General features: G+C 42.5%; 3 protein-coding genes and 1 long non-coding RNA gene across 6 annotated transcripts in view; 2 read left to right on the top strand and 2 right to left on the bottom strand.

Moving 5' to 3' along the window:
• The first annotated feature begins 27,508 nt into the window (after window positions 1-27,508).
• LOC116694614 (uncharacterized) lies at window positions 27,509-45,798 on the top strand. The gene is made up of 4 exons (XR_004333224.1): window positions 27,509-27,585; window positions 28,174-28,184; window positions 42,162-42,167; window positions 45,788-45,798. It is a non-coding gene; the product is annotated as an uncharacterized LOC116694614 (long non-coding RNA).
• mrpl23 (mitochondrial ribosomal protein L23) lies at window positions 40,247-83,538 on the bottom strand. Its single transcript, XM_032524389.1, has 5 exons — window positions 83,406-83,538; window positions 81,124-81,246; window positions 71,829-71,911; window positions 66,568-66,641; window positions 40,247-40,612 (listed from the first exon to the last, which is right to left on the bottom strand). Exons 1-5 carry the CDS (start codon window positions 83,423-83,425, stop codon window positions 40,448-40,450), a joined length of 465 nt encoding a protein of 154 aa, XP_032380280.1. The 5' UTR covers window positions 83,426-83,538; the 3' UTR covers window positions 40,247-40,447.
• Window positions 83,539-91,772: 8,234 nt separating this feature from the next.
• On the top strand, window positions 91,773-128,756 carry si:ch211-236l14.4 (SITS-binding protein). The gene is made up of 10 exons (XM_032524328.1): window positions 91,773-92,822; window positions 94,726-94,897; window positions 109,326-109,533; window positions 110,275-110,425; window positions 115,110-115,307; window positions 116,664-116,932; window positions 117,039-117,175; window positions 117,713-117,834; window positions 126,503-126,682; window positions 126,827-128,756. Exons 1-10 carry the CDS (start codon window positions 92,352-92,354, stop codon window positions 126,998-127,000), a joined length of 2,082 nt encoding a protein of 693 aa, XP_032380219.1. The 5' UTR covers window positions 91,773-92,351; the 3' UTR covers window positions 127,001-128,756.
• A 6,441-nt stretch (window positions 128,757-135,197) lies between these two features.
• Window positions 135,198-144,179, bottom strand: part of cpt1ab (carnitine palmitoyltransferase 1Ab (liver)) — a 24,259-nt gene continuing 15,277 nt past the window's right edge. For all 3 annotated transcript variants that reach the window (XM_032524322.1, XM_032524321.1, XM_032524323.1), the window contains 10 exons: window positions 143,807-144,002; window positions 142,976-143,164; window positions 142,765-142,870; window positions 142,327-142,443; window positions 140,968-141,132; window positions 139,694-139,825; window positions 139,409-139,561; window positions 137,668-137,781; window positions 137,158-137,250; window positions 135,198-137,058 (listed from right to left, as the gene is read on the bottom strand). In XM_032524322.1, coding sequence (XP_032380213.1) covers window positions 136,975-137,058; window positions 137,158-137,250; window positions 137,668-137,781; window positions 139,409-139,561; window positions 139,694-139,825; window positions 140,968-141,132; window positions 142,327-142,443; window positions 142,765-142,870; window positions 142,976-143,164; window positions 143,807-144,002 — 1,349 coding nt within the window. In that variant the 3' untranslated portion in view covers window positions 135,198-136,974. The remainder of the gene's footprint in view (window positions 137,059-137,157; window positions 137,251-137,667; window positions 137,782-139,408; window positions 139,562-139,693; window positions 139,826-140,967; window positions 141,133-142,326; window positions 142,444-142,764; window positions 142,871-142,975; window positions 143,165-143,806; window positions 144,003-144,179) is intronic.

Here is a 144,179-nt window from a genome sequence, read left to right as displayed (position 1 = left end):
GTTCTAAAAACCCTTTTGCGTACTTTTACTAAACTAATTGCCCTGATCATTCATTTCCTCTGGGCTTCCAGCAGTGTTATGCTTTATGCCGCCTTGGGAGTCGGATGAACTGTTGGATTTATGTTTGGCCTTCTAGCAATGAATATTATGGTCAGTAAACAGGCAGTGAGCGTGGTAGCTTCATGCAGTTGGAAATTTCTAGCATTTCAGGTAATAGGTGGATACTGTCTACACAAATATTGGATCGAATGCAACTGTCCACTGAGTCAGAAACAACGCGCAAACATATCTAAGGAATTAGAGGAAAAACCTGGTTGAGAGTGATTGTTATTTTAGACTGTGTAAACACAATATATTAGCCCATCTCTAAAAAGCTGTACATCTCTTAAAGATGTATGGAGAGGCTCTGGGAACAACAGCCAGTCAATTCAATTCAATTTTATTTGTAGTAGTGAATCATAACAAGAGTTATCTCATTACACTTCACAGATAGAGTAGGTCTAGCCCACATTCTATAATTTACAATGACCCAACAATTCCAATAATTCCCCGAAGAGCAAGCATTTAGTGCAACAGTGGCAAGACCAGTTGACAGACCCTGGCTCTTGGTAGGTGGTGTCTGACGGAACTAGTTGGGGGGGTGTGGGGGGTTGATGAACAGTGGCAATAATAGTCACAATAAAGATAATGTGAATATGACTAGAAATAGTAGTTGTAGTTCATGGTGTAGCAAGACACAGCAGGACGTAGCAGGGCACTGCAGAGCATAGCAGGGTGTAGCAGGTTGTAGCAGGGTATAGCAGATTGTAGCAGGGTGTAGCAGGTTGTAGCAGGGTGTAGCAGGTTGTAGCAGGGTATAGCAGATTGTAGCAGGGTGTAGCAAAGTAGCAGGGTATAGCAGATTGTAGCAAGGTGTAGCAAAGTAGCAGGGTATAGCAGATTGTAGCAGGGTGTAGCAGATTGTAGCAGGGTGTAGCAGGGTGTAGCAGGGTGTACCAGGTTGTAGCAGGGTATAGCAGATTGTAGCAGGGTGAAGCAGATTGTAGCAGGGTGTAGCAGGGTGTAGCAGGGTGTACCAGATTGTGGCAGGGTGTAGCAAAGTAGCAGGGTATAGCAGATTGTAGCAGGGTGTAGCAGGGTGTAGCAGGTTGTAGCAGGGTATAGCAGATTGTAGCAGGGTGTAGCAAAGTAGCAGGGTATAGCAGATTGTAGCAGGGTGTAGCAAAGTAGCAGGGTATAGCAGATTGTAGCAGGGTGTAGCAGATTGTAGCAGGGTGTAGCAGGGTGTAGCAGGTTGTAGCAGGGTATAGCAGATTGTAGCAGGGTGTAGCAAAGTAGCAGGGTATAGCAGATTGTAGCAGGGTGTAGCAGATTGTAGCAGGGTGTAGCGGGTGTAGCAGGTTGTAGCAGGGTGTAGCAGATTGTAGCAGGGTGAAGCAGGTTGTAGCAGGGTATAGCAGATTGTAGCAGGGTGTAGCAGATTGTTGCACGGTGTAGCAGGGTGTAGCAGGTCGTATCAGGGTGTAGCAAATTAGCAAGGTGTAGCAGATTGTAGCAGGGTGTAGCAGATTGTAGCAGCTTGTAGTAGGTTGTAGCAAGGTGTGGAAGGGTTTAGCAGATTGTAGCAGATTATAGCAGGGTGTAGCAGGCTGTAGTAGGGTGTAGCAGGTTGTAGCAGGGTGTAGCAGATTGTAGCAGGGTGTAGCAGGTTGTAGCACGGTGTAGCAGGTTGTAACAGGGTGTAGCAGGGTGTAGCAGATTGTAGCAGGGTGTTGCAGATTGTAGCAGGGTGTAGCAGGATGTAGCAGATTGTAGCAGATTGTAGCAGGGTGTAGCAGTGTGTAGCAGGGTGTAGCAGGGCGAGGAGCAGGACCACGGCGACAGCTGCACCCATGATTTAGGTGCCACCCTAATCCAAGGAAAACAGCTGGGTGACAGAAAACATAAGGGCTCCGGGGAATAAACTCCCCAGAATGGAATCAAATATGACATACAAGTTACATACAAACAAGTTATTTGTATTTACATCACAAGTACATGATGTTATAATTAAACCAAATTTCATCATCTGAACCTTAGATGCTAAATTGCATTTAATTCAATAGAAATCAAAATCAAAAGATCTTATCTAACATCAAATGTCAAAGATGAAATGTAAAATTGCATTAAGAAAATCAAAGAAAAAAATCCATAGTAGTCTTGTTCAGGATAAAAACACATGCAAATATGAAGGACGAATCACACATTTTGCTGAATCGTGTGTATTTGTGTGTGTGTACAGATAGAAAGTACACACAACAGCAAATCCCTGAGCTTTAAATAATGATTCATGTTAAAAATTGAAACTCTTATGGAAGCAAGTAAGCGCTGTGTCCTCTCAGCTGGAAGGTTCTGGGTTTCGAGCCCTGTAACAAAATACAGTAGATCTGATCCTGTCCTACCACAAAAGGGAAGCCACTTATCACACATTCTGTGAAATAAACATTTTTTTAATTTACTGACAAGGCAAAATATTTATGGTGAGCTCGGAACAAACATCTTATGGTTTGAAATTGCTGTATGGTTTTGGCAGCAGCCAGAAAGCTTTATGACACCCGGGTTGAAGTCAAATGTCAGCAGGCATATTTCACTTGATGCAAAAACAACCTCCATTGGCCTCTGCCTAATTATTTAGGGAACCCATCATGAGTATGTTTGTGTTTCTGACAGCTTCCTCTATTTTGCAACAGGACGATTTGGGATTAAGTGTGTCAGACCGGGATTTAAGAGCATATTTACAGTAATATATTTCATCATAAAATAGCATACATATGATTTTTGACCACTAGAGAGCAGACATACTTTAAAATGTTGTCACGGCTAACTCATTAGCACACATCAGCACACAATCGTGTCGTGGTTCTAGCCTGAGTCCAATGTCCGTTCACCTTTAAGCTGGGGGACAGTAGCTCAGTCTGGAGGAAGTGGGGTCAGGGACTGGAGGGTCGCTGGTTTAAGTCCCCATACGGATTTTGGATTGGTAGCTGGAAATTGGAATTTGGGTGCTGCCAGGTGCTCTTGAGCATGGCACTGACCCCCCCTCCCCCAACTGCTTAGGGTGCTGGTTCAGCACTGACTTCCACCTTAATCTCTCCACTTGTGCATGAGACCTGTGTGTAGTTCTGGCCCGGCCGGGCTGGAGCTCTCTTTACCTCGTCTCTCTTGGTTTTGTTGTAATAGTTTTAGACAGCTGGGGACTTATTTTGATACACTGAGCTCCTCTCTCCTCTATCTTTCCATCTTTTCATTTATGTGCATCCATGTCCCAGAAATGCTTGTTACTAACCTATTTCTGGGGAGTCATTCCCCGGAGTCCTTATGTTCTTTTTTCCCCAGCATGTTCCCTTGGATCAGAGAGGCTCCGAAATCAGGGTAGCAGCTATTGCCATGGTTCCGCTACACGTTCTGTGATGCCATGTTCAACTGCTACACTGTGGTGCCCTGCTACGTCCTGCTACGTCCTGCTACGTCCTGCTACGTCCTGCTGTGCCTTGTAATGCTGCACAGCGTCCTGCTATGCCATGAACTACCACAAAGAACTGCTACAAACTACTAATTTTTTCTATTTTTGTTATTGCCACTCTTCATTCTAACCCCAACCGGCCCGTCAGACACCGCCTACCAAGAGCCTGGGTCTGACCGAGGTTTCTGCCTAAAAGGAAGTTTTTCCTCGCCACTGTCGCACTGTTGCTTGCTCTGGAGGAAACTAGAACTGTTGGGTCCTTGTAAATTCCGGAGTGTGGTCTATCTGTAAAGTGTCTTGAGATAATTCTTGTTATGAATTGATACTATAAATAAAATTGAATTGAATTGAATTGAATAGTGATTACTAACAAAACAGAGTGTAAATTGTAATTTTCCCCACTGGAGATCAATAAGTATAAATTATTATTATTATTAGTTTGGTTTCAACCCCCACCTGGATCTGAAGCTAGCAGGTAATGTACATTTGACTAAGTTTGTTTAATAGAAAGTTCCGCTCATAACTTTATATACTGGTTTGATGAGAGCTGTAAGACTCAATCGTACAGCGTAGGTGAGGGCTGGAGAACCAAAATAATGAGCTAAAGACAATGAGATATAGCTATAAAAAGTGAATTGTTAGTGTGTTCTACCCTATAAGCTGTGAACTTCTTATTTTTCGTTTGCATAAAAACTTATGGGAGTACAGAGTGAAGGCTACCACTAGAAAATAATGTAGGCCTACCAGATTTATTTTAAGAATAATGTGCAATAATACACTAAAACTAACTAAATGTTTCCATGATCATCTTGAAATTTGCTTGATATTTAAGCTTTCTGTATGTTTTCTTTGTAAGACAGATCCTTCCAATTTTGTCTTTTACACAAAACATAACGCACATCTTCCGGAAATACTCTTTATCAGATGGAGCCTGTCTGTGTATTTGACATCGTTGTATTTCGCTGGCCTGTCTGCTCCAGGCTTCCTCTCTTTTGAGTCGGGGGGGGGGATGGGATGAGACACAGACATGCCGCCTCATAAAGGACCTGATCACAGAGATGAAGGAATGAGAGACAATCAAAGATAAGAAAATAAAAGAGATGAAAAGATGAAAGGAAGTAATCGCTGCGTCACCAGCTGAATCGCACATTAGATCAGACCACATTCTTAGAAACGCCCAGCATTATGGGAAGCCAGCGTGCTGTGTGTCTTTCCCATCCAAATTTTCTCTCTGCATTTGGCGCCTCTCACTTTGTGCATTCCTGCACTCTTGGTGACCATCGCATTTCCATGAGCTCTACACAAGCCAAGTCAACGAATTAGAGGCACACTTGCGGCTTTTGGAGCATTCTGTAACGTAGATGACAGTAGAGAGGCATATGCGATGCTGTGACTGCCTGTCAGTCCCCCCCCACAGACACTGCAGGCTGAAGATCTCTGTCCCATTCAACGTGAGCAACAAGCCTAATTGTTTTTAAGTCAGCATCTGTGGTTACAATCTATCTGGAATTTGAACTTACGGCGTGACAAGGTCACGAGATAAGATGTAGTGCGCTTGTAAATAATAAATACCATTGGTCTCAAGATGAGGGATGAGGTGACTGGTGACTGTGCGGCCATGGAGGGGGGGGGGAGTGTAGTTCATCTTTAAATCACAGCAAACTCTGTTCTGGAGTAAACGCTCGGAGCCTCGTAGCGGAAACGTGGGTCTGCTCCTGTCAAGACACGTCAGATTCACAGAAATCCTCACGGAGCGAAGGGATGGGAAAAGGAGAGCGAGGTTAACAAGGAAGCAGGGAGCGGGAAAAAAAATGAAGGAATGAAATGGCTAAAGAAGTGTTAGGGGAGAGGGATTGGTTTCATAAACCCTTTACCCCCCTACCTCATCACCCTGTGCGACCCTCCAAAGTCAGGTCCGTCCATCTGGCGTGTGGACTATATAGGCCAGAAGGAAGGAAATGGCAAGGGGAAGGAGGATGAGAGCAAGATACCTTCCCTGCTCAGCAATTATTCTTTGTTAACCAGTTTTTAGCACTGCTCAGCCTCTCTGGTGGTTTTCATTAAGAAAGGAATCACCTTGGTTTTGCCAGGACCCCTAATCAAAACCAGACGCGTTGGACGTTTTAATTGAAGCAAGATGGACCTCCACGTTGTACACAACTGGCTTAATGTGACAACTTATCCCATCACTACAACAGTGTTTCCCAACGGACCAGGGAGAAAAACATCCCCTCGGTGAGGGAAATCTAGGGGGTTTGTTAATTTCCCTCTGATTTCAGAGGGCTGTTATTGTTGAAACAGCTCCAGACTGCTATTTACTACCACATCAGCCTTTCCTTCTGCGTTCCATTATTTGCATTGTGTTTGGGTATCGTCTCTTCCTTTCTAACGTTAGGAACATTAGTACAGTATTGTGGCGGCATGTGTCTGGTTCTGGCTGTTTTTGAAGCCTGAGCAGAGTGGAGCTTGGCAGTGGGAGAGCCAGGAACACATTGTGTGACTGTGTGTCCAGTGCTAGCCAGCTCTCTGGGCAGGGGAGCTTGCTTTTAGCTGAAAGAAAACAAGAGTCTGAATGAAAACGACAAGCTCAGAGCTGAGGATGTTTTTTTAGCTACAGCCAAAGCACCAGTTCCAGTTCTTGCTGTAACCCTGCCATAAAGATAGTGTTTCATTCAGCTTTAAGTCTTTATATAACCAAGGCCAGTACTGACTTTTACTCTTATCTCTCATATGTTGACAGTTCAGTGGAACCAAAAAATTACACAGGGACAGATAATCTACCTGCTTCCTTCTCTCTCCGTACCCCATTTCCTTAATCCCCTGAGAGTGTTTGGATTACTTTGAAAAACAATATTAATAATTTGGAAATGTGGCTCCTCCGGCCCCTGCTGTGTGCTTTTCTTTCTTTGCTCATTTCCTTCTCAAAGCTCCCTTGATGTGGGGCTTGTTGTACTGTTTTCAGAGGAGGGTGAGACCTCTGTGAGTTATTACCCACCATACACCCTCTCTAACCTCTGAGACTAAGGTTAATGGTAAACTTTCCATATGAAACCATAGAGTCACATGTTCTTCATATACTGGGTTAAAGCATGCATTGTATAAGAGATGTTATGTTGGGGGGGAAAGCTGAATGAAGGCGGTTTGTGCGCAAGGAGCTACAAATTGTTTCCCACCTAGGCAGATTTACGCAAAGGCGCATAGATTTACAAGCCAATGAACTGTCTAGCATTCAGAAACCAAAGTCACCAAAGCCATGACCACAGGCATGAGCGGTATCCTCTGCGGGATTTTGATAAGGCGGAGGCAGTGAGAGAGACTGCATGTGAGCAGTAAACCCTCCTTATCGATGCATATTCAAGGTAATTACTGATCATAAATCAAAGAGGCAAATTCCGGGTTTTCATATTTGCCGTCAATGACCAACATTCAATTTGTCCTCCGATGTGTCACCCTGAGATCTCTTCCACTCTTCCTGCTACATATCTATATATACATCATTTTTATGCTCTCCTCCTCTCCCCCTCTGTCCGGTCTCTTCTCACCAGTGCAACTGTGTGCGAGCAGTGATTGAGGGGGGGGGGGGCAGGAGAGATGGGCAGGGAACTGGTGGATTATTAGAAAGACAGAGAGAGAACTAAGGGCTTCAATATGTCCCAAAGCATTTCAAGTGGCTGAGTCGGTGAAGCCAATTTAGTCCGCCGCAAGGAAAGAGTGTTTGTGTTTTCTGCGTTCACGGATTGTCATTTTAACCACCCACTCTCACTAGCATCCCCAGACCCTCTTCACTCTAAGCCTAACTATGCCATACCGTTCCCCGCCTCAATTATTTTACCCCGAGCAGGTCAGCTGCTGTGTATGACATGAAACCAGAGCGTTATTTTCAAGAAAAAGGGTTTGTGTCTTACCCGCAGAATTTCACTGGAAGCCTCACATGTGGGGAAATGTTTAATATGACCTTCATGTTTTTATGATGATTAGTATAGCATGCGAGCAGATGATCCTTCAAGGCTAAAGGTACTGAAGTAGTCAAAGGCAGCTGAAATATTGCAAACTCTTACTCAGTGACTAATTGAAAACATGCAAATACTCGACGCACTTGTACCACACACACAGTCTTGTAGCTTCCAGTCCACCAGATGACAACAGGCACTCTTCTCCGTGTGTGTGTGTGTGTGTGTGTGTGTGTGTGTGTGTGTGTGTGCGTGTGTGCGCGTGTGTGAGAGTGTGTGTGAGCGTGTGGCGTTAAAACATCCTTCTAACAGGGATGCTAGGGGAGTGTCATTGCCATCCAATAGCATCTCTATTAGAACACATACATATATTTGTATATGTATACAGTACATACACATATGTGGGACCTTTCGCCGTCAATACAAGAGAGGAGCTGCACCCAAATTGATAATTGCATAATAGATATGAGCAGTTGTCGATGTGCTTCCAGATTCATCTACAGTCTTGGGAGATTTTGATCAAAACAGGGAGTGGCGGAGAAGAGATGTTGGCCCGGCCTCCCTGTAAAGCGGATAGGCCCAAAACAAATAAATCCTAATACAATCATAATTGTGGTTAGACGCAGCATGAAGAGACTTTTGATCTACCCCTGAAATAAAACACTACCGTACATCTGCCTCAGCGAATGATCAAACCCGTTGATGTTGACTAAATGCCAAAAATATCATGCTGACCAAAAAAAAACACCTTTGTCCGTTTTGGGATCTCAGGTTTTCCATATGTGGAAGAAGCAGACAGGTCGGTCTGTAGATGAACAACCTATCGTGACATGATGCAGTGAATGTAGTGAACAGGTCTAGATTATGGGGAATAGCCTAGATTCCTTTTGCTAGAGAGACCCTTGCTAACTCCGAGCTGTTAAAACAAACAGGGAGGTCCCTGAGCACAGCGCTTTGGACAAAGGTTAAAGCAATATCCCCCGGCACTATTCATTTCAGAGAATCCATCCCACTCACTGACTTTGATCCTCTCTCTTACTCTCTGCCCCTCTTTCTCTCTTTCTTTTTTTTCCCCTGAGCTGGTGAGGAGGTGGTTGTGTGTGTCTATGTGATGAGAAGCAGAGTTCACCGTGAATCCTTGGAAACATCATCTCGCCGACAGCAACAGCCAATAGGACCGCGGGATTGTTGGCCCGGGGTTAAAACACAAGATGACCCCGAAAAAATGCAAAATAGGGAATGTACATGCAGGTTGTGTGTGAGTGTGTGTGGTTGGGGGTGAGGTGTGTCTGTAAAGTTCACCCTTGAAGGGCCCCGGGGAAAACCCATCCTGGTTTTTACCTCCACCGACTGTTTACTTGACCTGAGATTTAGGATAACCAAATAAAAACCAGGGAATTTCAAAACCAGCCAGGACGCACAAAGGGGGCCGAGGGGGGGAAAGCATGGTTCAAGATGGCAAGTGGAACCCCCACGTCCATTCCCTTAGAGAAGTAGCCAGCTACCCCCTCCTTTCAAGGTTGTTTTTTTTCTCAAACACTGAGGAAGTACTTGAGCGTTTCATAAGTCTTCCCAACACACAATTCTTAACATTTCGTGAGAGGCTATGGGTGCGGGCCAAAAAGTAAATTTCATTGAAGTTCAGCGTTCATGGGAGCGGACCATGTTCTAAAAATTTCAAGAGGGGCTTTTTTTGTAAATCGCAAATTTTTAAAGTGGTACTATTTCAGTATCCACCCCCGGGGCGAATTATTATTTAACATTGGATCTTTGGTTATTTGTACAATGTCGTTTATGTTTTGACAAGAGGAGTATAGCAACGGAGCCATTTACATAATTTCTGGATGTTGTAAGCACTTACATAATGCCCCCATTCATTTAGATTGAACTGCAGCTCCCTTCAAGGCCCCTGGACCTGCAGACTACAGGACACACAAACTCATTAGCTCTGTGGATTCATAAAGTTTCTTACATATTTACATGGTAAACCATAGACTGTGAGAATAATGGACCTAGCAGCAGTGATGTTGAAAAGTGGATTTTGAAACCTTAAATTTGAAAATGTGGCCGTCATCATCTTGGTTTTTGGAAACTGGACGTGAGGATTCTCAAAGAAAACGTTGTAGCTAGGCCAAGCTTGTGTTGTTTATGGTTTCAATGGCGCTGTGCTATGCTAAATGTTATAGAAGGAAAGTCCAATGTCGAAGGAAAGCGCTATTTTTCTGCATGTACGATGGAATGGAAAATCAAAACACTTAACCTTTGGTTATACCTGCTAACGGCAGCTAGCCAACTTGGTTGGCAAGGTGCTACCGAACGCTAACCGAGACATGTTTAGGTGACAAAAATGTTCCAAGGTTTAAGAAATCAACACCGCAAAACAAATTCACACTATTTTAATGTACACAGTGAGACTGGGTAAGCCCCGCCCACTCTGCCGGTGATTTGATTTTGCCCTGCAGCTCGGTTAGGAAACCTGTCCGTTTAACTCTCCTGCTTTTGTGGGAACCAATCACAAACTGGCTTATCTACCTGGCGCGCTATTGGTGGGTTTAACACAATGACGTGACGATGAACATTCAACACATCTCTTAATGTAATACATCCATGCACAGAACGCCACCAAAGCGCAGCAACCTGGCGTTGTCGCTGTCGGTGCTACGTCACCCGGATCGTTGGTCTGATTGGTTGAAGGACTACCCAATTGCAGACAAAGTCATGTGACCTATACCCATTGGTCACGCCTCCAGTGCAGAGAAAATCTAGAACAGACCCCCCAGAACCAACGCTCAATCTCAAATCTATAGAGCTTGGCATATTCTGGTGATAGCCAGACTAGTACACAGTGCCATGGACATGCATTGCCAAGTCTCTATTATGATTGGCGTATAGCCCTTTTAAAGTATGCCCTGCTTCATCATCTATTTTATAATACATGGGGCCATAATTTACAAAATGTTGACAATGATTGAGACCATCAACTTATTATGAAAATGTTTACTGAGGTAATAAATCAAGTGAGATGTCAGGTCATTTCCCCATAGACTTCTTTGCAAGCCGACTTCTTTTTGCAACCAGTGGAGTCGCCCCCTGCTGGAAATTAGACAGAATGCAGGTTTAACCCTTGTGTTGTCCTCGGGTCAAATTGACCCCTTTTCCTATTTCAAATGTTCTTTATAATTACCCAAAATAACATGATTGATTCCACACAAATCTCTACTTTCATTAATTTGGGGGTGTCTTATTCAATTTTATAGCATTTGGAGAGAAAAAATTGAAGTGGTTTCTACGTAGTATTGAGTAAAAGTTGACATATTCCAGCCGGTGACCATCAACATCCATTTCTTTAATTTTAGTCGAAATAATTCCTACTTTCTGCTTTTCTAACTCAAACATTAGGTATAATTTCCTAAAAATGAGGTTCATTGACCATAGATTCCAACAATAATAAAACTAAAGTTAGTGTTACGTTAGTGGTAAACGTAAAAAAAGCGTCGAAAGTGTTGAAAACAGGGACGAAAATGTAAGAAAAAGTTAAAAACATTGATCACATTGATCAACGCGTCAACAAATGTGTTGACTTTCAATTTTCGCGGGAAGACAACACGATGGTTAAGGTACTACCGCGTTGGCTTCACTTTTCAGACCTGGAAGCTTTGTCCATTATTTTACAGTTTATAGCAAACACTTAGATTTACATTGATGTATTTTCATTTTAAGAAAATGGATGGAGAGGAAAAAGAATGGAAACCGAATAAAGAAAAGATTAAGTACATGAGTTAGAGAAGTAAATCCAATTCATTTAGGAGTGGAAAGGAGCACAGATCCTAGATGGTCCTATAGGTGCAGACATACACAGAGCACGTCATGGATCAAATTACTTACTGCAGACTTATGTTACTGAACTTAGTCGAGGGAGCGTACGCCAACACGTAATTTTGTTGTGGTGACTACTGCAGCAAGGGGAAATATCTGAGAGGGTAAAGTTTAGACCGTGCTCTCACATGGGATGATGTCACCATTTTCAACCGAGCAGTCTTCGCTTTACATCCAAAAGCCATATTGAGTAAAAGTCCTCTCAGGTATGAATATATTTAGAGTAAGCCAAGGGTTTTGCTAAATGCTTTAGCACCTCAACACACTAGGTGGATGCGTTGCACATTATCAGGTCATGTTGTGCATTTAATCTACAATCACAGTAATTGGGGTGTAGGACGTAGTCCACATGCTCTGGTAAACTTTAGTTTAATCTAGATTTCGACTTTTCTATTGGTACATGTGGTTGATTGTTTGCACGCCGCAGAGAGCCATTGATTGAGGTTTTCATGAGTGGCATTCGGTGTGGAGACCACGCCCACTGTGTCCTAGGATGGAGACCAATGGTGGGAACTGTGGCTTTGCTCTGGAAATTCCACTGAAACATACAAATTTGTCTAGCCACTAAAAAGAGACTATGAGCGAATTCTCTATTTACTTGAAGTCATCATGAACAAATGTTTTCCTTCACTTTGTGATAGACAGCGATGATCCAGGCATTGCTACTCTTCATCACAAAATGTAATTATCAAAGAAGCAAAGGACTGGTAATCTCAATATTCACAATAAAAAATCTCTACCGACACTGGAAACATCTTGGCAGAAAGCCCCTTATCTTGACCAATTACAGATGTTGTGGTGTCCACATGGCATCTTTGTTGCTCTTTATTATATTTCTGAGGAGGTGTACTACATCAGCTCCAGCAACACTTCACACATAGCCTCTGCAACGCCCTGACACAGAAGAATAAATCCGGCTTTTACACTCATCCGGTGTTTTCCTCCCAGCAGCAGACCCAGGCTGTGGTAAGATGCTTGAAATAGATTAAGGAAAGAAAAGAAACAAAAAGAAGAAGAGGCGTAAGAAGAGGAGGAGACGGCGAAACACAGTTACATGGAGCCCGAGGTGGCTGCCTCACTCTGATAGCAACCCGCCATCAGGAACAAAGCACCATCAAAAATTATCAGCCAACCGTAGCAGGTGGCTAAATTTGGACATGCGTGTGTTGGACACAGTGAGAACCATCTTCACAGAGACATCAGGTAGAAGAGACGAGCATCATGAATATTAATCCTCATAATCCTGTTGAGTACCTCACAAAAAACACTAAGGAAATCATGTGAAAATTGAGCTATAAGTCAATGCTTGGGTGTTTTTAATGTGGCGATGGAAATATGAGTAGGGTGGAAGAGCCACTGAACTGTTTTAGAGCTTTAAGTGTGTTGAGCTCTGTTCCTTGACTGTAGCAGTGACCTTACAGCTGAATCCTGCGTAAAATCTATCTGACATCACTGACCGAGGCTTTTCCATCTCCCAATCTGAGCACTGTTTTATTTGGAGAGTGCGATGGTCTCGCACTCCGTTTTACAGCCGCACACTCACTTCTTTTTTTTTTATACCGTAATGTGCAATCACACAAACACATGCACAATCAAACGCGCACTCACACACACAGTGTGTTTTCAGACAGGGCGAGTGAGTGAGTGATATTCCTGGTGCGGTTGAAGGGTGGAGTGGGAAACCGTGGACCAAACCTGGTTTAAAGTTAGAATCATGTTGCCATATGAAAGTGATCTCATTTCTAAATTGAGGGAAACCCTGATGGATACTTTGGAACACAATACAGTGGCAGGGCACCCCAACGTCTCTGTCATGCATGATAATAATCTTATAACACTGAGTGATATGATTTTACAAAGACTTGGCAAAGAGGGGATGCCACATGATGTCAGCTTATGACTCCATGGCTCATTTTTTGGTGCTGCTAATCACATGACATTGATGGAAGCAAGGTTTTCATGGCAGGGATCCTGTGAGAACACGTATGTCGGACATAGATGCCTCTTGGCTGTTTTCACTCAAACTATACGATGAAGGAAGAAACATCTTTGTAATGGCTGTCACGGAATAAACCAAGAGTAATCAAGCAGATTACTTGGCTCTGTGTTGCCTTGGCCTTGCCAGCAGTGCGGCTTTTGTGCTGGTAAATATTTGCTGTCAGTTGAGTAGCATGGCATCGGCACATCACAGGGACATTTTTGTGTTTCCCAAACATTAGACCGGTGACGTCAGGAGGCCTTAATGATGTTAAACAAGTCCACCCAGGCCAGCATCACCCCATAAACAACCCTGATATACCCTTAGTCCCCGTCCAACTACTTTGGAGTACAATAGAACCCAACACCCACTTAACCCGGGCCGTCCTCCATGTTGTTTCAGGGTAACAACAACAGACACTGGCTCTGCGCAATCGGTTGTATCCTCATTTTGACATCCACCAGGTTACAGGTGAGGGTCTTACTGAAGGACGTGGCTTAGTTGCGTTGATGTGGGGGAAACCCTGTTTGATCATTACAATAGAAAAAAATGACTGACTGGAAAACCAATAACATCACCACTCACCGAAAGTGAGAAAAAGGGAGTGGAGAGTGGACACACTTTCTAACAAGAGCAGACCCGAAGAGGAGAAGGACGGAAAAGTGACAGTAAAAAACTCATAATTTGAGACTGATTAGCAACCGTTTCCAATTAGAACAGCAGAGGACAGGAAAACCAGAGGGAGGGAGGGAGGGAGGGACGGGGTCGGTAGGGTTCATTTTTATCCGGCAAGCCTCAAACACACACACACACACACAAAAACAAGAACTTGCATGGAGCAGAGTTTTCCAGCAGGAGCCCAATTTGTGTTTGGGCTTACTTACACTATTATATTGGTCCAGTATGATCTCAGCTCAGACTGGGGCTAAATGTCTGTGTCTGGCTGTTTGTAGGTGGGATTTGGGCTTTCTGCGTGTGTGTGAGTAAATGTGCTTGCATTTATTTACATGTGTGCATGCATGTATGCACACATGCATGCATGCATGCCCAGGTTTGCATGTACGGCGGCGAACATGCATATATGGGAGAGTGTGTGTGTGTGTGTGTGTGTGTGTGTGCGTGGGGTTGCCAGTGTGTCTGACAGGAGGACAGAGGTCATGCTAAGGTTGGGATGAAGTCAGAATGTAATTATGCTTCAATGAACCAAAGGGGAAGTAATAAAGACCAGCTGCATGTTGTGTGACTTTTAAAGTTCCACTTAAAGCAAGCTGCACATTCCCTCTGCTCTCCCGCGCTGTGCAAAGAAGAGGAATACGCGGTATGTTAATGCTCCTACCTCGAAAAAGGGATCCAAGGAGAGTTAAGAAAAATACACACATGCACGCAGACACACACATTATTAAAAAAGGGCAGCATCAGCAGCAAAGAAAAACATAATAAAAATGGGCAAAATATTTCCTCTCATATTCTAATGGGGTGGGGATGCCAAGGTGACCTGGCGTGCAGCCACGGAAGGAGATGGTCACCGGGTGCATTTATTGGAGGAAAAGGGGGGGTTGGAAGGGAGGGCGACACACCAGGTGGTTTCACTCGGGTGATCCTGTCTCGACTGCCTGCATCAAGAAAAAGAAGGGAAGGAAAAGAAAAAACAACTGGCCCGTCAAAAACAAGAGGGGAAAAAAGGGGAGCACTTTATCTTCTCCTGAATGAGCTTCCTTCTTTTCTCTTTCCCTCCCGGGATTTTCCCCTCTTTTTTCTCTTCCTCTCTGTTTTACTTATATCCTAAATCTTTCTCATTCTTTTTACATCTCTCTCTCTCATCATCACCTCCCTATCTGTCTCACTCAGACATGTTTTCCACAGCTTGCCATCAATAGATACTGTATCCACCAACAGTAGCCTGCCAGTGCCTAGTGAGAGGTGGAGAGCTGAGAGAGGGCCTCCGGGGGAGCCTGCTGGGTACGGGGGGATACGGGTGAGTTGAAGGGGAGGTCATAAGCCCTCCTGCCTGATAACCACAGCGGCTCTATCTGGAGACGCATGGAAGGAGAAGCTGACTGGCCCATGTCCAGCACGACAAGAGAGACAGAGACAAATCGGCCAGGAGTTGTTCAATTTAAATTTTACAAATAAATTAAAAAAAAAATTAAAATTAAATTAAAAAATTAAAATTGAAATTGAAATTGAAATTGAAATTGAAATTAAAATTAAAATTAAAATTAAAATTAAAATTAAAATTAAAAATTAAAAATTAAAAATTAAAATTAAAAATTAAAAATTAAATAAATGTAATAAAAATAAGAATAGTAAATAGATTAAATAGAATAAACATAGAAAGAGAAAAACATCCAAGTGAAAAAATACTTTTGGCATTGCCCATGTTCCAATGTTAGTGAAAGTGAGCCATGTGTATCCACCACGTGATCAGATCTGCTTCATAATTAAATGGGCTCCTCCTTGGCTCATGCTACACCACTCCACCAAGTTTCATCAAAATCGGCCCAGAGGTTGTTCCGTAACCTCGCTGACAGACAAACAGAAAGACACCAATTCAACAATCCTGCATATAACTTGCCTTTGCATTAAATAAAACAATCTTCCTACTATAGATGTGAAGTGTTGATAAAATCACATTAAAAGCATGATGTTTGAAGTTGGATTTTCTTTATATAAACGTGCATTTCTCTTGTTTTTAAATGAAAGTCAGTAAACAGGAACAAACTTCATAAGGAGAGAAACAGTGGCTTCTACCAAGCTCATACACGTGCTTACATTGTTATGTAAGATCCTCCGGTAATGCATGGCTTACACGAGTTATTGGGAACTCATATGAAGGAGAGAGAGAGAGAGAGAGAGAGAGAGAGAGAGAGAGAGAGAGAGAGAGAGAGAGAGGTACAGCTTGGCTCCTACAGCTCAGCTTGTTGGGAAAAAGAAATTCCTAAAGTCCATGAGCTTCCCAGAAAACAAGCAGGACTTTATCAGGGAAAGTAGAAGTCACTGGGTCCTGTGGCAACTGGAGGGCTGCTGTCAGAAGGGAGCTACGCTAAAAGATACGCAGCAGTCACTAGTCATCCCCGAAACATGTGGATCCTGCAAAAACAACCCCCACCACCCCACCGTGAACGCCTGCCACTGTCCAGTCACACTGCCCAATCGTCAGGGAGCGAGAGATGTGTTTTTTCCTGAGGGTGTCCCCCATGGGTAGGATGTATGCGTGAGTAAGGGTGTGTGTTTGAGTGTGTGCGAAAGCTAAAGACAGGGGCTGTTCATTGTTTTGGTGTCAAGGTCTACACCACAAGACTGCAACTGGTATTGATTTAGAGTCAGTGAGCGGGGCTGTTTCTCGGACGAGGATCTGTGCCAGTATTGTCCAACTTAGCAATGAAATGGAAAAGTCTAAACATTTACATTATGGTTTTGACTTTTTTTATTTTTTTGCCTTTTTTTGCCTTTTGTTCTAGATCCTGGAAAGCCATGAATGACTGGAAATGAGGGGGATGGCATGCAACAAAGGTCCTATGTGGTACTCTTAGCCAAAAGACCTACCAGGAGGATAACTCAATAAACATTTTCATTTTTGTCTTTAAGCTGATGCTCGAATAAAGTGGGAATCACACAGTGGTTATGACAGAATGATATATATATGTCAGCCTCTTCACTGAAATATTACAAGCAACAAAAAAGGGCATTAACCCGCCTGTTGTCCTCGGGTCAAATTTGGCCCATTTTCAAATGACAAAAGAACATTGAAAAAAGTGACAAATGTTGAAAAAAAACTCAAAATCAACAAAAACATTTTTTTTTACGTTGAAAAAGCGACCCAAAAATAATCGGGGAAAAATGACAAAAAACACACTAAAAACATTGGAAAAAGCAACAATTTTTTTTTTTTATTGACTAAAACATAATTAAAAAAAACTTCAAAAAAGTTACCAAAAAAAACACAAAATCCTGAATCCTATCCTGAATCCTGAAATTATGTTTTTGGTCAATTTAAAAAAAAAAAATTGTTGCTTTTTAGTGTTTTTGATGTTTTTTTGGTCACTTTTTCAGATTTTCTTTTGTTCACTTTTTCAGCGTTTAAAAACAAATGTTTTTGTTGATTTTTTTTCTGCGTTTTTGTAGTTCTTTTCAACATTTGTCACTTTTTTCAATGTTCTTTTGTCATTATTCTGAAATAGAAAGTTTTTGTAAACGGGTCAAATTTCATCAGTGTCACATCATAAAACTGTCTTATTTTTCATGTGTAACTTTGGTAATTACAGACAATGATGTCAATATGAGTTTCAAAGACCATGGATGAATTTAGTTGTCTAATTTGGAGGACTGTCATAGGAGTTGGAAAAAAAAAAACCTTGGAAAATATTGTTAAAATCTTTTCATTGCACTACATGTTTTAATAAAGACGGTTAGAAGATCCTGTAAGGATTCTTGAAATACCTTCAGTACAAGGATCACCTGTTTTATTTCATTTTTCAGAAAGCCAGATGTTTAGTTATGTAACTTGGATATAATGATAAGTGGCACAAACTAGGACTGACAAGCAACCACATAGCCTATAGGCAACCACATTATCAGGAGAAAAGCTGCAATAAATATAACTGTGCTCTGGTACATTACTACATGGCTGAAAAGCACAATTCAAATAATAGATGTACATGTAACAGAGATTTTTTGGAATTATCATCATGAGTCCCAACATGGTTACGCATAACAAATGCACTTTTGCTTAGGTTTATTTGGCATGTATGAAGTAAAAGAAAGAACTTTCACAAACATTCTTTCTGCATTTTTCTTTTTCTTAATCTATATTTTAATGGAACACTAACTGGAAAAACTGGAAAATGACAATGGGGAAATGTAATCTGGATGATGGAAGTCAATGGACTGGTATTGGTGTTCTCCATTGCAGAGGATTGGGTGTGACTCAATTCACACATTTTTAAGGTCACTCCATATCAGGAAGGAGAATTTGTCAAGGCCGAGGTAAGGTGACCAGGTCGGTGTAAGGAAGTGGAAGCCAAGTGCTCAATAGCAACATGAACTCAGCAACTTTTTTTGTCCGTGATTTTCCATTCAACCTGTGACCCAGGAATGAACAGGGAATGCAGTGGCATGCCAAAAAGTCACAAAAATGAAATGTCATTCTTAGTCTTGGCAGTGATGTTTCGTTTCACAGCTGCCACTTCTGGAAGTGCATGACAATCCAGAGCCATGAACTGGTAAACACATCCTTTTTGGAAAACTCAACACCTCCCCTCATAATAGATCTATAATAGAAAAACTAAATCCTGAAAAGCCAATCAACAGACTGGAGCAAAAAAAAGCTCTTGAAAAACAGATCAGGCCAAACAAAAAAGGGGACAAAAAAACACATCCTGTCTCATATTTCAACCTCACTGGCCCAGCAGCTGATAAAAGTACATCCCGAATAACAGGCAGGTTTGTGTCAGGGTTGGCATCCTGGAGAGGATGCCCATGGAGGGGGAGGGGGAAAACGGACGCAGCTGGGTCTAAGGTGGGCCTCTAACCCCTGGGCCACACTTTACCAAAGAGATGTCTGCAAAACGGAAATCCTCTTTAATATCCATGGGAAATCAGACTGTCGTGCCCAAGCCTGCATGCGAGAAGATCTCTTTCAGACTGAAAGGACACTGTGGAAAAAAGCACATACAGTGGACTGGGCGTCCTCATTCATTTCGATGAGACCACTGTAGTTGCATAGCTGGGGTGCCGCTGCAGAAGAAGGTACCTTGCTCCCTGCTTGCTTTACAATGAGCGGTTGGAGATTTCATATCATTTCCCTGTACTCTGTAGTACCACGCCATCAACAACAACGCAGCCCCTTACATTTCATTGCCGTGGTGCTATCGTTGGTGCTATTGTTGATACCCATTTTATTGGGATCAATAAATATCTATCTATCTATCTATCTATCTTGCTATCTATCTAGGTATCTAGCTATCTATCTAGCTAGCCATCTAGCTATATATCTATCTATCTATTTATCTATCTAGCTATATATCTATCTATCTATATAGCTATCTAGCAAGCTATCTAGCTATCTAGCTATCTAGCTATCTAGCTAGCCATCTAGGTATCTATCTATCTACCTATCTATCTATCTATCTATATATCTATCTATATATCTATCTAGCTATCTATCTATCTATCTATCTAGCTATCTAGCTATATATCTATCTATCTATATAGCTATCTAGCTAGCCATCTAGGTATCTAGCTATCTATCTAGCTTTCTAGCAAGCTATCTAGCATATCTAGCTATCTAGCTAGCCATCTAGGTATCTATCTATCTATCTATCTATCTATCTATCTATCTATCTATCTATCAATCTATCTATCTATCTATCTATCTATCTATCTATCTAGCTATATATCTATCTATCTATATATCTATCTAGCTATTTAGCAATCTAGCTATCTATCTATCTATCTAGCTATCTAGCTATCAATCTATCTAAAAGCACCCTAAAGGCCACTATAAATTATCAAAATTCTATCTGGAAAGTCAGAAAGTTAAGAACATTGCCTATGCAGGAGGTTCTGCTTCGCTCCCAAAATTATATCTAAACTTTCAAAAGCCAACAATCTAAAAGTCACACCCATTATCTGCTGCAAGATGATCATAGGTGGGACGTGCCCTGTTTTCTCTCTGTTGCTAGCCAACTGTATCTGTGCTGGTAGGAATGGAGAGGAGGTCTATTTTCAGACGATACAGGAGCGCATCAGAAAATCAAGATCAGGTATGCGTCCACTGACGGACACTCTCTGCATTTCCACTCTACGTTTTGAAATCCCGACGGCTGATCTGGTTTTGTACAGCACCCTCACACACATGCACACACACAAACAAACACACTAAAACCAAACACTGCAACCCCAAAGTGTCCCCCAACTCCACACTCCACTATAAACCCTGTCAAAGATCTGTTTGAGGAGTTGTGTATGTGTGTGTCCTACCCCACTTTTTGTAAAGTTTTGCCAAACACAGATCCATGTAAGGTCATTAGCCTACCTCGGACGTCTCTGCTTTGTGTCTTAATGGCAACTTCCCAAACACTCTTCTCTTCCAGGGCTTCCCGCAGCTCACACAAACACACTCTGCCTCATGTACACACACATTATTTCCTCTACTGTAGACAAATGACCAAATTATTTCAAATTCAGTTTTACTTTTATAGCTGCACTATCAATATGGAATCAAAAATACTACGTGGCTATTTTTTAAGTTAATCTATTTGTATTTGATTTTACAACCCCAAACCTCCAAATGCCGCTTGACTTTCACAGGAATAGGTTCCTTACAGGTTGTTCAGTGAATCAGACACTGGTGGTGCAGCTCTGTATTGTACCTCTTTATAAAACCGTTATGTTTTCTTTTGTACTAAAAAAATTATAAAGGGGGTAATTTATTAAAAACTTTACCCATGAGACCTTCATACCAGAACCACAGTAGACTCGGTAGACTACTCCACTATTCCTGGCTGCCTGCTGCAGTTTGGTTGAGAGTTAGATAACTTTTAGGTCTCTAGTGTTGATTATAATTTAGCGTTTTTGATTTAAAAACGTTTCTTGTTTGGAGTTCATTTACTATTTCTACTGTCATGATTAAAAAGGTACTCATGTGTTGCAGCATTGACAACAGTACGTGAATTCACAAACTAGATTTCATGTTATCAACTGCATGTAGCCTACAGCTTAATATTTTCTTCAGATCTATTTCTTGTGACTACACAACAAGCGTTTGGACAGTTAAATTGACTCAAACACCCCGACATTAATGCACAAAAAACTGATGGATTGAAGATTGAAGTTACTGCTATTATTGGACAATAACAACAGAGAGACAAAACCTCAGGAGGAAAATGTGTGTGTGTGTGTGTGTGTGTGTGTGTGTGTGTGTGTGTGTGTGTGTGTGTGTGTGTGTGTGTATGTGTGTGTGTGTGTGTCTAAAGAGGCAGAAAATGCATCTATCAGTTCTCCTATAACCTATACAAGACCTGATTGGCTGAAGAAAAGAAAAGGCTAATATGTGCAACATCTGACTTCTCTATGTAGAATTTAACCAAGATACATGTTGTGTAGCAAAGCATATGCACTCAATCCGACTTGTTTTTTAGTCTTTAGTAAAAAAAAAATATATGATCTCAATGTACAGTTTTCACAGATTCCAGATGAAAATGAGTTTGGAGTCCCAGTTCTAAAAACTGGAATAGATGATAAAAAAATGTTTTATGACTGTTGCAACAGAGTCTTTGTGTGTGTCCTTACAGTAATGGGGTCCTGTAACACACCCTCTCATTTACTATCACATCCCCTCTCGTAATGTAGAAAGTGCTGGCCACGTCACTATCGATAAGAAAATCTGCTCTGAGAAACAGAGATGAGATCACTTCCTGGGAAGTCTGTGTTGTTCTTTGGAATTAGACTATCAAGACAGGATCCTGCTGTTCCCAAAATTCCAAAATGGTTTTTTTACCTCCGTCCCAGCATGCCGTTCTTTCATCCACGTCAGAAGACAGGCACTATTAAGCTGGCGTGGGTCGAACCAGATAGCGTCATGCATTTCCTGAATCATCGCCAAATGTGCTGGAGTTTGTTTCGATATTGATTAGGCTCTGAAGCACACAGTGCTCCTCAGTGGGAGACTATCTTTGATATCCAACCACCGGTCTAATCCACCAGTCTTAACAACATACCTATGCAATGAAGCCAAATGGCAGTTCTGCATTCATCACCTGCAGTGAATTTATTAAATCTCTCCATGGATGAGGTCAGCTTGTGTAAGGCAAGGGATATGCTTGGTATATTAATAACTTAAAGAAACACACACACACAAACACACACACACACACACACACACACACACACAATATGACTCAAGCCAGCAGAATGTGTTTGCTGCCTGCTCAACTCTCATCTGGAAGCTCCAGACATGAGATAACATGGATCCAATGATGACTGTCTGTCTGACGGAAGGAAAACGACCCCCTGTGCTCAGTCCAGTTGCTTACTCCATGACACACACACACTCTCTCTCTCTCTTTCTCTCACACACACACACACACACTAATGTGTGTGCTTATGGCCCGCCATAGTTATGTGCAATGTTTAATGTGTGCTACAATAGATTTACATATGCATAGATGGAGTATTTTAAAATTGGAAAAGCTTATGAAAGTGGATCCCATGAAGAGCACTGGAATCCTGGTGTTACGCCAAGAAAAAGCTCCAGTTCATATGACTTTACAAGACGTTACATCCGTAATTAATACAATACGTACATGTACAATTTATTGCATGTTAGAGCTACAGTATATAGCAAGACTACACACAGGCACTTTGAATCCCGCACATACTGTATAAAGCCTACGTATGCAAGTGTCCCATTACAGATATATCCATGTTATTTTACTTCTTTGGCATTTTCCTCTGTGGCCAAACGCAACAGAGTTTGGAACCTCAACATGGATCGTTTCCCATCATTGCCATAGTTGCCATTTTCATAGCGTTAGATTTTTCCAGAGTGGAGAACTTCTGTTTGTTTTTACTGCTACTGTCAAACATTCAGCAGCCCTGCAACCTGATTCATACTGCCGAACCTGACAGAGCTCCTTTGTATCATAAAACTGGCACACAAACTGTGCGTAGTACATACATCTCACACACACACACACACATGAATAACCACCTTCACCTAAACTCATGGAAATGTACATACGCGTGCATTAACAACCGATAATTCACTCAAACGCGCACACACTCCTGACAGTGAGAAGGTAAAATGGTTTCTGCAGTTGTTTGGAAATAATAATCAGCGTTTAGGGCACTAAAGGAAACAGAGAGACAGTGAGAGAGAGAGAGAGAGAGAGAGAGAGAGAGAGCAGCCACTGTGTCCTCTCAAATAAAGAGTGTGTTTGAGCACCAGTGTTGCAGATGGAGCAAGTGAGTGCGCAATAACAACGCTGATGACTGATATTTCTTTAACGCTGGAGTCTATTCCTCCACATGGAAAAGAGCAGAAGAGAAGAGTGGGGTGGTGATGGGGCTGGGGGGGGGGGGGGGGGGGGGGCACTGTATTCACCTGATGCCAGACCATAACATTATGACCCAATCCCTGTTATATTTACTAGTGGGGAACACTCAGTGGTGCAGGAAGCGACTATAACATTGTTTTTCCCTCCTGTTAAAAAGCCTGGGTTCTAGTAAAACTTTGGGGGGGCTTGAACCCACAGCTCTCCGCAATTTGCTTTCAGGGGGAAAGCTGAGTCACCTGATCCCGCCTCTGCCCTCGGGCTCTCTCCATCTATCCCTCCATCTTTCTATTTTCTTTCTCTCCATCTCTTCTCTCGGCCTTTGGAGGTAACCACAGAGTGCACAAAGCCGAGCCAAATAAGTACATACATTTAGCTTTTGCTAACTGTAATGAATCCATAACATAACCCACAGGAGAATCTGCTTTCACACACACTGTACCGCTGGAGCCAGAGTATATATAGAACTAGTAGATATATACATTAACCTATAGATATATACATTAAAATACAAGCCAGAGTTGTAATTAACCATAGATTGTGTTGTTATGTGGGATGGCGTTCAGCAACAACATCCTCCAAACAATATAGGTTTATTCCTACCCTCTTAAACGACCCATAACTACGTTTCATAAATTAGGGCTCCTAGTGGTGGCAGGAAATTAAAGGAGTGTTTTTTTTTTTTTTATTAACAAGTGTTAAAGAGCGTTTTCTATCCGTAAAAGTGTAAAGCGTACCTCCTATGGGGAGATGCTGAGGCTAACAAGCATCCCATTGACTCCCATTCATTTTGGCGTCACTTTGACAGCGAATAACTTTACATCTGAAGCGTTTAAAGACTCTATTTGTCTGTTGTGTATTTCTAAAGAAACATGACAATGCATTAATGACTCCATTACCTTGTATCTCACAGTATGGCCCCGTAGCAGACGTTTTTGTAAAAATAAGCTAACAATATAGTAGAGAAATTACCGCATAGTCAGGAAAAGCTTGCAGGCAATCGGGGGGATTTGGAGGTATACAGTCAAGGGAGGAACCCACAGAGTCCATGAAAGCATCAGAACAAAATATTTCGTAACGTTTTGATGGCTCGGAAATACTTTGGTATGTGGCAAGTTAATTCATATGAAGGAACATTTATCCATGAACACTATGATATTTTAAGAAAACTAAATAATAAATCTCAGTATCCTTGCACTATGCTCCATATATAAATAATTTTTATTGCACTCTTTGTTAACTCATGCTTCTATATTGTTCTGTTTAGAGTATGTATATATTGTGTGTATATATTAGTGTGTATATTTTTGTTTTGGTTGATTTGTGTGTAAGCACATTGTGAGCAACGATGCTCCAAAGAAAAATTCCTCGTATGTGTCCTCAAACCTGGCAAATAAAGCTGATTCTGATTCTGATAAAGTAGGGGTGATGAGGTATACCTATATTCACGGAGGATGGGGAAATTATACAGGCAATGGAGAGAAAAAAAACCCATCTCAATGCCATTGTGCTCTCCGTCTCTGCTGATTGGGAATGACTGAGATTTCTCTTGCACTGCTACCACAAGACTTACAACTTTCAGACACGTTGCTCAAGTCACATCTACGTCTTTGTAGGAGGCTACCCAGCGCTTAGCCATCACCGGAAAAGAGCTTCTAATAGACTAGTCAAAGTCCATAGCATCACTGTGTCCATTTATTATACTGTCTATGAATATGGAACCACTAAATTAGACTTTGTCACTTTACTTCCTGCTTGCTCCCATCATAATCACTATGGCCACTAGAGGGCGCCACCACTAAAAACGTGAATATGAGTCATAATTGCTGCTTGAGTTTAGGACTTATGGGGGCGTTTTTGGGGGGGAGACAGTCTCGTTTAAATACTTAGAGAACAGTTACAGAGCATTTCATATTTCTATACACACACACACACTGATGTCCGATATCTGATATCCATCAGTTATGTTCCTGTTAAACATTGTCAACATAGTTGCTGCTTTTACACCAATGTTGACATATTTTAATGTCTATTTTTTATTGATTGCGTCTTAAAAACTTTATTTGCTTTAACAATATGTCCATGCTTATAAAGCCTCTTCGAATTTGACTGACAGAGAAGGAGAAGTCAAAATATTACAATAGAGTCCCTTTTTATGAGTCATTTAGTGGTCATGGGATGTCATCACTAAAACAGAGGGATTTTTCACACACACACACACACACACACACACACACACACACACACACACACAAACACACACACACACAGATATGTTACAGGAACAACTGAGAGCAGAAGGGGAAAGAGGGGAAAAACAGCCATGATCATAAGAAGGCCAAGCCAAGATGGATATGTTGTTGTCTGGATGAGGACATAGCCCAGCAAACTTTTTAATTACAAATAGATTAGACCACTGTGATGGTGTTGTGTGGTCTCTGTGTAAACTCTCTCAATATTTAGTTTTGAGACTTGCTTGGATTCCTTCCCTTTTGTTTGTCTTCAGGAGACCCAGGAATCTCTCTCCGCGATGAGGGCCAGCTCCTCTTTGTATACAGGAAAGAATGACAGAGGGGGAGAGCGGAGAGCGAGAGCGAGAGAGCGAGAGAGCGAGAGAGGGGAAGGCGGGTCAGTGCCTCGGCACATGGATCCTAAACTTTTTTTTGGAGTGAAGAGCATTGCCAGGGGTGTTACACCAACTATACACTTAAGCGTTGAGTAAGGCGCGAACAGCAGTTCCAGTCATTTCAGAACCACAGATGAAGTGTCAGACTGGAACCATGCAACAATAACAGGGCATTTACCCCCCCCCCCCCACCCAACTCGGACTGCCTCTGACTCGGGCCCAGCTCCCAGGGCTGTGGGCTGATGTTGTTATTGTTGTTTTTCGTGCTGAGAACAGGAGTCCCAGCCAAAACAGACTCCTTTTACAATAACAAGACCTAGAGGGCCCCTGGTTTGCTTTACGCACAGCTTTATTGGTAGAGGGGAGCACCAACAACGATGTCTGTGGACAATCAACAACCAATTTGCTAAAGGGCGGGATGGGAGATCAGCCAGGGACTGTTCTTTTTCTTTGTTTTTTCCCCCGAGCGCCGAGTCTCTGTCACTGTTAGACAACCATCTCTGCTCACTTCCTCTTGTGTGTCACTTGACAAGAGGCCACAAGGAAGTTAGAGACAATCTAACGTGCGTGTAAGAACATTGTGTCTTATCTCAGTCGTAAACAAGAAAACGTGTAGGGATACTCAGACGGATCAAATAGACTTATAATGCACCAAAGGCTTAATGTGGGATCGGGGCTCATACACCATATGTGTACTAAACGGATGTTGGAGGTATAATAATGTGCAAAATTCACAGTTTAACCACTTAAGGGTCAAAGTTGAATCCATATTTTTTTTATATTAAATGACAAACATCAGTGAAAAAATTGAAATATGTAAAACTCAAGGCAAATGTTATGACATCCAATGTAAAACGAGAAGGCAAAATGTCATTAGCATAGGGGTTTTAAGTAAATTTGATTTATATAGCCCAAAATTGACCTCAAAGGGCTTTACAATTTGTACGGCATTCAACACCCTCAATCCTCAAAAGTTAATAGTCAAATAGACCAGAGAGACTACATGTGAGTGTTTGTGTGCACCTGCAAGCTTGTCTGTGCAAGATCTTTGTTGGCTTACAAAACACCAGCATTGAAACACTTGAACTATTCTAAAAACACCAATTTTATCACGTTCCCCAGACTGGGCCATCCTAACTCCAAAACCATGTCTACTTCTTCTGGCTGAATGATGCATCTGGTGTGTGCTACGTGCATCAAAGTACATGAGACTACCTCACGCAGCTTGTGTGAGTTGATCTTCAATGTCTGATTAGTGAGCCACCCCCACGACATAGACTGTAATTGTGACATATTAAACGTTAAGTCCTGTACCGAATCTCAGGCGTTCATTCCAGCCCCCCCATACAAAAACAACTATGGTCAGAAATCCTTTTTTTACACAGTACATAAAACAAAATTTTGAATGACATTCCCCATCACATCAGAACGCTATCATCCATCACATATTTCAAAAAGTCATGCAAACAGCTCCTTAACAGTTATACTTGCACACATTGATTGGTCATGTATTGTCCAAGACTTTGTTTCTGCAGAACAGGAACCTGCTGGAAACCAGTTTTTAAACTGAGCCAGGCCAGTTTATATTGTAACTTAATGTTACTTTCCTGTATAATAAATGAAATTAAATGAATGCTTTGGTCCACATACATGCACCTACACCTCCAACAAAAGCCCAGGTGTCAAAAGACCTGTCAAAGTCCAACAAGCATGTAATTGGTGGCCTTGCATGTGGATACATAACTGTTGGGGTAACTACAATAAGCGTTGTGCTAAAACAGGGTGACAAAGAGATTTCTGATGCCGAGAGCGGGGATTAAGATGGAAGTGGAACCCCTCAGACCCCGCTATGCCCCCAAATACTGGGGAAAGCCCACTCATTCCAGCAAAACTATTTACATAACTCCATGGAGAAAATTGGCCTGTAGTAGTTAGCTTTTCCATGTGCGCCACACAGTAAAGACCCTGTTACGATAATTGGCCTCTTACACGAGCAGAGGGCATATTCCGTACAGTATTTACAGTTAGAAACTAAAGACGGGAGAAATAGTGAGAGAAAGAATGGAAAAAAGGGAGAGAGAGAGAGAGAGAGAGAGAGAGAGAGAGAGAGGAAAGTGAAAGAGAAACTGCTGATCAGGAAAGAGAGTGGGGTCCAACAAATATTCCCCCAACACAAACACATCCAGTGTTGATTTTTGTCATTTTCTTGGCTCTGTAAAGTACAGTAGTTGGCAGAACAGTAAGCTCTCTGATGGTTTGTATGACTGGCTGTCATGGTCTCGGAGGTGGCTTCCCGCTGCCTCAGCGTATGCCCCTGCCCTCCCTTTGTGGTGACTCTCGCCCCTCTTCTACCTACTCTCTTCCGTACTTTTCCTCATTAACACGTCTATTTCTTCTCTTTCTCTCCCCTCCAACCCAGTTGAAAAACAATCAACCTGGGCCCAGTTGTGCTGCCTGCTGCACACCTACTGCCCAGCTGGCATCCATTGTTTGCAATTACTTCCAAAGCATGTGTTTAACAGTGTTTGTGTTTGTATACGTGCAAACTTGCTCATACACTTTTGCAGGCATGTGTGTCAGGGTGCAAATGTGTGCACACATCTGAGCATAAACACATTTTTTTTGCGCATTTTATGAACAGGCAGCCTGGGAAAACCATGGAATGACACGGGTCTTAGCAGGTCCAGTTATTAAGAACAATTCATCAATATGCAGAGCAAGTCCTGGAGAAGGCTCAGCAGAAAAACATGGCAAAAAAAAAAGTGAAAGCAGAAAAAAAAAATTGGGTTCTTACGAGGAGGGAGAGAAAAATCTGTCTTTACAATCCCCCTGTTTCGGCTTGCCAACTTTCTGCTGGCTGTTGGTAGTGCGGAAATGAGAGCGTGCTAGATTCTCCCCTCCCGAGAATAACACAAACCCCTCAAAGCTCAAATCAAACACACAATCCACGTCACAGGAAACCATTTTGAAGCGTAAAACCTCCCAATGGGAGCTCCATTTGAATGCTGCGGGTATGCACTGCCTTGCTCGCCCCCTGCGCTTCCCCCTCTCTCCCCTCCCGCTCTCTCAAGGCTTCAACCACAACCTAACCCGAACCACACCACCTCTCAGACGACAAGACTCCCTTTCTCTCACTCCCTGTACATTTCCCCCTTTATTCCTTCCTTTCCTTTTTTCTGTTGTTCTTCTTTCCATCTCTCTCTCTCTCTATTTCTCTCAAAAATCATAATTTCATCATTAACCATAAAAATACAAGACAGACATACAGACAGATAGATGGCGTTACATGGTACCTGCTCGACTCGCCTCGACTCTGGTCGTCATAGCAGCAAACTGCCGTGACCTAACGCGACACACACACACAGAACGACGAAGGTGTGGTTTTTTTATTATTCTTGGCGAGTGGCTGTTTGCCAGAAGACACATTCAGTTTCTAAAGAAACTGGAGGCAGCAAAAACAAAACCAATGGCTAAACGATGAGATAGATAGATAGATAGACCCTAACCCTAACCCTAACCCCTAACCCCAAACCCTTGAAGAACATAAGTGACCCCCCATCATCTCAGACCTCAAACACAGCCTCTCGTACCCCCAACCCGCTCTCCTCGCTTCTCTACACCACCTCTTCCCCTCTCCCCTTTTTCCTCCTATTTGCCCGGCATTTGAAACGCAGAGGTCAGGGGGGCATATGGGAGGCAATCACAGTAGTTTGTTTTGGCTCTCTCCCCCCCCACCACACCAAGTCTTTGGCTCTGCAGGAGCAATGCCGCCACCTTGCCTGCTTGCTGCCTGGGAAACAAACACATCCTTAATCACCCGGGCCCTGTATCCGCCAAGGCCACACTAGTTGAGCCCCGTCTGACAAGCTCAGGCCAAAAATGTTGGACTCCATCTGATGAACTCAGGCCATACAAGTCAAGCTCTGTCTACTGAACCCAGACCACATTAGTGGCAGCCAGACAGTCAAATCCAGGTCGCACTAGTTGAGTACCCTTTGTTGAAACAGAGCCAGTGAGGACATACTCTTCAAGCTCAGTGTCTACTCAACCCAGGCCACTCTAATCAAGCCCTAATGGTCAAACCTAGGCCAGAGAAGACGAGCCCCATTGAGTGAATCCAGGCCACAAAAGTCCAGCCGCATCGGTTGAAATGGAGCCAGAAAAGGCTGATCTATCTTTGGCTGAGCTGTTCTGTCATTATGTTGGCTAAGTGTTGCCTAACAGTGGGATTCTCTGACGTAAGCACTGCACAGCGGAGGGCTGGCAGTAAAACGAGATCTAAGACAGAAGAGAAGACGCTTTAAGAAAGAGTCGGTGGCCAGAAGCCATTTAGACCAGAGATGAGTTTGGCAAGTTGTCTTACACCATCCATCCCTCCCTCCTAATCCCCAAAACCACAACATATAGCTTCTAAATCTCACTCTATTTTTCTCTCTGCCCATCTGTCTCTCACCAGTTCACCTTCTCAAATATTTTCCTAACTACTCTTCCTAACCGCTTCCTGCATTACTGCACTTCACTCATCTCTCATATGTCCCTTGTACATCAGTCACGAACGTGCTCAATGCGAATGACCACGAATCAACAAAATAAAGACCATTCAAGTCTGAGAATGTGTAAGTGTGTAAACAACAGGGGCACTAAAACCCAGGCAGCTCCTCCACTAGTGTCAGTTTGACAATGAGAGCTAAGGTGGGGCCTAGGATTTATGTTATACTGCAGACCACAACATTCTCAGACCTTAAAGAATCTCCCTTTTGGGATATCATGTTAGCATGTACTGGGTTAGCCCTATATACACAATATTGCCACCATACCCACCTTGCTACGCTCTGTCTCCATCAGAAAGTCAGACAACTAACCTCGAGGTTCTGGTCCCCGCGTGATGAGAAGATTGTGTTAAAGTACAGAAGATCTCATTGCTTGGAGGAAATGAACTGAACAATCTCTAAGGCTCAGGGTTCCTATGGTCTCGCCTCTGTTCTCTGAACCGGGTTTCAAGTCGGAGTGACCTGCAGGCAGGTGCAGAGCAGTGATAGACCCACTGATCCCCATTCAGCCCAGCGTGCAGCCAGGTGTCAGCTGGTGCGCTGAGCAGGTACACGAAGCGCTGAGACCAGCCAGAACTTCCCGGAAGTTCAGCATCAGGGATCAGTCTGTGTTATTGAGTTGGAACAGCCTCCAACCAGTATGATTCCCCCAGTGAGGGGTTCACTGACTGCACTAGTGCACATATGTGTGGAGACTCAGTGCTCTGTAGTCCAGATGGGTGGTCAGGCCCCACTTGATTCCTGTTCCTCTGTTATGACAATTGAACTCCAACCACTGAATCCTTCTCTTTCTCTCCTTGAAACACACACATTCTGAATGGACCAAACCAACTCCCCTGTCCTCCTTTGCTCTTCTTACGTACGTATCACTGTTATAAAGTTGTTTAAAATGCTAATGTATGTGTTGAACAGCTGGCCAAGACAGGGACCACCCAACCAGCAGAGGAGCATTGTGTTGATAGAAAATAAGCTGAAATGGAGTGTCAGAAGAAATTCCTCCCCTCTTTCAGACAGATGTCTGGGCGTAAGCCTCACAAACACAATGCCACAAAAAAAACAATGGCCGATGGCTCCTCCCCCCTCTCGGTCACCGCAACCAAATCCATCAGCGCAAACACAGATGAAAGACCCAGCTACAGCCCGTTTAGTGATGAAGGCCGGCATGTGCCATCTTCTATTGTTGGGGCTTCTAATTGATCCTAATTGATGATGTTGTGACAGGCAAAGAGGGAAAGGATCTCTGGAGAAGTTGGAACACCGCATTGAGCTTTTATTAAGCCCCAGAACTGCTGAAAGAACCAGAATAAGACAATGCTGGATTTACTGATTGATCCTTTGTGTGGACGAGCATGGAAGCCGAAGGATGCTTCACACAAACCAGACCAGGGAAAGATGTTGACAAGAAGAAACAGTGGTGGAAGAGCCATTCAGATCTTTAACTAAATTAAAAAATGCCAAAATTAAATGATTCCCCATTCATGATGTTATTTTATCGCATAACATGTTAACATTGCAGCCGTTTGAGGTGGAGCTGATTATAACTACTTTATATCCCTTTCGGTGAGTTATAAAATAACCATGTTTTGTATATAAAAGTTATATATCTAGCAACAAGTATTTGTCAAATAAATGTAAAAAGTAAAATACCTCAAGTACAACCCATTGTTTTTGATTCTTCAATCTAACAAAATCCAAAATGTGTTCAGAATTTGCATCTTATTGACATGCTACAATAATAAATTGCTGTTTAGAAGTTAATGCATCATTACTAATAACAATAACAAAATAAAATGAATGATATATTTTGATATAATACTAATTAGTCATTGTGATCTAATGCTTTTGATATTTAAAGTACATTTTGCTGATAATATTTCTGTAGTTTTACTTAAGTAACGATTTAAATGCAGGACCTTTTCTGGTATTTGAGAATTTTTACTGTGTGGTATTGCTATTTAGTAAAAGACCTAAATACTGTGCCACTGTGCTCAAGTAAAGTACCTCAAAATTATATTAAGTACAGTCCTTTGAAATGAAAGTATTGTATGCTATTGTTGCCATTTTGATTAAAAACCTTGTTAGCGAACTTCAATTTTAGGAATGGCAAAACATATGTCTCAAGATGTGCATTACATACTGTATGTTGTTAAATTAAATCCCATTCTTTTCAAACAGACTGTCAACTAATGCACTTTATTGACAGTCAACATGTGTAATTGCAATGTTCAGACTAACTGAGATCCAGTTTGGTCACAAAAAGCAGCAAATTGCAGAGATATCAGTGTGTTTTATGTATACTAACATAAGAAGATCATCTGTCATACCTTTCTAATGTTAGAAAAGACGTGTTTAAGAGTAAAGCATTCTAAATTCTCTGTTATTCAAGCAACAATAAAAAGCCAGTCCACGTGTTTTCTACAGCATCCTCCTTCAGTTGTTGCACCTGGCTCTGAGCCAACAAGTGTATTAGATGTGAGTACAGTATAACTACGTGTACAAACTGAGGGCCCACACCAGGGTACATTTTAAGTATGTGTGAGTGGTTTACAATGAGACATGAACACAAGCATATGTGTGTGTTGTGTGTGTGTGTGTGGTGTGTGTTGTGTGTGTGTGGTGTGTGTGTGGTGTGTGTGTGTGGTGTGTGTGTGTGTGTGTGTGTGTGTGTGTGTGCGTGCGTGTGTGTGTGTGTTAAATTCATGGAAAAACAGAAGAGGTTAACTTCCTATGCAAGGGTACATACTGTACATAGACTTACACTGAAACAGATGCACACATGCACATAAACTACAGTATACACACACTTAAAGGGGTGACAGAGTGCACTGCCTGGGCTTAGATAAACCAATGGCAACCTGGGGAAAGAGGAATGTGTCTGGCACCGGTCCAAAAGAGGCCGTCAGAATCCTCAGCAGGCAACCACGGTTGTCTTAGTGAACACAAGTGTGAGTGTGTGGGAGTGCGTGTGTGTCTGCCCAAGAGGCTGGTAGGGGTAGTAATTGTGTAGCAATGAGTGTAATGTAACAGGCAGTTAGCAATGAAGTGTGTGAATGTATGCAACAAAGCCTTCAATTTAAACCGCTATTATAAGCAGAATTACAAATATGAAGCTTTCCCTTTTTTTTTTTTTGCATGTACAGTCAAGCACAGCCACAGGACGGGTCGAAAAACCATATCATAATGAGATAAAGTACAACATCACTTTATTAGCAGTGTGAGGGACCAAGCAGTTAAGCATGAGGAGTCACAAGAGAAATTCAAAAGTAAGGGTTTTTATTTCCCAAAAATAATTACAACAGAATGTAGATAATGTTCCGGGCCCTTAAAAGAGGTCAAATAAACAGACATAACTAAGGCGCTGAACATAAGAGACTCAAAAAATACAACTGACCTACTAATAATGAAACAAAGGGGACTTATATTCTGGCTGATCACACAGGGGGAGACAATCAATAACTGCAAACTAACTTCAGAAACGCCAAACCTACCTAAAAATGTATTCCAAACACAATACACTTTTACTTATCCTACCTAAACAGAACATTACTCTATATAAAATCTAAACCCCCGAATACCTACAGCTAGAATAAAGCTACCCCCCTCTGGACATATCAAGCAGTGGTAGTGTCCAATTAGGCCACCTCCCCTATAAAGTTGCTCCTTTTCCAAGCGCCACCCCTTTTTAACCCGGCAGACCTGGATCCCTCCCGGGTGTGGACTCCAACTGGTAAGTTCAAAAAGAAAAACGGGTTATATAACAGAATGACCATCCAAAAGTAACTAATAATGCGCGCTTACTAAAAGCTACTTCTGTATAAATCAAATAAAGTATGATGTATGTGAAATGAAACAAGTGTCCTGTAAGTTCTTTGTAATGATTGCAACAAATTAAGGTGTATAAACAGAAGCATATAAACTAAACCTAAGGGAAAATTATAAGTGCATGAGGTCACCGCTCTTAAGCTGGTTGTGTGGCCATGGCCGTGGCCATCTTGGAATAATTTGCAAAACTTGCTCCATCTAAATGACCTAGTCCCATTAAATGAGTTTAAGGCAGACATGACAGGGCTGAATGCGAATGAAAACTACTCCAATCCTATTGGTCCTAGTGAGAACGGTAGCATGTGACGGCATAACCGTAGGGGCATATAAGCACGCCGGCACATAGCTCATTAGCTCTTTCTATGAAGCAAGGCACTCCAGGCGGGGCGAGGGGCGGTGAACCGACGCAGTGTCTCGTTCCCCTATCTCGGGGAACAAGGGTTACATACGTAACCCGAGACGTTCCCCTTCGAGGGGAACTCGAACTGCGTCGGTCACGACACTATGGGAACGAGATACCCACTAACCCGCGCCGAACCCCCGCCTGCTCTAGTGTGCAAGCAACCTGTGGGCACGACTAGGAGGAGAGCACCCGGGTGCCGGGTGCGGAGGGAAGGTCCATTAAAATGTCATGTCATTCAAAAATGTAACCGCCACATGTGACCTGTCCTTTCCTCTATGTATGATTTTGTTTATGCTGTATTTTTGTTTGTATTGTAATCTGGTGTGCCAGTCTCGGCCAGGTCTCCCTCGAAAAAGAGATTTCAATCTCAAGGGACTTGCTGGTTAAATAAAGGTTAAATAAAAAAAAAAAAAAAAAATCACAAGCAGTGTTACTGTAAAATACTTCATCTAAATTCCTTAACAGGATGCAGGAGAGCAGCCATAGGTGGATAGTTCCCTCGCAAGTGGGCAGTTAATACAACCAGCAAGGAGGAGATCTGCCCCCTAGGGCAGACTAAAAAGAATAAGGTAGGACACTCACCATAGTGCCACTCATCCCACTAATCCCAAAAATACAGCATGATGTCATGCAGATTCTAAGCGTGGACTGCAGTAGCAGAAACAGGGTCATGTGTGCACTTGACTAATGCACAACCGAACGAGGGAAAAAAAGGGAGAGAGAAGAGTATAGAGGGGAAAAAGATGGAGAGCAAAGCGCTATTTAAAATATTCAACCCTCCCTTCCATTAACTAACCGTGTAGGGATGGGAACACGAACTGCACTGTACATCTCATGAGAGAGGAAGAAAAGAGGGAGAGAGAGAGAGATGGTGCACTATGGGAGTAGACCTCTTTCATCCAGGAGCCCTTGAATCCAGCTCAGCATTTTCTCGGTGATGTCATCTCTTTTTCACTTTCTCCCTCACCTCCATCTGCTCTCTCTCCATCCTTCCTAGGCTTTCTGGGTCTCGCACGCACATGTTCGCATCCCCCCCCCCCCCCCCCCTCCCTTCTGCACTTACACGACGTGTGGTGCATTACAATATCCAGTGCATCTTGTTCAACACACATAGATCCCTATAAAACTGGAACTACCTACAGTGATCACAAGTTCAGCTGGGATAGGATGTGTGGGGCTCACTCGTTTCGCCGCATCCCTCTATTGTCCTGTTCCTTCACACTCAAGCCGCGCATCATCTGACAGGCAGAGAAGAACACTGTGTTAACAAAAAAGGGAGATGGCTGTCAGCTGCATGGACAGGACCGTCTAGCAGCATTGTGCTTGCAGCTTTTTATTGGGTAGGAAGAGAAGGGTGAGGTATGGGGAGAACATGGAACAGAGGAGGGTGAGAGGGGGAGTGTATGTAGCTCAGACAGACAAAAAAAACTGTCTTTGAAGTAGTCATTAATTTTTACAGCAGTGGAGTTGGTGCAGAATATTTACAGTGTAGGCAGGTTTGGCTCAACTAAAGAAATAGAAAACAGTTCCAAAAGGGAAAAATGTAAAAAAAAAACACTGAAGAGTCTTCACTTAACTTTGTGACCTTAGGTTTTTAAGAGACAGCGATCTGACCGGTCTCTGCCAGCCAGGACTGGTCTGATCTGCTCTTACAGGAGCTCCACACATCTGCTTCCATAAACCTCTTTTAAGAAATCCATTGTATGACTGATATTATTAAACTATTTATTGCTAGTTTATATAAGGCATTTATCAATCACTACTTTTAATCTAAAGATTATTTTATTCAGAGGGCTTAAAAGTGCTTGTTCCGGTGCATCCTACTTTAGGAACTCAACCAATATTATTTACCTGTCACCCCCCCCCATAGCCCCTCATTTCCCATCACTTCTCTGTCAAAAAATGTCAAAAGAAAATTCCAAAAAAGTGTCTTTTCCCCTAAAGAAGAGTTACAATCCCTCTCCAACTCTACCATACCTTCACAAAAAGGAATCCCCTGGGTCTCATTTAGATAAGATAAGATAAGATAATTTGTTTATTAGTCCCCAATGGGGAAATTACTGTACTGCACTCTGTGTACACACTTTTTGTTAGTACTCACACACAGGCCTGAAATACACACACATGCTCAGGACCTATACATGCACTATACATGGAGAGATGTCAGAGTGAGTGGGCTGCCAGCTGAACCAGCGCCCTGAGCGGTCGGGGGGGTACGGTGCCTTGCTCAAGGGCACCTGGCAGTGCCCAGGAGGTGAACTGGCATCTCTCCAGCCACCAATCCACGCTCCCAACTTTTTGGGTCCATACGGGGATTTGAACCAGTGACCCTCCGGTTCCCAACCCAACTCCCTATGGACTGAGCTACTGCCACCCCATTTAGCATTTTCTGGATCTAACACAAAGGACAGATGAGTGCATTAAGGAATCAGGATAGCAAAACAGTTCAAATGTGATTAAATAAATATGTTAAAATAAATATGTTCTGACTAGGATGATCTCTGTGGAACTCTGCAGAGTCTGCCACACAGTTCTCGCATCACTTTTCAGAAAAGACATTAAAGGTCCCATGGCCTGACAATGTCACTTTATGAGTTTTTTTAACATTAATATGAGTTCCCCCAGCCGGCCTATGGCCCCCCAGTGGCTAGAAATGGTGATAGGTGTAAACCGAGCCCTGGGTACCTTGCTCTGCCTTTGAGAAAGTGAAAGCTCAGATGGGCCGATGTGGAATGTCTCCTCTTATGAGGTCATAAGGGGCAAGATTACCTCCCCTTTTCTCTGTTTTGACCGCCCAGAAAATTTGGCCCACCCATGAGAGAGAGAGACATCATGGCTTTCAAACAAGCAAAGTGGCAGTTGGCCAAGCCCCCCCAACTTATAAACCGATTATGTCCATATTCTATGGAATGTGATTTGGCTTTATCCCACCTGAAGTTTTTTAATGTAAATGTTGAGTTTTCAGGTCGACCTGCAGTGCCACGATACACTACTATTTCTAGTCATAGTTCCATTATCTTTATTGACTATTATTGCCACTGTTCCTCATCACCCCCCCCCCCCCCCCCCAAAAAAAAGAAAAAATTGCATCGTCAGACACCAAGACTACAAAGAACCTGGGTCTACCCGAGGTTTCTTCCTAAAAGGGAGTTTTTCTTCGCCACTGTTGCACTAAATGATTGGTCTTGGGGGAATTATTGGGTCTTTGTAAATTCTATTATATCTGTAAAACGTCTTGAGATAACTCTTGTTATGATTTGATACTATAAATAAAGTTGAATTGAACTGAAAAAGAAACAACCATCCGTTTTATTCAGGTCCAAACACTACGCAATTTCGGCAGGTGCTGCACAGATGTTATCACTTAAAAATGAAAATCTATCCTTCTTTAGCTCATTTTACATTGAAATTGATTAGAATAATATGCTAGATTACATTTTCAGTACAGATACATAAATATATATATATATAATATATATATATTATATATATTGTTACATTGGGTGTCTCAATCTGTCTGTGGCTTCATTCAACCGCCGAATGTTTTTCTTTTTATTAGTTGTTGTCTATAAAGAGCTAAAATGACTAAGAGATATTTATCTGCGTGAGCAAGACATGAGCTCATTAACCACATGTGTCTCAAAGTCAGTCTGTGAGCTAGAAGTATCCATAACGTCCAAAATATAAAAAAACATAATCACCAGTGTCAGCAGGCCGCAAAGGTCCCATATCATTTTTTATTTTAAGGGCCGTACTATTTTGGGCTTCTACTAGAACATTTTTAAAATGTTCAGAAAACAGCTGCTGTATTCTCCCTGAAACGCTCCGTAGTTAGCACCCCCCACACCCCCGAAAAAGCCCAGTCTGCACTGATTGGTCAGCGTTTCCGGGTGTTTCACATCTTCCTCTCAGGGTCTCATTGCTGCCAAGAAATGACTGTTCTTTCTACCTACATTTAGCATAGCTGCGACATCTCAACCATACGTTAGTTTCTGAATATGTGCTGTGTGCATTAAGCACTTTGATACTTTTACAGTATTTATATAGCACCTCGACCTGCTTTATAATAAAGACATTAAAATCTCACTTTTTAAACAGAGTTATAATATCAGCACCTCAAGGCGCGTTTACAGTATGTATGTGTGTGTATATAAGTGTGTGTATCTGACTTTAGGGGGGCACAGGGTAGCCCCGGTAAAAGACACAAAAGGAGAGCAAGGACAGATTGTTGCTTGGCAAACACCAGAACTTCATTTCTCAACTTTCATGTGGGGTCAGTTCAGGCGAGGAGGAGAGCGAGAACAGGAATTTGGTTCTCTGTTGTCTCTCTATTTAGTCTCTCTGTTGGTTTAGCAGCTGTTTCTCTGGAGGTCCGGATTGGGAAACAGAGAGAGAGAGAGAGAATGAAGAAAATAAAAAGTGAGTGAGAGTGAGGCAGACAGAAAAGAAATTGAGTGGCTGTGTAACAGGAGGCTTGTTTTGTTCCAAATCAGATTGCTTTATAGCGATGCAGGGGGTGAGCGGTTCCAGGCAGCAGACAATGGGCCAACAGGATCAATATTGACATTCTCCTTAGTAATAGCTGAGTTGGCTGGGTAAGGTCGGGGACTGGACCTTTGGATTAGCCAGCCAGCATTAGTGGTCACGGCTGGGGGACACTTACTGCAACCTTGGACTCTCAGCATAATGGAGGGTCTGAGCGAGCCCAGGAGAGGTCCCTCCCCTTTATGGGCCTTGTTATGAGGCCAGGAGAATACAAGAAAAAGTAAGCAGAGCACTTTTGGTGACCGTTTATTAGTTCTTATTCCAACAGCGCTTACAATTAGACAGATTCACTGGCAAGTCCCGCACGCTAGGCAAACACAAACAAACACTGGGTATAATCTTTTCTCAGTTATGGCAAAGACGTGTTACCACAAAATAATAAAACACTTCAGCGAATTCCATGTTGTTGCTTTGCTGAAACAACATCTCAATTTATGTTTACCTAAAGTGGTCAATTAATCCAAGGCAAACCTATAAAAGAGGAAAGGATGTGGGTTGTCCAGGTAGTCGGATCCAACTGGCTGAGAGTCAGAGCAACTAGGGATGCCACGATATACCCTTCTCCAGTGGCTGAGGAAGAGGAGAGGAGGGGAGGGGCAAGGAGAAAAAGGGACATCGGAGGGGAAAGGCAAGAAGGAAAGGAAACTCCTGAGGAAGGAGTCAAAGGAAGAAGAGGTGCAGAGGTGCTGGTGCCAAAGAGGAGGGGTAAAAGGAGAAAGAGGTGGAACAGGAAGTGTGGGAGGAGGAAGGAGAGGAGGTCATCTGAGGTGATGGAGATTCTGTACGGTGGACTGGTTTCCCGAAAGAGCCACTCTCCTCCTCCTGTGATTCTGTTCTGGCTTGGGTTATTGGACTGTAGCTGCGCGAACTCACTCTCTCACACACACACACACACACACACACACACACACACACACACACACACAAAAGCACACACACACACACACAAAAGCACTCGCGCAGACACACACAAACCAAGCACATGTTGCCAGTCTCCCACACACATTCTGCTTTACTAGTATTTCTTACAGAAATAGAAGTGACATCACAACAGTCGCGTTGTAAATCAACGCATCATGCTCCCAATGAAACACCCACGCCACACCATATGAGCCCAGAGGTCCCGGTCAGTGGGCTGGCTCAGAGTCCGAACCACTCCGTGACCCCTCCTCTCCTGGGGTCGAGTTTCTGCCTCTGCTTTTCGTCCTCCATGAACTTCTCCTGCATCTCTTCCATGGAGCCCTCCGCCGGCAACCGCTCTTTTTCCGGGAAGATGTCAGGGAAGGTGAACGTCTGGCCCTGGGCCTGGGGATGCAAAGGCAAAAAAAAAGAGAGCAACCATAAGCTAAGAAAGCATCGCCTAATAATAAGAGGAATTTGTTTATTTTCTACTTGAAATCCTTCCCCAAACTGCAGTGTCAAACTGCATTTCCCTTTTCTTTGCAGAGAGAAGGGAGATACTGATTTGGAATTCAGGACACGGTTTCTCCCTCTATGTTTCTCTTCCAGTTACACAAAAGCTCTCTTTCTCCCTGGCGTTCAATTTCTCTCAAACTCTCTCTCACATTTAATCTCTCATCTCTCTGGTCTTGATTTATTCAGAGGGAAAGGATGGTATCCATTATTTATTCCATACCAACCCATCTCTGGCCATGGCTAATGCATCGCCGGCCCAACCGAAATCTGTCAGGCCGCCGTGGAGTACAGTACAGTACACACACATGCATGCCTGCACGTCCACGCACAAAACACATAACAGGTCAGCGGGTGCAGGCATGCACACATATCCATAGCCTATCCCTTCAGCCTCACCCATGGACACCTGGCAACACAAATTCACTGTTATCAGTATCAGCTGGAGCCAAAACATCGCTGTCCTCAAATGACTGGACTTCATATGAAGCCGGATCATAACTTACATGTCATTTTTATCTCTGTGTTTGGATTCTGTGCAAACTGCTAATCCTAACAAATGTTCCCAAAGTAAATAATGATCACTTACATTGTAGGTTACACCAAACAACAGCTTGCAATGCATTATGACAAATAGTCCAATGTCCTCATGTGACTCAGACTTCTAAATTATTTTAAATAGAGGCAGACCACTATAAAAATGAATTGCTTCCATGAACACAATTGTCAATCAACTATTCTGTTTAAAAATGTGAAATATTTTGTTTGGGGTCATTGTGTAGGCGTTAGGGAATGGTCTGGCTCTGATGTGAATGTTACTTTGTCTGTCTCCAACCCCCAAAATACCAAGAGAAACATGCATATAATTACCACATAGCATGGTTTAATTCCCAAAGGGTGAGACAACATGAAGCTCACTCAGCCAAAGATGCAGAGAGGAGCGGGCCTTGTCTAGTCCGTACCTCGGGTATCATTATTGTATGCTTAGACTTGTGCATGTGGAAATGTGTGTGTTCAAGTGCACGTGTTTTGTTATGGTATGTCACAACCAGGTAAGACCATATTAGCATCCGTAGTAAAAATAAAAAATAAAGGCAAATAAGGACAGGATACACTTTTTTTACTACTTACAGTAAGTTACGCGTGTACGCACCGAAACAAACGACAGATTTTAAAAAGTAGCAGACTGGTTTGAAACCCTACTTTGTCTTTGGTTGTATGTGCATCCAACGTGCGTAGTGTTTGCTGCTGCCAGAGGAAAATTAATAGCGAAGGCTTTATGCCAAAATGACACAGAGTTATGTAATGTGAAGTAATGGGGAGAACATGCTGCTGAACATGTGCCAGAGTCCCTTAAAGTAGATTAAAATACAACAAGAAAAAGTTCAACTACGCAATGCTAATGCTGCAAAAAGGATTTTTAGTTTAAATTTCGATCTAGAATTTTGTCATATGTTTTTCTTTTTCTTTTTAAACAATGAGTTAGCTTTTTTTCTATAAAAGCCCAAAGCAATGAGCCCAAGAAAGTCACTAACTATTGTCTTTTTATTTGTAGGGGAGGCCACAGGTCACCTTCCACGAGCATTTCTTAGTTACTGACTAATCCTAATTAGAGGTTTTCAGTGAAAAACAAGAAACCCTGGTGGGAGAGACCGGCAGGGACTTAGCTTACAGAGATCGGGAGGTCATTGCATTAAAATATTAACCACAACCCAGTCTTTAAGCGCGTGAACTACAATCAAGCCTTACATGTCCAGCTTGACAATACTGGCGTGACCAGGCATCTAACGACATACAACCATCCAAAACACAACTACTGTGGAAAGTACTATTTTGGTATGATACTTAACACAGACTTGAATTCATGTTCCTCTCTAAAACCTGGCCATTTGGGTCTCAGATACCAGCTTTGAGGAGCAGCTAGAGCAAAACATGCGCAACCTTCAATCAAAAGAAAAACCACCCTGGTTTTGTGTTCCTGTCTTGCGGCAACGCCTGTATTGCAAACTGCAGGAGGCTTTCTAGTGAGTGCAGAAATGCAGGATGAGAGACAAGAGTGCAGACCCAGTGAGGAGGAGAGGGCTTAGTCAGACACAAGCTGCCAAACAACAAAGAAGCACCTGGAAACCGACTGGCCTGCCAAGGTCCTCTGTGTTATTCCGTACTCGTCCACACTGCCATCGAGGAACGCGTAATCCAGAATATAAATACTGGTCCAGGCCAAGGGATGTTTGCTGCAGGAGAAGATGGGTGCAGACGATGTGACTGGAGGAAAGTAGGGGTGACTGAGGAAGTGCTATAAACACCAGACCTGGCAACGGAGGGAAACAATGAAGCAGTGAGCCAAACAAGACTTCGCCCGACTTAACCCAAACCTTGTCGCATGGCAATTAATAGTTCTACGGCGCAGCACCGGACACCTCGTGTATACACATAGCGAAGACTAATACCGGCTTCAGAGAGCGCGATTCACAAAAAAACAACAAGACCCTGAGGTTGAAATCAACAAAGCGCTGAGACTCATTAAACAATGTGTCAGCAGCGAGAGAAAGTGCTGGCAGACAGCCGTCTTATTTTTGTTTGAAATATATACATCGTACCTAGGCAGAGGCAAAGCCCACGTCCCCTCGGCCTCTTTGTGCTCAAATCAACATGCTGTGTGTCTGTCTGCCTCTCTCTACTTGTGTAATTGTGTGTGAGAGAGAGGGAGAGTGTGTGTATGAGGGACTGAGGGCCTGGCCAAAAAGGACAACAGTGGAGCAAGACGGTCAGGCATTATGTACAAGGGTTTTCTTTTGGTTACCTACTACGCATCTTACACAACAGACTGTAGGAGTGGATATGTTCCCTTGCTCTGCCGAGCTCCCAATTGAATCAAGCTGCCTTTCAGGAATATTGGGACAAGGCCCAACACTGCTAGTGATGTTAACATGCTCCTCTTACGCACATAAACAACCCATTACACCCACAGTTTTCCTTTCAATGGGAAAAGAAGAGAAACATTGGAAGGGGGGGGTGTTAAGGCAAATGTTGTCATTGACTCACTACCAACCCATCTTACTTTCCCCATCTGTGCGTATGTGTATGTTTCCTTATTAAGCTCTAATTTAATGTCTTGCTCTGTTCCAGGAAGTGTGTATTTAGGGTGTCGGTCTGCGCTGTGTCATGTGGGGACCACTGTCAAGACTTTTAACCAGTTGATTCGGGACATCTGTCAAATTAGGGACAGCTGGTGTGCCCGTCTTATTTTCACAGCAGTTACATTCAGAAAATGGTTTGTGTGTTTCTTGGTATGTGCTGCTTGCCTGTAATTGGTGGAATTCTTGAGGGTACAAATTCCTCCCTCCAGGATTTCGCGATGTCGCCAGTCCATGCAAATTCTACCAATCCCGGTGACTTTGGTGCGAATCGCAATTTTGACAATTCATCGCAGCCTTTCGACACATTTGACCAATACCCGGAGTTTCCCGCAACTTCGCCCAATCCCAGCAGTCCCACGTGCCAGACTTTGCGTCAGTTTGTGACTCTGAGAGCGCACACGCACACGCACACGCACACGCACACACACACACCACACACACACACACACACACACACACACACACACACACACACACACACACACACACACACGGTGGATGCAGGTAAAAACGGAGATGAGACATACAGGATGACCTAAATTGAGGATAACTACGCTCATCATTATTATTATTATTATTATTATTATTATTATTATAAGTGCAATGATCAGTGAAAGTCCAATAAGTCCTTTATCAAACTGTATGAATGTGTGTCCCAGGCCAGGTAAGGAAATTAACTAACATTGTAGAGATCAACAAGTCACTGACACTTGATATGTTCAAGTTTGAAATAAATTATTATTTCTTGTCTTAAATCCACCAGTCATTTTCATATTATACCAACATCTGCAGCATCCTGAGCCCTGCTGGTAAGGTTACTAGGAAAACTCAGCCCAGAGTAATTTTATTCTCCCCATTATTTTTGCAACTTTCTCTGTCTCCCACAAACATACAAAAGACACCGCAACTTTGATCACAATTTTTTACAAAAACTTCCGCAAAATCAGGCATTTTAGGCCGCAACAATCTCAAAAAAAGGCCGCAAAATCACGGAGGGACTGACAAATGTACTTAAGTGAAATGTCCCTAAACCAAACATAGTTGTGTGCGTGTGTGCGTGTGTGCGTGTGTGTGTGTGTGTGTGTGTGTGGATACAACAGAGTCTTCCACAAACCCTAAGTAATCCTGTTTGCAGCCCCAGAGGGAAGGAGGGAAAGAGGAGAGTGAAAAGAGAGAAGACCAGGTGAGAAATGGAAAGAGACACACAATGGACAACTGTATTGTGATTGACCTTTGCTTTCTGATCTGTAGCATGAAGAAATCCGTAGTTTGGGGTGGGGTGGGGGGGGGGTGTCCTGGTGTGTGTTTGTGCCTAACAATTTCAAATTTAAGAGAAGAAAATAAAATAGCAGAATGTTGTAAAACTTGACAAACGTGGGTCCGGCAACCAGGGAATGCATGTGAAATCAATACAGGGAAAATGTGAAGTGGGTGACTCTTTTATTATTCACAAGCTTAGATTTAAGTCTGAAATATGAAAGCCATAGTTGTTCTGGCTTCATGTGTTAAAATGTCTTTGATAAAAACAGGAAGGTGCCGGTGCACACAGTGCTTTTCCGACCTGGAGCAGAATAGAACATTACGGCACAGTAGGGAACTGGGGACACAAAAGGCTGATTCAACCTGCTGCTCTGAGAGTTAAAACATACGGGACATGACCGGACCAGACTGGACCAGGACCAGACAACGCCATGTGACTGATCAGCACATCAGCATTTAAATGCCTCTGAATGGGCTGCACAGTAAGCACAGAGAAATAACTATGCCACAAATCGGATTTTTAATCACAAACCAAAAAGAGGCTTTCGAAGATGACTGTTTGACTTCATTTTCCAATATCCTCAATCCACAGGACAGCCTCCATGGTATCCGATTTTATGTGTTCTGGAAGGAAATCAGTTTGGAACAACATTTTATTACTTTGAAGACTGTTTAACAGCCGTAAAACTACTCTTGAGGTCTAATGGTGACTTCCATTCAAATAATGTAGACCACTTAAAAATGGAATCCACCAGAACAAAACTTTCTAACCACCCTTTTACAACCTGAAATCGGCCTCTCTTCTGTGCTCTCTGGAAACCTCGAGCACCTAGAGTTATTGTGGAGCTAAATAAGATGTGACTGAAGAGTGGGGGCCAAGCGCTCTGACTTCATAAATGACGACAACTGACCGAATTAAAGAACAGAGGAGCTCTAAACGCGGTCACAGAGACAGAAAAGTCCTTAAGTGGTCTGGAAATGTGAAACTCAGCCATTCACACCAGGCAGTCGGTCTGTCAGACAAACTACATATCCCCTTTATTGATGAGGGACAGTCCAGAAGGCATCAGAAGATACAGCCGTTCGTAAAGCAGTCAAAACAAATCAACCAGATGTTGGCGGTTGCCATTAGTATACGGCCAAATCCGGACCGCGCACTGGAACGGAGAAGTGTTGACGACGCGGTGAGAAATCTCATGAGGCTGTGGCTCATGCGGCTGCGGTGGCAGTGTGGTGATGTGGTGGGGTAAACCCTGGCAAAGCTCAGAGACAACTTGAGTAGTAGTAGTAGGTGTGTGTGTGTGTGTGTGTGTGTGTGTGTGTGTGTTGGCTGCAGCATGCATCATGCTCTTTTTTGGCAACTCGTGCAGTTGTCCACATCGACACCTAAAGCTGTGAGCTGCAGATTTTAAGAGCCACCATTTTGTTTCAAGTTGACCAGTTGGAGGATATAGGTGCCTTGCTCAAGGGCAATTTAACTTTGATGGAGGAGCATTTACTACACTCTTTTCCAAACAGGCTTTTACAGCCCACAACACCACACACACACACACACACAACACACACACACACACACACACACCACACACACACACACACACACACACACACACACACACACACACACACACACACACACACACACACACACACACACACACACACACACACACAGACTGTGGCTTTTAAAGGTGTGATCACACCTTTGCTTTCTTTGGTCTTTACCACAGATGAAAACGTTGCACTTTTCTTTTCGGTTCATTTAAGTTCACACAGCCCAATTACAAGTGAACCGGGGCTTGTAAACAAAAATCAGATGGACTCACAAGCAGCTTTTTTTATTGGACAGAGTTTTGGCATCTGTCATCCTGCAAGGTTACACATTTTGGAAGCCAAGGAGTGTGAGAGAGTGTGTGTGTGTGGGGGGGGAGGGGGTGAGAAATTTGATTCCAGTTTCTTTAGTTGGTTGAACTAAGCATTGTGGACTTTCCTGCACTTTTTGCAATAATCTCTGGTCTAAATACCAGATTCGAAGGAATTAGCTGACTACAGTGATCAGTGCAGGCTGTGGTTTGCCCTTGGTTCACTTTGTTATACTAGCCTTTCCAAGCATGAGTAACTGCTGGCTATCCAATGTCAACATCCATCTCCTTGTACCAATAAGATCATTCGAAGAAATGACCGAACAATGGACAACATGTTCATGAAAGGTGTTTGGGGCTGTTACTTTCAAACCAACAGAACTAAAAGGATGTTTTTCCACAGGCTGTTGAAGAGGTCTACCCTGACCCAGGACAGTTTTTACCAAGACTTTTGTCATGTTTGGTGAAGTGTGAAAGCTCAGTACAATCTAGGCTTGTGCCGATTGCCGATCAGGTTTTATATCGCCGATTGAAGTAATAATAGGTGACTGGGTTTTCCTCACACATACTTTATATCAACCCTCATGTTGTCATTGGGTCAAACTGACCCGTTTTCCTATATCAATGTTCTTTTTAACTACCCAAAATAACATGATTGATTCCACACAACGCTCTTTAGCAAGTACAAGCTCTACTTTCATTCATTTTGGGGTGTCTTGTTCAATTTTATAGCATTTGAAAAAAAGGTTAGAGTGGTTTTGAAATAGTATTGAGTAAAAGTTGACATATTCCAGTCGGTGATTATCCATCAACATCCATTCCTTTAATTTTAGTCTCAATAATTCCTAATTTCTGCTTTTCTAACTCAAACATTAGGTATAATTTCCTATAAATGAGGTTTAATGACCATAAATTCCAAAAATAACTGTAAAACTAAAGTTAATAAGTAAGTGATATGTAGTGTTGGAAAACGTCAAAGAAAGTGACAAACATTGAAAAAAGCGTCAAAAGTGTTGAAAAAAGGGACAAAAAAGTAAGAAAAAGATAAAAACAAAAGATTAATTTTAACTAACTTACTATCAGAACTAGAGTATCTAGAATCTGCGCCCTACTGTCTACTGTTTCTGGTGGAGAGGTAAGTCCGCCCGCTGAGCCACGCTAATCAGTGAATTTTAAATCCATAACGTTAATTCAAAAGGAGTTTGCGGTCTTTTTTCCATGCATCTCACATCCAGTGGTCTGTGCTTCTTTTGGACAGTCACACAGCCCCCCTGGCTTCTGGGCTGCTGCCAGGTGACAGGGGCTAACATTACATTAGGTCAGCCCGCACCCATTAACTTAACTGGGGGCTAAGATACAGCAGTTAACGATAGAGTTTCCATGGTGCTGAGCTTTGCCTCCTATAACTACAGATAAAACATAATTATCACATTAGGAGGCAGAGGAACAGCTAAACATTTGACACGCTGATCAACCGAGAGCTGGAGAGTGAGAGAAGCCACCGCTAACTGCTAAACTAAAGTAGCAAAGCAGAGTGAACACTGTGTAAATAACAGTGGGATTAGCAAGAAGGAGATCCCTATGTGTGCTTAAGTAGACTAGTGGAACCTTAGGTTAAAACATAAAGTGGATAATTAGCCGCTGTAATGAAGAATATGACAAAAATAACTTTGTCAAGGTACTGAAGCAAGACGCTATTAAAACAGAAGCATGTCTGCACGTCAGCCAATCAGGAGGCAAGACAGCCGAGCCGGTGTGGCCAGTTTCATTGATGGTCCAGTTACGTGTTCAAGTAACCTACCGCCGATCTCTTGTAGAGCCCGACCGATATCATCGGCCGATATTAGGCATTTCCCGATCTATAACGGATCTAAAACGGACTGTCAACCATGTTATGAGCGTTGGCGTTGCATAGTTTGTCCACCAGAGGGCGCTCTACAACGTCCCTGTTGGAAAAACTGATTTTGTTTTTGATATATATCGGCATATCAGATAAATAACCAAATATTTGTAACAGTATTGGCCTTAAAAATCCTTTATTGGTCGGACTCTAATCTCTTCTAACGTTTGGATAATTTGAAAATATAAGAGATTGCCCAAGCCGAGTGCAGTCTTATTAAGTGGTCTTACGTCATGTATACTAACAAAACCCATCATGGCTCTCCACTCAGAAAGGCTAGAAGACAGAAACCTAGGTTTGCACTGAAGTATTCAGGCCAAATCTGAAAATGCCTTAAAGAAAGTACAGAAATCAACTTTATCAATCACTCCAACACAGTCCCGCTGTTGATCTTAGGTCGGATACCCACACCTACAGAGAATCCTGTGCTCATATTGTGGCGCTCTACTAGTTTCATACTCCAATAGTGCATAATCTATGGGTGTTTTTTTTTTTATCTGCAATCACAGAGAAGAAATAGTTGAAGAAAACTGGGAGAGGCAGGAAAGACGATTGGAAGAGGAGAAGAGATGATGACTAGCCTGATGACTGTAAACAGCTCCGGCTGCCAGGCCCCTGGGTGGGCCACAGATTTACTCTCACTTTATCTCAGTAAGTCAGTCAGTCAGTCAGTCAGACAGACAGACACACACACACACAGACATACGCACACACAAGTGCACGCACACACACAACTCTGCCTTGTTGTTCCTCAGTCCAGACCTTCTGGTACAAAACCATTCCAGGAACAGAAGGGAGGCTGAAGGTCAATAACCAAAAATATAGACCAAACTGGACTTGTTGTTCTCTCAGAAAAGCAGTGAGGTAAGAATGATTCAATAGTAAGATGAAAGATAAAACAGTGAAAAAGTAAATTAAACAGTCCGGTTAGGAAGTCAAATTGTTGAGATGAAATGAGAGCCTGAAAAGCATTTAGCAAAGTAACAGCTGAGAGAATCGAGAGCAAAGTCGCCCTGCCTCTGTAAAAGACATAAGTGGCAGTGAGAGGGGAACACTAACCAATAGCATCCTGCTGTGGGTTTGTTCAGGGTCATGACCCAGGCCCTCCCTCCAATTACAATGACATCTCCTCCACAGCGCAGCAACAGCCAAATAACTTGGTCAGCTTTGGCTTGCAGCAGTTTATGGTTGTGCGTGTTTCCATGTCATTCACATTAACGGCCTATGGTACACAAGACGGAGACAAAACAATATTTTGGATAATGTTTACAGAATGTTTTGTGTGCATTAGAACCCAACCGAGATACATATATATTCCATGTATCGGCGATATATACTGTAAATCTAAATATATACTGTATATATATATTCCATATATCGGTGATATTAAGCATTTCCCAATCTATCATTATAGATGAATGGACGATTAAAAAATATGTACAGTATATATTTTTTTTTAAATATCCCATCATCAGAATCATTTATAATGACAAATAAAGGATTCTGCTAAATTCATATTTAAAAACTAAAAACGGACTATCAACCACGGTATGAGCGTTGGCGTTGCGTAGTCTGTCCACCAGAGGACGCTCTACAGCGTCCCTGTTGGCAACACTGATTATTATTTTTGTTGTTAATGTGTTTTTGTTCAAAGGACTTTAAGTTTCATATCTTAAGTTTGTATTTTTATACATTCTTTATTAGATCTTTAATCTATTTTGATGTTCCTCTGTTCTGTTGTGACAATGAAACAAATTATTATCACATTATTTTAGTGAGAACTCATAAATATCTACAAATAACTAAAGTTAGGGAAATCTGTTTAGGTTTTGTAACGCGGTTCCGGGTTACTTTTAAAAATAGACAGTATATCGGCCATTATATATCAGCATATCGGATTTTTAAATAACCAAATATTCGTATCGGTATCGGCCTTAAAATCCCTTATCGGTCGGACTCTAGTGGGCATACATGTATATGTGGTCATGGGGAATTATTGATTCCGCATTGATGCATAACACCTCTTAAATTGGAATTCAGAGGTTTACTCCAACTCTCAGGGCTGGGAAAATAATCACAAACTCGCCTCTGACTGCCAGCTTCTTTATTCTTTTACTGTATGTATTGCGCCATAAGATTAGATTTTGTGGGCAAATATTGGAGTCTTCCTACACGTGATCCACGGTAAAACCACTGTGCACTGGCTGTTCCGTTGTTTTCCTGTAAGGAGAGCGGTGCCGCTCAACTTGGCGTTGCGGAGCGCTCAGGAATTGCCGCCAAGCGCTGCGTTCAAAGTTCAAATCATTTCTACTTTGACCTTGTTGCCGCTGACCTTTCAAGGCCCAACCAATTCCAGAAGCAATAATGACGTAATCCTGCTCTGCGCTTTGCATCTCTGCTCTGCGCCCTACCTCGCGGTTTTACCGTGTGTAGGCGGCTTTAAGGGCCATTCTGCTATTAGATCTATTCTTTTTTTTTTGCCTAACCACATTTAATTTACATTTTAACAATATGCTCTGCCAAAACCACACGTCGACCGAGACAAAGTTGCCTTTCGGGATTTTCCTTTTTTTTTGTAGACGCCTTTTTGGTAACCACATTGCATTTACGGTGGCTGCTTCACAATGAAAGCAGTGTTTCACCAGTTTAATGCTTTTAATTTGAAGCAGTTAAAAAAAGGAAAAAGATGTTCCGTTTGCATTAGCATTAACTAAATACAGCTCGGCTTTGATGTAAAGACAGTCAACAGTAAACAGCAAGGCTGTTAACAATTGGACGAAATTGCACTGGATTACATGAATGCATTGTTATCCTGTGAAACCCTCATACTTAGTAGGCAATCTAAAACCATTACGGACCCCTGCCTTTTTTTAAATCTTACAATATAATTATTAAATAAGGAGGCTGCATGAACTTGTGTCCACTTTAAGCAAAGAAATGATGTGTGGATAGGAACATTCTAATCAGTTCCATGCACTGAGGAATTTTCTTTTAAATAGTTCTGAAAAGTACTGCCTTGGATTGGTATTGACACCTTATCTGAGTACCAGGTTATATCAGATTTGGTATATATCAGTGATTTAATCCCTGTAACGGAAGTAAAGTCAGTTCATCTGACACTTTTATGATAATTATTAACAATTATGTAATGTGGTCATACAGTTAGAAAAAGTACTTAGATGCATGAAGATGCCCAGAGACTTATATGTAATTGTGTGGTACCTAGAGATCCCCAGCCCTCGTGTGTACGTGCTTTGTGGGACAAAGAGTAGGAGTCTGGCAGGTGGGTGAACACCGGCTCTGAAAATACTTCAAGATCTTTTGCAGGGACCCTCTGACGTACTTAGTGCAGAGCATCCAGTGTTAGATACGCACATACTTCTGCCCAGAGACAAACCAAGGGTGTGAGTGAGAAAGTGTGTGTGTGTGTGTGTGTGTGTGTGCGTGGTAGTTTTCATGTCTGGGCATGTCTGCTCCGGGCCTGCTACAGGAGACATTGGACCCTGGTAACAGAGCTCTGAGGAAAAGATCATCACCATCTAAATACACACCCAGCCACCCATGAAGACACGTCCACTCATCTGGTCTTGAACCGGACACTCGGAGGACAACAACAACAATAATCTGTTGATGTTAGTACTAACGACAAACGGTCAATCGTGTAGCCTTCTGTCTAAGACGCCAACGCAATCTCTTTACCTTAGAGCCAAATCACACCTAAACCTCGCCTGTCTCAACCACCCACCCCCCATTACACATAAATACACACACGTAAACAGCTGTTCACTATCATTATCCCCTCCATCTATGTCATTCAACGTTCCCCCCTCTCCTCCCCCAACCCCCACAATGTACCCCATTTCTCTCTCACCAACACATGTAAACAACCCCCCCCCCCCCCCATTTCCTCCAGCCCCTCTCGGCCCCAGACCCAATGATCTAGGCTACAACACACACACACACACACACACACACACACACACATGCAACATAAACATCCAGGCAATGCCTCTGCCCCCTCCCTAACTCTGAGGAATGTGGGGACCAGCTGGTGGAGAAAATAAAAAATGAAGAAGCAATACCAAAACAGGAAATGCATCAGCAGGGGCCTATCAGAGGAGTTTATCAGGCCAGTGGCAGCCCCACTGAGAACCTGGGTGGCGCCACATTGGTGATTGGCTGATCAAACCGGCAGCTGTGTCATTACAGGTCAAGAGGTCAGGGGTAATCAAGAAAGGTTACAAGCAAGCACTCATGCATGTGTGCGCACGGTGGTGTGTGTGTGTGTGTGTGTTTTGCCATGGCTATCTATACAAAAGGGGAACCTGGAGGAAATGCGGGAGGAAATGCGGGTGATGAGAAAAGATGCTGCAGAGAAAGATGAAGAATCAATCGAAAACAACAAAAGGAAAGACGGAGAAACAGATGTTTGACGTTACATCACACTAGATTTCTGTACTGTTCTGCTTTTCAGATGTTTTTCCCGCCTTTCCTTCTTTTGTTTGGTCTCGATATAAATGTCTGATAAACGTTTGCCATGACAATACATCTGCCGCACACTCATGTCATTAAAGCGTGTATCATCTGAACTAAACCAGGCGGAAAGAGTCAAACGTGTGAGAAAGAAAACAGGGAGCCTCGACTGAAGCCATTCAAAAAAAGGTTTGCGTGTGAGATTCCAAACCGGATGCTTAAGACCCTGCTCTGTTCTCTATAATTCATGTTCTCTCTCTACTCAGCTCTTATGAAACCTACACATGCACTCTCACACAGCCACACACACACACACACACACACACACACACACACACAGGGGTGATTTTTCCAAATCAGGAGTAGAGCCCGACCGATATATCGGCGGGCCGATATTATCCGCCGATATTAGGCATTTTCCGATCTATTGGTATCGGCATTTATAATAGCTGATTAAAAAAAAATTGTTTTGAAATATTCGTTCATCAGAATCATTTATAATGACAAAAACGATTCTGATAAATGAATATTTACAACGTCCCTGTTGGCAACACAGATTTTTTTTTTAATGATGATTCTGATAAATTCATATTTAAAAATTAAAAACAGACTATCAACCACGGTATGAGCGTTGGCATTGCATGGTTTGTCCACCAGAGGACGCTCTGCAACACCCCTGTTGGCAACACTGATTATTATTTTTGTTGTTAATGTGTTTTTGTTCAAAGGACTTTAAGTTTCATATCTTGTATTTTTATACATTTTATTTATCCGAACTTTAATAGGTTTTGATGTTCTTCTGTTCTGCTGTGACAATAAATTACCATTTTATTTTAGTGAGAACTCATAAATAACTACAAATAACTAATGTTAGGGAAATCGGTTTATGTTTTGTAACGTGTTTCTGGATTTAAAAAAAAAAAATGTATATCGGCATATCAGATTTTTAAATAACCAAATATTCGTATTGGTATCGGCCTTAAAAACCCTTTATCGGTCGGACTCTAATCAGGAGACACATAGGGATATGGTGGGCCTTTGAGCGAAGCTTGATTGCCAAGAAAAGCTTCTCCTCTTATTAGGCTCACCACCAGCACACATGCATGCACGCACACGCACACACACTAATTAGTGTATCAGCCCATTCCTTCCTTCCGAAGATTTATACGCCTAGAATGCTGACAGATACATTTAAGTGAAAGTAGGTCTGCATGACGGTGGATTAAAGGAAAATCCTGACTTTCTCACGGAGAACTGCTACTACAATTTTCTCTCCCAATTCTTAATAAAAACATGTAATATAAATGTTGCATCTGTAATGTCACTGGGCCGGTAAGAGCTCACTGGGCATAGTGATGCGCCGAATAATGCTCTAGTTTGAGTTAGAGAGCAGAGATTTTCGGTTAGATCATCTGGGAAAGTTTACTTGGCCTGGAGAGCTTCATCACATTGTGTTTTGTGGTGATAATTGTGGTGATTGTATAAATATGTGGTGTTTTACTGGGGAGCAGAACGTTGTGTGTGAACATTGTGTGTGCAGTACATGCTTTTGACTGTCAGCACCATCATTCTATTAGTGTAACTTAAAAACAACAGAATATGACCCTTTATGCCACATTTTGATAGAACTGGGGTTAGATAAATGCTTGTTGCATATTTATTGATTTTAGACTCGTTTTGTTTTCATTTTTGTGTTTGTGCATTGTTTAAATATAACTGTCCAGAGTGGTTGGTTAAAATTAACAAGTTATTTGAAGATGATAACTCTGTATTTTACATTATAATTCTTTGAACTAATTATACCCACATGAAATGGCATAAGAGGGATGCCCATTGCTGGGAAAAGTAGAGTTTCAGATTTCAACAACAACTGTATTTTAGGCTATTGTGAAGCAGCCTGGCGTACAGGAGAATCATTAACATGTAAGAATTACTAGTGGTATGATTTGAAATAGCCTTTTTCATATGATGAATTGCCCAGCCCTATGTGAAAGACAAAAGTGAGACAGACACAGAGGAGAAGAAAGCACTGGGGAAAAAGTGGCAGAAGTTAAAAATGTTAATTGGTGTGATAAGCGAGGGTGAGGCAGCACAGGGAAGGGAAGGAAGCAGAGCGGCAGGCAGACAGACAGACAGGGCTGTGTGAGGAAAGCCTGTGTTTGCGTGACAAGGTGGGAAGAAGGAAAAGGGAGGGAAGGAGAGTGGGAGCCACGATGATCCAAATAGTTGAAAATAATAAAATTCCACACAGATAAGCAAGATTTCCCCCTCGACCCGACCGCCTGATTCAGCACCTCCAGCTTCGCTCAGAGTGAACATGAACAGGAGGAGGGGTGGGATCACAGGGATTTGCACTCCCCTATCCTGTACCCCTCACCACCACCAGCCCCCCAGCCCAGCCAGATAGACACACAGTCACACACATCCTAGAGGGTCTATTGTTAAGCAACAAGGAGTCAATAACAGATAGGAGATAAGAGGAGGCTAGAGAGAGAAGCTGAACAGCAAAACGTTGCCATCTAGTGTCAGTCAAACAGACAGGAGAGCCACAGCTTGCCTCTCATAATCAGCTGTTTCTCCCTCTCTCCCCCCTTTTTAGCAGTGTCATAACTCTTCCATGTTTGCCTCTCTCTTTCTCTCTCTCTCTCTCTCTTCCCCCCCCCCCCACGCCTTCCCCGTGGATCAGGCGGGGGGTGGAGAAAGCGACAGAAAGAAACACGGGAAACGAGCAATTTGAATGAAGCTACCACTTATTCTACAACTGTTGGTCCAACCCCATATCTTGTTTTGTTCTGTGGTCGTCAGGTCGGGACTCTGCTATGGGCAACAGAGCAACCTGACTGGTGCAACTGGTGTGCTGCACTGCTGTCAGTGGCCAGGCCCCTGCGGAAAAACCCTGACACCTTATTTACTATTTTTATGATTATTGTTTTTTATGAAAACGCACTAATAAAGAGCCTGCTAGTGGCTAAATGAGCAGTTTCTGCTGTGTGTGTGTGTGGGAGTGTGTGTGTGTAAATGTCCCCACAAGAATAGAAATTGTTAAAAAGTAGTAGTTTAAAGTGTTCAAGTTTGTTTGTAACTTAAGGAAAGAAACACAACCTGTAAGCATGTGGGATATGTGTAACAGGATCTAGGTTGTTCTCAGATGTGGAGAACTAAATCGTGACTACTATCAAAATAATGACATCATCGGTTTATGTGTTAACAAAACTAGCTGCTCCCTTCATAACAACTAAAGGTCGGCATTGTGACAACACCTTGGACCATCTGCGTGCTTGCTCTCCCTTCTGCTGCTAGTTTCCATCATCTACTTTCACTACTTTCGCCCTTATTCAGACTCTCCTCTGATTATATGAAGTGAGCTTTTTGTCTACAGATAAACTCAGTGGAATGGAGCTTGTGTGGGAATTACGCTACCACACCTCACAAAAGGACGGACTTATGATGATGCTTACAGTGGGCCCAGATGACTGTTAGGGCTGTAACAATACACCGAACCCAGGGTTCGGTTCGTATCATGATTTTTGACCCACAATTCCATACAAACCTCGATTCTTTTTTATTTAAAAAATCAACTTTTCTGCCCCATCCCTGTCTTGTCCCTTGATACATCCACTTTGCACACGTTTTACAACCATAATGTTTACAAAATCGTTTCAGTGGTTTATTAACTCGTTGGAATGAGACGTAAGAATAATGGTAACAGTTCCGCTCCTAACCTGTAGGGGAACAAAGAGAAAAGTGCTTTGGTGCCTACGTAAGGTGCTGGCTAATGTAATTCTGGTGGGTAAATAAGATTACAAAATCCGTTCAACACGCTCTGTTTTTTTAGTAGACTTTTTGACCTAAGTTCACAACTCTGGCTAACCCACAATTCATCAGTAAAGTTAACTGTATAGATGACGACTAATCGAATGGTATTTAGCTACTAGCACCCCCATTTTTTTCTGCCTCAGTCTCCCGCGCGGCGGGCTTCAGTCGGGATAAAGCTGACAACGCCCCGAGGGCACATCAACAGTCACCCCCAGCCAGCTAGCACCATCCCCTACACTACAGACATGCCGGGACACATCCACAGTCAACCCCCAGCCACAGCAGCCATCCACTATCATTACAGACACGGCCAGGGACCCATCCCCATCACCCCCAGCAGCTAGCAGCCATCCACGTCATTACAGCCCGGCCAGGGACCCATCCACAGTCCGCCCCCCAAGCTAGCAGCCATCCACTGTCTTACAGACCCGCCAGGGACACACCCATCAGCCCCCAGCAAGCTAGCAGCCATCCACTATCATTACAGACACGGCCAGGGACACATCCACATTCAGCCCCCACCAGCTAGCAGCATCCACTATCACTACAGACCCGGCTGGGGACACATCCACAGTCGCCCCCAGCCAGCTAGCAGCCATCCCTATCACTACAGACCCGCCTGGGGACACATCCACAGTCCAACCCCCAGCCAGCTAGCAGCCATCCACTATCATTACAGACATGGCCGGGGACACATCCACAGTCATCCCCCAGCCAGCTAGCAGCCATCCACTGTCATTACAGACCCGGCCAGGACACATCCACAGTCAGCCCCCAGCCAGCTAGCAGCCTCCACTATCACTACAGTACCTGGCTTGGGACACATCCACAGTCAGTCCCCCACCGCTAGCAGCCATCCACTATCACTACAGACCCGCCTGGGGACACATCCACAGTCAGCCCCCAGCCAGCTAGCAGCCATCCACTATCCTTACAGACACGCCAGGACACATCCACAGTCATCCCCCAGCCACTAGCAGCCATCCACTGTCATACAGACCCGGCCAGGGACACATCCACAGTCAGCCCCCAGCCAGCTAGCAGCCCATCCACTATCACTACAGACCCGGCCTGGGACACATCCCATGTCATCCCCAGCCAGCTAGCAGCCATCCACTAGCATTACAGACACGGCCAGGGACACATCCCAGTCATCCCCCAGCCAGCTAGCAGCCATCCACTGTCATGTACAGACCCGGCCAGGGACCATCCACAGTCAGCCCCCGCCAGCGTAGCAGCCATCCACTATCACTACGACCTGGCTTGGGACACCATCCACAGTCAGCCCCCAGCCAGCTAGCAGCCATCCACTATCACTACAGACCCGGCTTGGGGACACATCCACAGTCAGCCCCCAGCCAGCTAGCAGCCATCCACTATCATTACAGACACGGCCAGGGACACATCCACAGTCAGCCCCCAGCCAGCTAGCAGCCATCCACTATCATTACAGCACCCTGGGAGTTGGAAGGGGTGTGTCACGATTCTGCCTTCTCAATCGCCGGCACAAGTTTGTGGAGCTGAGTGTGCCAATTTCAGTATTATTTTCCATTTCGTAACAGCCCTACTGTTGATGCCCATTAACTTCTACTTGTTTAGATGTATACAGACTGTCAAACAGTCAACAGTTAACTAGTGTAGATTGGTTTTCTTAAATGGTTGCAAGCATCTTACAGGTGCTTGGATGTGCCACGTGGAGTAGGCCCGCACAATTAAACGTTATAAAACCGCATTCTCGTTTCAAATTATTTGTTCACAATTAAATTTTTTCTATTTTTTTATTTAATACTTTTTCTTGAATCGTGCAAGCCTAATGTGGAGCTCAACACACAAAACACAACCCACTGCTCCTTAATATAGTTTTAGTAGGAATATGTTCGAAATGTAATTTTCCAAATATTTTCAAAACTAGTCCGTTTAATGCAACGGTGGTTCAACCACAGTTATTTTTCAAAAATCAATGGTAAAATAGAGCATGTTGTCGGATGATCGAACTGACCAGCTGTGGACAATCTGCTGACTGGACATTGTTTCTTTTCTAGCACGCATTTGACATTTACAGCACAATGGGGCAATAAACGGGATCATTCAGAAATGCTGAGACTGGTCAGGCATCCCATTCATATATTCACAGTGTCACCCACCGGGAGCTACAATCAACATGCACTCTGAGCACTCAACCCAAGTGCTGCAGCTGGCACCAGCCAGGAAAGCTCGCTTGCAAACTAGCTGCCACTCCAAAGAGAGAGAAAAAAATGTCCTCCTCTGACCAAAACTCACCACAGCCTTTTCATTTGCATGCCAGGCAGAGAGTACTTTATCGTAAATGTTTCACTGACAATAATGTTGCAGAAAAATGACTGAAAACGTTCAAAATTACTGTAATTTCCGAATTGGAGTGCTTTCTCTTTTGTGAAAAGCACCAGATTGGGTCTAACCGGAAATGATGGCACGGTGTACAGTACTTCAGCTATGAGATGGGCTAAGAGAATTTAATGAGGGTAAACCACAGGGTCTGACATACATTAAAAACATGATAAGATGCAAAAAAGCCTTCTCTACCAAGCACATTCAAGTCAAATATGAAAGAGAAAACACTACAGTTTGTCCTGATAATTAAAGGTAATGTGACTGAGAGCCCAACCGACATATATCGGCTGGCCAATATTAGGCATTTCCCGATATATATCGATATCTGCATTTTTTTTTTTTTAAATATTCATTCATCAGAATCACTTAAATGAGTCTTATAAATGAATATTTAAAAAATAAAAACGGACTGTCAACCATGTTATGAGCGTTGGCGTTGCATCGTTTGTCCATCAGAGGGCGCTCTACAACGTCCTTGTTGATTTTTTTGTTAATGTGTTTTTGTTCAAAGGACTTTAAGTGTCATATGTTAAGTTTGTATTTTTATACATTTTATTTATCAGACCTTTAATATATTTTGATGTTCCTCTGTTCTGTTGTAATGTGACTTGCTTTTTAAGAATATTCTTAAAAACCTGAGAAAAATGTAATTAAACAAAAGGCACAGTGAACCAGACAAGAAATGTAACTACACCTACTGTCCATGAAGTAATGTCTCCAACAGAGGTCAAAAAGTGCAATGCAGAATTAGATTTTCCAAACATAAGCCCTTTACATCATCAAATGGATGGAACATTATGAGTTCACTGCGAAAATCGGAAACAAGTGTTACCCCGAGCGTAGTGGTTAGAGTTAGCCCTTTTAGACTCAGCTAGTCCTAGCGGTGCATGAAAGCAGTCTGACTCAATACACACCAGTCCCATTGATGTGCAGCCAGACCTAAAAGCAGTCTGATAGACTCAAGATTTTTCATTTTCTACTGCTGTTTTTGTCACCCCACCACCCCACCACCCTGTCACACACACACACACACATGCACACACACACATGCACAGCCCCAGAGGACTGATGTTTTTCCTTGACTGTCATTTGCTCTGTAGTCGCAATCACGTCGTGGTTTTCTGAAGTCATGCTCATTTGACGGTGAACAGCGGGCAGATATACTCAATGCAGGCTCTTCGTGCTTAAAATGGCTTGATATAAAACTGAATATCCGGCCTATTTCTCTGGCAGGTTTTTGGAAAAAACATTCTCTCTCAACTCCCTTTCCTACCCTCACGCTCTCTCTTGTGTACACACTCACACTCACACACGCACACACACACACACACACACAGCCCTAGAAAACTCTCCTTTCTTTTGCAGCGGTGGGTAGAAAACAAGATTGTTCCTAATTGACTCCACATGTGGGAGAGTGTTCTGTGGGTCGATGCTTACACCGCGGTCCCCCCATTTTACCCTCATCCTTCCTTCTCCCCCCTCTACTCCCTTGCTCCCTCCATTAGCTAATATCGCAGTAATAACGTTTGCTCTCTCTCTCTCTCTCTCATTCCTTACTCTTAGTTTTTGGTTAAGGGGAGGCCTCCCGTTAGCAGGGTTCCGTGACGGTCGTTTTCCTCAGGCTTAGAGGGGACCCCAGTAACGAGGGAAGAGATAGTGTCTGCATGTGTGAAATGTGCAAGTGTGTGTGTGTGTGTGTGTGTGTGTGTGTGTGTGTGTGTGTGTGTGTGTGTGTGTGTGTGTGTGTGTGTGTGTGGTGTGTGTGTGTGTGTGAGATTTAGGGGCTCACACAGGGGAGGTGACTAAGGGTATGCTGGAGTCATGCCAGAGCAGGGAGGTCCAGAGACGGGGCAAAGCAATCAGGTGTGTGTGTGTGTGTGTGTGTTGTGTGTGTGTGTGTGTGTGTGTGTGTGTGTGTGTGTGTGTGTGTGTATGCATTCTTGTTTAACTATATACGTGGGGTCCAAAAACTGGGAGCTCAGTATACTTGTGGGGTCCCGACAGATAAGACTTGGTTGTAGTATTATGGCTAGAATGAAGTCATGGTTAGGGTGAGAGTGATGGTTAAAGTCAGGCATTTAGTTGTGATGGTTAAGGTTAGGGTAAGGGGCTAGGTAATGCATTATGTAAATGATGGGTCCCCACAAAGATAGTGCCACGCACTGTGCGTGTGTGTGTGTGTGTGTTGTTCTGCATCCTCACACCTATCATCGTCGTGTGCATCTGGTGAGACAGAAGCATCACTACTGACTCCGCTAGGAATTCCAGACGCACACAAAATCACAGGCCATGTCCTTGGTGTCAGACAAGAGGAAGTTTCCCCTCTTAAAGATTCATGGCTGCTTCAATTATGTATCCTCTTTCAAATTGTCGTGTTTAGACAATTTTCATTATTCATCCATTTCAAGATTGATGGCTCCCAGTCGGGTGGGCAGCGCGGCGTAAACAAGCGTCTACACCGCTGCTGATTTATCTGGGCAAGATCAAAACGGCAGGCAGAAAACAAAGGCCCATTGCTTTTCATGGCCGCATCAAAGGCGCATTAAAACAGTGACTTTTTTGACATTTTGGAGGGAGGTTTGTTGGATTTCAAAGAGGAACAGACTTCAAACAGTGGCGAGATGTGCAGGGAATGGGCCTTCCTGACCCAAAGCTTACCTCAAACACAGGTGTGAACAGCTGTGACGCAATGAGACAGTCTGGGCTGACACACCACCATCAGGAGTGTCCCTTCAAACACACAGTGCACATTATTGCTCTAGAGCTGCAAAGATTAACCAATTAATCAATTAGTCGTCAAATAAATTAATCAATCAACTGTTTTGACAACTGATTAATCGTTTGAGTCATTCTTTATTAAAATAAAAATTCCCTGATTCCAGCTTCTTAAATGTTTATAGTTTCTGAGGTTAGTTGTACTTAGTAAACGTAATGCAACTTTTTTTCTGCCACATGGCATTGTTTTGTCATTGATTACATGCCACTTTGCAACACAGAAATACAACAGATATCGTATTTATGGATATTGATTGATTTCAATATCGGTCGATCCAACACCAAAGATTCTATTGTACCTTAAAATAATGTTTACAAAACAGTTTCAGTGGTTCATTAAACACCGTTCGAATGAGACATAAGAATAATGCTAACAGTAATAGACAATTCCGCTTCCAACCTGTAGGGGGAACGAAGAGGAAAAGCGCTTTGGTACCTACTGTAAAGGTGCTGGTTGACAAGCAAGTAGGTAATGCTAGGTCTATAAAGTTAGCTAATTCTTTGTGGGTAAGATAAGATTATGACATCGTTCAACACGCTCTGTTATTTTTAGTATGATTGTTTTGACCACGGTTCACAACTCTGGGCTAACCCACAAATTCATCAGTAACGTTAACTGTATAGATAGACGACTAATCGAATGGTAATTTAGTTAGCTAGCACACCGCCGTCTTCTCCCTCAGTCTCCCGGCCGTGCAAGGCTTCAGTCGGGATAAGAGCTGACAACAGCCCAGACGACACATCTACAGTCCGCCCCCAGCCAGCTAGCAGCCATCCACTATCATTACAGACCCGGCCAGGGGACACATCCACAGTCAGCCCCCAGCCAGCTAGCAGCCGTCCACTATCATTACAGCCACGGCCTGGGGACATATCCAAAGTCAGCCCCCAGCCAGCTAGCAGCCATCCACTATCATTACAGACCCGGCCAGGGGACACATCCACAGTCAGCCCCCAGCCAGCTAGCAGCCATCCACTATCATTACAGACCCGGCCTGGGGACACATCCACAGTCAGCCCCCAGCCAGCTAGCAGCCATCCACTATCATTACAGACCCGGCCTGGGGACACATCCACAGTCAGCCCCCAGCCAGCTAGCAGCCAGCCTGGTCAGCACTTAACTCCGGTGTTAAGGACGACAACGGCAGTTTACTGAACTGTCGGGAAAAAGACCCAGGCACCCAAGTCAGAACAGCAAATATTTGTAGTGTTACACCTCCGTCTAACCCTAAAAAAAAATACATTTGGGTCCTGGAAGAAACCAGACTGCTGCTTTGCAAGAGTGTGTGAACCGCACAGCAAGGTAGGGCTGCATGATTTGTGTGCATCTACGTATTTGTGTGCGAGAGTTGCTTTCTCATGAAATGAGAGGTAAAAGAACAGTTCTTGTTAATATTAGTTTGGTGCATTTGTGCACACTGTTGTTCATTTTTGTTGTTCATACTTGCATTTGTGTGTGAGTGAGTTTGCGAGCTCAGCTTCAAAGGCTGCCGGCCCCTCAGGGCTCTATGCGGGAACATCAACTAACCCGTCTCACCTCTCTCACCTGGCGAGAATCCCTTTCAAAAGTAGCACATGACACAAAAGCTGAAGGCTCAAGGCCCCCAAAATGCTCTTTCCCCGCTGGGATTTGGGTTTAATAACGCAGCCCCCACAATAATAAAAAACACACACACAGAGGGCTGAGTGGAGAGAGAGAGAGAGAGAGAGAGAGAGAGAGAGAGAGAGAGAGAGAGAGAGAGAGAGAGAGAAAGTTATTGCGGAGGGGTCTCCACCTCCCACTGAGTACGGGACAGGAGTCAATAATACACAACAACACACCAACCAGAAGAAAACCAAAGCCCTTTCCCAATTCCCAGTTTGTGCATCCCTGATTCCTCTCCTTGATTCCTCTCCTCGCATCTTAGTCCCGCCCACAGGAGAGCCGAGCTGAGGAGTCGAGGAAGAGCCTCGAGGAGAGAGGAGTCAAGGCAACAGGCGTTTAACAAAAACGAGACATCTCTGCCTCAGAGCCGCTGTCACTCCCCGATGTGAGCCGAGTGCAGATTTGAGTCTTGCATGCGCAGATTTAAACAGTTTACAGCTTACACGTCATACTGAAATTTGTAAAATCCATGAAATTATTAACTTTTCTCATTACAAACAATAACGGAAGATGGGAATGATTTCAAAAACCTTGCAGCTATCTATGATTGTTTAATTGCTAACGTTAGCTAAAAATGCCATTTAACTGACAGCCTTTGTTGTGTCTGATGCTAACTTGTAGCCAGCAGTGAACCAACTTTGTTAAGTAGGTCCATTTTTATTGTACTGACATTACAGAAGTCTCTCGTTAGCATCTTGTATGCTACTTGTCGCAAAGTGGCGCTTGCACGACTCAAATCTGCACTGGACTCACATCGGGGAGTGACACTGTTATTAAAAGCCACGTCAATTAAATATGACGCGCAGCACAACTGTATCAGCTGTGTATTGTTTTGTCAACCGCTGCATTTAATGATCTCTGTCAGAAGAGCAGAACAATGTTCATGAAAACTTCTATATGTTTACTTTGAGTTCAATCCACAACGTGGAAAAATGTGTTATTAATGTACGGGGGGTTGTACAATTTTATTTGTTTGTTTGTATTCACACACACACACACACACACACACACACACACACACACACACACACACACACACACACACACACACACACACACACACACACACACACACACACACACACACACACACACACACACACCACACACCACACACACACACACACGAGCTGGCCAATATATCAATATTACATTGATATCGTGATATGAGACTAGATATCATCTTAGATTTTGGATATCGTAATTTCCAAATATGGCATAAGTGTTGTCTTTTCCTGGTTTTAAAGGCTGAAATACAGTAAAGTTCTAGCTGTTCTATTATTTGCCTTTACCCACATAGTTATTATATCTACACTACATTACTGATGATTTTTTTTTTTAAATTCTTATTGTGTAAATATTTTGTGAAAGCACCAATAGTCAATACTACAGTATCGTTGCCGTGTTGATATCGAGGTATTTGGTCAAAAATATAAGGATATTTGATTTTCACCATATCAACTAGCCCAACACACACACACACACACACACACACACACACACACACACACACACACACACACACATATTTATAATTATAATAATAATGATAATAATAATAATAATAATAATAATAATAATAATAAAATAAATAATAATAATAATATAGCTATAGCCTATTTTAGTACCCTACCAATGTTGGTATGAAAAGAACTATACAAATATAAAGGCTAGGCCTATATTACATACACACAAACGCACTCTATTATTATTTGTGGATCAGCTCTTTATCAGGATCCGCCTGTAAGCTTATCATCTTCCACCTTCCATCCACCTGATTTGATTATTTCCTTCGATTTAGAAAGGCTCCGTTGCTTTTTAAAGGATGCAGGCTACTGGATTGATTTAACCTGATGAGTGTTTTCTACAACGATTTAGGTTACTTTAATGATTCGAGATGCTGCTTGTCAACGTTTCAATATGCGCAGAAATGTCACTGCAGCGGATATGCCTAGTGTCGGATATTTAAGCAGCAAAAATAGCTGTAGTCATAAACTGGACAGAGGAAACAGAAGTAGACCTTTAGATGCTGAAATAATCCTAATAATAAAGTTGCTGCTGTTTCTCGAGCGTCTCTCAGACGCTCTTACAAATGAAGCTGTCTGTCCGACAGCAGCTCTGGCATGTTTAAATTTTAGAGAAAGTTAATAATATTGTCCTCGTCGATTGTGTATTATTTAACCCAACCGCTATTAATCAGAACGTTATTTTTGAGTGAGCTGACCGGTCCAAACTGTAACGTTAGATTAACCACAGAGCCGCAGATAGTATCTTTCTCTCTCTCTCCTTTTCTTTATCTCTCTTTCCCCTTCTCTCTCTCTCTCTCTCTCTGTCTCTCTCCTCCATTCATTCTGTAAGGTCGTCTGCGAGGATACATCAGTGTATCCTCGATTATAACACCTCCGAGGGGCCTCGTCGATGCTTGATCCGCTCTCCTTGATGTGCATTTAGAGAATCAGGACGTCCTTCATCATGGAGCGCTGAGAATGATTTCCGGGTCACAAGCCGGAGGATTGAGGAGGTACAAATTTGGGAATTGGGGAAAGCCTCTAGTTTTGGGTAATGAGTGTTTATGTTTATGGATCTGTGTGTTTGTGTCTTCTCACCAGCTGAACGTAGGCTACTTTATAGTCAGGCTGCTTAACCTTCTGGTTTAGATGGTTCCTCTTCTTGTTGGAGCCTGAGAAACAGAACAGCAGTTGTTGGTAAATAGGAATGACTAAAACATGAGCAAATTCTGGTTGTGAGACAACAGATAGTGGGAGATAGTGACGATGGTGACATTTATGATTATCGGAGTAGAGTTGGGCAATATGACAATATACCGTGAGGACAAATGAAATTTGTCAACTAGTAGAGACTGGCTTACTGCTTCTACTGAGGTAGTTGCCCTGTAAGAACTCTAGTTGTATTGGGTCTCGGTAGGCAATGTTACAAATGAGTGAGCAGGACTGCTTCAGTGTTTTTGCATCAATGTAATTAAGTACATTGATTGGAAAGGTATTAGATTTACTGACATTCACAATTTTTATAATGACTAGTACAGTGGCAGTTCAAAATATGGCTGTTTGAGGCACCCAGGTAGCTCAGTTGGTAGAGCAGACGCCCTTATACAGTATAGAGGTTTACTCCTCAACTCAACAGGCCCGGGTTTGACTCCAACCTGCGGCCCTTTGCTGCATGTCCTTCCCCCTCTCTCTCCCCTTCCATGTCTTCATAAAGGCCCAAAAAGGCCCCAAAAAATATTTTAAAAGAATATATTCTATATATGCCTGTTTGGAACGAACTGTTGCTTAGCCTGAGGTATTGCTGCTACTAGCATTCTCTAGAACCAAATTTTATGCCAAAATGACTTAGAGGAAACCACTTAAAGGTGATGTAAGCAATGTCACACGTGTTTTAGCCTAGAACATCTGTTGTCACATACAGCAAACATCTCCTCACTATCTGCTGGCTGCATGTCCCCAGAACACACTGGAAAAAACATCTCCTCACTATCTGCTAGCTGCCTGTCCCCTGAACACACTGTAAAAAACCTCTCCTCATTATATGCTAGCTGCCTGTCCCCTGAACACACTGTAAAAAACATCTCCTCACTATCTGCTAGCTGCCTGTCCCCTGAGCACACTTTAAAAAACATCTCTTCACTATCTGCTAGCTGCCGGTCCCCAGAATACGCTGTAAAAAACATCTCCTCACTTTCAGCTAGCTACCTGTCCCCTGAACACACTGTAAAAAAACATCTCCTCACTATCTGCTAGCTGCCTGTCCCCTGAACACACTGTAAAAAACATCTCCTCACTATATGCTAGCTGCCTGTCCCCAGAACACACTGTAAAAAACATCTCCTCACTATCTGCTGGTCTCCTGAACACACTGTAAAAAACATCTCCTCACTATCTGCCTGTCCCCTGAACACACTGTAAAAAACATCTCCTCACTATATGCTAGCTGCCTGTCCCCTGAGCACACTTTAAAAAACATCTCTTCACTATCTGCTAGCTGCCGGTCCCCAGAATACGCTGTAAAAAACATCTCCTCACTATCTGCTAGCTGCATGTCCCCTGAACACACTGTAAAAAACATCTCCTCACTATCTGCTGGTCCCCTGAACACACTGTAAAAAACATCTCCTCACTATCTGCCTGTCCCCTGAACACACTGTAAAAAACATCTCCTCACTCTCTGCTAGCTGCCTCTCCCCAGAACACACTGTAAAAAACATCTCCTCACTATCTGCCTGTCCCCTGAACACACTGTAAAAAAACGCGGTCACTGCGCATACCTGCACCACAAAGCACACACACGCCTCATGGACTCATGACAGCATTACCCATCCAACTCGTTATGAGACACAATCAGCAAATATCTGAGTACAGAGACAAACTCCCATTCAGCCGGCTCCAGAATGTGAGACAGCAGCAATTATCACATCATGTTCCATTCTTATCTGAAGCACAGATAATTGACTATGTTTTTGTTTATTTCCCTGTAGAACAGAGAATATTTGTGCGTGTACGTGTGGTAGTGCAGAGCTGGATTTTGTTGACGGATGAGCGGCAGGTTAACCTCTTCCCCAGCTGGAGAAGATGATGACATCATCCTCTCTCCTGTCAGACCTCTCCAAGTCTGGAAGACAGGGGACCTCTGGGATCTGCTGAGTGCGAGTGCGTGTGTGTGTGTGTGTGTGTGTGTGTGTGTGTGTGTGTGTGTGTGTGTGTGTGTGTGTGTGTGTGTGTGTGTGGTGTGTGTGTTGTAATTTTACTTAACGTGCAGGAACTTCACAGGTACCTCAATCTTTACATTACAACGAAAACTCTAGTATTAATGATGGATAATGAGCACAACGTCGATCGTTTCATCTCTGCCTTAGAACTCTTATCTCATTGAGACCCTGGTGGTCAAGTCAACAGGCCCTCTGAGTAACTGCCATTGCCATGGGAACGGTTTATGACATGAAAAACAAGGGAAACATTCCGCTGTAATGAGTAATTTGTGTGTCTGTGTGTGTGTGTGTGTGTTTCGTATGTGTAGCTAGTAATCACTAGCCAGGCAGCCCACTGCTCAGGGAAATCCCTGAACAGGGTTGTAAAACACCCCCCTTCGTGCACCCCTGGCTAACTCGAGGCCCCTGTGTGGGTGGGAGACAGAGGTAACGAAGAGTGTGTGTCTCTGTGTGTGTTGCACCCCTTGAAAAGGTAAAAAGTGTTTCTCTGAATTCACATAGCCCCTTCCTAACACATACAGACATACAGACAGCGCTTTCATGCAACACTCGCAAACGCAAGCACAATTTCTCCCTCTTTGAGATTGCGGTTTGGCAGCCAGCTATCACGTTACAAATCCCAGGCCGGAGGGGTAACCATGGCAACTCCTTCCAAAATACCCCTGCCGCCCATGGAAGAAAGAAAGGGTCGTTTGCGCCCCTCACTCTCCTCTCCCTTTTGCCTTCTTTATGCTGCCAATGGAGTGGAACTCCTGACGCAGACATGGATACGTTCTCTGACGCACCTCGGGATCACAGGGGGCCCCGAGCCGCCCTTTCTTCTCTGTCCCCCCACAGTTCACTGCTTTCCTTCCATCCACCCTCCCGAGGGGCTTTCCCTTTCCCCTTGCTTTTAATGACACAACCCTAATAAACAGCATTAATGGGTTCTCCGAACTGTAGGCTAGGCTAAGCTAGACGCCTCTCTCCTCCCTCCTTCTTCTTCCCAGTCTCTCCTCCGGAGGTAGAGGGGGCTCCTGGTGGCCCTTCAGGCATAACACAGAGGGAGCTTCTCTTCTTAGCATGTCCATCAGCATCTCTCCAACTTGTAGCCACCCATTGTCCTCTATTCTGTTCTTCCATAAACTTGCAAACTCCTAAACTTGTACGGAGCCCCCAAATCAGTCCATGCACACTTAAGCAGATTTAATAAGTTAATTAATTAAGTAAAGTATAACTTATCATCCTCGATAAGGGGGCCAGAGGGGGACTTTGGGGTTGGTATGTATGTGAAGGGGATGATGCACTTGGGGCCCTGAAGCTGCAAGTTTGTAAGTGTGTGGAGGGAACGTGGGGTGCCCTGGGACAGCTGGGGACAGCTGGAGGCTGGAATGCTGCAGCACCAGATTGTCAGATAAGCAGCTGTGTGTGTAAGGGGGAAGGAGAGCCAGGCACGCTAACCACTAACGCAACCTAGCCGCTGGAAAACACTCCCGCTGCTGCGTGTCAATGGGAAGACCGTCGACATTGCGAGCTAAAACTGCTAATCACGCTGACCACCACTTAGAGTCTCCAAAACAAAATGAATTTTACTTTGTGCTTCCTAAAAAACAGAAATCAGCCTTCTGTGAATTCCATGGACCAGAACTAAAATAGGGGGACTTCCGGTACGGCGTTGAGCTCATCAGTCGCATCTATTTTGCTCCGCTTCAAACTTGAATTTAATCTTGTGAAATTTTACCTTCAATCGTTAAGTGCCCATCAGCTTCCTTTACGTACACAGCCGACCAAGAAAAGTCACTCCAAAAAACCGACTCAATAACTGTCAAGCTGCATACTAAATGTGATTCATATCGCGCTTTTTCGCTTTTGAACTCAGACACTAAGATACTTTCTAAGGCTACGTTCAGACTGCAGGCAAAAGTGACCCAAATCCTATTTCTTACTCATTGATTTATCTCGCTGGGACGAGCGTGAAGAGGCCTAGTATTGGTCGTAGCTTAGAGAGACGTCTTCTTGCCTATCAATGGAAAGAATAACATATATGGTTAAGGATGGACAAGGTCCTTTTAAAACAGGTTTGGGGGTCGTTCTTGGATTTTTGGAACACAATGATGTGGATGATATACTGGGAAATGAGGGGAATTCTACGGAATTTAGTATTTTTTTTATGAAAGAGATGTCTATACTGGCTTGGGATACGCTTTGATTTGTTACATATTCCAAACATAAAATGGATCAGACCACAGTCAAGAGTAATGTTGTTTCTATTAAATCTTTATAATTTGTGTTTTTAATTCATTTAGTTATCTTTATTTATTTTATATAAAGGTTGTTTGTGTATTTCTACTTTTTTCTGTTGCTGTGGTTGCTGCTAGTTGTTTGGTTTTTGGTACTATTGATTTTTAGGCTGTCTACATTTTTGTATGTCTCAATAAAAAGCCAGAACTTATTGCAAATTTTATATAAAATTGAACTGTAAGTAAATACAATAATAATGACACAATTGTATTTTGGGGAAATTATGAGTTTTTGCAATAATGGAATTATGCTTCAAGAGTAAACTGATGCTTTGACACTTTCTTCTGCTGTGAAACGTTTCCTTTGCTGGAATCCACTAGAACATAAATTCGAGTAGCCACAGCTATTTAAAACTCTTTACAGTCATCTTTCATGCCTACAGATAGTGAATGTTTCATACTTTAATATGCACATTTCAATTAGAACTGGATTCTACAGATGTACAGTACATTTATAATATTGGGCTGTAGTGAGTTGTCTTGTATATCACTGTATAAAATAGTTTAATATGAAATCCAACACAATATGACTTACATGTAAATTGGATTATTTAATGCAGGAAATTAAAGTTCTTTTTTGATCAAGTTATCAAATTAACTATTTATATACTTTACAGTATTTGCAGAGGCAGAGTTAAAACAAGTTAAAGCTTAGCATGCTAGGACTGTGTGTGTGTGTGTGTGTGTGTGTGTGTGTGTGTGTGTGTGTGTGTGTGTGTGTGTGTGTGTGTGTGTGTGTGTGTGTGTGTGTGTGTGTGTGTGTGTTGTGCACCATTTGCTTGACTTACCCACAGCAGCTGCAGTACTGCTTTAGGATTTTAATTTGGATGAAATGCTTGTGCGAAGCAGTGAAGACACTCACCAAACTGTATCCTGGTGCGGACTGCTCCTACTGGGACGTTATAGATCTTCTCCAGGTAGTTCTTCAAATCACACTTGGTCATTCTGTCCAGAACCGACAGAGACGAGAAAAACACACAAAGGCGGGGGGGGGGGGGACAGGGGTCAAACAAGGCATCCAGCATCAGTGTTGTTCAGTGTAAACTCTGCTGTTATATCAGCTACTGTAACTGACAGGTCAGTCTACCCTTCTTATTCAGTTTTTATTCTCTGGATCTTAAAGTGGAGGGAAGAGAAATGTGAGTGTCAGTGTTCATCCAATTAGCTGTCTGCATGTATTGATCGTGCACGGTGAAACCCTAGACAGGAAGTGGGCCTGGCACCAACTGATCCGGTGGGCCAGCACAGCTAAAGCTAGCCCACTGGGCAACATTTCAACGGATTGCTCCGACCAGAGGAAGAAAGGCTTTTAACTGCTAATCAATCTGGCCAATTGGATTAGCATGGTAGAGAGCACTTCCCAAATGCGTCTGACAAAGTGCTTAATAGCAACGCTGTGGTCTAACATGAGTGCCTCGGATATGGCGTTTTCTATCACCTCATATTTATTTAACAGGATAATGTAATATCCACTATTCTTCACAGCAATCAGCACAATACCATGAGCTGCTGTAACAATATTTGGTGAGGCAAACTTTTGCATGAGAAAATCCCATCGTGAACACAAAGACTCTTTGTACCTAAGAATGATGTAATATATGTTTCCATGCTGTACAAACAATTGCCTTTTCCATTATAATACACTACATTTTGGCCACAACAGTGATGGAGACCTAGAACACTTCTACTTGACCTGCTAAGTTGTGTTTATCAAGAGAGGTAAGCTTACATTTACGATACTTGTAACTCTTTCCACATTTGATTCCACCATTACAGAAGCAGGATGGTTTGATGTGGTGACTGTTGAGTAGGGTAGGGGTTTTATACCAAACATCAACTTCAGACAACTGCCTTTGAGAGACGTGAGAACTAAGCACTCACTGAGCTCTCCCTCTCAGACCCAGTTCTGGTCCAGGACCACTGGCGGTGTCGGGGTGAAGGAGTTTCTCTATCACTGTGTGAAGAAAGGCATAAACAAATTTGTCAAGGACCCTTTAAGTCCATTTGTCTCCCTTTACCCAGTCAAAAGGAGAGAAATGTGTTTCTGATGTGGCATACAGATGTGCCTTTCTGCTCTATTTCCACACACCCCTCCCTTTAACCCTCATCTCAGTGTGTGTGCTGGAGGGCAGTGAAGCAGACCGGACTGACCGGGAGTACTTGATATCAAGAGAGGAAGAAAGAGAGAGTGATAGCGATGAGAGACATGTTTTCCTAGAAAGCAGAGGCGGGGAACTGGAAGAGAGGGAAGTGGCTCGGGGACTGCGAGGTCTCCTATGGATCATTAGCAGAAGGAACACTGATCCTGATTAATGGGGAAAATCTAAATGCTACCGCTTTAAGCACTCAAATTATCCAGTCACCACAAGCAGACATAGCATATATGAAACATGCGCAAGCCCGGTCATGTCTGTTACCATGCACAAGATGCCTGTGCATGTACAAATATGATAAATGAACGGGATTAGCTGTGACACAAAGATAAAACAATTGGAAAAAGAAAACCGAGAACACATAAAACTCATGAATGGTCATATATCAATATCAGCAATCAATGTCAGCAATAATCGAAATGGAAAAAGTAACAAACCCAAAAGAATGTGTACATATAGTAGATACCTATTAATTTATATATTAAGATACACACACACATCAACATTGAACACTAGATTTACATGGGTTATATGAGATAGCTGACCTGAGTCAATACATTTCAGCTAAAACTGGAATCCAGTCTGAGATAAAGCCTTAGGCTGAAAGCCGAGGAGATGTCAAGTTAAGCGTGTACATAAACAAGGCTAAACTTAGACAAAGGGTGTGGTGTCTCCAATGGCGATGCAGGCAGCATCTGATCATCATCCCAGTATAAACACCCATCTGACTCCACAAGCTAACCTTTCACACCTCTGCCTCACAGAAAGAATGAAAAACCTGCCTCCGGCAACTGCCAGGGCTAAAGGCATCGTTCCTCGGCAACTGGTATATATTTATACGCAAACACGCATGCTTGAAGATTCCTCGCCCAAGATGATGAAAGAAGTCCAAACACACAACCCAGAAGGGCATCAGATGACGCCGATGATGGATTAGGTTCAATTATGGTCCGTTGTTGCAGAGCAGGTTTAAAGCAAGCACACTGGTGTCATTGTCAGAAAACAATTCAAAAGGTTATATTGTTCTGCATTGTTCACCGAGAGGCTCAAAGAAGAGATCTAAGACCTAAATCTGATATCAATTAGTGCTAAAAGAAACAGGTCTCTGAAGGGATGGAGGCACAGATGAAACAGGGTAACATTGATGTCTTTGTTTTGCCCCGCTTCAACATCGTCGTTTGTGTGTAAGAATATAACAGATTCGTCAATCTGCTGATTAACCCCCACACCTCCGTGAGCTGCTCTAAAATGTAATTCGTCCTCTGCAATGAATATTGATGCTCCTGTAGATTTCCTTTTCCTAACACACACTGAGCCAAGGAGACTGAAAGTATCAGTTCCAGTAGTTTAAGGCGGTCCATTTACAAATGTGCCCTGAAAGCATATATGAGAAATAGGTGAAAGGGCACAGTTGGAAAAGTGCAAGACAGGACAGAGGCAGCTTTGACAGTCTTTGACAATAAGGACAGTGAATGTATTCTGAAAGCTCAGAGATTACTGCATGCTACTTGTCCATTGATGTGCTAGTGCTAACAGAGCATCTGCCAGGTGAATGGGGGGGGCCTCTCCTGTACATAAAGGATGCCCTGTACAGCCACCCACTCACAATGATCTTTAACACAAATAATACCCAATACTGACTAAAGCACTATCAGATCTGGATTGTTTTGGTTAAATAATATTTGTAGAGGCTGAGATATGGGCTGAAATACATGCCACCAGAAACTGAATTTGAATCATTAGGGCCCGAGTGCCGACAGTGGCGAGGGACCTATTGAAACTAAAGGAATTATTCCTTCTTTCTTTCTTTCTGCAAATAAATTATCTTTTTTAGGGGTTTAACATACTCAAAAACTCACCAGAATTGTCAGTTGCATCAAGTCTGTTGAAAATGTACATATTTTAAGGGGTTGGGAATTGGCGCACAAAAATGGCTCGCTAGTGCCCCCTACAAAATAAAAAATAAAATTGGGCCCCTGCAGTACATTTAACGTAGACTAACGGAACGTGGTACATATACTGTATGTACCATGTCAAGACCATAGAGAGTTAAAGAAATCCACCGACAGATCCCGTTGTTCTGGACTGAGACCAGTGAAGGATATTAAATGCTCTTTTCTGGACTCCAACTGAGCTTGAAGACGTAGATGTGACGTGGGCAATCTGTCTGAAAGTCGTAAGTCTTCTGGTAGCTGTGCAAGAGAAATCTCAATCATTCCCAATCAGCAGAGATGGAGAGGTAGGTATATGTTAGGAGAAAACATAGGCACAAGCTAATTACTGCTAACTAACATGCTAGTTAACATTAACATAGGCACAGGCTAATTACTTCTAACAAACATGCTAGTTAACATCAGTAATTAAACTTACAGATAATGTAAATTGACACTGCAAGCTTCTCCTGACAATACGGTGATTTGTCGCTTAATTGTGACACAATCGTTAGCTATTTTTACAAAAACATCTGCTACGGAGCCATAACGTGAGATACAAGGTAATGGAGCCTTTTATACATTGTTGTGTTTCTTTAGAAATAAATAATGGGCAAATAGAGTCTTTAGGCGCTTCAGATGTAAAGTTATTCGCTGTCAAAGTGACATAAAAATGAATGGCGGTCAATGGAATGCTAACAATGGTGGGTGAGTGCTTCGTAGCATTAAAATAGCGCCATAGGAGCTACGCTTAGACAGGAGAGGCTTACCCCCTTGGTCAAGACGTACAAAAAAATGCTCACTGGAGCCAGACTCTAAACCCAACAGGAATTCCGCAATTTTGAATTGAAAGTTCGAAATTTGTGTGATTTTGGCCCTTTCCATATGTCATACTTTAACAAACTCCTCCTAGAGATTTCATCCGATCAACTTCAAATTTGGTCTGTGCCATCTAACTAAGTGCTTGGTGTAAGATTTAAGATTTAAGTTGTAACTTATGCCTATGTTAGAACAATTTCAGCTGGTGCAACCCTCAAAATGTTAGTAACGCATAAACTCCGACCTAAGTAACAATTTATGTTACAACTTACGCTTAGCTGGTGCAACCCAGTGAGGGCTGTAAACCCTGTCTCTTTTCAAAACCCAATTATTATTATTTTTTTTACTTTTCAATGATTTCATTTGATGTTTTATGACATTTTAGTTGGTTTTACTCTGTTTTATTAAGCGTTTAGGTTTCGGCTTTTGGTTCATCTTATTCTCTTTGTGTTTTAAATGAGTGCATTTTTTTATTATAAATCATTGTTACTGAGTTGTGAAAGGTGCTTCAATTTATAAAAAATAAAAAAAACTATCCAAAACTACCCAAATTTTCAACAAAAATAGCAAAGCCTGGTTCAATGTTTTACTCTAAACACATGAGGCATCAGATATCTTGTGTTTGGCAACTTGATTAAATGTATGTATGTATGTATGTATGTATGTATGTATGTATATGTGTATATTCACGAACACTTTGGCGCTATTGCTGTACCCAGTGTATTGCTGCCATCTGCAGGTTTGACCCAAAATGACCTATAACTTAGCAATACCGATGTAGACCCTCTTATTAGGTCAACAACAAACAGTTTGTTTAGAGGTAGGAACGTGACTAACTGAATACATGTTATGTGAAAAGTATAAATCTGGTAGTTCGGCTTCATCTTCAGGCAGGATTAGTGGTCATCGTGCTGAGTCATTTTTCAAAAATAGTGTGTGTACTCCACTGTGTAAACCGAATGTCTTGCCACACTCCTTGTAAATGAGTAATCGCTAGAACAACATTTGATCCAAAGAATGGGGGCATTGCTGTTGTCATCTTGTTTTAGAATGAATATCGCTTTGTGTAGGGTGATTCAGTGACCTTCGTGCTTCTTGTGGCTACCATGAATCCTCTTCAGAAAGGTTGCTTGTTTTAGCAGCTTGACTTAGCAAACCACTGGAAATCATTTAAAGTGGTTCCTTGTTTGATAGAAACTGGGCTGTTTCTACCTTTTGGCGTTTTATGGGGCCTTTTTTTTGGCAGGTCAACTTTAAGTATTACAAGGGAATGGAAAAGAAGAGGATGCAGCCACACGTAGAGGTGATGCAGAGTTGCAGGTGACAGCTTGGTGCAGTTTGGAGGAATCTCAATCCTTCAACACTTCATCATCAACTATATGGCCCTCTTTAATTCTGTATGTAAGTTGCCTTATGTTGCTTTGAAAAAATCTTTTATAAAAAGGGTGATGGTCATTTAAGGCTGACACTGCTCTTGTATCAGCTAATACAGCTAAATTATGAAATGGTATAAGTGAAAAATAGCATGATGACATAAATGCCAAATAGCAAGAGTAACAGAGTACAAAGAGTACACTACTGGCTGTAAGACAGAACCATTCCTCAAAAACAAACTGAATTGTCCTTCTGAGATGGTAACGTTGTGTATAAGCCTCTCAAACTTTATTTTATGCATAACCTGTATTAACACACCATACAGTAAACATCCAATGTACACCAAATAGTCCATAAACACACATCTGCACACACACAACATCAAAGTGCATTGTGTCAGAGCAGCTTAGTGGTGAGAATGAAACAGGAGAGTGGTTTTCTACGCAGATGAAAGGCAAAAGAAAGCCACTCCTCATTGTCAGCCTGCCCCATTGTCAAGTTTGGGTCGAGATATGCAACTCACTACTTCCCATCTACAGAGACAATACAAGCACAAAAAGTTGCTCAACACTAAGTATCAAGATCATAATAGCAGACTTTGTTTAGAGGGAAAGCCATTGAGGAACCTGAGACTTGGGGAGAGAAGAGACAGTTGAGAAGTTGAGAGAATAAGAGCAGCATGTGAAGGAATATATTTATTGTTCGGGTTTTGGTCCGACAATAGAACAAAAATAGATCAAAGAACAGGTCTCCGGGAGTCACTAAACTCCCTACAGAGAGACGGGTCAGTAAAGACTTGATAGTTAGTTACGCCCCTTTACTGGCTTGCTACCTGACTTCCTCTGACATAAATAGAGGTTAATTAGTGTGAAAAAAGAACCCAATTTCCAACTTGAGCCATGTGTTTATGAAGTGGAACGAGTGAACAGAAACAGATTGATTGCCATGGCGATCCTAATATTGTCGGATCCAACAGGTACGGAACACTTGTCGGAGTGGAAGGACAATGTCTGATTACAGTGAGAAACCGCAGAATGGTCTGGTTTCATAGTTATAAAACTGCATAGTAGCATGAAATGTGAGTGAGTGGTAGACAGAACACAACGTTCAGCGTTCTTTTCTTTGTCAAAGAACTCTGTGTGTGTGTGTGTGTGTGTGTGTGTGTGTGTGTGTGTGTGTGTGTGTGTGTGTGTGTGTGTGTGTGTGTGTGTGTGTGTGTGTGTGTGTGTGTGTGTGTGTGTGTGTGTGTGTGTGCGCGTGTCAGCGCTGGCCACTGGCCATGCCAGGTGAGGCACAAGAGGTGTGTGGGTGGGTGTAAACCCCGAAATTTGATGACCTTCCTTCATGACTGGAGAGGAAATTTAAAAAAAGAAAAAAAAGCACAAAAGGTTGAAGAATAACCAAAAAGACAAACAAATATGTCCCTCCAGCAGGTACAAAGTGAATTATGAAAGAACGCAGCCCAGGTGTCTCAAACAAAAAGTGCCAAAGGAGGATTGGTTTTGGACGCGTTGTAAAGCCTTTAAGAAAAGCACAATAAACAGCAGAGGCCAGGGTGGGACAGGGAAAGACATGCGCAGATGGTAGCAAGTGAGTGATACTGAAAAAAAGCAACAACAAAAAAGCAAGAGAGAACAAGACAGATAACCGTAGATATTTGGCTCCCAGGTGTCAATGAGAAAAAGGTCACCTTGTGTTATTGTCCCGAGAACGCCACAATAACCATTTCTCATTAACAGCTGTTTGGCACTACAACTTACCCACGCCAACACCGCCTACCCTTGAGAGTCATAACTACCACAGCTTTCACTGCCGTAGTGACTCAGACTCATCAATAACCCGGGAGTGGGAGTGATATTGGTTTGTGTCACTTTCTCTCCATGTGTGTCCATTTAATAAATTGGGTGTATAAAAAGTAAAATATAATGGCGTATCAAGCGCACACTGAGGCCCCAGCAGCATATCAATCAGCCGCGCACCTCTCCCAGGCATCAAAGACTGCAAGGAAAAAAACTCTTTCACAACCTTATAAAACATACGCCCTGCACTTACCCACTTTTGTGCGTATATACACACATATAAGACAGAATGACTAACTCACACTGACAAGCGATCACACAGACACTCACTCACACAATTGCATAAGCACCCTAGGAGTTTGGCAGAGAAGAGGCAAGAATCGGAGTGGGAGGCCAGGCACCTGGATGAACAGATTATGTCTAAACCCCACCAGAGACACATAGATGATCTGCCTTAAACTTCAATTTTTCTCCCCAGTGTGGGCTCTGGCCCGCTCATTGCCTGAGGAGCACTGCTAACCTCAGTGACCTTTCTCGCAGACGTAGTCAGAATCAGCTCAACACTACCAAGTGCTGACTGGTAAGGACCTCCTGTTGCGTTTTATGACGGAATATGTGTTGTCCAAACCCACCAAATTGACTAGTCATAAGACAAGAAACAACACATATTCAGTATGCGCGTAGCAAAGGAGCGCTTGTGTGCAAAATTAAGAGGCAGTCAATTGAACACGAGTTTTGGAGGTTTGGAGGTGTGGAATGATCAAGAACATTTCACCTTGGATATTAATATTGTTTGCTCAGGATGACTAATGTTTGACGTCTCGCTGTCTACAACATGGCCTGAATCTCCACTGCAGAACCAAGTACAAGCACCTTTGAACTCACCTCCCACCCAACTGCCAATGTCAGCCTGTCACAAGTCATCATTGCAACTGAGCTCATTAAAGACAGCTATAACGGGCGCCCGGATAGCTCAGTAGGTAGAGGGGCGCCCATATATAGAGGTTGACTCCACGGCGCAGTGGGCCCGGGTTCGACTCTGACCCATTGCCGCATGTCCTCGCATGCCCTTTCATTTTTTTCAGCTGTCTCGTCAATAAAGGCCTAAAAGTACCTAAAAAAAATCTTTAAAAAAAAAAATCTGACGTGGTAAGAGCTGTCTATTCTGTTGAGGACTGAGCCACCGATTTTTGTTCTTGAGGCTGTCACGCCACCTGGTGGCCATGATGCCCAACGCCACCTGCATTATACTATTCCAGCAAGACTGCTACAGTGTCAGTAAACTCAATTAATGGCAGCTCAAAACATAAAACATATGTTCATTATATAATAGTTCTGAGTGACACTTAACTGCTACTGTAGTTTAACAAACTCAATAGCCTCAAATACATTTGATTTCAAATAAATTAACAGATGTTGTAGTGTCATAATAGGGGCTGAGCTTGCATACCAACTCAGCATACCAACTCTACTATGTTGCTCGGAGGCTGAGCAGCCTGTAATTTAAGAAGACAAATATGTGCAAGGGAGCCGTTTAGCATTTTAGTTGATAAAGTTCAAATTCATGTTTTCAAACCATGAGCCGTGATTGTGAGCAGTTGCAGCTTCAGAGGAGTAAATGTAAAAAAAAAAAAAAAGCTAAATTCCTCGTATGTGTCCTCATACCTGGCAAATAAAGCTGATTCTGTTTCGAATGTACTGTAGTATGTATTGTTTGGCTTTATGAAGACTGGAGAAAGATAAATATAAAATTGTATTAGATGAAATGCATCAGATCAAGTTTGACTTTTGCAATAATACGTAACAATGGACATTATCAAGATAGTAAGAAATGTGTTCTAAGTTTGGTCTGATCAGTTAAAGAAAAAGTGAAGAAACGCTTCTTAAAACAACATATTTAATGGAAAGCACTGCCAACTATGAACCTTCATCACTATCACCAATCACCAGCTCTCCATTGCCATTCCTGATAGTAATCCTCTTGATTGAGATAGCAAAGTATGGGATTACAGTAGAAAACTGAGCAGATGTTTTTCCTTTAATGTACCTCTACCCAATGACAGGAAAGATCAAAAACTTACTCCATTGGGATGCGAAACTGGACAGTGTCAGGAGGCTGCTCTTTTCCCGGCCTCACCAAAGTCAGGAACCAGTTGGGTCTGAAGATCCTCAGCTGAGGGTTTCCCAGCTGGTACAGAGGGTATCTGAGGGCAGAGGCAGACTCTTATCATCTAGTATCACTGCCAGACATATAGCAATATTTCCTATAAACACACTAACAACTGGGAACATATTAGAGCTGTGGTAATTATATAGTATTGTGCGGTGTAATTTTAGGTTCATTAGCTGTAGCCGACTGTTGTCAAAAGTTGATTAAAGCAGAGATTTTAAAAAAAAGAAAGAAAAGCTCAAAAGAGGGCTGTGTAAGGAAAACACACAGGATGGGATCACTGTTGGTGGTTTGCCACCCAAATCACACAAACCACACGCTGTGCCTTTAGGGCTGGGACGTCAATGTCATCGATTACGTAAATGCGTCGGCACAAATAATTTGCGTCGACGCATAGAAAAAATCTACAAAAATAACATGGCTGCATCCAGCAACTGCTGGGAGGAGGCCTTGGGGAAGACCCAGAACTAGGTGGAGAGATTCTATCTCCAACCTGACCTAGGCAACGCCTCGGGATCCCCCAGTTGGAGCTAGTTGGGGGCTCGGGAAAGGGAAGTTTGGGGTTACCGGATAAGCGGATGAAGATGGATGGATGGATGGATGGCATCCAGCAACAGCGCAAGAATGGATTCCTCGCCACAACACGTTAAGAAAAAGGCTAGCACACAGTCTTCTAAAGTATGGGAGTATTTTACTCTTAATGCCAACAATAAGGTGGTGGTTTGTAGTCTTTGTAAAATGATCTCTGAGTCAGGAGAACAGTAGCTAAACACGATAAGTCCTGCTCACCTATGCCTCTCCAGCTTCTCCCGTAGCTTACCCGTATACAGTACGTCCTGCACTGCGTCTCCCCCATCTGTAGCACTGTCTTTGATTATTGCACAACCAGGCTAGATTGATTCAGAGTCCTTTATAACATCAGTTATAACAGACCACGTATTAAAAAATTGGTTTAAATCAGGCTCGGGCTCATAATTCCCTTAGAAAGGAGAGAGAAAAATTGCACTTTTTTTTTACTGTTTTTTTTTTTTGTTTAAGTTTATTTGTGTATTCCTCCTGAAAGTGACTTGAAATGTTAATTTGTTTTATTGATTGATTTGTGAGTGATCACATACCCTTCACCATACATAGAGATAGGCATGGGGAACTTTCCATAAAATAATCTCTCAATGCAAATCCAACCAGCTATTAAGCTAACTGAAATAACACTACACCAATCTCTATGTATGGTGAAGGGTATGTGATGATATGGGGGGGGGGGGTTATTTAATTCCAAAGGCCAAGGGAACTTCATCAGGATGCATTGTATCCTGATCTATGAAATAACTGGCCTTTAAAAAATAAAAATGTGCCTGCCTCTAGGGGAATTTATAGGGGTGTGTATACTTATGCCCCCTGTATTTTAAGGAAGAAAATTTATTTATTTACAATACGTTATTCATTCACAATGAAAAAATGTCCTTAAAAGGTTGGATTTCCCTACATTTTTTGAATTAAAGCATTAGGATCAATTTCCAAAAGATGTTTTTTTTTTCTCTTTTTACTCAACTTTAGCATGGGTGTGTAAACGTATGCCAGCCACTGTAAATACGACCTCTAGATGAATACAATATTATCAAAACAGATAATCTGTGGAAAATCAAATGATGTTGAAGTCAAACATGACTAACTGACTTACAATGAGATTATTGCCCCGATGCTGCATGTAAGTATTTTACAGTCTATGGTATAGAAACAGATGAGATACACTATTATCTAAATACCTTATTTTATAATAGTATTTAGATAACAGTGTATCTCATCTGTTTCTCATCTGTGTCATGGTAACCCGTATAGTTACAGTAACCTGTAACGTTACGACTCTAGCCGCATGTTTACGGCGTTTGTTTTTAGCCTAGCTGGCTAATGCTAGCTCACGTTCTCGCTACGTTGCGTTAACACAGTGAGCGCATACATAACGAACGAAAGCGCACAGACAATGTGTAAAACTAAATAAAACACCGTGTGCGAAAAGCTGCATTCATTCATACACCACAACCCAGCTAGCTAGAAGGCTGGGGCATGCTAACGTTAGCTGGCTATGCTAGTTTACCAAACTGCCAGAAATGCGGAATAAGAAAGATTTAATCTCTTTTTGGGGCGTCCTTTCACGCATTTACGCATATAAACTAGGATTAAAGACTCGACACTTACAATAGTCTTGTTACTGGCATCACTGGAACGGTTTTTGACACATAAAGATATCAGGTAGTTTTTTTTGTAGTCTTTTCAAGGTTGTCAAATGCTACACATGCGTGGATGCACTTCCGGGGAACCCTCGCACAGCGCATGCGCATTAAACATGGTACATGCCCTTGATGAAAACGTCATAGGTCTGCAGCGTGGATGTCTCATGGATGTATTGGGAAGTTATGTCACTCTCTTAAACTTGATAGACCATTTTTCTGTATATGTCTAAATGTGAAATCTACGGTGGCCCTGAGGGGCAAAACACAACGGCAAATCAGAAAACACAACGGCAAATCAGAAAACACAACGGCAAATCAGAAACACAACGGCAAATCAGAAACACAACGGCAAATCAGAAACACAACGGCAAATCAGAGAAAACACAACGGCAAATCAGAAAACACAACACAAAAAGAGAAAACACAACGGCAAATCAGAAAACACAACACAAAAAGAGAAAACACAACACAAAAAGAGAAAACACAACGGCGTTAACCAAAACGGAAAAGGTAGGTACCCTCGGGCGACAGGAATCGTCGCTGATTGGACAAAAGAACCGGTCCGTCCTTTGGAACCGGCCCGAGGGTACCTACCTTTTCCGTTTTGGTTAATGTCGTTGTGTTTTCTCTTTTTGTGTTGTGTTTTCTCTTTTGCGGTTGTGTTTTCTCTTTTTGTGTTGTGTTTTCTCTTTTGCGGTTGTGTTTTCTGATTTGCCGTTGTGTTTTGCACCTCAGGGCCACCGTAGAAATCTTATCTCTACACTCTACATGGTTGTGATGATTGTGTAATTGGAAATATCCCAGTTAAATATTGCGTTAAGTATCTTAACGCAATATTATCTCTATTTATAACTAGAAATGTTATTAGACTAGACAACATCTTAATTTTTCAAGTACACCAAAGACTTTTTTTTTAAACATCTGGCTTCAAAGGGTTTAGTCTATTTTAGGCAGAGTTCTCCTCTCTAAAGTACGGGGCCTATCTCAGTTTGTATATCGTTATCTTTATTTCTGAATGATTCAACAGCCACTAATGTTAATTGAATTCTTCTGGAATTTATCTGGATTAATTAGTCCCGTAAGCTAGAGAAAAATATATTATCCAGTAGGAAAGCAGAAGGAGGTCTTGAAGTCCTAGATTTCAGTGACACTGTGAACCCCTTAAGAGTTCATTGGTTAAAAAGATGTCTTAAAAATCCTGAGTCAATTTGGTATTTTCTCCCAAATTTCATTTTCATTTTCGATGAGAATGCAGCAGAGGGAGACCTTGTCTCAATCAAACCCTTTGCCCTGGCGTCTGGCACTACAATGTGCCTGCGGGGGGGGGGGGGGGGGGGGGGGGCAGGAGTGATTAAAGGCCCCTTAGTGGAACATGAGTCCCTGGCTCAACCTGTTCAGACCTGGCAGGAAATGGACCATACTGACAGCCAAGTTTCCATCAGTTAAGATGCCATGGTGTGGGTGTGTGTGTGTGTGTGTGTGTGTGTGTGTGTGTGTGTGTGTGTGTGTGTGTGTGTGGTGTGTGTGTGGTGTGTGTGTGTGTGTGTGTGTGTGGACGGTGCTAGAGGACAGTTAGGCATTGATTATTGTGCAGTTTTAATGTGTTCCAGTTGGCACAGGTATTTATTGAGTGTTTTGCCTCAAGAAAAAGAAATATTCACATATTTCATATTTACTTGTTTGTTGCTCATTACTTACCATCAGTGGCTCATCTGACAGCAGATATGAGATTCACAATGATGGTGAGGTGGAAGGCAGGGAAGGATTCTTTCAAAACTACCGTATTGTGTACTTGCATATTACGCAGTGAAACATTAGATTGTTCAATAAATGTTTAATTAATTATTAAGTTAAAATTGAATTCCATTAACTTCAACATGATTCAACATACATTGAGAATGATTATTAGTGTACAGGCCATAATGGTCAAGCTGTTCCAGTAATATTGTATTTTTATGTATGGCATTAGAGTAGTGGTTTGTGACTTGATGGTTGCTGGTTCAAATCCCCAGATTAGCCCAAAATAGCCTTTCCTATTCTTTGAAAAGTTTGGTCCCTGCAGCATGTGAATACACATATTTCTACCTGTGATCGTGTGACAAATAGTAACATAAAGAGTAGTGCATGCTCAGTCAGTTTACACAAATACAGCACTGATAAATTAACTTGACTATGTAAAAAAAATGCACTTGATACATTTTTTATACAACACCCCAGTCTCCTATGGGCCTTTTTAAAACATCAATACATCAATAGATACATTAGCAAAAAGCCAAATATGATTTAGGTGTGTGTCTGTGTGTCTATGTGTGTGTGTGTGTGTGTGTGTGTGTGTGTGTGTGTGTGTGTGTGTGGTGTGTGTGTGTGTGTGTGTGTGTGTGTGTGTGTGTGTGTGTGTGTGTGAAATGCGAGTAAGGTTGATTTCCACGTTCTTATGACCCTTACCTTGGCCCCGGACCTGGAGCATGCTGTGGGTAGCATTAGCTGCACTCATTACCCAATATTTAGCAAGGCTGCAGCCAGTGCAGACCAGACCAGGTCTAAGTGGAGTGACGGGGGCCAGCAACGTGAACCGGTACAACCTTCAGCCAAGAGTCCGATCTCACACTGTTATCCAACTCTGCCATTTATAGATGTGATTCAAGCCTGTTTGTCAATGCACACAGTTGGGCTCTTTAATGGAAAATAAAAGTTGACTACATTATCTAATTTCAATGATTTCCATAAGAATAAAAACCAGATTAAAATTGAACTTTTATTGCTTTTCAAATGACCGGGACACAAGCCTGTGAGAGTTCTGCTGCTCTCATTACTTTAAAATTTGCTCTTTGTGCAAATTATATTTTTTTCTTCTCTTATGGTTCAGTTTTGCAGAAGTCATATTCTGGTTAATGGCTTGGCCACTTAACTGCCTGACATTTATGGTTACAGTACTCAGTGTGTGACACGCAACATTCAAACACGCACACATACACAAAGCCTATCCCACACAAATGTTTATGCACGCACACACATAACTTAGACCGATACTTATACATGTAAGGTAATGTTGAGTTCCTTTAACAATCAATTCACTTTTATTTGAATACCCTCAGTGCACTTCCAACTAAGTGAGACTTACCTCACACCTCTTTTGTGTGTGTGTGTGTGTGTGTGTGTGTGTGTATGTGTGCATGCATGTGTGCCTGTGTGTGTGTGCGAGAGAGGGAGACTTAGAGAGAGAATTGGAATGAAAGTTCAGGTCTGGGGCAGTGGAAAGTTGCTGTTTGTGTCACTGTACAAAAAGGGAGAAAGTGAGGGAGGAGGAGGGAGAGCTCCAGCAGCAGAGGTGGATGGACGGAAACTGTTGGGTCTAGAGCGAGATTGTCCCGCCTAAAGCGGGCGCTGGGGCTGCATGGAAACTTTTTCCCCTCCGACTCCCAGGCAGCCGGAGGAAAAGTTCTCGGTATTGAATATCCTAGGGAAGAAAAAATGAAAACAGTAAATTGAAGATCCAGACGTGAAGATGGAAAAGTTTGTCAGATGAAGTGAAGAGTTTGGCATGTAAGGGGAAGTGTTACCGTCTGAAGCCACTTCATCCTTCCATGAGAAATAATGATGCCTTTAGTCATTATATATAGTATATAATAGTATATAATGCTTTATGTGCAAAACACCTAATCCAAAGATTTTATGAGCATCAACAGTCGAACAATAGAGCTACAGAGAAATGAATGAAGAGCAGGTACAGGAATTTAATGAGAGTCCAAATCCGATTCAACAGTGGCCTGTTAGCGTTAGCAGTCACAGGCCGGGCTCATACAGTAGGCTTGGGCTAGTGTGTTATGTGTGTTATGTACCACAGTCAGGGATTACGGCAGTACTGTGTTGGCGGAGCCAATTATAATTTTTGGCAGGAGTTGTTTATAAAACTCATTAATGTTGACAATCTGTAGCAGATGCTTCATCAATGTCCTAGGAAGACCTAAGTGGCTTGTTATCAACCATGGGTCACTGAATAAGTCAGTCAAAAGTTAGTTAGAGTACTAACATACTTCGACCCTTATGACAGGGCTCTATGAACGCTAGGCCAACGCTTTAATCCAGACTGATATATCTCAACAACTATTGCATGGATTGGCATGAATTTTGGTACATTGCTTCTGCCTAGCGCATAAATCTGAGTGACTCTGGTGATCCTATGATTTTTCATCTAGCACCTCCAGTCAACATCTATTAGATGGATTGGAAAACAATATTAGACATGCATTATTCCCAGATAATGGATACTACTGACTAAGGTGCTCCCCTGACTTTTCATTTAGCACCATCATCTGGTCAAAATTTAAATATGTCCAATTCTATGGGTATGATAAAATACCGGCAAAATTAAAAGTATTCCTATTAGATGATTCTATACTTTTATGTTAAGTGCTCATCACCAAATATATGCATGCTAATACACTGAACTAATAAATTAAGACGTTTTTTGAAATGATCGCAACTCAGAACTTTCTCTAGCCTGGATGAAGTCGTCCACTTGACACACAAACCCATTAGTCACTCCACCCGAACCTAATTAAACCCATGCCCCTTTGCCATCAACACTAACGGTGTGGTCAGAGGCAGTGGCCAGTTCAGGTCAGATTCCTCTGTTTTTTCATGTCCCATGTTCACACTCTCAGAGAGAGCGGGTGCATGCCACGCAGCAGTCCTCTGCCTATTAATAGCCGCGAGGGATGTAGTCGGGGGGAAATCTGGATGGCGTGTAAATTTAGACCCTCCCCCCTGGATGTTCCATTGATTTCACAAGCCTGACCTCTGACCCAGGAGCATGGCTGCCACAAGGCCCATGTTGAACTTGAATTCAGGGGTCTGAATGCAAGCCTGCACACACAAACACATGCAAACAGTTATCCATCCACAGCACATGTACATGCACAAAAATGACTTATAAGATACAACATAGGAAACAGCTTAAGGCAATGAGCTGTGCAAATACGTCACTAATGATCACATGACACACTAACCAACTGTGAAGCTTCTTTGTCTTTCATTCTCAAACTAATTGGTGTGCAGATAGAAGCACCATCTGTTTGCTGCAAAAAGCGAAGTCACAATAGACACGTCTGTCTTGTTTTATCCTGAAAGTTTGTTACTAAGTCACCACAAAGTCACACATGATCCTGTATGGATTTCCACAGATATTAAAATTAACTGCCTTGTGCTCACGCAGGTTCCCACAGCCTTATCCACTGTCTCTGTCCTCTGAGTTGGGGGCTGACACGCATAAACAGGGACAGGGGCAACTGATCTTCAAGGTATGTCAACCGACACTCTTCAGATAACTTGTGCACAGCAGCACCACGGAAGAGACCTTAACCTACAAACATAACAACACTGTTCAAGCCACGATTCCTTTTGGTCTGATAAAGTTGTTGTTGGATACTAATAGAGCCACAGTAAGAACTGTGTATAGGGACACTGGATTAAAATGAGACAACATGATCTGTATAAAGTTTAGGTTTCAGAAAGTTATGACAAAGCATATGCTTCTGTGAAAGCTAAGAGTCAATCATTGCTTGTACATTCACATACATTGACGTTGAAAAAGCACATATATTGTCAAACAGTAGTCCATCTTTAAAGAAGAATTCCGGCCATTTTTTACGTTGACCTTGATCGTCCTGAATATGTGTGTACTTCCGATTGAGAAAAAAAAAACAACCCGAATCAGTGCAGGCAACACGGAGTAGCTGCAGCTACGTGTACAAGCTTCCACTGAGCTAAAACAGCAGTTGTCGGGGCAAGTTTTAGAGAGCCTTTGTGCCTCTTAACAGACATAAAATGCAATTAAAACGTCTGTAGAACATGAACAGGCCCCTTAAGTGACAACAATATTAATATCAATATCAATAACATGCGTTTTCAGCTCAGACATTGTTTAAGTTCACTTACCCTGGTCCCTGTCTCGATCCTGCCGGTAGCTGGTAGCTTGTAGCTAGTAGCTGCTAGTTCCTAGCTGCTAGCTCGTAGCTGCCGTCCGGTGAGTGTGTTCAGCCAGGCTTCTGTGATAATCATCCCGACAACAATCCACAGAGCGGCGGTGGTGTGGCTATGTCCTCCAGAGGACAGGTCATGGCTTCGCAATGAAAATTTGAAGTTTATTAGTTAGCAGCTAGGGGCTAGCTGCTACAAGCTAGCAGCTCCCGGCAGGATCGAGACAGGGACTAGGGTAGGTGAATTTTAACAATGTCTGAGTTAAAAACGCATCTTGTTGTCACGTAAGGGCCCTGTTCGTGTTGCACAGCCATTTTAATTGCATTTCATGTCTGTTAAGAGGCACAAAGGCTCTCTAAAATGGCCATTTTAGGGGGGGGGGGGGTTCAATCAAAAGTACTCGCATATTTATGACAATCAAGATTAATGTAAAAAATGGCGGGGATTCTCCTTGAATGTTAACATTATAACTCCAGACACGATGGATGATGATAGTCCAAATGCCACCTTTCGACCAATCAGATCCCCCCCAGCTACCCTTGAGGAACTCATAAACAACATTCCTGCCCTCAAATGTCTTCTGCACTCCACATGAGCTACAGAGGACAATAAACTTCACACAATCTATAATAGGAGGATGGCCCTAACGTGGGACATGTTTTGCTTTTCGGACTTCTGTAGTATTTTACGATGTGAAGCCAACACATTAAATCCACACCCGATACTATTTTGAAACCCTCAGGGGGTGTCCTAATCAAATCAAAAGCAGATAACACATTCATAAAAGAAATCATACAGATATCAGTGCCAAACTGTCTGAGAAAATGTGCAGCTTCCTAATGTTGGACAGTCATTTACCTAATGTGGGACACTGTAAAGTCTACGTCAAAAGGCCTAAACCATGCACTGTCACGTGTGAATGATAGTAAAACTGCCTCAATAAGTAATTCTGTATTGTGTTCTCAAAGTGACCATTACATTTCACCCTGTTCTGGAGATTAGACTTGGTACGTTCCATGCCCTAGCCAGCAGTCTCATGTTGGGGACCCCTCCATTCTCAATGACCTGCCTGTACTCCTCCTTTCATCCTGTCCTGCTTCCACTGATCTCATTTCCTTGTCTTATCCTTTGCGTACCTCTCTCTCTGTGTCTGACGATGTCTCTTTGTCTTTCACGTCATTGGCATTGTGATCTGAAACCCAATAATAAAGTATTTTAAAACTGCAAAAGATCACTAAATAACAATTACTGTAGTTTTAGGTTGTAGTGTCCCAAATTAAGCTAATCAAAATCAATTAAAATCAAATATAGAGTTTAAATATACACCATGCTGTACTATTTTTTAATCAACAATTATTTCATGAACACATTAAGGTAAAAAGTAGCATGATTATTTTGATAATGATAAATTTATAATCTTAACACCTGTTTGGTCAAAACTGTCAGTCATTGACCTTCTGGTAGCTTTCACATCATGTACTTCCTGTTTGATGATTGCCCCGTCCTAATTTATGACTGGACAGTTCAAAGGTCATGCGATTTTGATCACATGACACGACAGCTTTGCTTTCCCATACCTTCCACTGACATTTAGTTTGGGGACGAGCCACAACCAGTGGAGCTTAGGTGTCCCACCTTAGGGCAATCCAACCTATATTTTGATATATCACAACACACCTGAATATAGCAGATTCTTTTATTGCTTCACTTTTTATTTTTGTTGTAATGCCCCTAAAGCATGAGCATACAACATATTGGAAACTTTAGGTTAAAGCTTTGGATACACTAATGCTTTAAATCATGGCCAGTCTGTCTCACTGCAATGCACATTTATTATTAACAACTCAAGTGTTGTGACATAATCAATCAATGTGTATCAGAATTTTATGAAAAGAAGTGTCACCATGTTGATAATAGTAAAATGCAAGAAACTAACAAAAAGGTCAGAGAAAAGTTCATCTGGATTTTTTTTTAAAAGGATAGTTTGTATAATTGAGACTATAATTGAGTCAAAGTCATCTTAAATGACAAATATGATACTTCTAGTATCATATGCTATGCTAGCTTCAGCAGGGATTTGCTGGTTGACAGGTGGTTCATTTCAATTTGTAAACTGAGCAAAACTGTAAATGCAAACTGTCTCAAACCCATTTTTATCCTCTACATGTAACCAAGTCCCTGGATGCATGACACATTTTCAAAACCGAATAACTTTTGAAATTCCTGGGTCAAGTGGAATCATAGTTAATCGCAAAAAAAATCAAATCAAATTTGGACAAGGCATTGCAGCTGACGCCCCGGACGGTCTACCAAGCCACCGGATGACTAGTCTCCACAGTCTTTACGCACGGAGAGCGCACGGAGGGTTTTGCAAGCACGCATGGGAATCCCTCCCTTCGAGGCTGTCCGTGGCCTCCTTGCCCGGCGGGCAGTTCGGGGACTCAACCAAACCCCCCTGATCCCACTTTTCCCTCTCGATACCTTTCCTCTGAAGAAACAACCCGGCGTTACGTCAGAAAGTGCAGGGCAAGCAAGACTGCGTCTTGGAGCTATTCGTAGGCATTGCTGCCAAACCCGGCTTGGGGCTGCTCACGAGCTCACTGCAGCCAGTGCAATTTACAAATGAAACTCTTTTTAAACGGCAGCAGTATGTGGTAAGTCACTTATTCATTTATGCTGTTTTATTTCCACGTCGGGATTTTTTTTTTTTTTTTGCTCACAGCTTTCTTCACGTGACAGGTCTTCGTTGCTGGCACAATTGCGCAAAAACAACAACAAGAGTGTAAACGGTGTACAGATAACGATTAGGCTGGTTTGCCCTGTAGCCTCACTGAAAACACCATGACATGATGAAGCAACAGAGCTTTTTTTCACGCACAGAGATTTCTGCAGGATTTTTTGTGTTTGATTCTTTGCTGATCTCATAGACAACATGCCCCACGCTCGAAATAGGAACCCCAGCCCCATCCCAGAGGTAACATGGGACACGGGATTGAAGGAGATGAACGAGACCTGGAAAGGAGCTATAGCCTGTCTTGGGGTGGCCGTCTTCTTTGTTATGACAATCGGGATCATATATTGGCAAGTGGTGGACCAGCCCAACAAAAACTGGATCCTCAGGGGGACTTTTAGCGGACTGATCTGGGAGAGAAGAACCCATTCGCTGGTCATACAGACCCTGGCGGAGGACAATACATACGTGGAGATAGATGTGGGGAACGTAGGAAACCCTGACATCGAGGTTCCCTTCGTGAGGAACCAGTGCTGGCTGAATAAAACTGAGTTCTGCTACAAATGGGACTCGGTGGCCGAAGTGAAGATCTCGCTGGAGGTGAATGAGGAGACGGAGACGGAGTGCTACAGTATGACTTGGGCGCCGGTGCACTGTCATGTTGAGCTCAAGGTAAGGTTTCTCTCAATGTGCACTCAAAGAGCCACAATCAGTCTTGTCAAAACGCAAAAATGCAACAAAATAAATATTGTTCTTGGAGCTTTCATGCATCAATTTGCAGTTTACTCAGTTGGCATGTGATTGTGGCATGGTGCAGCGTGTAAAACATAAATTTGAAGAATCCCCTGTTCACTTTTAAAAATCACAATATAGGCCCAAAGCGTTTCTTAGCGTACAAATACAAGTGCTTTCTATTACTCGTCTACCTACATTTGATTTTTAACCACCTTAAAATTGTTAAATCCCATTAAAAGTGAAATAAGTGGCTCAAAAACAATTTGCAGCAAACTTTTGTGTCCCATCCCATAACTAAATTGGCCCAAATGATTTAACATGATTCCAAAATACTGCACTTTATGTTCATTTTTTATTGTAAGTTTAATTTTTATTTTGTTGGATTTGTTGAAATAAAATTTCTAAAACTATGATATATTATTGAATAATTTGTGACTCGACTGAGTGACGTGATGTTTGCATGATTCCCTCGTTCTTTCCCTCAATATGACTGCACTGATTAGACTGCATTCATGTTGAATTTGCACAGTACTTACTTACTTACTGTACTCCCCCCCCCCCCAGCTTAATTATCAAAGGCATTTCCCCATTGGGATGTTTTGGGAGGTTCCACTGTCCCCACTGGAACATTCCTTGCCATAACTCCCTGCCATGTGGCGCGACTGCTCACAGAAAAAATTTCCAAACTAAAAACTCGCCTTTATTTTTTGGAAATTTCCCAGAAATCCTTCCCAGCGCCTCTCAGGTGATTCCTTGGCACCTGTTTTTCAGACTCCTTAGAGGAGCCCGGATTTGCTGACACGAAATGGGGCTGAATGGCCCAGCCGGTTTGCGCATTTGTCCCCCCCCCCACGCGTAAAGACGCTTTGAGGAAGCACAAGCTTAGAAAAAACAAACATTCAATCCCTCCTGTGTGTACTTTCTAAGACAGTGTCATGTGCCAGCCATCTCATACCGCCCTGTGCCTTGCATTTCTGCAGTGAAGTAACAATAATTTGCACTGGCTGTCAAATATTAGATCCATCCATACTCTAACACATCAGATACATAATGTGTTTGCATCGGAAACATTTAAATTACAGTCAAATTCACCTTATGTCCACTCATAAATTGGTATTGACACACTCTAACATGTTATTATTTTCACGTGTAAGCCACACTCTAACACAACAGATACATAATGTGTTTGCATCGGAAACATTTAAATTACAGTCAAACACATTTAAATTACAGTCAAACACATTTAAATTACAGTCAAATACATTTAAATTACAGTCAAACACATTTAAATTACAGTCAAATACATTTAAATTACAGTCGAATTCACCTTATGTCCACTCATAAATTGAAATTGACATTCATTATTCACTTTTAAATCTGCTTAAATCGTTTGAATTACCTCATAAACATTTCTTCTACCGTCATATATTTTAACTCTCAGCTCTCACTCTCAGTTAGTTTTTATGTATTTCCTTTTTTTTTTTGTTTAACAATTTGTATTGATTTTCCATAAACAATGTAGCATTTTCTACAGCACATAATGGACCAAGTATGCACAAACAATACATGGCTGTGTTATGCAGAAATTAACCAATACGAAAGGTACCCCACACCTCAACCCCCCCCCCACCCATCCCAGATTGTCCCTTTAGGTCCAGATCTTCACAAGAATAATTGTCCATTAGAGTAATAGTCCTGTATTTCCTTTTTTAAAGTCAATATCAGTTTTAGATGTTTTACTGCAGTCTTCGCTTTGTCTTCATAATTGTAAACCTTTCCCCACCTCGTTCCTGTTTTTTATGTCTCACTCTGTTTTTTGTCCACATGTGCATCCTTTCAGGACTGCTTTTCCATGACCAACGTGTCGTGGTACGGCGGCGCCAGCGTGCGGGGTCAGACGTGGCCGATCAACGATCAGAACGCCACCATGCAGCCCTACGTTGTGAGCGACCTTAAGGACAATCCCTCTGGCTTCGGCTCCGCCCTGGAGCGCTACTTCCTGGGCTCGTCAGGTGAGAGGTCATTGTTTTTTTTGCATCAGCTGAGATTTGCTGTGCCGTGGACACTTGAGATCTCATGAGCGAAAGCGGCGACGTAGTCCTTCTTCACAACTCGGCCCGTTACATTAAGAGAGACATTGTCAATTCTTTCATGTGAAACATTGTCAGCTGTTTTTTTCCCCCACACTTGACACTGGCGCAGGGTTCGCACAAGTAATTGGGAAATCTGACCCCGCTTCAGCGTGTATACAATGTGTGGCGTGACTCCCAGGGCGTGAGGGAAGCCCTGTGGATGTTGTGTTTTTTTTACCACCCCCCCCCCGCCCCATCATGCACGTGTTTGTTTGTGTTTGAGCTGAGAAAAATGTATTGACCGACTACAAACCCCCCCAAAAGAACACACACCCCCGACTGGACCACTAATAGCACGTAACGCAATACTGTCTGTGGCATCGCAGTTTATTAATTTAGAGATTAGACAACAAAGGGAAGTAAACCACCTTTAGCATCTTAAATTAACGGTTAGGGATTCTGGGGTAATTGCCTTTTGTTTCTATTAAAAGGGAAGGTTGGATGAGGGCCTTGCTGACTCTTATAACTCACCAGGTTATTTTGGGGGTGTTAGATTTTATCCCGGGGCATAAGGGGGGGGGGGGGGAGGCATGGACCACTGGCGGATGTGAATGGTTAATGTGACTGATGAGGAACGTGTGTGTGTGTTAATGTGTGTGCGCGTGTGTGCATGTGTGTGTACTGAGCAGCTGCTAAAATGAACCAATCTTTATTTTTGAAAGATTTCACATAAATATGATAACGTTTTTAACAAAAAACCATATTACACACATGCACACTGCAACATGCAACCCCAATACCAACCAGCGTCTAGATCGAAAGGTGTGACATCATTCAATGAGACACAAACGAAGACAAACATCATTGTTACGTAGCTTGTTGGTGTTGCATGCAGCAGTCACACACATTCTTTTTGATGATCGAACCATACAAAGCACAATGAAGTGTGACACATTCAATGGACACGAGACACATCATCGTTGCCTTGTGAGAGATCAATTTTATGACCCTAACCATGACGAGCATGAGATGACAGTGCTATGATGACTTCAATCTTTGTCCACCTTGTGAGAGGACAGCAGTAATTGTCAGGACCCTGTAACCCTTTGTTTGTCTGTAGAGAGAAAAAAACACACAGATGAGATGAGATCCCAGTGAGAACAAATGTTTGAGCGTTGCCAAGCCAACCACACACGGACACACTGTACAAATGTATATTTAACATGCTATCTTAAAGTTTCGATTGACGTAATGCACCTCAGAGAGAATCGTTTTTCCCAACCGTGGACGTATTGTCATTGGTGCTTGGGTTATAGGATGCTTTCCTATTCCTAGGAACAGTGGAAATGATTTTAATGAGTTTGTTGGACTGTCCTTCCCTCATGCATGCAACTCCTGAGTTCATAATTTAAGAGACCTAATAATGTAGGCTGGCCCACTTCAATATATTTCATCAACCCTAAAGGGTTTAACCAGACTTGTGGGGTCCAATGTTGCAGGTAGAAAGGTGCTATTTTCTTGGACTGCAGCGAGGGTTTTTCACAGTGCTCAGTGCTGTTTATGTGCACCTTTTAAGACCACTGCATACGGCAAAAAAGGTGTAACCACCCTTTATACTCTAAATACTATATATCATTGATTAGATCCTGTATAAGCAGCTCCAGGCTCCTGCAAAATAACCACACGCGTCTGTGCTCTTGTCCACATCAGACTGCTTGGACCACCCTTATTTCTCCTTATCTTAATCCAAAAACATGAGACTATCTGACAACAACAGCCGCATTTGCCATTCTCCTCTTTCCAACAGCTCTGACAAAAGCATCTCATTTTAAAATGCAATAGATGACTGTGGCTGTGATGATGTGGTAGAGTCATAACTGTGTTATTGTTGTGGGACAGGAAAGAATTACAGCAGCTTTTATGGAGAAAAACAATCCACTGTTATGTGTATTGGAAACCGGATCATTATGGCGAGCTGTGGGTTTATGCAACTGTGTGAAGGCTTAATCAGATTATTGCTTTGTTCCTAGTTTTGGCAGCGAAATGTTATTATTTTCACATGTAAACCAACCAAATCTAATTGTACGCAGAACTAAAAGATCACTCACAGCACGTAAAATACAGACGACATACAAAACTAATCGTTTTTTATATAGACTGAAGGTAATTTCGAACCCTATTTTGTGTTATTGTTGTGTTTGTAGAGACTGGGCTTTCAATACGTCTCCCAAAGTGCACAAGCCACTTAAAATTGTCGCTCCATATTTGCATGCGAGACCTTAATCTCTCAGTCAATAAAATCTCCTCCGAGGAAAAGCGGATTTGAACACCAACCCTCCCCGTTTCTAAATTAGACGCAGGTGTGCTTCTTCAGTGTCGGTTAAAACAGAACTGCGGTATATTTGTTTTGCTCCAAAAAGATTCGTGAAAGGCACCCCTCCATTGGTAATAGAAAAGTAAACAATTGACCACGTTGGATCATTGGGTAAATTATATTTATGATTAAAGGACTAACAAATTTGCACCACAGCAGGGCGCAAATCTAGCTCACCCAGTAGGAGTGTGCGCACCATGTAGGCTGAGTCCTGCAGAGGTCCGGGTTTGAATCCAACCTGCGACCCTTTGCTGCGTGTCATCCCCCATCTCTCCCCCTTTCATGTCTATCTACAGTCGGTAATAAAAGGAAAAGCCCCAAAAAATAAATACAAATTTGCACCATAGTGGGGCGGCCTTTAGCTAACCCAGTAGGAGCGTGCGCCCCATGTTGGCTGAGTCCTGCAGAGGTCCGGGTTCGAATCCGACCTGCGGCCCTTTGCTGTGTGTCATCCCCCGTCTCCCTCCCCCTTTCATGTCTATCCACAGTCATTAATAAAGGGAAAAGCCCCAAAAAATAAAAAAGACTACAAATTTGCGCCATGACGCAAGAGGATGTTGAGTGGATCAAGATGGGTAGATGTCAAAATTTAGTCCGGATACTGTTTTGAAACCATAAAAAAAAACAAAAAAAGGAATTCCAATTCTAAAGGATTAAATAAAAAAAACAAAATATTCAATGAAAGTAATCATTAATTTAACCTGGAGAATGTTGTACGGAATCATCCATGTTATTTTTGGCCAATTTGGTTGAAAGAAATCCATATTTCTGATATAAAACACTTTGAAACGGGTCAGTTTGACCCGAGGACAACACAAGGGTTAAAGCCTCCGTCGGCGCTATTGGTGTTTTTCCGTTAATGGTACCTGCTCATCTCGCCCCGTCTTCCTTTTTCCATTGCAGATTAGTACCGCCTCATGCGTGAGGCCCGCTGTGATTGGCCGTCATAGCAGGAAACTGCCGTGACCTAACGCCACAACACAGAACAAAAAAGGTGTAAGTGGCAAATTAGCTTCTAATGAACCTGGAGGCAACAAAAAAAAAAGAAACGCTGAATACACTTACATTTGTAAGCTGTCTTGTAAAAATGTTCTTAGAATCACTGTGTATTCTGTGCCATAAAATCGATCCGTTGCCACTACAAGTTGGATTTTTAACTGCTGCCCCAGCAAGAAGTACCTTTTAATGGCACTTTCCTAAGGGATATTTTGGCATCAGTAATCGCCAGACTTTGTGGATTATGTACAGAATTAAAACAACAGAAAAAGAAGTTCACAATATTTTTACCCCCCTCCCCCCCTGTCTGTCGCTAGCAATGATGATGACGCAGTGATTGAGTGACGATTCCCTCCGACCAATCAGCAGTCCGCAGGTTTTCCCGTCACCTTTTGGGAGCCTCGACTGACGTACAAAAAGTACCTCTTAGCAGGTACCAGGGACTTTTTTTCGTAATGGAAAACCCAAAAAAAGTAGAGTCAAGGTGAGTTGAGTAGATACAATGCAGTGGAAAAACGCCATATGATGTGCCTTTGGTCCTGAATTTCTCTATGGAAAACATAAACATTAACTTTTCACTGCAGTTTTGCTGTGATATTAGGCTTCACAGCTGTGTGCGCTCACTGACTGTTGTCTATATATGGGACCTCCAGTTAGTCATAGGAGCGCATTATCAATGTGGAAGGCAATATGGAGCTGGGACCGACGTCACTAAGCTAAGAGGACTCCTGGGGACGGTTAAAGAGCTCGACAGACGGAACAACTGTGTACTGCACTGTAACAGTCGATATTAACTAGAACCAAGAAGAGAGAGCAAAGTAAAGAAGAGTTGGAAAAGTAAAGCGGAGAGACGGGAGAGAAAATATATGCAGCTGTGCCATAGAGTGACATTTGAGAGTGTTGCCAACTGGAGGAACTTGTCATAGCCCCACCTGTCGTTATCCATACAAAAACAACTGGGCTACTTAGGACAGATTAGATATCACTGAAGCTACATCCTGCATGAAAAATACAAGAGGGCACTCACATGGAGAAGGTGTCCCAAGGCTTTACGGGCTTATTTCTGCATTTACCTAACTGGAGGTCTTAAGGATACAATTTGCACAAGGTTTTAGGGAGCACATGTAGAAGCAGAAATAGTGTAGATATAAATACATATGCTTTGGAAAATAATAAGTGCCTGTGGTCAAATCAGGTGACAATAATACAACACTGATTAACCATTAGAGTAGTTGACAGGGACTCTGGTATGGCGCTACGGTGTTCATTGAGGGTCCGAATTTTATGAAATTGTCCTACATGAATTATATATTCACATCATTTAATTTACAGTACATAGGGATTGACATTTTCTCAATAATCAATTCCTGATTCACTTCATTGAATTCATTTAAATTACTATATTGTTGCTAAAAAGGAATAAAGAAAAGACATAATGGCACATTCACAGTGTTGATGTAAGCTTTGGTTCTGGCTATTTTATAACTATTTTATTGCATAAATCTAAAGGCGCATGATTTTTTTTCAATTCAGGGATTAGAAATAAGTAAAAAATAGTTCTAATGTTTATTTGAAATGAGCGATATAACAACCAATAGGAAATCAATTACTGAATTTGTATGTGTCCATGTCATTTTCCACACACACATGATTGCATTCATTTGAATGCTGATTTTAGATTATGTATCATCCTGTTTGAGATATTAGCACAAAATGGGCAGCATTTTTGTTTTTTGCAATCACATTTTTTTAATTTATTTAAACAAACAGATAGGCAAAAGTGCAAAACATTGGTCTAGATGACAATATACGGAATAGTACACTACACATACTGAAGAAGAGGAGATTTATTTTGCTTTTTTTACCCTTAAATATAAAAAACATGACAGTCAAAAATGTCTTGATCTTTTAATATGAGCATTTTCCCTCTTAGACGGCCTCGTTCACTTCCTTTTTGTTTTTACAGGCTGCTGTTATAATAAGTGAGAGTGTAATAACTCTAACTTTGATATCACCTAGCTCTGGATCTAATAAAAATAATTTATTTAATCTTCATATCTTTTTTCCATGCTAGCTTTTTATGCAGTGAGCATCAGATATTAGAATCACATATTGTTTTGCCAAGACTTACAAGACTTGACAGCATCTCCTTAAGATATTAGACCACCTCCCTTAAACACACACATACACACACACACACACACACACACACACACACACACACACACACACACACTAGACTATATTCTTGATGTTCCACTTCTGGGATTGCTCCGGCGCCGCAGGAAATTTCGCTTTCTTTGAATTTTAATTTTAAACTCCGCTGGATTATTCAGAATGAGGACTATGGTTCCTGCTCCTCGGATCTCTGGTCTGGACTATCTGTCCAATCGGAGTTTTCTCTGGCACGACTATTTTACGGCAGCTCCGTACAGAGCTTAGTGCCGCCTATAACGATTGTGATTGGTTTAGAGAAATGCCATTAAACCAGAGCATGTTTCTCTCCCATCCCCGAATGCTATGTGGACTAGCCAGACCCTCCTCTGCTCCGCAGCATGTGGATGGTCTGGCAACGCGAGACTACACGCACACACACACACACACGACCATGTGTATATGTGGATGTGGATACACATCCCCTCATTCTCTCTCTCTATTTATGTCTCCGATCTCTCCAGTGTTCCCCCCCCCCCCCTTCTCCTCACCATCCCCCACCCCTTTTGTTGCATTTCTATCTCTGACTCAATCTTTCCATGTGGGATTCAAAGAAATTAAAGGTGCCCTGCCACACGTATTTCATTACTTTGTGGAAATGTCTGAAGTTCTACCGTGGAACAAAAATGCCTTGGTTACCTTGGTTACCCAGTTTCAAGCCATTCTAGCGTGGTATAAAAGGCCTGCAGGAAGACTCAGCTCCATTCGGGCCAGTTCTCATTAATAGTCAACGAACTAAGATGCTTGACTCTGATTGGCTAACAGCTAGCCAATGAGAGGAGAGAAAGGTTACAATTACACAAAGTCTCTTCGCCTAGCTGGGCCTGGCCAGAGAATTTCATAAACATCACAGACGATGTATCGTCATTGGCAAGGCAACATGGGAAGAACCGTCTTGATTATCGAGGGGGGGGCAGTAGCTCGGTCTGTAGGGAGTTGGGTTGGGAACCGGAGGGTTGTCGGTTCAAAGTACGGACCAAAGTACGGAGTGTGGATTGGTTGCTGGACAGATGTCACTTCACCTCCTGGGCACTGCCAAGTGCCCTTGAGCAAGGCACTGACCCCCCCCCAACCACTTAGGGTGCCGGTCCAGCTGGCGGCCCACTCACTCTGACATCTCTCCATTTGTGCATGAAGAGGTCCTGAGCATGTGTGTGTATTTCAGGCCTGTGTGTAGTAGTTACTAACGAACAGAGTGTGAATTGTAATTTCCCCACTGGGGATCAATAAACACTATGAATTATGGATTTATTATCCGACAATCAAGTCTAATGAATGAGGGTACCTCAATCCTTTACCTCCTTCTTCTCCTCTGAGGATTCCCCCTTTCACCCTCCCTTCTTCTGACTCCTTTCATTTGAGTTGAAGGCAGTTGAACTTACCTGCTGCATTTTTGTAGTGCTTAAACCTGAATTGTGTGTCTATGCACCTGATGGCTGTGTCTCACAGATTGACTCAGATTGTGGTCATTTGACAGTCTGTGCTTTAGAATTGCAAGGAAGTGACATCACGATATACCTCTGTGTGTACTGTACTGTATACTGTACAGTGTGTTTAGTAAATCACTGTGCGTATTGTATTGCAAATTGTGTGAGGCTGACATTGTGCACATCTGGGCCCATGTCTTGCTCCTTGAGTGTAAGGTTTTAATAATTGTGTAATGCATTTGATTTTAGATGTGTAAGCTAAGCAAAAACATTAACCCTTGTGTTGTCTTCTCGTCACAATTGAAAATCAACACTTTTGTTTGACGCGTTTTGTCAATGTTTTTAACTTTTTCTTACGGTTTTGTTCCTTTTTTTAACACTTTTGACACTTTTTCTGTCTTTTTTGGATGTTTTCAACACTACATAACACTTTAGTTTCACAGTTATTTTTGGAATTTATGGACAATAAACCTCATTTAAAGGAAATTATACCTAATGTTTGAGTTAGAAAAGCAGAAATTAGGAATTATTTAGACTAAAATTAAAGGAATGGATGTTGATGGTTAATCACAGACTGGAATATGTCAACTTTAACTGAATACTATTAATTTTTTCATTTTTTTTTTCAAATGCTATAAAACTGAGAAGACACCCCTAAAATGAATGAAAATAGAGATTGGTACTTGCCCAAGAGCGTTGAGTGGAATCAATCATGTCATTTTGGGGAATTAAAAAGAACATTGATATAATAAAACGGGTCTGTTTGACCCAAGGACAACATGAGGGTTAAATTGTCGTTAGGTCTCTTGTAGGGAACCGGCCAAGCACAACACACCGATAGGGATAAAAGTTATGTAACAGTCATGGATTTTCTTCTTTCAGATTATGATACTCTATCATACAGAACCTTAAAAGGACAAAGGATGAGAGCAAAAAGTTAAAATGTATTTCCATTATGGTGCTTAATGGTGAGCAATAGTGACAAAAAGCATAACAACCACAGACAAAAGGATTTGTCACAGGATAGATGTTTTAAAAATGCGTCAATTTTAGCTGTTACTTTATACTTTTCGGATGGTAAGTTTGTTAGTAGACGTTTTGTCAAAAGATCCAACATTTTCAATTCTAGACATTTTAAAAAGCACAAAGTGAAGGCATGGTAGACTGAATACCAACACTTAACAACAACATACTTAATCAAGTAAGTTGTATTATATAATTTTTTTAAATTGAGCTGCGTATTAAACTGGGCCCACAATAATGTGTAGTGGCCTAAAGCCTTCCTACATACCTTTTTTAATGGTGCATACACTACTAAGCTATTAAAATAATAATTACTGACACTCACACACATACACTCACATCATATTTGATGTTAAATATACTGTACATGTAGCACATCCTTAAGCTTAAATGTATCTGTGGATGGCTGCCTTACCTACAGGCCAGCAAGCATGTCATCAATGAGTCAATGTAAAAACAAGAACCACACAGAACCACAGCAATACACCGAATAGAAAGACTCACAAAGACTCACGACAAATTGACAAATGACAATCAACCAACAACAGACACAGAAAGCACAGAGACTAAATACATATATAAGTAAACGAAAGTTAACAAGGGACGGGTGACACAAGGGCTGGGAATAGGGGGGAAGATATCCAGTGATGGGAATAACAGCGTTAAAAATAAATGCCGACGATTGGCTGACATGGGGTTAAAATGTCATGATAAGCCAATCAGAGGTAGAGGTGGGCGGGTGTTCGAAAGCACGCATGGTCGGACACAACGAACAACACAAGAGAGTCAGTCAATGAGAGACAGGTGTCCAAAATGAGGGGCAATAAATATCAAAAGTTCTAAAACATCTATTATGTTATTGTATCGATCCACTATGTAAGGGATAATGCAGTGCGAGGCGGTTGTTATAGCGACTACAACCCCGACAGGGTGACTAGGACCCCGAAGCGAACTCAAGGGGTCTTGAATCAACTACAGCCTATTCGCCTCGCTCTACATTATCCCGCTTATTACATGGCTACTTACCAAATAAATCAGTAATTTGACATAAAGTGTTGATTTAAATGGGATAAATAAACACAATATCGACAGATGTAGCATTTGATTAGAGGCTAGTCTCACTTTTCCCCACAGCAACATTAGATTAGTTTAGATTTGTGTACATTGTTGCTGTTAATAATGTATTATATCAAGTGTCCATTGCATTATAATATTCAGATTTATCATAAATAATTGAACATGCACATGTATTTTAAGTTCCATTAAAGAAAGGGGGGAGGTGGGGTCACATTTGAGCATTTGAAAATGTACTTGAAAGTAACACAATAATTACTTTGTGAAGTAACTTTTTGAAGTTACTTTTATGATTTGTAACTAATTTAGTTACTTTTTGGAAGAAGGAACTAGTAACTGTATCTAATTACTTTTTAAAAGGAACTTGCCCAACAATAAAGCTATGAGGGCTGGGCAGACAATCACAAAGGCGGGAAAACCAAAAGACAGGAAGGGAACACATGGAGGGAAGAAAGAGACTACAAAATAAAACAGGAAGTGGAAAACCAACAGAAAACATGAAACCAACTAAACACAGAAACTTGACATAGGGACGAGATGTGACAAAATAGGCAGATTTATCTTTGCTAATAAAATATTGGACTCAAGTTTCTGTATATTTTTATTCATATCTTTTAAAAAAAAAAAATTATTAAACAATAACTTGGTCCCCTCCCTGCAGTAACTCTGAGGACCCCCTAAGGGTCCCGGACCCCCTGTTGAAGATCTCTGTTCTACGGTGTTTTTTCTAATTATTTCTCTGAATAGCTCCTGCTTGAGTATTTCCTTCACCTTTTTCGTTTATCATTATGCTGCCCCAAAATCACTGAGTCACACATACAGAAATAAATGCTCGGATAATTCAGCTCGCACGTTGAAGGGTACATTGCTGCCGCTGTGTTACTCGATAGGTCCCCAGAAGGTCCACAGGCAGCTGCCCTGAAACCATGACTCGCGTTAACAATGACTCACTTAGCCAACTGAAGCTTTGTTAAACGCAAGCTGTCATCTCCTGTATGAGATAGATACTATATATGAAAATCATTTCGCAAGACTTTCCACAGTCAAACTACTACCTAGTAGTTTCCATCAAGGACAACAAGCACGAGACAGCAGAGAGACACTTTCTTAAATGGAGCGTTGATACGACAGCGTTACATCTGTCCACTGATGTAATGTTGGTATGCATCAGCTCGTTTGCAGCTTTATTTCCTATCTTTAAAGGTCCCATGGCATGAACATTTCACTTTATGAGGTTTTTTAACATTAATATGCGTTCCCCCAGCCTGCCCATGGCCCCCCCAGTGGCTAGAAATGGGGATAGGTGTAAACCGAGCCCTGGGTATCCCGCTCTGCCTTTGAGAAAATGAAAGCTCAGATGGGCCGATCTGGAATCTTGCTCCTTATGAGGTCACAAGGGGCGAGGTTACCTCTCCTTTCTCTGCTTTGTCCACTTAGAGAATTTGGCCCACCCATGAGAAAGAGAGAGAGACAAAGAGAGAGAGACATCATGGCTTTCAAACGACCAAAGTGGCAGTTGGTCGAGGCCTCACCCCCAACCTCAGAAATGGCACATACTAAGTAAGAAAGCTCATTGTGGGACTGGCTCTAGTGGCTGTAATTCTGCACCAAGGCTGAATTTTGGGAAAGAGACTTCAGATACAGTATTAGGGGACCACTAAGGTCTATATAAAAGAGACTTCAGATACAGTATTAGGGGACCACTGAGGTCTATACAAAAGAGACTTCAGATACAGTATTAGGGGACCACTAAGGTCTATATAAAAGAGACTTCAATTACAGTATTAGGAGACCAATAAGGTCTATATAAAAGAGACTTCAGATACAGTATTAGGGGACCACTAAGGTCTATATAAAAGAGACTTCAGATACAGTATTAGAAGACCACTAAGGTCTATATAAAAGAGACTTCAGATACAGTATTAGGGGACTACTAAGGTCTATATAAAAGAGACTTCAGATACAGTATTAGGGACCACTAAGGTCTATATAAAAGAGACTTCAGATACAGTATTAGGGGACCACTAAGGTCTATATAAAAGAGACTTCAGATACAGTATTAGGGACCACTAAGGTTATATAAAAGAGACTTCAGATATGGTATTAGGGACCACTACGGTCTATATAAAAGAGACTTCAGATACAGTATTAGGGGACCACTAAGGTCTATATAAAAGAGACTTCAGATACAGTATTAGGGGACCACTAAGGTCTATATAAAAGAGACTTCAGATACAGAATTAGGGGACCACTAAGGTCTATATAAAAGAGACTTCAGATACAGTATTAGGGGACTACTAAAGTCTATTTAAAAGCATACAAAGAGCACCATGTCATGGGAAATTTAATACTGATCTACATTTTACAAATTCTAGCAAGCACTTCTTTATATAAAATCAACCAAAATCTAGTAAAAAAGTTGTCGGAAAATATTGGAAACACTGAATTGCTATAACTGAGACTATTAGGGAATAGAAAAGACTTTCAGATTGCATCAACGCATCTGAGTGTGGGATCTTCTTATCAGATCTATTTTTACGGTTGTGATATTTGTACAGAACACAGCGTCTCCCACTTGAAACAGTGAAGCTAATTGATTATAGGACTGAAGCAGAGAACGTCTCTTTAGTGTTTCATCATTTTTTTAAGAAGTGGAATTGGAAATTTACTACCATGGCAAGATCCCAGTTTTGTGGCTATCAATTGCTTGAGGTTGGGCACAGAAACTAAGTTTCCATTGTTAAGGAAATGCATGTCTCAACACACAGACACACTCACACACACACACTTGCATGCACACACATAGCTAGTGTTTAAATGCACCTTTTATAACCCCAGTCAGGTCTGTAAGTGTGTGCAGGTGTCATAAATAACTGTATAAATATGACAGGTAAAAGAGTGGAGCCCATCTGGTCCACAGCAGCAGGGAGTCAGGCGGCAGCATTTTCCACCCAGACCAGCCCCTCTCCGAGGGCCTCAACGCCACATTAAAACCTTCCTGACCCATCAGAAGGTGCATGGGGTCACCTCCGCTGCCACCTCCAAACGTTCAGCTCAGACTGCGCTGGAGGAAGTGCCGAACCTTTATGGTCCTTTAAGTCCTGCTCTGTTTTTCTTGGAAGTCTACGGTTTCCTATTAAAGAAAGTGAGTGGGAATGTGTGTGTGAGAACGCACAAATGTGTGTGAAGAGGCGATCCGCGGTTGCTTGATTTGTGTGTCCGCTCAACGGCTGTAAGAAATCGAGGCATGTGTGTCAAATTATTAAAATCTGCCCAACAATCTTCATTCAGTTTTACCTTTGCCCGTCTGCTGCTTTGAAGGTGAGCGGATACGGTCGCTCTGGCATATAATTTAGGTTTTAAGAGCTAGTGGAAAATATTTCGGGGGAAGCTTGGAGTGTTTAAGGGATTGTTCTAAAAATAGGGTGTCCCACGCTTTAACTCCTAGCACCCTACCTTGGCTGTAACTCAAGGCCTCAAACCTGCTTCACTTTCTTTAAATAACACTTATTGATTCTGTACAGCTTATATAATCAGGTGTTCCCCTCCCGTTTGGAAAATGCATACCGGTACACGCAAAGTGCTTTAACATTCAAATCTGCATGTTTAGTCAAAGATGGAATACAGCTATTTTGGACCAGATTTCCCCATTTCCTTGAGGCCCCGCAGTGTCATTTGCCCATAAAACTCAAATATGACTTGAGAAGTCCTGCTTGCAACTTCACTTTCCACCCTGTGTGCACTTTGGTATAACACACTGTTTGCAGCCTGCTGTATCTGCACATCATTCTGCAAGGCTGCTCGGTGTCTGGTGTACTCTGGTCGCCTCTATTTCCACTGCCTGCATTCCACTTCCATCCTTCCATAAAGCTATAACATTTTCCCCGCTGCTCCACTTTCTACTCCACTGTATATCAACATTATTGACATGCGCGGGCAGCTTCACGGCACCTTTGCTTTATTAAAAAATCATTTCAGCGATTTGTCAATTTTGGTTTGACTATATGTTGGTGTTTGTAGCAAAAATTCTACATTCATCTGCCATTATGAATCTATAACAAGCAGTGGGGAGGTGACCTAATACCTTGTGAGGGGCAGCTGAGGAGTTACCAGTATCTCTTTGACATTATCCGTTGCAAACACGTGAGAATCACCCTGTGGTTGAAGGCTCTTCCCTGGGCTTTCTGCAGTACTTGAATACTGAAACTCTGAAACTATTAATCTGATTATTGCCCGGTACGTGAATATCCTGGTCCCGAGCCTGCCAGAGAACAGTAAGCTCATTGAAACCAGAGAGGGCGACTGAAGTGAGCCAAGCTCTCAGCCCCAGTTCTCAGACTGCCTGCTTTGAAAACAGGTCTAGCACCCTAATCTGTTCATTGATCAACTCCAAAATCCCAGTTTGAGCAGATTGTGTAAAAACTGGAGCGATGGCGGGGGGGGTCAGAACCTGGGTTGAAATCTCTGATCGATACTGGCTTGGTTCTGAGATGAGACGGACCCATGGTAGTGCAGAGAGGAAGGTAGAGCTGGGAGGGAGAAGGTGGGAAGCAGGACGGGTGAGAAGTGTTGAGGATGGGGGGGGGGGGTAGGGGTAACCTGAGAGGGACGAGGCATTCCTTACAGGGCAGCTACATCTGCGGACACAATTATCTGCTTCGCCTAATCTTATCATTTCACACAACATCTGAAAGGCTGCATATACAGTATGTACAGTGGGAGAGGAAACGAGAGATTCTAAGAAGGCTTAAATTGATAAATTTACTTCCAGGTGTTCCTTATCTCATCTTCCATGCTTTTTTTGTCACTGAGATTGATAAGAGACGTGCTCTTGAGTAGAACCCCGAAGAAAAAAAAAGATCTTCAATGTGACTTTGGATATATACCCCAGACTCCTCTCATTGGCGTGCAGTGTAACCTACTTAGAAGTTGCCAGCAGTCCCAGGGTAAACTCACCTACCCGCATACTGCTATATCTCATTCTCGGGAGTGTTTTTCTCACATCTGAGTGGAGCAATATCAACTAACACAGTCCACCCTCTACCTCCCACAACACTCCATCCGTCATCCTGGTTTCAGTATCACGATGTCATATAAGAGGAATCTGCAAAGGACCGTCTCATACAGTGCTTTTTATTGCTTCACATCATGGCCCATCTTATATCTCTTTCAAGTGAGACATTATATAATCTGTTTATCTGATTCTGTGAAGCAACAATTGTAATGCAATGCCCTCTCCCGTCTGATTCCCACCATGCAGGTGTCGCGGTGCTTGTGTCTCCTGATACTCCCCTGCAGCTGGGGGTGGAAAGCAGACAGCAGTTCTGCCTGCAGTCGCTGCCCAGCATGGAGCGTCTTCCCCTGCAGTACACCGTGTGCGTGGCCCACAACGTGAAAGCTGCTCACCAGGAAGTGGTGCAACAACTCTTCCAACACAGCAGGGAGCTGCCCAACATGAAGACGCTGTGGTTGGTTCAGATTTGAGTACTAGATTTAGTTCAGATTAGATTAGTGGCGATTTGGGTGTCAGAAGGGGAATTCTGTAAAATACCAAGAAGTTGGTGCATCTGTGGCAAACTGACATTTTGTGGGTATTTAGGGAGTCATAAACTGATGGCGTTTTTCCATTAATGGTACCTGCTCCACTCGCCTCGCCTGCCGTGCCCCGTCCTCCTTTTTCCATTGCAGATTAGTACCGCTCCATGCGTGAGGCGCACCGTGGCTGGTCGCCATTGCAGGAAACTGCCGTGACCTAACGCGACACACACACACACACAGAACACTGAAGGTATTTTTGATTCTCGGCGTGTTGACACAGCCAGAAGGCAAATTAGTTTCTAATATTCTGAAGGTAGCAAATGATAGCAATGACGACGCAGTAAATAGTGACAATTCTCTCCGACCAATCAACAGTCTGAAAGTTTACACGTCACCTTTTTGGTATCGCCTCAGCTCGCTTGGACCCTCGACTGAGGTGGCACTAAAAAATAGTACCTGTTAGCAGGTACGAGGGACTTTTTTTTGTAATGGAAAACCAAAAAAGGTGGCGGTCGAGGTGAGTCCAGTAGGTACCATGCAGTGGAAAAACACCATAAAGTCGGGTTCTTCAGAGCAGCAGGGTCTGGATGATGCCTCTTTGTGTGTGTGTGTGTGTGTGTGTGTGTGTGTGTGTGTGTGTGTGTGTGTGTGTGTGTGTGTTGTGGTGTTAGGCTGCCGTTCTGGAAGCTGCTCGCCAATGTGGATTCAGGGCCGAAGGTGGAGAGGGAGCTGAGGACCTTCACTAATCGTCTGAGGAGACACCAGCTGGGGGAGGGGGTCATCAGCCTCAATGAACATTCCACCACCCTCCTCTCCGACATGGTACGTGCCCTACAGGTCTCTACACCAGCCTCAAAATCCTCAGCAGACTAGGGCATCTTTCAAAGGCAGACCTCTTCTGGAGGCACAGAACATACCTCACTGGGTTGAGTTCAACCTCACGGAGGCAGAGCCAAACATTCATAGTTTTATGTTAGATTAAAGCTGAGTGAAGATGGCAGTCATGTGGGTAAAAACACAAAGCGTAATGTTCAGTCCACTACTTGAAAAAAAAAATTGGCTGTACTGTAGCATCCCATCTTTTACTTCCTATTAAACTGTGCATCTTTAATGGTCTCTACAGGATCAAATGGGGAAAATTCATAAATAAAAGATATCCTCTTGGTTCAATGTCCCCTCTTTAGGTTATGCCCAATTTCAATAGGAAACGCATGAGTTCAGAAAGGAAGGTCTCATTACACTGGTCCTTTCACACTATATTTTGAGAAAAAAAAAATTTTCTTTTCTATTCCGATTTAGTTTATTATCTGTCTCTTTGAAGAACAGTCTTAAATTATATTCATGTTTGTACCTACAGAGAAGCTCTCAAATGTATTAATTTATTGAATTTATTGAGAACTTCAAAGATGGAGTCTATACAGGAACACTATAGTGTATAAATACTATTATGTCTATCCCTTTTAGTGTGTTCTTTTATTCTTCTTCTCTTCATTCAGTCCATTATTTCGCCCTGTAGCTGCAGACCCCTGGGGCCTTATTTATAACACTCTGCGTAGATTGTAATCTGAAAGGTTTTGTGCGCCAAAAAAAATCTGAATTTCCATAGGCAAAAACACTATTCTGATTCATAAGACCATGCGGCGCACACCTGTACAGACTCTTATAAACTTGTCATAAACACGGACGTGCATTTCCTTATGCTGTGCACGAGTCTCACATAGTCCACATCAATCAATAAATCAGGATTCCAGCCTTGTAAAGGAGCCCTTGATGACCAATCATGAAACAGAAAAATGGGTCAAAAAAACACTGAATCAAGTTTTTTTGACCCATTTTTCTGTGACTGTGAGATCGAGGTGCTCTTGCCAAATCTGCCATGCTGTTGATTGGTTGCAATACACAGGCCATCGGGAACTGTAGGGCTATTTATTTATTGTCCCAATAGGTTAATAAAGTCCAATAAACCGGTAGTGGATTGGAGTTATATTGGCTTCATTAGGGTAATTAACCCTTGTGTTGTCTTTGGGTCAAATTGACCTGTTTTCCAATATATCAATGTTCTTTTTAACTACCCAATTGTAATAACCCAAAATAACATGATTGATTCCACACAACACTCTTTGGCAAGTACAAATCTCTACTTTAATTAATTTTGGGCGTGTCTTATTCAATTTTATAGCATTTGAAAACAAATTGAAGTGTTTTTGAAATAGTATTGAGTAAAGGTTGACATATTCCAGTCTGTGATTATCCATCAACATCCATTCCTTTCATTTTAGTTTCAATAATTCCTAATTTCTGCTTTTCTAACTCAAACATTAGGTATAATTTCCTATAAATGAGGTTTATTGACCATAAATTCCAAAAATAACTGTAAAACTAAAGTTAACAAGTTGGTGTTACGTAGTGTTGAAAACGTCAAAGAGTCAAGTGTCAAAAGTGTTGAAAAAAAGGACAAAGAAACGTAAGAAAAAGTTAAAAACATCGATAAAAAGCGTCAACATAAGTGGTGATTTTTTGGGAAGATAACACAAGGGTTAAGGCTGTGCACTCTGCATCCAGAGTACTACTTTATTAAGTTGATATTTCGTGTTACCATCGGAGGTCACTACAACGCGGTCTACAAAGCTATGGGAGCGTTGCGCACCATCACCCGCATGGTCAAAAGGTTGCGTAAAACTGGGCACATTTTTAAGCATGGACATTTTTTATAAATCCCGACTTTTTAGGAATTTTGCAAATTTCACTCGGCTTCACGCAACTTTTTCTTGCGTAACAGGTTTTATAAATGAGGCCCCGTAATCCTCCTCCTCAACCATCTGGGCTGTGAGGCAGACGAGGGTTCATCGGTCAGAGGCTCAAAACTGGTCAAAGGATAGAGATGAAAGAGTTTTCTTAAGTGGATCTACAGAGCGCTGGAGACAGGCGGGGAGCGAAGGAGGGAGGACAGGTTCACAGAAATGTCATATTGAGAAAAAGAGATGGTTTATGGCTTCACGCCTTCATGTTGAAACTTGTTCCCAGAGTGCAGGCCACACTACCTGCTGGCCACTTTTTAAATGATGTCTGAACCCTTGTGTTATCAGTTATTTTTGGAAATTATAGTCAATAAACCTCATTTATAGGTAGTAATACCTCATGTTTGAGTTAGAAAAGCAGAAATTAGGAATTATTTAGACTAAAATTAAAGGAATGGATGTTGATAGATAATCACAGACTAGAATATGTCAACTTTTACTCAATTTCAAAACAACTTCAATTTTTTTAATGCTACAAAATTGAAAATGAAAGTAGAGATTTGTACTCGCCATAGAGCGTTGTGTGGAATCAATCATGGTATTTGGGGTAATTACAATTAGGTAGTTAAAAATGACATTGCTATAGGAAAACGGGTCAATTTGACAACATGAGGGTTAAAACTTGAAAATGTGATATATCAATCTCGACTAATACATTTCAGGTATTCTAAACTGGTATCATTGGTTCACATTCATACAGTTACTTGAAAAGTCCTTGGAAGTTGTTGGGAACTGCCCGGAAACAAGACCACAAGGACCACTGTCAAGTGGATCTAAGTCAATACCCGGTGATATTCCATTACAAAACAAATATAGCCGAGAGAGTACAAACAGAGACCCTTACGGATCTCAGGTTGCTCCGAGTGTGGTCACCGTGGGACAGCGAAGAATGGGTCGTGTTGGGATTAGAAGGGACGTGAGCCAAGACTAACTTGAGTAGGTGATCCTGACACCAGCTTGATGCTGCGATCTGACCTGGACCATGGAGGCCGAGAAGTTGCAATACACATACAGTACACAATGCTTACAGTGTGCTCCCATTACTAGTTCACAAGGTAGGATTAAGAAGAGAAAATGGGAGGAATAACACATCAGTTGATGGGAAACACCCATTTTGCCCAGTTCCCCTCTATGAATGCCATTAGGAAGTGTACAGTGCTGAATGGAAACGTATGTATGTCCATGAAGTGTAGGGCTCTACAGAAGTGTGACCGACAACAATGATCCTGAGTAAAAACTAGGCTTCTCTTTTAGATTAGATTAGATTAGATTATAGATTAGATTAGATTAGATTGGATTAGATTAGATTAGATTCCACTTTATTGTCATTACACAGGTACCGGTACAAGCCAATGAAATGCATTGTAGGTCTAACCAGAATTGCAATTGCACCAGGTGCAGGATATACACTGGTTCCATGAGTGCAGGACATGGATATGTACTGAATAAATATAGAGATGAATACTATTATAAACAGAATTTTACGGATAGATTTGTCCTATGACTATAAACTATAAACTAGTATTGTGAACAAAATTTATAGCTGGATATGTACTGAATATAATATACAGGTGGACATTACTATAAATATAATTTTTACAGATATGTACAATGAATATGATATACAGATGGTTGTTACTATAACAGAGTAACAGCCATCTGTATATTATATTCATTGTTATATCTATCTACATATCTTTACTCCTGTTGTACACGCGTTCATATATTATCAGTCACACCACACCCTTTCTTTTCCAGTATTGGTACTAGTTATGAATTGCAGGCATTGGAAAATGTGGGTTATTATTAAGTTTCCAAAGTTATTCCCAAAAAAGCTACATAATGCAGTATTTGCAAAACTGGTGTTGATAATAAAAAGGACAAAATGCTTGCCTATGTTTTGGTCTTCTTTGTGTCAATTTGTAGTATTCTGTTGATTTTGTGGAAATCAAATTCAGAGAAGAAGCAGAATAAAATGAAAGAAAGAAAAAAATTCTTACATAACAAGTGCTAATCTGCCCTTTTTTCCCACAGCTGGTTCCCCTCCGGGGGTCAGTCTCTGTATTCCTAAAAGGTTTTGTTCCAAAGTTATGTCACCTGAAACCTCTCTTTGACTTTACCATGTACATTCCGAAGGATTATGAAATAGACTAAAGGGTTTTGCCAGAGGTCATATTGTCACAGCTAGATTACAAAGTCCACATGGAGGGATCAATGTGTCAAATATAAAGCCACTGTTTCTAATATAAAGCTGTTTGTCTAACCAGTTTATGAGCGTTTGAATCATTAACAGTAAATCAAATTGTATTAGAATGACTGTTAAATGATGCTTGTGTTAGGTTTTCTTTCCCAATGCAAAGTGTTGACCTATTAGTTATACATTTTGCAAGTCCAAAAACAAAATTCATTACATAAAGCACAGGTAATCATTAGTTACTTAAGAATATTCCCCTCTCAAAGGAATGAGCTCCTTCCTTTGAAATAATTCTGGTCAAAACACAACAGAGGGCTCAGTCCAGCTAACTTAAAAATTAAAGTTAGATGTATACCTTAGAGGTAACTGTGGCTAGTTATAGACACAGCATATGCTATAAAAATATACTATATCCATAGCATATAGCCTAAAAAGGACAAAACTAACAAAACAACGAATGAACGAATCAATGAATGAGTTATCACAGTGTATTTCTCTGTATGTCTCTCTGCAGGACCATGACTACCTCAGCAGCAGGAAGAGGGGGATGTCCAAGAGACTGACCAGGGACCTGCCACTTGTCAAGCTTCTTAACATTTCCATCACCCTGTCACCTTTCCTGGGCGTGGACACTACGCAGTTCCACACCTCCCTCATGGACGGCACTGAGGCCTACTGGCTCAGTCTCCCCTCAGCCGCTCAGGGAAAGCTGGTGAGACCTGAAGCTACTTCATCATTATCATCATCATTCTGGAAACGTTACGCTGTGTTCACAGTCTTCTGCATGTTCACTTTTACCCAAGGCTTCTCTGATTTCATTCTGGTTGTTCAGAGAGTTCCCTTCCTACAAAGTAAAGAACTCCACTTCCTATAAGTCCTATAAGAGGCCTTTGCCCATCTATCCATTTCTAAGAATAGCTTGCCTGGTTGTGTAGCGAAGCACATTGAGAATCAGCGTGCGAGTAGTAGTGCGGTTCTTCTTTGGGCGATCACTGTAAATCCGGTAGGCTCTCATAATCTCAATCTGAACACCTGCCAGATCCAGGAGCCATTTAGGCAGAGATAGCATTGGAGCCTTCCAACCCTTCCTTCAGCCCAGCGATATGGCTATTGCATCTTTGGTTTCTGTCCTCCATGTCTGCCAGCTTTGCCTGTATCTCTTGTAAAGCGTGGCCATGGCTGTCAAGAGTACTTGGATCTGATAGAGCCCAGGCTTGCAGCCAGAGATGCTAACAGGGCAGGATTAGCAGTTAGCTTCTCGATGTTGTCGATTCCCGCCTGTTGAATCTCAGAGAAGCGTGGTTGGAAGTAGCTCTTCTCTTTCTCCAGTAGTGCCTCTGCAATGGCATCATTATCGCTCTGCCCTCGTTTGCCATTCTGTTTTAAGTAATTCTGACGGGCATACAATGTTAAAATATTGAAGTTGGAACCATACAACACAACTATTTGGCAGGGTTAGGCCAGGAGCTACACTCTAAGCTGCCATCTTCATCCAGCCGATCACGTGACTCCATAAATTGCTTGGTTAGCCTATTTTTACAATAAGTCTGCTACGGAGCCATAACGTGAGATACCAGGTAATGGAGTCTTTTATACATTGTTGTGTTTCTTTAGAAATAAACAACGGACAAATAGAGTCTTGAAACGCTTCAGATGTGAAGTTATTTGCTGTCAAAGTGGCGCCAAAATGAATGGGAGTCAATGAAATGGCTTCAAAATCGCTCCATAGGAGGTACACTTTGTCGAGGCTGGCTTACCCCCTTGGCACAGTTCAAATGACCCCAAACCCCCCCATACAGAAACTTACCATCCTTAGTTATCTCTGCTTAATATGGTCTGTGCACTGCATACGTAAGTTGATTATTAATAACAACTAATGTGATAGTGATAAATGTGTTTTCAACAAACTGTGAAAGAACAAGTAGTATCACTAAAAATGTGTTGCAGTTTGATAAAAAAAAAGAGAGCAGTGTGAACATGGCCTAATACAGAAAACATGTCTTTGCAACAGCAAGGCCACTGTAGTTAATAATTAATTATCAAGATAAAATCTACTCCTGTCCTTTAGATCCCTGTGATGAGTCAGTGGCGAGGAAGGTACTGCGTAAAGCTGAACATCACCAACCCAGGAGCGGTGAGCTGGTTCCTGGACAGGGTGGGATCCCTGGAGACCCATTTGGGGATGGAGTATGTCATGCTGGAGGGGGGTGAAGGCAATCTGTTTGAGGAGCAAGCCCTGCGGCCGCCTCAGGATCTCTCTGGAGACAAGTACATCAGCCTGATGGCCGACCTGGCCACAAGGATAGGAGACTCCACCATCATGACAGCAGGGACACGGTAACACCTTCATTTACCCAATACCATCTGCCTCTGGTTATAGAGAGGGATCTTTTACATTGTGAGATTACTCCTTATGCTCATTGCGATGCTATGTGTGTCTCAGGTCGAGCCATAAGCCTCTGTTTGTGAGGATGACCCCCTTGCAGTCCGACTGGAGCCCAATGGGCCTGAAGGGCATCATTCCCTCCCTGCTGCACCACACCCTGCTGGGATACAACTTCCTCATTCCTGATGCAGTAGGTAATACCACAGCCTATGGGTCATTTTTCTCTTAGTTAATAGCAAATTGGACTGAGGGAGACAGTCCTTGGTACACCAACCCGGGGCGAGGTCGGTGACCCGAGTCTGTCCGGGGTGTTCCGTGCTGTGTTCATTTTGGCCGACCTGACATGCTGGGTCGGAAGGCGGGCACTACCAGCAGTTGGAAGACATGACCAATCTGGTTGGTGGAGTGCTAACCCGGAAATGAAGGGTGGGAAGAGCGCGACTAGAGTCTCTCCAAATCTGACCCTCGTGTTGTCCTCCCGTCAAAATTGAAAGACAACACTTTTGTTGACACTTTTTAATTGATGTTTTAGACTAAAAGATCTGTACAAGCTGTTGGAATCAATCTTTACATGTGGTTTGTGGCTAGTCTTCAGGTGTGTCCCAAGCTTCAGAATGGGACTTCCCAAATCACCCAACTCACATGTCCACATCCTCCTGGATATTTAGAATCTGCCAATTGAATTGTTCTTAATGTTCTCTACCCATCTCTCTTTCTCCCTCTCTTTACAGGTGGCTCTCTGTCTGGAGACCTAGTCACAGATGAGGAGTTGTTCATCCGTTGGCTGGAAATCGCAGCCTTTCTCCCCGTTATCAGCTTCCACACGCCACCCTGGGTCTGCGGAGAGGACCGGGTAAAAACACTAGAACTTCATTTTGAAAAACTACAACTAAAAACACATTACAAAGCAGTCAGAGCCCCTTTTGTGGCCCCCCTAACACACTCTAACCCAGCAACTATTTCCTCTTAAACACACTTTGGCCCACCCTGCTGCCCAAAGGCTAAAAAGCTGTCATTACATCTGCCTTATTCACATTAGAAATAATTATAATAGAAACAACAAAGTAGGTTCACATTCTTGTCCAGACTTGATATCAAGATTTCCAGTTGAAGATTTAGAGTGGAGAGATTAGGTGAAGTGATGCGTGAATGCTGCCAATTAGGATAGTGGGAGATTATCCTTCTTTCTTGCAGACTGGTGAAATTTGCTTATGAAAAGAGGCAAAAGAGGGAGAGTTTATTGACCCAGCAGCCTCGGCTCAGTTTTGAGGGTCAGCGCTGTAAAGTTCCCACCAGTGTGTTTGGCAGGGGAGCGTGAGTTCTGCTGAGACCTGGTCTATCAAAACTAAGACCTAAAACCCTGTCCCTCTCCGCTGGAAATCAGGAATGCACTGTTCCCTGTGCAAGGCGGGAAAACAAAGCCTACGATCTCAGAGAGTCCGGTGACAGATATTGATACTTTTAGTGACTCAGGTTTGCGAACAGAAAAGCATGTGATGCCTCTCAAGAGGGTTAGAGCTATTCCCCCCCCCCCCCCCCCCCCCCCTTCCCCTTCTTCTCTCAAATAGGAGCGACTGCCTAGCCCCCTCCCGACATCACCTGTGGTTTTGAGTCCATCTGTTCTGAATTACAATCACTCCTCTAGATTTATGGCTCACCCTCACTCTCAAGAGCCACTTCAGCAGGAATGATAATGAATTTGAGGACAAGTCTTGGAAAAATACTTCATTGTGGCAATTAAGATTTCCATGAGTAATTGACATTATTACAGAGTGGGAGTGATCAACTGCAACCAAATACATTAGTTGTGACTAGTGCTGTCAGTTAAACGCCTTATTAACGGCATTAACAAACCCATTTCAATTTTTTTATCGCAAGATTAACGTTCTTTACGGCCCTTTCACACGCTGTTGCACCAACTAGTGACATAGTAGTTTAGTAGGTGTTGTAGTTTTCTAAACTACAACACCCACGGGATCTAGCTAGACCGGAAACACACCAACAGGCACGCCACATACACGCCGTTTGGGCTTGCGAGCCGGCCAAAGAGTAGTAACGTTACACTGTGAGTGGATCGCGATCGCCAGACGCCGAAATGGACGCAGAGAAGATTCTGATTGTAAAGTTGAATTTTAAAAAGTTGCCAAACGTTCCATTGACGTGACCGAAGTGATCTGTGTGTGTTGTTGTTGTGAGCTGAGCTATCATCGCAGCACGTCCAGTCTGAAATACCACATGATGGCCAAGCACACAGCTGATGCCAATCCCCACCCCCCCCCCCCGTCAAAGTATTATTTTCACCCTTTTATTGATGGACAGCGTTACATTGTGTGAGAGATTATTTGTTCCAAGTGAGAATGTTACGTGTGAAATTGAACACTACAGTAGGCTATACAGTTTATACAGTATATATATATAAAAATAGAACACTACAGTAAGCTATATATAATATATATGTATACATATGTATATATAGAACACTATCCATCCATCCATCCATCTTCTCCGCTTATCCGGTATCGGGTCGCGGGGCGCAGCAGCTCCATAGGGGAAACCCCCAAAATTCCCTTTCCCCCCGGGCCCCATCAACCGGGTCCGACTGGGGGGTCCCCCAGGGTTCCCAGGCCCGGTTGGGGGAAAAAATCTCTCCACCCATCCCGGGTCTTCCCCCAGCTCCCCCCAGTGGACGGGGCCTGGAAAACCTTCCCCCGGAGGTGCCCCGGAGGCATCCTTACCCGACCCGAACCCCTCAAATGGCTCCTTTTGACGGGAAAAGGGGCAGTTTGGGCCCACTCCGAGCTCCCTCGGGTGGGCCCGACTTCTCACCCTATCTCAAGGGGGACCCAGCCACCCCCTGAAAACCCCCCTTTTGGCCCCTTTTACCCGGGGTCTCGTTCTTTCGGGGCCCTGACCCACCCCTTTATGAACCCTAGGTTTGGGTAGGAACAAAATTTCCCTGAGATCGAAGCTTTTCCTTCGGCTCAGCCCCTCTTTTCGCCCCAACGGTGCGGAAAAAAGGGAAAAGTAATCCGCACCGGCTTTCTCCCTTTTTCCGACCAATCTCACCTCCATAGTCCCCTCCCTCGCGAACAAAAAAAACCACCCCAAAGGACTTAAAATCCTTTATTGGGGTAAGGGGGGGGGGGTTTCCCCCCCCAAAAAGAAGAAAGCCCCCCACGGTTTCCCGCTGAGAAACCATGGGCCCCAGTTTTGAGGTGGATCCTATCCCGCCGCTTCACCCGGGTGCGAACCCCATCAGAGAGGGGCTGAAAAATCCAGACCGTGATGCCATCCCGGAAACCCCAAACTCTGCAAAAAGAAACGATGGGATCCCCAGCCCCCCGAATCCAAACCCCCCCCCGCCCCCACTAGCCTGATTTTCCCGTCCAAAAATACAAAAGGATTGGTTACAAAGCGCAGCCCCGGCGGAGGCCAAAACCCCCACCTGGAAGGTCCCAAATTACTGCCCAGAACCCCGGCCCCGCTCTCCCCTTTTGGGGGAAAAGAAAATTGGGGTGGGGCCCCAAGAAAAGGGGCCCCCTCACCCCATATTCCCGCAGCCCCTCCCACAATTTCTCCCGGGGGACCCGGCCCATACGCCTTCTCCAGATCCAAAACACATGTAGACTGGTTGGCATACTCCCAGGCCCCCTCCAAGTCCTTGCGAGAGAAAAGATCTGATCCGTTGTTCCAGACCAGACGGAATCGCATTGTTCCCTCTTCAATCCGAGGTTCGACTATCGGCCGAACCCTCCTTCCAGCACCTTGGATTTAGACTTTACCGGGGAGGCTGAGAAGTGGATCCCCCTGTAATGGCACAACCCTTGGCCCCCCTTTTTTGAAGAGGGAACACCACCCGGTCTGCCACTCTTAGGCACCGTCCCAGACTTCCACGCAATGTTGAAGAGGCGTGTCAACCAAGACAGCCCCTCCACACCCAGAGCTTTCAGCATTTCTGGACGGATCTCATCAACCCTGGGGCTTTGCCGCGTGGAGTGTTTGACTACCTCAGCGACTTCCACCAGGGAAATTGACGACAATCCCCCATCATCCTCCAGCTCTGCCCCCACCAAAGAGGGGTGTCAGCTGGATTTAGGAGTTCCTCAAAGTGCCCTTCCACCGCCCTATTACCTCCTCAGTTGAGGTCAACAAGGTCCCACCCTTACTGTATACAGCTTGGATGATTCCCTCGCTTCCCTTCCTGAGGTGGCGAACGGTTTTCCAGAAGCACCTTGGTGCCGACCGAAAGTCCTTCTCCAGGGCTTCTCCGAACTTCTCCCACCCCGGCTTTGCCTCTGTCACAGCAGAGGCGCACCCCTTCGGCCCGTGGGTACCCTGCAACTCCCTCCGGAGTCCTCCGAGACAACATATCCGGAAAGACTCCTCTTCAGTCGGACGGCTTCCTGACCACCGGTGTCCACCAGGGTGTTCGTGGTTTACCGCCCCTTGAGGCCCCTAAAACCCAAAGACCACAGCTCGCCGCCGCAGTTTTAGCAATGGAAGCTTTGAACATTGTCCACTCAGGTTCAATGCCCCCAACCTCCACGGGATGCACGAAAAGCTCCGCCGGAGGTGTGAGTTGAAAGTCCGTGGACAGGGCCTCCTCCAGACTTTCCCCATTTTACCCGCACACCCGTTTGGGCTTACCAGGTCTGTTCCAGAGTCTTCCCCCACCCCTGACCCAACCACCACCGATGGTGATCAGTTGACAGCTTGCCCTCTCTTCACCCGAGTGTCCAAAACATACGGCCTCAGATCAGATGAAACGATTATAAAATCGATCATTGACCTTGGCCTAGGGGCTCTGGTACCAATAAAACTTATGAGCATCCCTTGTTCGAACATGGTGTTTGGGGGATGGACAACCCTGACTAGCACAGAAAGTTCCAACAACAGACAACCCCTCTGGTTTAGATCAGGGAGGCCGTTCCTCCCAATCACGCCTCTCCAAGTATCTCCATCATTGCCCACGTGTGCATGAAGTCCCCAGCAGAACTATGGGTCCCCTACTGGAGCCCATACAGGACTCCATTTAAGGTCTCCAAGAGGACGAATACTCCGAACTCTGTTTGGTGCATATGCCAAAAAACAGTCAGAGTTTTCCCCCCATCACCCGCAGGCGTAGGGAGGCGACCCTCTCGTCCACCGGGGTAAACTCCAACGCAGCGGCGCTCAGCCGGGGGCTTGTGAGTATCCCCACACCCGCCCGGCGCTCACACCAGGGGAATCGGAGTAGGACAGAGGGCCAACCCCTATCCCGGAGACGGTTCCAAAAACCGAGACTGTGCGTAGAGGTAAGCCCCACCAGATTAACCCGGGAGCCTTTCCCCCTCCGCACAAGTTCCGGCTCCTTCCCCACAGAGAGGTGAAAATTCCACGTCCCCAGAGCCCGCCTCTGCCGCCCGGTTCTGGGTCCGCGAAGCCCCTGACCTTCGCTGCCACCCATATAGCACGCACCCGACCCCTTTGGATCCTCCCCCAGGTGGGTGGGCCCATGGGCTGGAGGGAGAGGTGCCACGTTGCTTTTTCGGGCTGTGCCCGACCGGGCTCCGTGGCAAACCGGCCAACCAGACGCTCGCTCACGAGCCCACCGTCTGGGCCTGGCTCCAGACGGGGGCCCCGGGCTTCCTCCCGGGGGGGGTCTCTCTATCCCTTCCGTGCTCAACCCCTCGAAAGTCTTTTAACCATTCTTTGTCTGGCCCCTCCCCTGAAGACCCTTGAGGGAGACCCTACCAGGAAAACAAATCCAACAACACAGCCCTCAGGTCATAGGACACACAAACCTCTCCACCACGATAAGTGATGGTTCCCGGAGAGGTATAGAACACACAGTAGGCTATATACTGGGGGGGGGGGGGTCTGAACACTACAGTAGGCTTATATATAATACATAATTATATTTTTATACATAGAACACTACGTAGGCATATGCTGGGGGTGTCTTTAACATACAGTAGGCTATATACAGTATATAATATTATATGCAGTATATAGAATACTTACAGTAAGATATATATATATAATATGTATATATATAGAACACTACAGTAAGCTATATTATATATATATATATATATATATATATATATATATATATATATAGAACACTACAGTAGGCTATATGCTGGGGGGGCTTTAACACTACAGTAGGCTTTATATATAATATACACTACCGTTCAAAAGTTTGGGGTCACATTGAAGTGTCCTTATTTTTGAAGGAAAAGCACTGTACTTTTCAATGAAGATAACTTTAAACTAGTCTTAACTTTGAAGAAATACACTCTATACATTGCTAATGTGGTAAATGACTATTCTAGCTGCAAATGTCTGGTTTTTGGTGCAATATCTACATAGGTGTATAGAGGCCCATTTCCAGCAACTATCACTCCAGTGTTCTAATGGTACAATGTGTTTGCTCATTGGCTCAGAAGGCTAATTGATGATTAGAAAACCCTTGTGAAATCATGTTCACACATCTGAAAACAGTTTAGGTCGTTACAGAAGCTACAAAACTTACCTTCCTTTGAACAGATTGAGTTTCTGGAGCATCACATTTGTGGGGTCAATTAAACGCTCAAAATGGCCAGAAAAAGATAACTTTAATCTGAAACTCGACAGTCTATTCTTGTCCTTAGAAATGAAGGCTATTCCATGCGAGACATTGCTAAGAAATTGAAGATTTCCTACAACGGTGTGTACTACTCCCTTCAGAGGACAGCACAAACAGGCTCTAACCAGAGTAGAAAAAGAAGTGGGAGGCCGCGTTGCACAACTGAGCAAGAAGATACAGTACATTAGAGTCTCTAGTTTGAGAAACAGACGCCTCACAGGTCCCCAACTGGCATCTTCATTAAATAGTACCCGCAAAACACCAGTGTCAACATCTACAGTGAAGAGGCGGCTGCGGGATTCTGGGCTTCAGGGCAGAGTGGCAAAGAAAAAGCCACATCTGAGACTGGCCAATAAAAGAAAAAGATTAAGATGGGCAAAAGAACACCGACCTTGGACAGAGGAAGACTGGAAAAAAGTGTTGTGGACGGATGAATCCAAGTTTGAGGTGTTTGGATCACAAAGAAGAACGTTTGTGAGACGCAGAACAAATGAAAAGATGCTGGAAGAATGCCTGACGCCATCTGTTAAGCGTGGTGGAGGTAATATGATGGTCTGGGGTTGCTTTGGTGCTGGTAAGGTGGGAGATTTGTACAGGGTAAAAGGGATTCTGAATAAGGAAGGCTATCACTCCATTTTGGAACACCATGCCATCCCCAGTGGACAGCGCTTGATTGGAGCCAATTTCATCCTACAACAGGACAATGACCCTAAACACACCTCCAAATTGTACAAGAACTATTTAGAGCAGAAGCAGGCAGCTGCTATTCTATCGGTAATGGAGTAGCCAGGCAGTCACCAGATCTGAACCCCATTGAGCTGTTGTGGGAGCAGCTTGACCGTATGGTACGCAAGAAGTGCCCATCCAACCAATCCAACTTGTGGGAGCTGCTTCTGGAAGCGTGGGGGGGCAATTTCTCCAGATTACCTCAACAAATTAACAGCTAGAATGCCAAAGGTCTGCAACGCTGGAATTGCTGCAAATGGAGGATTCTTTGACGAAAGCAAAGTTTGATGTAAAAAAAATCTTATTTCAAATACAAATCATTATTTCTAACCTTGTCAATGTCTTGACTCTATTTTCTATTCATTTCACAACGTATGGTGGTGAATAAGTGTGACTTTTCAGGAAAACACAAAATTGTTTGGGTGACCCCAAACTTTTGAACGGTAGTGTATGTATATATATATATATATATATATTATATATAGAACAATACAGTAGGCTAAATACCAATATTGTTTTCAGTAAAAAAACAGCACAAAGTAAGCCAATCCGTTTTTCCATGTTGATAAAAGCATTAAAATGAGAAAAAATAATGAGAGAAAAAGAAATCCAGGGACATTTAGAATAGATAAAAATGTGCGATTGATTGCGTTTAATTACTAGTTAACTATGACATTAATGCCATTAATCGCAATTAAATATGTTAATCGTTTGACATCACTAGTTGTGACTTGTGTTGTGTGACAAAGATAAAAAATAGGCCTTTAGGACAACCAGGCATATGACAGCAGTAATGGTTTCCATTTTGGTCTCTCGCACGGCCTTCAACTTAGAAACTCAGAGGAAGTGAATTTTAGAGGAGGCTCAACTGCTTCATTAAACATGATACATTGTTTTTTTTCATGGGTGTATTACTACAGCTTGAATGTGGCGCACCTTTATCTTCCAGAATGTGTGGTACGTCAGTCACAGACAGGTCACAACAGCGACCGCACTGGAATCAAATAGCAAAAAAAACCTCAAGCCACACAAATGCCTGACTTCTCAATTAGAGAAAGATCCACTCAGACCCGGGACCCTGAGCTCATTCCAACAAATGTTCTCAATCCCAACTCATAAAAAGACTTTTTTTTTTTCTACGTGCGGTGAAATTTTTTTCTTCATTGGCCACTGTAGAGGATGTGACCCTTCCAGGAATGCAAAAAGTAGTTTAGGCCGAGGGAGACAGGACATGGACTTGGACCGTGTTGGACCGCTAAGTCAACAAATGAGCGGATCTTCAGTCCTGTCTGGGTGTAGCGATGGCACTAATGGCTTTGGCAGAGCTCATTGTCACTAGTATTTTTTGTCCTGAAATCCTTGAAGTAGATGATTTAGCAAAGGAAAAGTTTTTCTTGTTGGTTTCAGTTTCTCAATTGCTCTAGATTTCGTAAAATATGTATGCATAATACAGTATTAAAATGCAAGGTTCTGAATGAAAATACAGCTCAGACAACGGCTCTATATAGACTACTTCATTACTTTTGAGACAGACAGATTTTTTTTTAACCCTGATATTGTCCTTGGGTCAAATTGACCCGTTTTCAGTTAACTTCGCTTATCTCACGAAAAATGTGGCGTCGAAATAATCGCTGAAAATGTCAACATTCAAAATATCAAAAAACATAAAAAAGCATTCAAAACATTGAAAAGGTGACAAGAATTTGGGGAAAAAGCAATAATAAAGTTGAAAAAAAGTGACCAAACCTTTTTTTTTTTTAATTTTCATGGTTGACGGGAAGACAACACAAGGGTTAAAATTACTTTTGGGGCATTTTTATTTTTTAATATGACAGCTGAAGACATGAAAGCAGGGAATGACATGCAGCAAAAGGTCGCAGGTGGGAGTCGAACCCGCAGAGTTGAGGAGTTAACCTTTACATATGGGTGCAGGCTCTACCAGTTGGGCTACCCAGGCACCCAAGGGAGATAGAGCTTTATTGTTTAATGCATGTATTCATACAACGAAACATTGGTGGAGGAACCCAATTTGCAGCATTAAAATAAGAAAATATAGGTTCATGTATGCACACTCATAGGAAGCAATGAAAAAAATACATCATTATACAAAAACACAAATATATTATTAAACTTTTACAGTTCTCCTCATCATGTTCATGCTCCTCTCTCCATTGGTGATCCACAGGTGCTGAACCTAACACGGGCCTACATAGCAAAGCACCAGAGGGATGTGGTCCCATTAATAGAGAAGTATGCCGAGGAGTGGCAGATGACGGGAAACCCCATCTACAGGCCCATGTGGTGGCTCAGTCCCAGTGACCCCCTGACTTTCACCATCGATGACCAGTTCCTAATTGGAGACGAGGTGACTTAATGATGTTCCGATGGGAAGGAATCAGGTTCCCATCTACTTGGCATCTGACAGCGTATGAATGTAACGTGATGTCTTGCTAATTAAGTGCACAAGCTCCCTGTCGTCTGAATTTGCCAAAATGATGTGTGTTCCCAGGTCCTGGTGGCACCAGTCGTGGAGAAAGGGGCAGTGCAGAGGGATATTTATTTACCCGATGGGGGCTTTCAGTGGCAGGACAGCCAGAACGCTCAGGTGTTCGATGGGGGGACGTTCCTACACGACTACCCTGTGCCCTTGGAAGGGGCGGCTGTTTTTTTACGAAGAAGCTGAGTCATCCGACTTACCAATCAAATTATTCTCTTTTTTTTTTTTTTTTTGTAGTTACTCGTGCTGTTCTCAACTTGCACTTTTCCACTAAAGACCATTGACCCTGTCTCAAGGCTTGAAATGATATGTAGAAAGGTTTTTTTTTTTTTTTTTCTTTTTTTTTATACCTGCACTTTACAGAGTTTTTTTTTTTCTTTTGTGGCATTTTTTTTTCTCTTCCTTTTTTTTTTTAAAATGTTAATCGGTTTTTACCTCTTGGCTGATTTGTTTCTGGACTTTTTTTGATCTATTCTGCCTGTTTTTTGGTTGTTGTAAGTTGCGGAGAAATCTGTGCGTTTACATACTGCATTTCTTTACATTTTTAATCGCTGTCGGCTTTCTTGATAAGGAGGAACAAAGCAATCTGAATCTCTCAACAAGACCAAATGAAGATGTAGGAGGAGAAAGGACAAAGGAAAAAGGCTTATTGGAAGGACATTAGCTGACAGAGAGCTCGGTACTGAGACTGATGCACCATGGTACCCTATGTGTTGCTCACTCCTTTGAGAGGCTTTTACTTGAACTTAGCAAGCCAACAGTTCAATGTTTTATGAATTTACCTCAAGTTATGGATTTTCACTGCTTTACAGATTCATCAGACAACAACCGATCACCCCTTAGCACTTATTCTTAAAGGATTTCTACTGTATCGACATACCACTCTGTTGGACATGTCTTAATGTCCCTTAGTACTGTAGGCCAGATGCATTTGAGGCCAAGCCACTGTAATTGTAACTCTGGCCATTAACCTGCTGTTGTACGAGCTTTAAATGGGCTGCTCATTTTTTCCTAAGTCTTTCTGATATGTTGATATGCTCTTTCATGTGTGAGTGCCAATTTATGTTCTGAAGAAAAGCCTTGTTGACGACACCACGGAGGTTGAAATGAGAATTTAACAGATAGTTTGACATTTTGGGAAAGACGCTAATTCGCTTTTTTTGCAGTTAGATGGGAAGACCGTTCCCGGCTGTCCCGTCTTTACAGTAAACATTAAGCTACCGCAAACATCCGCTTAGCTTAGCTTAGCATAGTGTAAAGACTGGAAACACAGCCTTGTCCAAAGATGACAATATCTGACTACCATGACCTCTAAACATCTGCTTAGCTTAGCTTAGCATAGTGTAAAGACTGGAAACACTACCTTGTCCAAAGATGACAATATCTGACTACCTTCACCTCTAAATCTCACTAATTAACAATCTATATCTTGTTTGTTTATTCATACTCAAATCAAAGTGTAAATGATGAATTGTTGGTTTAAAGGGTAACTAGCGTTGTTTTCAACCTGGACCCTATTTTCCCATGTTTTTGCGTCCTATGTACCTGATAGGAACAACAATCTTTGACACTGGTCCAGTATTAAGCAAGACCGCTGCAGTCGGCAGTGGCGAAACAAGCTACAATGCAAGTTAATAGGGCAACTTTCCAGGCTGGTTTACCTTAGCAAAAGTGCTGGTTTTGCCATTGAAAGACTCAGATTAATATTCTAATTGTCTGACAACATTATGGAAATGATCCCGTCGGAGATAGAACTTTAAAACCTCTTTCTAATTTAGCAGAAACAGCTCTGAAGTCGCTAGAGCTAAACCCACCAGACTCCATTTAAAAAAACAATACATTAATCGTGAATAGAGCAAACATATTTTCACATGTAAATCGTTAAATTATGTTTTTATTTCAACCAAAACTAGAGTTGTGATACGCTGGAAAAGTAGAAAGATGACCCAAAATGGCTTTTCTTTGTTTTTTGTTTTGTTTTGGTTGACTTTGAGTGTATTTTACAATGCTAAAATTACTGTTTATTTACATGGAGTCTGGTGGGTTTAGCAAACGCAATTTCTCTGGTTTTTATGTTTAAAAAAAAAAGGATCTTACCCTTTAACAGAATGGTCGACCTCCTTAGAAATCCTTTCTATAATGTTTTCAGACACATACAAGCTGGACAATTGCCCTATTGACTTACATTGTAGCTTGTTTGGCCCCTGCAGACCGCAACAATGTCGCTTAATACTGAACCAATGTCAGTCACTGAGACACAAAAACATAAGAAAATAGGGTCCAGGTTGGAATAAACTCTAGTTACCCTTTAACAGGGGGTTTGTGCTTGACCACTTCTTGGGTACTAGCATTGACTTCCTCCAGTTTCTAGTTTTTATGCTAAGCTAACCGTCTCCTGGTTGTAGACTTCTTATTTACCACACAGATACAAGAGTGGTATTATTTCTCACAGGAACATTTTGGACAATGTCCAGAGAATCAGTTCCAGGACAATGTCCACTCGCTCGCTGTACATTCTCCACACAGTGAGCTGCTCTATTTACACACATGGACTTACAGGGACTTTGTACCGGGGGGGGGGGGGGGGGGGGAGCAGTGTAAAGACCATTTAAAGTTCCGATCCAACTGATTCGGACCTTTTGTGTTCAGCAGAGCACGTGTGAAAGGGACTTAAGTCTCAGCGAGAAAGCGATTAAGCGCATTTCCAGAAATGTCCAAATAACCCAAAATACATAAATATCATGCTCTCATATCATCTTGGATTTTTTAGAAATTGATTTTAAGTGCTCATATTATGCTGTTTGGCTTTTTTCCTTTTCTTTTATTGTGGTATATATCTTTTTTTTTTCACTGCACAGGTTTAGGTTTAAAAAAGCACAAAGCCCCCCCCCCCCCGAAAGGGACTTACCATCTCCAACAGAACACACTATTCCACTCCAAACAGCTCTATTGTAGTCCAGCCTTTACTCCTGTGACAAACGTGCATCACTTTGTAACATATGTCAAAATGCTCGCCTAGCTGCTAGCATGGCATACTCTGCTTCTGACTGGCTAGTAGTCCTTGCCTAGGTACTGTCAGGGCCCTCATACTCTGCTTCTGACTGGCTAGTAGTCCTTACCTAGGTACTGTCAGGGCCTCATACTCTGCTTCTGACTGGCTAGTAGTCCTTACCTAGGTACTGTCAGGGCACGCCCTCATACTCTGCTTCTGACTGGCTAGTAGTCCTTACCTAGGTACTGTCAGGGCCCTCATACTCTGCTTCTGACTGGCTAGTAGTCCTTACCTAGGTACTGTCAGGGCCCTCATACTCTGCTTCTGACTGGCTAGTAGTCCTTACCTAGGTACTGTCAGGGCCCTCATACTCTGCTTCTGACTGGCTAGTAGTCCTTACCTAGGTACTGTCAGGGCCTCATACTCTGCTTCTGACTGGCTAGTAGTCCTTACCTAGGTACTGTCAGGGCACGCCCTCATACTCTGCTTCTGACTGGCTAGTAGTCCTTACCTAGGTACTGTCAGGGCCCTCATACTCTGCTTCTGACTGGCTAGTAGTCCTCACCTAGTTACTATTAGGGCACGCCTTCATACTCTGCTTCTGACTGGCTAGTAGTCCTTACCTAGGTACTGTCAGGGCACGCCCTCATACTCTGCTTCTAACTGGCTAGTAGTCCTTACCTAGGTACTGTCAGGGCCTTCATACTCTGCTTCTGACTGGCTAGTAGTCCTTACCTAGGCACTGTCAGGGCACGCCCTCATACTCTGCTTCTGACTGGCTAGTAGTCCTTACAGTACCTAGCTACAGCGCATGAGCGAGTCCCAACAAAGATGGAACAGAAGTGAGATGTCTCACTCTGTAGCTAAAACAGAGCTCAACACACAGGGTGAAAAGAGGAGCTGCAGCAATGTGCTGTACAAAGAAATATGGTGTTTTTTGAAAATTAAACCATGTAAACCTAATCTGGTCCAACCTTAAAATACAATTATGAACCTGAAAATGAGCATAACATGAGCACTTTAAAGAAAAGTCACAGAGGTGCAGTTGCCCCTTGACTTAAACACTAATTAGTAATTATTATTAGGCTATTAATGCTTTTGTCATTGTAATCACATCCACATCCATTGGTTGCTTTAGTTGAGAAGTATAGCTTATGTAAGATATTTTTGTATTTGGATTCAACCCTGAATAGATGCTTTATGATAATTATATGTAAATTAGATAACTGATTTATCTGTAGGATTATATTGCAAAACTGGCCCATGGAGGAGTTTAACCCCCCTACGCACCACAATGCATTGCTCTATGAAGCCATTTGGCCGGCTATGGATTCGTGGATTATGGATTTGTTTGAATCTTAACCGGTCAGCGGCGATGATACAGACTCTGGAACCTTATCACTTTTAGTGAACGCTTTACCACGAAACTGTGTTTACTGTATCAACTCAAACACTCCGGTCTGCTCAAGCTTATCACATCACCAAATGTCTTAGTGCAACGCAGTATGTTGTAAACACATTGACGTCTTAATCTCTCCCAGAGCTGAATGTACAATGGACAAACTGTGATTACTCAACCGAGCCCTCCGTGCGAGGAGCTTTTCTAGTTCCCTTTCTAATGCTTTTTGTGGAATGCTGCGGTATGTTCACGTATAAGTTGCAGGAAAAGCTTCGATGTGGTATTCCTTCCCACGACAGACTAGGCAAATCACGCGCTTTAATGTGCCACTCTTAAATCTGGACAACACGGGTGTCTGGATTATTGCAGTATCAGCAATGTACATATTTACGATGACTGTGCCATTACAAGTGTTTTTCTCTTCTGTAAATCAGAGAACTTAGAATGACAAAGTTGCAATAAAGTTTACATTTTCTTACTTCACTTGGAGTAATTTAGTTCCCGCTTATTTCATCTCCATATCATGTGTTAGCAGTGAACCCCGTGGGGCAGCAGGGTGGGCGAGTAAGCAGGGAGACCACTTTTTTTTGAAGTGGAGAAGGCAAGCTCTTTTTTTTCTTTAAATCAGAAAACACCTGGAGTCCAAAAATAAATGGAAAATGAATAAACGTTGATATTTTTATTTTTATGAATTAAGTGTTTTTACTGGTGGTATTCGTTACATCCGTGTCCGTGTCGGCTTTCACATGCTAGTGTACGTATGCGTGTGCGTGGCTCTTATTATTAACACCCCCTCGCTCTTTCGTCTCCTCATGTCAGAAAGTCTATATATCCGTGAACATGCTGACGACTACCATCTCCACTAATTCCACTTCAACCTAATAAAGGTTATTTATAGATTTGGTGAGCATGTGGTGGGAGAGATTCTCAGGGGAATCACATTCAGCTCACCCTCCGCTAAGCTTCTCTTCCTTGCCTTCCTCTCCTGCTGCCCCTTGGCTGAGCTCCACCGTGGGGCCCCAGGTCCTGCTCCTTTAGGGTGCTTGGACAGGTGCAGCTGGCCTCAGACATGAGCGGTCCCTCCACGCCAACCGCTTAGCCCCCCCCCCTCTCCTTAATCACTTCAATTCATATGGCACTTCTTCTTTTTTTTTTTTTTAAATCCGGGCGCAGTTCTCAGACAGATAAAATTCACAAGACATACTAGCGTGGCTCCATGGTTTGTGAGGTGATGAAGTTATAATGTTGGTGGGTGGGGGGGGGGTCGGAAAAGGGAAAGCCGAGAGCTCGAGTCGGGTAACTTTGTGAGCAAAAACCTTATGTGACCTTGATTATTCTATGTTTTTATTTAATTTATTTTCAGAATTTTCCTTTAATCTGTGACCATTTATTTTGTTTTTTTTTATATGTTTGGTATTGATTGCTTATTCTCTTAAGGTTCACTTCAATGTGAAAGCATGGCACAATAACACAATTCCTTCCAAAATTCTTGTGGTCAAAGATATCCGGCCTTAAACCAACATTTAGCAGGAGGACACAGCGGTCCAATCATTTTTTTCCTCATTCACTGAAACAACATTTAACATTGGAACCAATTAGTTTGGAACATAACGGAGTCTTACGCAAGTTGTCCAGCAGACAGTGCAGGAAAAAACAAATTGTCCTGCCAAAACCAGAATCAAGACTGACATTTATCAACATACAGTAGCTGCAATGAGAACAATGTCATTGTCCAAATTTACCAGCGATAACCAACAGACAAAATGGGAACATGCCTGCTCCTGTGTGAATGATTAGCTTATAAAACAGGAGAGGCAACATTGGCTACCCTCTTTTCTTTGAGGGTGTTGTGGGGCAAGTGGCACATGAATTAAACTGGTGACAAGCAGTGGCTGCAGATCTCTCCCCAAGTCTACTTTTAGAAAGTGCAAGTCAAGGTTTTAGGTTTCAGCGACTGCTGTTCAGTGAATGGGTTTTCCAGCTTGCCAATTAGGAGTACAATTTAAAGGCTTGTTGTCCAGAAGCCAGCCAGCTGAAGTATGTTGATAACGCTGTATGGATTTGCCATAGTTTGCCTGCATGTCCTGTGTTTTGACAAACTGCAGGTTTCCCAGAGAAGATGTGGAGTAAGCACATCTCAGGAATGCAGTCTTGAAACGTTAGCCAGCTAACGGAAGCCCAAAGCAGGGTGACATCCAAACGGGTGTACCATTGTGGAGTTGTGTGTGTGTGTGTGTGTGTGTGACAGGGAGAGAGAGAGAGAGAGAGAGAGAGAGAGAGAGAGAGAGAGGAGAGAGAGAGAGAGAGAGAGAGAGGAGAGAGAGACTGTGCCCAAGTGGTGGACAGTAGCTAGAGGAAAACTGTCACATCTAATCACTTCCTGCCTACGCCCTTCTTGCAAATCTGTCACCTCGCAATGCCTTTAAACGTCTTGCATTTAATTTAACTTAATAGGTGAATGTGCCCCGAGCTGCCACAGTAGAGGGACGTATTAATACCCTCAGAGACGGAACTGGCTCCCAGGTGCCATCTACTTGAGCACAAGCACCTGGCTTGATGGCTTGCTACAGCTTTTCTTTGATTAAGTCAACACTGAGCTAAGGAAGGGAACAGACTAACGACAGAGAGAAGCAAGGATTTCATATTTGGAAATATGCATTGGAAAAATGGATTCAGTGAGGTGAAGCTCTGCTCCTGGCGGGAGGTGGAGCTCCTGCAGATCTGGGTCTGTCCTCGGCAGACTGCAGTGCCGTCCGATCAGTATTAATTTGCGAGTTTCATAACCGGTTCAAAATGTCTCGTCGTTGGTTTTCACACCTGATGCGACCAGCATGGGTGTACACAAGAACTTTAATGAGACCACCTTTTCAAGTGGCACGGATCATGTTCACACAAACAAACTGCTTGGGGTCAAGTTTACTTGGACAAGGGCCCAGGTCCCGGATGTAAAAGCCCCCATACTGCCTTATATTCCACTATATTTTTACAAACCCTGTTTTGAATTGTCACCTGTATTTTACTTAAAGGTCCCATGACATAGTGCTCTTTGGATGCTTTTATATACCCTTAGTGGTCCCTAATACTGTATCTGAAGTCTCTTTATATAGACCTTAGTGGTCCCTAATACTGTATCTGAAGTCTCTTTTATATAGACCTTAGTGGTCCCTAATACTGTATCTGACGTCTCTTTTATATAGACCTTAGTGGTCCCCTATTACTGTATCTGAAGTCTCTTTATATAGACCTTAGTGGTCCCCTAATTTCTGAGTTTGAAGTATACTTTTATATAGACCTTAGTGGTCCCTAATACTGTTCTGAAGTTCTTTTATAGACCTTAGTGGTCCCCTAATACTGTATCTGAAGTCTCTTTTATAGACCTTAGTGGTCCCCTAATACTGTATCTGCAAGTCTCTTTTATATAGATCTTAGAGGTCCCCTAATACTGTATCTGAAGTCATTTTTATATAGACCTTAGTGGTCCCCTAATACTGTATCTGAAGTCTCTTTTATATAGACCTTAGTGGTCCCCTAATACTGTATCTGAAGTCTCTTTTATATAGGCCTTAGTGGTCCCCTAATACTGTATCTGAAGTCTCTTTTATATAGGCCTTAGTGGTCCCTAATACTGTATCTGAAGTCTCTTTCCCAAAATTCAGCCTTGGTGCAGAATCACAGCCACTAGACCCAGTCCCACAATGGGATTTTCTTGCCCTTTATGAGGTTTACACCTATCACCATTTCTAGCCACTGGGGGACCATAGTTAGGCTGACGGGAACGCATATTAATGGTAAAAAAACTCAAAGTGACATTTCCATGCCAAGGGACCTTTAACATTAATCAATACGTTTCCACCATAAATTGCTGCATTAAATTGTATCAGAATGCAGGAAATAAAAGGAGCTTAAAAGTTTGGTTCAGTGAAGTTCACCTGAAGTTATGAAAAAAGAACCGATGTTAATTAAGATATGACATACTCAGAGGCATACTCAGCTGTCGGACATTCACTTTATTGTTAAAACTCATTTTGGTATATCAGCTGCCTGCCTTTTTACACCATCTTTAAATTAAAAGGCAAACATATACAGCTTCATCTTCAAAAACCATGCAGCAGTGTAAACATGAGGTCTACTGAGATAAGAGGTCATTCAACTACAACATACTGGCAAAGTCTGTGATATCAAGCGATGACACAGTCATTTCAAAAAAAGGAGGCATTTTGCTCATCGTTAGCCACAATCAGCTGGTAAATATGCATGTCTGTTTTGTGAATAGAGGTTAAAACATGGAGAAAAAAATAAATAATATAATGAACTCACACGTATACATTTCGGAAATGGATTCCTATGTGACAACCCTTCTATATCTGGACTTCCTAAGCATTACTCTCAGAAAAACTATTTACTACTATACTGCACCTCATATTGACAGTTAAAATGCCTCTATGCCTGTAACTGACAACTTCTTTGCTCATAAAAAGTTTACAATCCATCTTGATCTGATAAAAGGCTGCCGATGGAGCTAGGAATTGGTTAGTTTGAACTAAAGGACCAGTCGCGGAGTGCATAACAGAGTTATAAGTACAGTTGACCCATTTTTTTTTTTTTAAACACAAGTAACATAACAAAGGTCACTGTCAGCTTCGCACTGCCATACTTTCACTGAAAACCTTTACTGTTACACCCCCAACCAGCTCATCGGGATCACAAGGCATTGTTCTGCATTTCAATTTCTTCTACTGTTGCACATGTGCACGGCGACATAAGCGCTAATCTTCCGATACCCTACAATACTAGGCCAAGTTAGCAAAACCTGAGTATGAAAACGACAAACACGTACAAAATGATCTGTCGGCCCCGAGACTCCTCGGTGTAAATTATATTGTATATGTACTGCAGTACATATGCAATATGTACTGCACAATATTGCCGCAATATCGACATTCTGTATTGTGGCAATGTTGATCTATTGATTAGAAAGTGGCTCCTTAGTTTTCTGTGTCCGTATCCAGGATCACACGGATACATTTTCCACTTCAAAGCTGAATATTTGTTATTCATATATTCATAGATCAGCTGGCTCCATAGGTAAAAGATTACTGGAGACAATAGTTTAGCCTAGCAAATCAGACCTAGTGCTTAGGCCGAGCCATATAAAATTAATAAAAAGCAAAATGCCAATTTGTTGATGATATTAAACTTCATGTTTGCTGCTTTGGCTAGTTACACATGAGTCAGGTGCTGCAATTGGAAAGACCAGAAGAAGCCAAAAAAAAAACTAAAAGAAGTCATAGGATTTTCAAAATTGGGACAAAAACTAGTAAAAATATTGCTCCATCTCTCAACTTAAAATGTGAGTCAAATATTGCATGACGCTACTGAACAATCCTTTAGCTGAAATGTCTCTTAATGTGGTGATACAGACTTGATATCAGACTAGATCTTTCATTTTCCTCTTCCCTTTCTGTCCTTTTTTGTGTAAGCGGGTCACTGAGGCACCCTTGAAACAGTCCTGTGAATAAAAACTTTGATCTGTGCACTACCTGTACCCAATAACACCAGAATCTCCCCTTGCTTATGATATACAGTACACATGAACGCCTCACAAATATAGTGACAAATTCCTATCAATCACCCTTATTTCTGTAATTTCCGTAACAATTAACCTTAAATACCCCAAAGTCCAATATTTGATTCTGTACAAGCTTGAGGACAAATACGTTTCTCGCTGAAAACAACTTTTTATGTTTAATATACCCATGGAGAGGACAATCACTTGGTTTTCTTGTCGAGCTGGAAGAGATCCAGGATGTCAAGCATGGCCTGTCTGATGTTGCTGCCAAAACGATGGGAGTCCTAAAATAAAGCAAAAGAGGGGAAGAAGGCTTTTAACAAGTCTCTTCAAGTAATCAAATAGAATAGAAGAATCCAAATTGGCAATGGAACTGAACTTACTGTTTCTGGGCTTGAATGTTTGCTGGAGATGTGGAAGTTGATGAGGTTCTCGCCAACAATAATGTAGGAGACACCATAACCATCATCAGCCACCTTTAGGACACAAGAGAAAAAGAGAAATTCAATTCAATTCAATTTTATTTAGAGTATCAATTCATAACAAGAGTGATCTCGAGACACTTTACAGATAGAGCAGGTCTAGACCACACTCCAGAACTTACAAGGACCCAACAGTTCTAGTAGTCTCCTCCAGAGCAAACAACAGCGCGACAGTGGTGAGGAAAAACTCCTTTTAGGCAGAAACCTGGGACAGACCCGGGCTCTTGGTAGGTGGTGTCTGACGACCGACATGTTACCTCAAGAACTGTCTCACTATTTTCAAATTATATTTCCAGAAAGTGGGATTTGATGAAACAAATGTGTTTCCATGCATAAAGGACACTAATTGCACGACTTAGTGTTTTCCAATTGCAGAATGACTGCACAACAAATGTCGGATTGATAACTTACTGGACCAAATCCCCCTCCGGAGGACACCAACTCGGGGTGTCTGACCAGATCGAACAGTTCAACCTGCTGCATGGGCGTCTGACTGGTGGACAGCCTCCACGGCTCAGACAGGACCTAAACATAAAAGGAGACATACAATTACTTCACCGGTCAAACCGAACTCACGCTGTGTTCTCAAGCCAGGCAACAATGCTTTTCTAGCGTGATGTAGATGCATTTCGTTGAGACTTTTGAGATACTCAGCAGAAAGTCATTGAGGGAAGGCCAGAATCAGAATCCCAATCCGTAGCATGTTTTATGTAACATGAGCTGGATCTATCTATCTGTGAGGTGAAGGTGGAGAAATGTGCTTTTTCATTCTATTGCTTGAGTTAAATAATATAGCTACTTTAAGATTTGTTACTATGGTACTGTATAATACAGGATGTATACGGAGCCACACTTACTTTTACCAGAGAAAAGAAAGTAGAAGCCTAATTTGAGATAATTGCATGTGCCTGTTAACTTCATGAGCCAGTTTAATTAGAAGGGAAGCTAAAAGTGACTATATGTAGCTTTTTAATGTTTCTGAAGCTCCGTTATTTTTCTCAAATGACCTCTAACAGCAAACAGGACTAACGGTAAAAAGAACACCTTTTTTAATATAGTTTTTAGTAAGGAATATGCCCTGGAATGATTTACGGCAGGTAGAACAGCGCTACAGAGCACGCATTCTGATGGGTCACACATTTCTTTGTAACATGGGAAAACCCTGTGTTAGCGTATGCCAGCGGAGCCAGGTAAGTATGAGATTTCTTTATATAGGTATTTTAATCTCATTTTAGAAGTTATCTGTTGAAGTTATGGCTGATACTGGGGCAGGGTCATCACAGGAAATAATTAAATTAAACAAAGACTATAAGCTAAAAGAGAAAGTGAAAGAAAACGGGCAATAAAGTGAGTCAACCTTGGCGGGCTTTAACAGATAGAGACAATCAAGGGATTGTAAATGATTAAAATGGCCCTCAGGTATATATCAGAGGTCCATTTCATTCATAAAATAACTTAATGGTGAGCGATGAGGTTGTACGTCAGTAGCCAACATTAAATTACGTCCCTCTTCCATTTCGCACGGATGTTTTCCTTTTAGTCCGTGTTAGTGTTCTCCTACTATTTTCTTTTTCCTTGTCCCCCTGTAACGTTACTTATGTAAAGCGTCCTTGGCTTTCATGAAATGCACTAGATCAATCAAAGTTATTATGACGTTGGTTGCTACAACAATCTCTCAATGCTTTGGCTCGTGACACAGTGACAGTAACGGTACGCGGTTTAGGTCACAATACATCCAAAGTAGGCTAAGTTACCGTATGCAAAACTTGAAATGCATCAATGCATCTGTAACTTATTTTTTTATTGTAAATTAATGATTTTCTAGTTGAGCAAAACATTCATTGCGACTATATGACCTCCCAATAACGCTTTCTCAGATCTACAGTGGGTAATACAGAATAATAAAGAAAAGACCTTTACAACAGCAGGTGTGGTAAAAACACTACTGCACAAACTAACAGCTACATGTAGCCACTTTAAACAAAAATAGGTAATCCTTGCCACTTTGTTTGTTGTTGTAAATAAATGAGAATATAAACCGTGGTCTGTGCTGATTCACATAGACGATATCACATTGGTGGCAATTTACAAGAGCCATTGTTCCAGCTTTAAGAGCAGAAATCTCACAATGATTTTCAACAGCATTGCGTACCTCCTTGAGGAAGGGTGAGTCTTCTCCCAGGTATTTGGAAACTACATAGAGACAGAAAAGGTGGCGATCGATACCGTCTCCTGTCATTGCCAGGCGGTACATGTTTTGGTGCTTCTCTGCAGCCACCTTGAGCAACCTGAGACGCTCTTCTCTCTGAAATGAACAAGAAAGAGATAAAAGAAAACCCTGACAAACTAATGAAGAGCACGATCTGCATTCTGGATTGACAATCAGGAAGCTACAGTAGGGGTAAGCACTGTAATCAGATGGGGAGGGGGGCCTTACTGTCTCGTCTCTCATCATGGCACGAACAAAGGCACAAGTCTCCATGGTGCAGGAGCGCACAGTTTCTGTTCGGCCCTCACGGAACAAACGTGTCATGGAGGCTTCGTATGTCAGGCAGAACTTGCCTTTGTCCTGTTAAGACACAGTATGGATTAGCATTAAAAAGTTTTACAAATTATTAATGAGTTCAGAGTAGATGTTGATAATACAAAAAGGCATTGAATATACCTATTAAAAACATCAAGAAGACCATATCAATACAGGGTTTCCCCAATATTAGAAAGCAATTTGTGGCGCAAGGGAAAATATTGCATATTTGTGACATCATTATGCAATCATTTGCAAAAAGCTTAGAGGTTGTGTCAGCAAGGTAGATAGAAAGAAATAGAAATCTTTAGCCAAATGATCACAATTCAATACAGGAATTTACCTTATAATTATTACCTAATTAAATCAAAAAATAAAATTCTAAAAAAGGAGGGAAAAGGATCAATGAAGAATTCTCAAAGAAAGCTGCGTCGCGTCCCGCCGTCTCTCCTACCTACAACGTCCCCCACACCATGCCCTTCTCCCCTTTCTACCTGCCTGCCTGCGCACACTTGGAGGGGAGGGGCTGCTCCTCACAAAACAGATTCAGAGAGAGGTGACTGTTTTGGCAGCCGCAGGAGAGAAATACCTTGCACGCTTGCTGGACAATACTGGTGACTTTTTTACAGAAAGTTGCCAGATTTGTCGCTAGTTGCTTTTGTGAAAAAGAAGTCGCTAAGGGGGTTTTGTAAAATTTCTAAATCTAGTGTCGCTAAGTTGGCAACACTGTGTTCATGGAGAAAGACGCTGTGTGCACAGAGGGTGGTATGTGTGGGAAACACTGCAATAACATAACTAAACTCCCATTACCAATAGGTCCCTATCCAAGGCAATCGTCTGAAGCTAAATGCCAATCATCAACAAGTGTAAACTTTACAAAGACATTAGATTATTGCCTCCTTCACATGTGTTTGTGCTGTGTATTGTATTATCAAATTAACTAAAGCTGAACAAATTAAATCATTCATTGACAATGTTTCACAGTCTTCAGTGACATGTTGGTTAGCAAGTCGAGACTGCCCTCTGCTGAAATTTCAGAGAAACGTCACAGGACTGTAAACACTATAATTATAATTATAATCTTAAAATGCAAAGGCCACTAAATAACAGTTACTGTAAATTAATGTTTACAAATGTTATTAAGTCATACCACTTTGCTTAAAAACCAGTGAGATGTTTGTACATACCCTGTATTGGGCCAGCTGTAGGGCGATCTGGATAAAGGCATCAGGACTGGTGCGGCACTTCTTTATCAGACCCTTGCCAAAGTCTTTGAAGGGGAAAATGTGAGAATCCACGTCATCAGCCAGAGTTCTGGCTAATGTCAGAGAGCTCTCGATGACCTCCTGGCACTAGAGGACATGACGGAGTCATATGTTAGACCAAAGTGATGCCGCATGGCATGGCTGACAACATACTTATAAAACACAACAATTAATAAATCCCAGATTAATAACATGTATATTAGTGGTACTGGTAGGACAAGTATTACTTGTTAGGCTCAAAACCAGTTGTTGCACTGTCATGTTCTTTTATTTCAATTAAAGGTCCCATGACATGGTGCCCTTTGGATGCTTTTATATAGACCTTAGTGGTCCCCTAATACTGTATCTGAAGTCTCTTTTAGATAGACCTTAGTGGTCCCCTAATACTGTATCTGAAGTCTCTTTTATATAGACCTTAGTGGTCCCCTAATTCTGTATCTGAAGTCTCTGTTATATAGACCTTAGTGGTCCCCTAATACTGTATCTGAAGTCTCTTTTATATAGACCTTAGTGGTCCCTAATACTGTATCTGAAGTCTCTTTCCCAAAATTCAGCCTTGGTGCAGAATTACAGCCGGACGAGCCAGTCCCACAATGAGCTTTCCTTAGTATGTCCATTTCTGTGCCATGATGTCTTTCTCTGATGGGTGGGCCAACTTCTCTGGGCAGGCCAAGCAGAAAAAGGGGAGGTAACCTTGCCCCTTAAGACCTCATCAGGATACCCAGGGCTCAGTTTACACCTATCACCATTTCTATCCACCGGGGGACCGTAGGCAGGTTGGGGGAACGCATATTAATGTTAAAAAAACCTCAAAATAAAATGTTCATGCCAAGGGATCTTTAAACAATATTAATAATAATAATAAAATCCAACACTAGTGCACATAGTTCAAGCTACCAGCAGAGGGAAGCCAAGGCCTATGAAAATCTAATCTCTGGTATTAGCCCAATGTATGAGATGCTCAAGCAGTCTTAAACTATTAGTATGCTTTATCAGATGTGCTCTTCAGGTGGTCTAACAGCATTGTGAACCCCCCTTACACAGAATCCGTCTGCTTACCAGAGCCAACGATTCGAAATTCACACCCACTTCACACACTGATTGACCAGCTGTGCAGAGGTGAGGAAGTAAGCAGGGTTGGAACTTCTCTCCCTCTCTCTTTTCATTATTAACTTCACTTTTGAAACAAGTGCAACACAATACTATGAATGTCTTCCAGGAAAGACTGTATGACAGTGTGCGTAGTAATCCCCATGTTTTAACGTTTAACCTAGCCCTTACCTCAGCAGGGATGTCCCATGACAGCTTTAGAGGACCTGGCAGGTTGGGGTGAGGCTCCCCACGGCAGTGACCATCCTCATTATATCCCAACTTTATAGGGTCCATGGAAAGAACATGCTGAAACAAAAAGTCAAGTTTTACCATGAATAACTCAGTTAAAGAACACATGATTTTTTACATTTTGGTCTTAAAAGCTTTGATGTACAACCATCATATCAATCAGAAAATAAATCCCCCCCCACCATTCTGTTGTATTAGTTCAGATTGTTGAGCTTCTGTAGTTAAATACATTCCTTGTTTTCATTTAAAACCAAAAATCTATTCTTTCTCCCGATAAAACTCAAAGTTAAACTGAGATTTATTTCTCATGATTTAATTAATAGCTTACTACAACAACAAAAAAGGGGAAGTTATTGGATGAAAGCGACAGTGACGAACCTCCCACAGATGGCCAACGATTGGAGCATCTGCCCAGGAATGCTCTGCGTTCAGACCCATGGTGCCATTCTTGAAAACGATCAGGTTAAAGGTTTTATCAAACCACCTGAATGAGAAAAAAAATAAACACCTTCAGTTTATTTATATATGAACTCACCCGACAAACTCTTTAATAATCAGAAATGAAATACATCAAGTTTAGCTGTCCCACCTGTCGTAGCACTTTCCATGGAGGAGGGACTTGGCATAGCTGTCCAGAGACTTGACTGGGTTGTCTGTATCGTAGCACTGCTCGGTGTCATCGAGGGTGACACAGAAGGCTGCCTTTTCAATGGCGTCCAGTGATTGCTTGTTCTTACCTCGGGCAAAGTAGGTTTCACGAGCTTTGGCCCATGGTGTCCTGCAGAATGTCACATTAAACTTTTCTTCCCCATTAGGTCTCAGGAAATGTCTTACAGGAGTCAAGCCTACTAGTAACTAGTGCTTACAAGTTTTTCCTCAGTACTTTTACTTTGCTTTTTTGTGGTCATTGCCACAGCCTTTCCTAGCCTTATAGTATAGTGTAGCATTATAGTATAGATACAACATGTTTGAGGACAATAAAAAGTGTTTTATGTTTATTTTTCAACAGCAAAACGTCCTGCTCAGTATATATCTTAGGTACAATTCTTAAGTATCAAATTTAAGTGATCCTTATTTAATAAATTATGGTATATGTTAATTTTAAAAGCTGAATATCAGACAATATACTGTTATCCCAATATTAATATCGGCCTCAAAATTGCAATAATGGTTGTTAATAGTCAGTTCTGACTCCTTCCAACGGACTATTAACCTTTATCTATGACTGTATGTTTTCAGTATGCTACCACTGTATCATTGTAGAATGCAAATTATCCCACTTTATCAACCCTGGAACATATCATTGCCATAAATGTCAATCTACGTACGGTGTTTCTTCCCTTCCTGTTGTGCAAAAATACAGCCTAAACTGTGTGGCCTAAACAATACTGGCTGTAGCTGGCTCTGTAATGCCACCCACCTTTCCCCTGCAGTAAGTGCGGCGAGCTTCTCCTCTCCTGGCAATGGCTCCGACTGGTCGGCCAAGATCCTCTCCATCTGCTGCTCTATCTCCCGTGGCAACAGTAGCCGTCCATCATAAAACATCCACACTTTGAAGAAACGACCCTTATGGTACACAGCTATGTGTTTGCTTTCGTTCACGTGCTGAAGGGTGTCTGGGAGAGAAGAACCAATGGTAAGGAGAGCCAATAAGAGGAACACAGAAATAATAAGGAAGAATAGATGTATCTTGTTGCATCTTAAATTTAAAATTGTCTATAATTAAAATCTCAAAAAGAAGGCAGCAGTTTGAATGGAGTATGGATATCACAGCATTTCATTCTGGGAACAAT

This window comes from Etheostoma spectabile, chromosome 8, assembly GCF_008692095.1.
Source record: "Etheostoma spectabile isolate EspeVRDwgs_2016 chromosome 8, UIUC_Espe_1.0, whole genome shotgun sequence".
Classification (NCBI taxonomy): domain Eukaryota; kingdom Metazoa; phylum Chordata; class Actinopteri; order Perciformes; family Percidae; genus Etheostoma; species Etheostoma spectabile.
The sequence above is the reverse complement of the archived record's forward strand: the minus strand, read 5'-3'. Positions and strand labels throughout refer to the sequence as shown.

Coding starts and splice junctions, on each gene's coding strand:
- mrpl23 (XM_032524389.1), bottom strand. CDS start 83,425: ATGCCAGTAACAAGACTATT. Junction 71,912..81,123: donor CAGTTTCGCATCCCAATGGA/GTAAGTTTTTGA, acceptor GGTTCTGGACAG/AATGACCAAGTGTGATTTGA. Junction 66,642..71,828: donor CCGCACCAGGATACAGTTTG/GTGAGTGTCTTC, acceptor TCTGTTTCTCAG/GCTCCAACAAGAAGAGGAAC.
- si:ch211-236l14.4 (XM_032524328.1), top strand. CDS start 92,352: ATGCCCCACGCTCGAAATAGGAACCCCAGCCCCATCCCAGAGGTAACA. Junction 115,308..116,663: donor CAGCCGCTCAGGGAAAGCTG/GTGAGACCTGAA, acceptor CCTGTCCTTTAG/ATCCCTGTGATGAGTCAGTG. Junction 117,835..126,502: donor GGGTCTGCGGAGAGGACCGG/GTAAAAACACTA, acceptor GGTGATCCACAG/GTGCTGAACCTAACACGGGC.